The 144,179-nt window shown below is 39.8% G+C and overlaps 1 protein-coding gene across 1 annotated transcript; it reads right to left on the minus strand.

Annotated features, from left to right (window-relative positions):
- Positions 1–24,504: 24,504 nt before the first annotated feature.
- Positions 24,505–101,553, minus strand: LOC149253837 (maltose excess protein 1-like, chloroplastic). Its single transcript, XM_089460030.1, has 9 exons — positions 100,959–101,553; positions 100,627–100,848; positions 26,670–26,960; positions 26,319–26,408; positions 25,778–25,879; positions 25,557–25,675; positions 25,351–25,413; positions 25,132–25,193; positions 24,505–24,986 (listed from the first exon to the last, which is right to left on the minus strand). Exons 1-9 carry the CDS (start codon positions 101,181–101,183, stop codon positions 24,901–24,903), a joined length of 1,260 nt encoding a protein of 419 aa, XP_089316156.1. The 5' UTR covers positions 101,184–101,553; the 3' UTR covers positions 24,505–24,900.
- Positions 101,554–144,179: the final 42,626 nt, after the last annotated feature.

The raw sequence follows: 144,179 nt of genomic DNA on the forward strand, positions 1-144,179 counted from the left end.
ATGGGACTGTTGATTAGGATGAGATGAAGGAAACTTTCTTGCTAACATTCAGTTTCGAATATGGGTTCGAATTCATTGATGAAGTGCTTCAAGAGATTAAAGCAGCAATCTTCCAAACACTCGTAGAGCCTATCACTTGGGTACAGCCTGATTGGAGTATGCAGCTACAACATGCTTTAGAATGTTACAATTGTTACAACGGAAGAAGGTGATGAGGATCCGCAGAACATTAATATCCCTTGTTGGTCAAGGTTGTCATTGATGTGAATATGGCATTGTTGGAGATGGCAAATATTCTTGTGATACATGCCTTAAACCCTTTCATGATGGCGCCCTAACTACATGACAAAACCCTAAGTACATTTATGCCCTAGATTGGTGATGCATGATCTAAATGCCCATAATGCTCTAGAATATGCCTTAGCCCTAACACATTGATGCAAGTCCTAATACTTATGATGCCCTTAAGATACATGAATGGAAGCCTATGTGTATGAATCCCTAATCCTAATGAAGAAGTCATTGCCCTAATGTCCATGAAAAGCCTTAGATCATTGATGATGAAGCCTTAAATGAAGATGCACGAATACATATTGAAAAGGCACCCTAATCTTATTGATTGCCATGATACCTTTAAAGAATCCCTAATCCTAATCAGCTTGATGACCTACTTCTATAAAGAAGGATCCCTAAACATTAGATACCTAAAACAAAAATCCTAATGGCTGCCATAAATAAAATAATAATGACAGTCTCACAAAAATAATTTTATTGGTCGTAAAATGACCCTATTTAAGGATGGGATTGGCATAGGAGTGTAGAGGATTTTTTCCTCTTTCTAACGAGCTATTACACGAACCCAAATTCCTTATTGTTGAAGAGAAATCAATTTTTGAAATCAGCATATGTCAAAAATTGTCAAATTGTCCAAGCCGACTTGAGTAGGCTCATAACCCTTGGCAAAGAGACGTGTCCCTTCAGAATATGGAAAAACCACTATAAATATAAACCTAAATTCATCCATTCAAGCTCAGATTCTTCAGTGGAGACAAGACAAGAGGTAGAGAAGAAGCCACAACCTAGAAAAGTAAGGAAGACAAGTTTGTGGAATAATTCTTGGGTTAAATAGTCTCCCACAGGTTCAAGTTAGGAGCAAAGAATTTGTCGTAATTTCCGTGGCCGAAGTTGTCATAGTTTTCATGGTCTAAGTTATTGTACTTTCCGTGGTCAAATTTGTTGTACTTTCCATGGTTGAAGTTGTCGTACTTGTCGTGGTCGAAGTTGCCATAGTTGTCATGGTCGCAGCTATCGTAGTTGAAGCTACCATAGTTGTCGTGGTTGAAGCTATTGTGGTCAAATTTTCCATAGTTGTCATGGTTGAAGCTATTGTGGTCGAATTTTCCATAGTTGTCGTGGTCGAAGTTGTCACAACTGCCGTAGTTGAAGCTGTCGTAGTTGTCGTGTTCGAAATTGTCGCGGCTATCATAGTTGAAGTTGTCGTAGTTTTCGTGGTTGAAGCTACCGTGGTCAAAGTTTCCATAGTTGTCGTGGTTGAAGTTATCGTGGTCGAATTTGTCGTAGTTGTCATGGTCGATATGTTGATTTATTTGGATCGGACAAATTTATCTTTTTGAAGTCTTCTCTTGAGAAAAGAATAGGGCAAAGTTGAATAACTTTGTGAAGCAGCATATTGAAGATTTGTGGAGATAATTGAAGACCATGATGCATGAAGGCATCGTGAGGTAACCTTAAATATTTTGTTTAGGTGAAATGAAGAGCAATGGCGATACCTTCTAAGAAGACAAGGTTGTCATTGATGACGTGACGTGGAGACTAAGGGAAGGCATAGTTGAAGATTGACAAGGCTTGTTGAATAAGACATTGGGAGCCATGAAGTATAACCAAACACATATTGACGAAGTAAAGTAAGGGTTGGAGCCCAAGAGGTTGGAGCCTTGAAGAGACAAGTTTGGTGCCTTGGAGGATAGGGTTGGAGCCCTAGAATATTGAAGTCCTCAAGAAACCAGGTCAGAGCCTGAACCAGATATAGGGTTGGAGCCCTTGAGGTTGGTGCCTCAAAATTGACAAAGTTGGAGTCTTGGAAGTCCAAGTCGGTGTAGTTGGAGCCTGGGAGATTGAATATCGGTGTCTTCATCTTGGGTTTGAGCCCTACATATATTGTACTTGATTTATTGTAAAGAATAAATTAATAAAATCATTTATTCTTATTGTTCATTTTTTGTTCTAAATATAAGTGATCTAACTGGTAAAAATAACAATTGAAAGAAATATTGATTCACCCCCCCTCTCAGTATTTCCAACAATTGGAATCAGAGCCAATACCTTCTCTCAAAGCCTAATAGCTTGAAGGTTGATCCTTAGAACACAAATGGAAAAGCCAAGGAAGAAATCCTCCACTCTTTCTAAATATGTGTCTTCCTCAACTGTGAAAAATGAAGATAATCAAATTGGGAAAGTTCCATTGTTCAATGGAAATTTTGATGTATGAAAGATAAGAATGATAAATTTATTAATTGCTCAAGGCATTGAAATATGGGAATCAGTGATTACTGATAACATGGTGAACAAAGAATCCAAGAAGTACAATGCAAGAACGATGAAAGCAATTTTGAATGGGCTACCAGATTCTATAAAGGCCAATTTGGAGAAATGTTTTTCAACAAAAGATATATGGGACAAACTTCATGACCTTCACTTAAAAGCAATGTTCCACCAAGACTCCAGGACGAGGAGATGCAGGTGCAGGGAGATGCAGAAGGGGGACGTGTGGGAGTACCCTCAAATTTAGGGAAATTTAGGGGGTACGGGGGGACGTCGGGGTATATAATTTTTTTCCTTTTTAATATATATATATATATATATATATATATATATATATATATATATATATAGATAGATAGATATATATATATATATATAATTCATATTCAATAATGAAAGCATAAATACAATAATACATACATATTTGAATTAAATAACGAAATGCATTGATCCATACTCATCACCCTTACTAATACATACATGATTCATCCATAGACCACAATATTCAATAATGAAATACTCTGATCCATATTCATTATTCATCATTCATCATTCATCATTCTAAATTTATTTAAAATGAAAATTCATCATTCATCATTCTAGAATCTAATTAGTACTAAGAAAAATAGACTATAATAGACACTGAAATCTGAAGTTTGGAATAGTAAATTGATATAGCTAAAACTCAAAAACAGTGGAATGATGAGTCTAAAAGTCACTCTAAAGTACACAGAGGGCTTGGTGCTCTTGATTAAATACTAATTTCATACCCTTGTACATGACAAAATGCAATGGAAACATTGCAATCCATCGAATCCTGCATTCCTGAAAAACTGTTAAGTTTGTTGAATTTTGAGTGAGATCTAAAATTCTACTTTCTCCATATGAAATCCAATGAGTTCGGAACCACTCAAACATCCTGAGTCATTTCATGGTAATGTTAAAAATTTAAATAAAAGGATGAAAATGAAAGATAAAGGAGAATGTCACTTTTACTTTAAGAATTTAACATTACCATGAATTGCATAGCATTAGTAGGGAAATATGGTCAAATACTAGGTTTTCCATATCATAAATCATTGTTTACAAGCAAATTTAAGGGGGTACGCATAGGCCATTTTGAGGGGGGACGCCCAAGCGTCCCCATTTTGGGGAGTCGCATCCCCCACACTAGGGAAACGCCCCCCCCGCGTCTCCCCAAAAGGGGGACGTGGGGAAAAATTTCCCCAGACGTCCCCCCGTCCCGGGTGCGTGGGGTGTGAGGGGTGCGTGCACCCGACCCTAGAGGACGCGTCCCCGTGGAACACTGCTTAAAAGGAGTGTTGACCATGACCTCTAGTCAAGAAGATGATGGAAAGAAAGAAGGAAATCCATAACCCATCAAGGAAGCTGAAAATAAGAGTGATGACATCAAGGCCATAGAAAACCTAGAAGAAGAAGAAAGTAAAGAATACTTTGAAGATCTCATGACTAAAAATATAGCTACCATGGAAGAGATTAACAGTTTGAAAAAGGAAAATGAGGAACTTAAGAAGAAAGCGCAAGATGGTGACCAGGACAAGACAAGGAAGGAAGTTTACCTTTTTAAGCTTCAAGTACAAGAAAGAGATGAGGAGCTCACCAAGCTTAAGGAGGAATTTCATCAAAACAAAAGAAAGCATCATGAAGAAGTCATATCCATGACAAATCAATTAGATAAGGCAAAGAAAAGGGAAGAAACTTTGTCAAGCCACCTTGAACAAAGACTCAAGAGTTTAAAAAAACTTGAAGCAGAGATTGGTCAATACAAGGAAGAGGTCTCCTCCCTTAGATCTCAACTAGAAGAAGCAAGGAAACAAGCACAAGGAGTTGAGAAGGTGATGGAAGCTTTAGAATTCATAGAAGGATAAGTTGATGAAGCAGAAAAGGAGAGAAACACCATGATATGCCAACTAGAAGAAAATAATGATGACATCACCAAGTTAAGATCAGAAATCATTTCTCTTAAGGCCCAATCATGTGAAGCAACCAATATGAAGGAAGAAATGGAGATCATACTATCAATGAAGGATGAAAATTGCAAGAAAATGAAAGAAGAAATTGTCTTTCTTTTGACTTGCTGAATAAGAACTTGAAGAGTTCTCAAACCCTAGATGACATCCTAAGTCATCAAAGGTCTCCCCTTGATAAATCAGGTCTCGTCTATGCAGGTGAATCCTCAAGCAAGAATGATGCAAACCCTAATGCTTCAAACAACAAGGATGTGAGGAAGCCTGGAAGAAATGTTGATGTTCCCAGTTCCAGCAAAGGCAAGGATAAGAGTCAAGAACACATTGAAAGAAATCCTAATCCAATAAGACTTGCAAATGGTGTCAAGAATACAAATGCAATGAATATCATCAAAGAATCCCAAGGAAAAAAGACTTCAGAAGTAAATCAAGAAAGTTATTGTTATTTTTGTACAAAGTTTGGGCACATGGAAAAATATTGTAGGGCATATCACAAAGACAAATATAATGGTCCCCGTCAATCTCCTAGAATCAATTTTGCAAGAAGAAGTCATGATTACTCATTCATAAACAAGATGGAGTGCTTCAATTTCCATAACATTGGACATATGGCACATGATTGTAACTTGACTTGGGTCCCTACACAAGCTAGAACCATGATAACCAAGCCAAGAAAGAAAGTTACACAAATATGGAGAAAGAAGAAAATTGGATATGAAAGTCTTTTGGACACTCTAGCCAACAACACGTGTTGTCGATTTGATGAAGACATCCTTGATAGATGTGATATTCGAAGTGTTTGATGATGAGACTGCCAAAAAAGAGACCATACAGTTAGGGGGAGTTTGGGATCATTCTTGTAGAAGCTATCTGTGAAAGGGCCCTATGAAATCCTTGATGAGTCACTCATGGACAATCATCCTTTGATAGATCATCTCTCGGGAGCAACTCCATTGAAGAACATGATCCCTTACTCATCTGATGGACTATTGTTGAAGATTTCTTCCATTTGATCACAAAGAAAGAAATATTTCTTGAGATAAACGAGTTTATAAAGGCAGGGAGAGTTGGTTCATCACGTGAAGAAATGTAAACACATCTATCATGGACCACATTTCCAGAGAGAAGAGCATCATAACAAGGACAGCAACATACCTATGAATAACTATTATTGATGAAGAAAATATGATAAAGAGAAGCAGCTTAATAGGGGGATTACTTGGGCACCCCGTTTTCCATTGATGTCAAAGGGGGTGAAAATGTTGGAAGGGCAAGAATATTGCCATCAATGACAAAGGGGGAGACTGTTGGTCAAGGTTTTCATTGATGTCAATATGGCATTGTTGGAGATGGAAAATATTCTTGTGATACATGCCTTAAACCCTTTCATGATGTTTCCCTAACTACATGACAAAACCCTAAGTACATTTATGCCCTAGATTGGTGATGTATGATCTAAATTCCCATAATACTCTAGAAGATGCCTTAGCCCTAACAAATTGATGCAAGTACTAATACTTATGATGCCCTTAAGATACATGAATGGAAGCCTATGTGTATGAAGCCCTAATCCTAATGAATAAGCCCTTGCCCTAATGTCCATGAAAAGCCTTAGATGATTGATGATGAAGCCTTAAATGAAGATGCCCATGAATACATATTCAAAAGGCACCCTAATCTTGTTGATTCCCATGATACCTTTAAAGAATCCCTAATCCTAATCAGCTTTATGACCTAATTCTATAAAGAAGAATCCCTAAACATTGGATGCCTAAAACTAAAATCCTAATGGCTTCCATAACTAAAATAATAATGGCATTCTCACAAAAATAATTTTATTGGTGGTAAAATGACCCTATTTAAGGATGGGATTGGAATATGAATGTAGAGGATTTTTTCCTCTTTCTAACGAGCTATTACACACCCCCAAATTCCTTACCGTTGAAGAGAAATCAATTTTTGAAATCAGCATATGTCAAAAATTGTCAAACTGTCCAAGCCGACTTGAGTAGGCTCATAACCCTTGGCAAAGAGACGTGTCCCTTCAAAATATGGAAAAACCACTATAAATATAAATGTAAATTTGTCCATTCAAGCTCAGATTTTTCGGTGGAGACAATACAAGAGGTAGAGAAGCAGCCACAGCCTAGAAAAGCAAGGAAGACAAGTTTGTGGAATTATTCTTGGGTTAAATAGTCTCCCACGGGTTCGAGCTAGGAGCAGAGAAGTTGTCGTAATTTCCATGGTCAAAGTTGTTGCAATTGCCATGGTTGAAATTGTCGTACTTGTCGTGGTCGAAGTTGTCGTACTTGTTGTGGTCGAAGTTGCCATAGTTGTCATGGTCACAGCTGTCGTAGTTGAAGTTGTTGTAGTTGTCGTGATTGAAGCTACCATGGTCAAAGTTTTCATAGTTTCCATGGTCGAAGATGTCGCAATTGTCGTAGTTGAATTTGTCGTAGTTTTTGTGGTCGAAGTTGTCGCAGTTGTCATAGTTGAAGTTGTCGTAGTTGTCGTGGTTGAAGCTACCATGGTTGAAGTTGTCGTAGTTGTCATGGTTGAATTTTTCATGGTCAAAGTTGTCGTAGTTGTCGTGGTTGATGTGTTGATTTATTTGGATTGGACAAATAGAGCTTGTTGAAGTCTTCTCTTGAGAACAGAATAGGGAAGAGTTGGAGAACTTTGTGAAGCAGCGTATTGAAGATTTGTGGAGATAATTGAAGACCATGATGCATGAAGCCATCATAAGGTAACCTTGGAGATTTTGTTTGGGTGACATGAAGAGCAGTGGTGATACCTTCTAAGAAGACAAGGTTTTCATTGATGGCGGGACATTGAGACTAAGGGAAGGCATAGCTGAAGATTAACAAGGTTTGTTGAATAAGACATTGGGAGCCATGAAGTATAACCAAATACATCTTGACGAAGTAAAGTAAGGGTTGGAGCCTTGAAAGACAAGGTTGTGCCTTGGAGGAAAGGATTGGAGCCCTTGAGGTTGGTGCCTCAAAATTGACAAGGTTGGAGCCTTGGAATTCCAAGTCGGTGCTTGGAAAATACAGGTTGGATCCTAGGAGATTGAAGATCAGTGTCTTCATCTAGGGTTGGATCCCTACATATATTATACTTGATTTATTATAAAGAATAAATTAATAAAAGCATTTATTCTTATTGTTCATTTTGCATTCTAAATATAAGTGATCTAATTGGTAAAAGTAACAATTGAAAAGAAATACTAATTCATCCCCCTCTCAGTATTTCCAACATCCCTGAGTCAGAGGGACAACGCGAAGTTGGTGGACCTAATGCGGAGATCCCTGATATTTCGCAACCAGTGCGCACAAAACAGGTAAACATTGGCTCAGAAGCAGAACCGAAATTCGTGAACATTGGCGACTATTGGGATGAAGACACAGTGGATAAGGTCGCTGAATTATTACATGAATACCAAGATTTATTTCCAACTAAGTTCTCTGACTTGAAAGGGATAGTAGGAGATTTGGGTATGATGAAGATCAATTTGAAACCTAATGTGAAGCCAGTTAAGCAGTGCCCATATCAGTTGAATCCCAAATACAAGGAAAAGGTAAGAGAGGAACTTGATAAGATGCTCGCAGCAGGAATAATTGAGCCTATAGAAGAATCTGAATGGGTCAGTCCTATGGTGGTCCAGGAGAAGAAAACGAAGGGTGATATCAAGATCTGTGTAGATCTGCAGAAGTTAAATGATGCATGTGTACATGAACCATTCCCTACACCGTTTACAAATGAAGTTCTCGAGAATAACTATTCAACCACAGAGCGCGAATGATTGACCATGGTTTATGCACTACAGAAATGCAGGCATTATCTGCTAGGTGCGCACTTTAAAATGTACACAAACCATTCTGTTTTGAAGTACCTGGTCAATAAGTCTGTGTTGGGGGGGGGGGGGGGGGGGAATCTGTAGATGGTTGCTCATTTTCTAGGAATATGATTTTGAAGTGATAGTGAAGCTCAGGAGATTAAATGCTGGACTGAACCACCTCTCTCAGATCAAGAATGGCGAAGAGCCTACAAATATTGATGAAGGATTGCCTGACACGCAGCTCTTTCCTGTTAGGTTGGCGGATGAGAATTTTGTAGACATTATTCAATTTTTATCTACTAGAGTACCTCCTGAAGGTTATATGACACAACAAAAGAAGGAAGTAGTTGTCCGGGCTGCAGATTTTTCTGTGATTGCAAGGCAATTATATAAGATGGGGTTGGATGAAGTTCTACGACGATATATGCCTGAATATGAAAGACATAGTATTCTAGCTTAAGCACATGGTGGTGTCGTTGGAGGACACTATGCAAGCAAGAAAACTACGCAGAAGATCCTATGAGCAGGATTATGGTGGCCTATAGTACACAAATTCTAAGGAATACTGCAGTGCGTGCGACGTGTGTCAAAGGACCAGAAGGCCATCGCGAAGGGATGAACTGCCATTAAATCCACAAGTCACGCTACAAGCATTTGATAAATGGGAAATTGACTTCGTTGGACCTATTCAACCACCAGGGAAGAAGATGGAAGCACGTTATATTATCACTGCGATGGAGTACTTAACCAGGTGGGCCGAGGCACATCCTCTGAAGGATTGCAGCGCAGACACTACTGTGAAGTTCATATTCGATTTTATTTTGTCAAGGTTTGGATGCCCGAAGATTCTGATGAGTGACTAAGGTTCAAACTTTTTGAATGAGACAATTGCAGCTTTAACAAAAATATTTCATATGTACCATCAAAAGAGTACGTTGTATCATCCCCAGGTGAATGGAACTGTCGAGGCTTTCAACAAGATCTTGGAGAATGCCCTAACAAAGATCTGCAATGCTAATAGGAATGATTGGGATGTGCACATACTAGCAGTTTTATGGGCATATAGGACAACCTATAAGAAATTAACTGGGAAAACACCATTTCGACTCGTTTATAGCCAAGAAGCAGTGATGCCAATGGAATACATAGTGCCCATCCTAAGGATCGCTGCAGTAACTAAGATGGAAGATCGCGACATAATGGAGGAATGCCTAGCGCAGCTACTTGCATTAGAGAAAGATTGTTTCTTTAGTAGCTTTCATCAGCAGGGGCAGAAAGCTAGATAAAAGGCGTGGCATGATCATCACATTAAGCAACCCACTTTCAAGAATGACTATTTGGTCCTGATGTATGACAACAAGTTTACCAAATTTCCAGGGAAGTTCCATATGCATTGGCTAGGACCATATGTAATTAGGGATATTTCGAATGGTGCCGCAGTTTAGCTCGCGACACTGAATGGGAAAGTATTTCCTGGCAGGAAAAATGGGAGCAGATTGAAGGTTTACAGGGACGATCCCACCCCTGTGCAATGACTACATGACAGCAAGAAAGTCTTAGTGCTTTTGGCAGTTGAAAGAAAGCACGTGACTATAAACTACTCTCCCGGGGAAAAAATATTCGAAGAAGGAAGGTTGCGTGATGTTTTGGAAGATGGCGCAGGTGGAAGCTGCGACAAGGTAGTTATGCCATAAGGAAGGGTCCCGCGCACCCTGCCCAGAAAGTGACCGTTGGAACAGCTACAGTTGATTTGACAAGGAATTTTATGTTAAAAGGAGTGGGGGAAATACATTTAAGGCACAAATCTGGGAAAATTTGCCGCCAAATTCTCATTTATGAGGAATATCTAAGGGGGAACAGACAATTTGAATTTGAATTGGGTTATAAATATCACACCCCGCTCCACATTTGGACACTTTGCTTCTTGAGAATTTTCTATGTGTTTTTGTGCTTAAAGAGTCGAGTGTGTTGCTTCATATCTGGTTACCTAAGTTGGGAGGAAGTTGAGCAAGGATTTTTGAGGAGAGGATTAGGGAACATCATGACTGCAATACCATCAGTCCATGCTATAGCACTCAAGTCGTCGAGGCCAAAGCCTACTGCCTCCGCGGTAGGTGAGAAAAAATAGAAGAAACTGCAGCAGACCCTGGTTCGACAATCGCTGCAAAAAGTTCCAACTGAGCAAAGACAGAAGGAAAAAATGGACAAAAAGAAGCCGCCAATGCAGCCACAGGACTTGGACAAAGAACAACTGAATGAGGGGTTTGAGGATATCAAAGCAGAAGGTGCAGAGCCAATTTCTCGTTTGTTGCCATATATGCCATCGCGAAAGCCTGCCTCCAAAGTGACTAAGGATCTAGACTCTGTCAAATTCAAGGTATTCACACCATTCCTATCGGAGGAAGTACCTATTGAGGGCGAATTGTTGGCTCGGGTACCATATCTGAAGATGGAAGATTGGGATTTGGGCGACCATGAAAAATTTCCACAGCTGGAACCCGGAAAGTATCTAAAGGTGGTATACTATGAGGAGGTGGGCCTCACCAGACTTGAACCAATGAAATGGGCGGTCGGTATAGAGCGCACAGGGTTGTTAAACACATTGCATGTCCCACATTTTAGCCGAAGCGTCATTAACACTATTTGTGTATGCTAGTTGTTGGTGATGGTCCATGCTGGGTGTATCTGGCTGTGAAAGCCCATCCCAATTGACGACATGTTGATATAAAGAATCACAGCACTGCCCTATCAAGGCGCGAACCCTGCAGATGCTTTCGTGGGGAAGTCACAGGAGAAAAATCTTACAGATCAAATGAAAATTGATTTTGGGTTGGTCAAGAAGTCTAGGGGATATGCCATCAGTTCCATCTCAGACGAATTTGTGTGGTTTGTTGCACATATTTTGGCAAGCAAGATCATGCGGAAGTGTCGTGCAAATGAAGTGTCGGCACCAGTGGTATCCTTGGCTGTGTAGTGTAGCAAGGGGGTTCAATTCAATTGGGAAAAATACCTGTGTCAAGAATTCCTAGATGATTTCCGCGAAGTGCAGGAGGACGGAAAATCATTCCACTACGCGTGGCTCTTATTATTGATCGTGTTGATAGCTTGGAGGACACCAGATGATTCACAGTTCCCTACGACAGATCCAAAGTTGTGTGAGGCTGCCAGATTTGCCTCACTGTGGGCAACAAAGGACCTTGCCCGCATAATAGAAAATAAGATGTTCTGGGTATTATTTGAAATGGATCTGTGAATGGTGATTAACCAGAAGCCCACGTTGTCACCGAGTCTATTCATGTAATATCAGTGCATCACTGACTTCAAGACCGATTTCCACCATGTATATATCCACGTGAGGCACGATTTGACGAAGAAATGGACGACACTACCATTTTTTGTCACTGAGGAAGATATCGCCCAATTAGTCCTTCAATGGCCGACTGACTGGCTCCTTCCGACAGACATTGTAGAGGGCGCAGTAGGGACTAGTAAAGAGGCGCAAAAGGAAAAGAAGAAGGTGACCATCGACCTAGAAAATACTACCGTACAGGAACCAGAACGCGAGCAAGAAGAAGAGCAACATACAGAAGAAATTGATCAGGGTAGTGAAGACCCCTATGTAGACTCGAAGGACATTGATTCTCCCTTTATTCTCAAACGGCGACAGAAGACAAGTGCAGGAGGCACGCGTAAGAAGCACAAATTTGAAAAGTCCATCGACCCACAGGCCATGGTCCTCACTAAGGGGGACCTTGACGTAATTGGGGATATCATCAAGTCCGCAGCAGAAGATATCTGGGGCCACATCAAAGAGCAGTACCAGTCCATATTGACGAAGGTCCAAGAGGGCCTCAAAGAATTGCAAGATCAAGTGAGCGTGGTTCAGGCGAGCCAGGTTCAAGCGAGCGTGGTTCAAGCGAGCCAGGTTCAAGCGAGCGTGGTTCAAGCGAGCCAATCTCAAGCAAGTGTGGAATCGACGACATCGAGCAGTGTGTAGTCGGTACTCACTTCAGAGCTTCGTGTTGTACCCCTCACTGATGGATCTTTACACCTAAATGATGTCGCAGATAGGGAGAGCGTGCAGCCACCTAAGAACGTAAGTATTAACCTCGTGGCACTCCCCCTACACACAATGCATGAGTTACACAAGGGTGTAGCAGATAAGCTTAAGGTGCACGAGCAATGCGCTCTCATGGTGATCAAAGATGTGATGATCACTATTCAATAGATGTGCGATGAAAAGCACAAAGCTCCTCAAGATCACGATGAGGCAGCTGCGAGAAGGACGCAGTTGGAGCAGGCCATTTCTAGAGTATGCAGTGAGCTTACAGAACTCCAAATTCAGTCTAAGGCCGCTTCAGAAGACAAAGTACAACAGTTGGCATAGGCGCAGGTGGATAAAGTTAGTTTTGATCTGCAGATGCAAATTACTAAGCTTCAATTGAATCTGCAACCCACCACGCCACCGAAGATCTGAGAGTAGCACGAGGCTACCATCAGAATAGAGAAAGGAAAGCTCGACGTTGTAGTCAAAGATTGTAGCCAATTATTCAAAGAAATGTTGGAATTGTGGGCCTCACTACAAGAGGACCCACGTGTGAAAAGAATTGAAGTAGCCATCCGGGATAAGCAACTGTGGTATGACGAGATAAATGCAACAGCGCGCACCTTAGCACCTGTGCAACGGTTTGCCTGGTTGAAAGAGGGGACATCCCTGCAAGCACAGATCAAGGAGTTGCGGAAGAAGATGTAGATTACCATTGCAGGGATGCGGCCTTGGGAAGAAGAGGTAGGGCAGCGCTCATAGACTGTGGAAGGAATTACCAAGAGTATGCAGCAAACGCAGTGGACAATCGGCTTAGCAAGAGAAGGACCGACTATGGAAAAGTTGGTCGAAGAAGTTGGCAGGCAGTAGTACAATGCACGGAGGTGCTTCACCCGGTGAAGTCTTCCTTCAGCAGCCTGAAAGCAAACATACATAGTGTACCAGCAGAGTGACTCAGCGATGAGTCACATCTTTGTGTTGAGGGCATGTTGGGACGGGGTCCCCTGGGTCAAGTTTTGATAAGATATTGTAAAGTATCCACATTTTGAGGAGCGGAGCGCAAGTAGCGAAGGTCATTAGGAGTCAAGGGGCTTTCGAAGGTCAAAGCCCCTTAGTTTTTATATTGTTTTGAGCTCCGCCCATGCTTTGCGGATCATGGTATTGTAATAGGAAAAGGTATATAAAAAGGCGTCTTAGCAAGCCTAAGAGAAATCAGTAGAATGGGATTTGATATGTTTTGAGGGTGTAAAGGTACGATCTTTCTGTATTTTTGGCAAAGGGGAAGGCTCCTACAGCTGAATGTGTAGAGACCTTGGTAAGTTCGCAGTTGAGTGTGCGGGCCCCTGCAGCTTTGTGTGCAGGGTCTTGAAAGTTTGTATATTGAAGATCTGAATTAATAAAGAGTATTTAAAGCCATTCTGTGTCCAATTTATATACTTATGTATTTTTTGTAATTATGCACAATTGAATGCCATTTATCTGCAGTATTGTCTTGATTGCTCCACGAAGATTTGGATCTACTATTATACGTTATTTTATGCATGATTAAACCCTTGTGCGAAGTTCATTACTCTGTTTAACTAAAAATTGCTTTAAGTTTGGGGATTTCAAGGATAAGGATTCGCGAAGGTCAGATCAAGCTTGAAACTGAAGAAATGCCCTAACCCCACATCACATAGCCTTCAGGATGCAAAAACCTGGTTCTAGCATCCTCCAATACTACCTCGGGTGAGATTGTAGCTTGCGCTAAGCGGGTTGCTGCTGAAAGGGATGGTAGTGTAGGGTTTTGTTGGTTAGCACAACTAACTCTGAACCTAGGTCCAAGCCCCCTCAATCCAACAGTTACTGTTTGTCTTGGGTGATTCGTTGACTGTAATTTTGAGCAAGAATAACTCAGTGAAGTCAACGCATGAATTGTTGAGGGTTAAGGACTATTCATTGGGTGATTCATTGGTCTCTTAATATACAGGATTGTAATTTTATCCTAGCCAAGTCAATGCGGGACTTTGTTTGAGCAATATTACCCTAACTAACACGGGAATTCAAGTTGTTTAGGGTTCATTTGATAGGGGAATACAACTCACAAAATTCATTCATAATAGTGACAAGGACTCTATACCAGCAGCAAGGGATTTGATTATAAATTTTCCTTCACAATATTCTACCTACAGGTAATCCTAAAGCTACCATTGTCTTGAAGTCTAGTTCGTTAAGGTCTAAATCATTTTGTAGTTGTCTTGAGATCAAAACAATGGCTAAGGGCCGCATTAATTCGAGTAGTGTTGTGTTGCATTTGGGCTAGTATTTAGGACTATGTCAAGTCTAGGTCTGCGTCTAAGGCTAGATTGGGTCTAAGTTTAGTTTTGAGTCCAAGTTTTGACCCGCGTTGAGTATAGGGTTGTATCAAGTTTAAGTTCATGTACAGTTGGAAAGTTTGTGTCAAGCATGGAGTCAAGGTATGTGTTAAGTATGTCTAGATTTGAGGTCTATTATTGTATTGTTCTAAGTCTGTTAGGAGCATATATATGTCATTAGTGTCAAGCAATAGTGTACAGCAAGCAAGGGGACACTTCATCACATCAAGGAAACCCAGGTTTGTTTTGTAATCATTGCAGAATTATTACAATCATTATTATTATTATTATTAAACTGACTTGTGGTTGCATACAAAGGTAAGTAATCAAGGTTGGGATTTATTTAGAATTTTTTTCTTTTGGATTGGGATGTATGGGCATCTTCTCTTGCAGGATTGACCATTATTTTGAAAGAAGAACAGTGACAGCTAGACAAGATCAAAACAATGCAGTGGCATCAAAAAGTATGTGAGACTCTCATTAAAGACAAAACAAAAAGCAGTGAAGGCAGTGAAAGTAGATTATCGATGCCTAGAATCACTTGCAAAAACTAAGTGACCAACATCAAGAATAAGCAAGCAGAGCAGTTTATCATTCCTAACCATTTTCCATAGCAAGTTACACCATTAGCATCAAGGGTCATTTTGTATAGCGGTCGTTGAGTTTTGCAAATTAAAGAATTTGTGTCATTGCTCGGAGTTGAAGAAGGCAAATTTGTTTTGGGATAAGGGTTTGTATTATAGTTGGGACAAGGTTTCTAGGTTTGTTGAGTCAAGGGTAGTTTAGGTCCTAGTGTTATTGGTCAGTCAAAGAAAATCAGTGTACTATCGTTTTAACATGGATCATTGTCCCTAGTACGGGAGTCTACACTTTTGTATTTAATTTTTGTCTTTATAGGGTGGTGCTAGGCAGGTGAATGAAGTCACCTACAAGTTGGGGTCTGTAAACACTTCAGGGTGGTAGGGTGGTTCTAGGGTGAGTTGTGGCTCACTTGGGTGTTGGGGCATCCATTCAGCCGACTGCTAATAAAACTAGGGCGTTGGGACGTCCTTTCAGTGGGAACTGGAGAAGAATGTCTTTCTAGAGTTCTAGGAAGTTGTAGCTTTCTTTTTAGTTGGGACTGGAGATTAAAGAACTTATTAGAAAAGTGTTAGGTGGTTTTTGACCCAGAAGGGGGTTTTCCACCTAAAAATCTTGTGCCTACTGTCTCTATTTTTGCATTGTTGGTTACTGCTCTTACTGGACAATAATAATAATAGTTGAAGATTAACTAATGCTCTGAAAAGGTTAATAAAGTGTTGATTGATAAGAAATGTTGATTCACCCCGCCCCCTTCCTCCCCTTTTCAAAAGGCATGTGTAGTCATGAGGGGAAGTTTTGTGTATGTCGATGAAGTCACAATGTGGAACAATCATAATTCCTGCAAACATATTAGTTATTGTATGTTGTAGGTTTATGAGGCGATGGTAATTGTGGGTTGTGTGTTTGATGAGGTACTCTTTTCTAAAACATTTGTAAAAATTTATTGGGATTTGGTTAGTATTGATCTATGTACTTTGGGTAACCTACAGTTTACAATGGAGCCTCCCTTATTAGGGTCTAAGTGATCAAATTGGATTATTAAATAATTTGTCATTCTTCTTGATGCTTTCAGAGTGAAATTTTTGAAGAAATCAACTTACAAGAACAATTTTATCTAAGGGATCCAGTTTGGAGAATGGGATCTAAAATCTTTTGGGGCTAGTTTGAGACTTTAAATAACATTTTTTCGAGCGAAAATTTCCTTCTTAAGTGTCATACCTTGTGATTATTCTACACTTAAAGACCTTTCCAAAAATGTAAGAAAGACGTCAATCAAAGTTTGGTTGCAAGATGTATGCCTCCTAGAAGTTGACTTATTGTTTTTTATTACCATAATTCGAGAGAATGCCACGTCAATACCCATTACTCATGTAAAAGGGGTTATCCACATGAAGACTATGAAGAAGACTCTGGAAGGGTCAAATTTGTAACTCTAGTTAAGAGTTGAAGGAGTCAAACTTAACCCTTGGTTGGCTATCAAGTTGTGTTATAACCAAGCCACTACGAGGAAAAACGGTTCTTTTCATTTTTTATTGTATCTTGTTCCATAGTAGAGCAAAACAACTTGGGAATGGGAGTGAGAGAGGATAACATAGAAGGCTTGTGTTTTGTAGTAGCCCACAGACCACACGTCGTAGGTAACACAATAGACAGTTCCTTATTTGTATTTGCATTATTTCCATTCCAAACAAAAGAGAGCAGAGTAACCTCGTCTTCCAACTAAGTTTTCTCCCAAAAAGATTTCCCAAAGCATATCTCAGTGTTCATTGTGATTGGTGTGTGTGTTTGTATTCTATCGTTCTCTATTTTTCCACATGTTATCTATTGCATGCATAAACAATAAAATCAGTAATAACAAATTTGGAATCTAAACGAATTAACCCTTCATAGAGCATATTTTGGTTTACTTAAATAGATATGTTGTGAAGAACTATCAAGTGGAATATCCACAGAGATTTACAAATCAATAAGCCAACGATATCATTTCTCTTTCCTCTATTTGGGGTTTTAATGAAATTGATCAACTCAATCAAGAGGCATATGGTCATTTTTGCTACAATCTTGGGTGAATTTCTCTTGCAATCGTTTCCTAATAAGAGGTGGCTTCTTGTTCACTTGAATGAGCTTGAAAGGTCAACAACATAACATATTCAATAATGTTATACTTCGTGGGGCCCCAATAAAGATGGAATGGTTTAGGAATTTTGATCTCTTGATTTTCTCATTTCTCACAAGGCAAGGTAGCAAGCAAAAAAATTTCACCTAAAGCTTGATAGTCTCCATCTCTACAAGCTAAAGTTGAACCCTTTAGCATAGCATGGTGCGAGAGTAAAATTGTTTTCTTGTGAGCTAAAAGACTTAAAGAAGGGGGTAAAGTAATGTCTGAAAGAGGAAAGGCATGCTCATTGTGGTAATCAATGCTCATATCCGTTTGAGACCATTTGCAAAGTGAATTGGAGAAGTTGCACGATGGGACTCCTATATAATTGACATGGCCAAGCATGTGTTTGCGCTGAGAACTTGGCAAAATGAGGTTTATGTGTTCATGGGATTTTAGTTAAGAAAGAATTTGGAGATGTCATCATAGATTGATTCTATCAAACAACTTGTTCATAGCATGTCTACTCATCGTAGCATTTTAAAGTCTATTTTAGTTCCTTCTATTTAGTATAGTTATTCTTCTAAGTCCACATCATGTGGGACATCCTTGGCTTCAATGCATGCTTATAATAGAAAGTGGAGTGCATATCTACCAAGAGTATGAGGATCACCAGATGAAAAAGCACAAAATTAACAAAGTTTTGAAGAAAAGAAGCCATGAATTCAATAATTGTATTAATCTCTTCACCTTATGTTTACAAAACTATATGTATACTTTTGTAGTTTGTTCGGCAATAAGTCAGTGCATTGTCATTCCAATGGACATGGATAGATATGTTAGTTTGAATAATTTTTGTTTGAATCTCAAAGATTAAACTATTGTTTTATAATAGTTGCTTGGCTTGTATATAGCCTTTCCTATTTTTAATACATCTTTATCCATCCTAGTAAGATATACAAAATTAAAATGAACAAAAAATTGCAAATCATCAACGAGGTGTTATATGAATGTTAAATGTTGATAATTGTAGCTCAGGTAAGTACTTCTGCATAGACCTAAGTGTCTAGGTGCATAGAAGTCGTCCCAAGATCTCCTTACAACACTTGTTCAAGTGTGAACAAGTTGTTAATGTAACCTAGCCTAATTCTAACTTAGGAACTACATAATTATTGGGTTGGTTTATTGAGCTAAAGTAAACTTAGGTAAAGTAAATTTATTACTTTTGTATATAAATTTTTATAAATTTTAATGTCGTCCCTTGATCTCAACTGAGGTGAGACCAAATCTCGACCATCAATCACTTTGGATATTAGGGCTATAGATTTAGCTCAATGTAAATTTATAAAATCAAGGCTAAGGAAAGGGAGAAGACACGTCATACAACAACACAAGATTGAGAGAGGCATATCCGTGAGGAGTGTGATATACTAGTGTGCTGGGTCTAAGGAAGGGGGCAGCAAGGAGATCCGGATCAACCAAGGAGGGTTTGATCAGTTCAGATCTAGTTGTTGTACATGTAACTTTCCTTAGTGGGCCATTATCCCATGGCCTAAAATGAGAGCCCAAGTTGGTTCTGAATCAAGTTAATGATGAACTAATTTGATTGGGTTGAATCTATTGTGTCATTTTATGAGATTGGTTGTGTTTGCTTTCGTTAATTAATGTTAGGAACCTGGTTGTGCAATTAATCAATAGATCTATAATATGCTAAGAAGTAGGTGACAAGTGCTAATTTTGCAGGAAAAACTAACATTAAAATCCAAAAAATCAAGTAATAAATCATTTTCAATAACAAACCTTTTGAAGGGAACTAATTCGAAATTTGTGACAAAATATTCAAAAGACTCATGAAGACAATAACAAATGGCGAGTTGATAAGCTTGAGATTGTTCAATGTTTTAAGACTTACTATTTCACAAGATCGGATTGCTAACTCTTACATGTAACTCTCAAAATTTGCTCCAAAAGATCATGACAAGGAATTCAGTTATACCATTTGGAATGTATGAAATCGATAATCTCAAAATTCTTCAATGTTTTGAAACTTCCAATTTCAAGGGTTCTCATCGTGGATTATTTCATAAATTGCATTTCTAATTTGTATTTTCCATTCACATTGAATAAGCATTCCTTGGAATCTTTGACATGCACTTGTTCTATCCAACATATACTCCCTATCCCCTCAAGTATTTCTTTATGGTTTTTCTATTTATGGGTCCCATAAATTCTACTTGAGTCCTTTTTTGCTTGTACCATTTAACTTTACTATCAAATTAAAGTCATTTTATGGCAGAACCCTAAACCAAAAAAAAAAAATTGTTTCTTGGTTTTTAGTTCTCAACTCTAGAGTCAAGACTATTGCAAAACACAAGGCAATCATGTTGGCTTCTCGTTTCCCTCTTCAAAGAACCAAAGAACCAAATTCAAGACCATAAGGGGATGGCTTCTATTTTCCCTCTTCAAACAACCAAATTCAATACCACAAGGGGATGGCCTCTTGAGATTCAAAGAGTAAACTAATTATGATAGTCTTGTAGGTTATCCTTAAAGACATTTCTCTATCATAGTCTGCATGCACATAAAGGTTGTCTTTGATACGAGTCTTCAGCTGCGCTTGGTAAGAATAGCTTAAGATCGCAGAATCATCTTCAAATGCCCATAGAATGAAGAAAATAATAGCCCAAAGGATTGTATTATATTAGCAAGGAAAAAAGTCTTATTTTTAAGGAGAAAAGTCTTACCTTAGAGAATAATAATTTACAAAAATAACATCCACTTCGTTGCATCATCCATTTACAGTGCTAGCATCTCTACAATGTCTAATTTGTGTGCTCCAAATTCCACAATGTTGGGGTTGTTAAAGCTTGTTACTTCCACGGTTTTGGGTTGAGATTCTACCATTTTTTGCACAACGCTCCCATTTTACACTACTTTGGGTTACAAATCTGTTGAATTTTTCAAGATTGAGTTGTGGGTATGCCAAACCCCACAATGTTGATTGCATGTATCTTGCTTCTGCAACTACTCTGTGTGCAAATTCCTTGAAATGCAGCAACTGGAAATTATTATTCTAACTAGTTAATTATTAAGCAGTTTATTTGTTACAACTGTTGATTTGGGGTAGCATCGGATGTGCTCTAGCCATGGAAATTGGTGGAGAGACTAAAGCACATGAGATCTCCAAGACCCAGAAATGGTTTGAGCAGATTCTACCCGGTTAAGGAGATATTAAAATAATTAATATATTAAAAAAAATTGTTTCTTGGTTTCTAGTTCTCAACTCTAGAGTCGAGACTATTGCAAAACACAAGGTAATCATGTTGGCTTCTCATTTCCCTCTTCAAAGAACCAAAGAACCAAATTCAAGACCATAAGGGGATGGCTTCTATTTTCCCTCTTCAAACAACCAAATTCAATACCACAAGGGGATGGCCTCTTGAGATTCAAAGAGCAAACTAATTATGATAGTCTTGTAGGTTATCCTTAAAGACATTTCTCTATCTTAGTCTGCATGCACATAAAGGTTGTCTTTGATACGAGTCTTCAGCTGTGCTTGGTAAGAATAGCTTAAGATCGCAGAATCATCTTCAAATGCCCATAGAATGAAGAAAATAATAGCCCAAAGGATTGTATTATATTAGCAAGGAAAAAAGTCTTATTTTTAAGGAGAAAAGTCTTACCTTAGAGAATAATAATTTACAAAAATAACATCCACTTCGTTGCATCATCCATTTACAATGCTAGCATCTCTACAATGTCTACTTTGTTGTGCTCCAAATTCCACAATGTTGGGGTTGTTAAAGCTTGTTACTTCCACGGTTTTGGGTTGAGATTCTACCATTTTTTTCACAACGCTCCCATTTTACACTACTTTGGGTTACAAATCTATTGAATTTTTCAAGATTGAGTTGTGGGTATGCCAAACCCCACAACGTCGATTGCATGTATCTTGCTTCTGCAACTACTCTGTGTGCAAATTCCTTGAAATGCAGCAACTGGAAATTATTATTCTAACTAGTTAATTATTAAGCAGTTTATTTGTTACAACTGTTGATTTGGGGTAGCATCGGATATGCTCTAGCCATGGAAATTGGTGGAGAGGCTAAAGCACATGAGATCTCCAAGACCCAGAAATGGTTTGAGCAGATTCTACCCAGTTAAGGAGATATTAAAATAATTAATATTTTAAATGGAGTTCCTAAGTATAAACTTAGGAAAAATAAAATATTAAAAGGTATTAATATAAAACTGGGTTAGAAGGTTCCAAATGACATGGATCAAACCAAATCTAATCTTAGCCGTTGATTAGAGATGTAATCTCGACCGTTGAAGGACCAACAAGAAAAGTATAAGAGGAAGCTTAAGCATCAATTGGAGAACACACCAGAGTGATCAGTGATTCAATTTTCAAGAGCGGGGTTTGCTAAGAAAAGTCGAATCAATGATCAGTTTGCAGCAAGGAGAAGTGAGTATTGGACAGAGAGGCAGAGATAGTGCCGAGAGACCAGCGCAGAGGCAGAGAGGCAAATGCAGAAGCCATAGCAAGCCACGCAGAGGCTAGCTGAGACAGCGCAAAGGCCAGAGGGTCTACACCATCCACGCAGAGGGCAGCAGGAGTGACACAGAAGGTCATAGAGGTTGCATAGTGCCTCAGAGGGATGACGCAGAAGGTCATAGAGGCTGCATAGTGCCTCAGAGGGATGACGCAGAGGCCAGGAGGGCTAACGCAGAGGGTTTTGAGGTTGACGCAGAGGCCAGGAGGGCTAACACAGAGGGTTTTGAGGTTGACGCAGAGGCCAGGAGGGCTGACGCAGTGCTTCAGTTGTGCTGGAGAGGGCCTCGTGGGGCAGATGTTCTGAATATCTACTTCCAAATAGAGAGGTATTACTGCCAGTTATTTTTCTTTGTCGGGTGAGCCAGATTGGCACCCAATCATACTCAAGGATATACTGCATAATAATATAACCCTCAGAATTGTTGCACCGATTTTCCCGCATTGGGTTTTTCCGGGGACGAGTTGTCCAAAAATAACGGTATCACTTGTGTGTTTGTTATTTCTTTCAGTTGGTGATTTGTAGATGGTTGAGACTGTATTGTGTTTATTTCGATGTTTATATGTTTAAATAACTTGTTTGTTATTAACAAGTAGGAGAAATAAACCAGAAGAATACAAATAAAATTTCTAACGGATAGGCTTAGAAATTTCAACAACAACAAACAACGAATAATTCACAATGCAATTCTTCACAAATAAAAATTATGTTGCGGAAAAAATAAAATATACGGAACTGAGAAATTTAGAGCAATCACACACAATTTGAGGGTTTTATTATTATGCAGCAACATAAATTTTGAGTATAATGAAACGGATGCCAAATTGGCGATCTTTCCTGAGAGATATACTGGCAAAAATATTTGAGGGAATTTACCCTCCATAAGCAATCCTGGCTCAATCTGGCCACTCAAACTGGCAAACTCGAACCCTCTGCGCAAATTTTGCGTCACCCACAAGTCATTACATCAAAACCACCAGAAATGTTAGTAGCAGAGTGAGGGATCACAATTCAAAGAGGGCCCACAAGACATTACATCAAAACCATCAGAAACATTAGTAGCAGAGTGAGGGACGTTAGTATCACATGAACCTAGGGGCTTGCACCCTGAAGCCAATGTTTCAATTCATAGATATTTTGTTGCAGATAATGCCTCAAAAATCACCTCTATCTTATATTTGTTATGCATGTGGGATAATTCACAACATACACCAAACATATATACACAATTAAGAGAGTATTAAGAAGAAAGACACTGCTCCTATTGAAGCAATTGCTATGGTGCGAATCATAAGGTATTTAAAAAAAATTGAGCAAATGGAAGAGGGTAGATGGCCTAAGGTTGTCTTTAATGATAGATTGTGCAAGAGCAAAAAAACTTGGATGCAGCAAAATAACAAATGGTTTAGTAAATGGGGTGTTTGCTTGAACGCGTGTCCCATAAACAGCAAAGAGATAAAAGCTTTTGTTATGGAAAAGTTCCACAAACGTACTCGGGATAAGGAGCTAGGAAGAAAAAAAAATTACTATATTGAAGTGTTTAATCCCACTCATAATCATCAACCAAAAGCATACATAGAGGCCAATATTTCTTGGAGAGCCAAAATTCTTATTGCTCAGTTAAGGACTAATTCTCATCAACTTCATTGTGAAACAGGGCACTGGAAAAGACCAAAGGAAGTGTGGGAGGAAAGGGTATACATTTTTTGTTCTTCCATAAAAGTGGAAACAGAAAAACATTTCATTTTAGAATGTGAGGCCTTCAAAGACAACAAGGAAAGTTATGCAGATATGCTAGCAACTAGCTCTTGGGATAATCTATTTAGCAAGGGGTTTGTTGAGAAGCTGGGAGCATTTATTGTGAAACTTAACAGAAAAAGGGCCGAATACATCAAGCAGATGAAGAAGTAATCTGTCCCATAGACTATCTTTAGCCTCGTGGACATTAAAATAATTTCTTTCTTCTTTCTTTGCAAATTCTGCAATGGAAGTAATGAGGAAAACAAAAGGGGCACCAAATTTTACAATTCCATCATTGTGGAAAAACTTGCCGAGTTTGACTCTTACTTGTGAATCAAACTTAGATTGGCCTTAAAAAAAGGGATTACAATAAAGCTGCGAGGTTGATTCGATGTTGCCGAGTTTAACTCACTGACAGCGAGTTAAACTCGCAAGTGCTCGAAGATCAGAGTCTGACCCATGAATACTTACCGAGTGTTTCACTGATCGGTGGGCTTGACCTACGAGCCTAAGGAAAAACGTGGCCAGTATCAGTATATAAACCAAAAAGTAATTTCTAGTTGGTTTTCGGAAAAACACCCACGTTTCTTTTCCGAGTATTTGGGAAGTCTGAGTCAAACTCTCAGTCTCCAAACTTGCCAGGTTATTCGCCAAGTTAATTTTTTCAACAATGGATTCCATATCTTCAATGCAAAAAATATAAAATAACTGAGATAAAAATATAACTTCCACTACTACTAAACCTAAAAACAGGATAGAAACATTTTATAAACTTATCAAATAAATATAATACAAGAATCAATGAATAACCAAGTTCTGCTTACAAGCACCTGTGCATTGCTCCCTCTAGAGCAAGCCTCCAAAGAAGTCCTGTTTATCATATGACTTTTATTATTTAACAGATTCTGCTTTTTGTCATTCCCCATCCTTGTATTAGGCATAATCATTTGAAAGAGAATGTAGGATCCACAAAGTTTTTTTACGGCCCTTCTAAGCCAATGTGGGAACCATTCATCCAGAAGATATCTACTACTTTCAATTCTTCCAAATGTTTGTATGACATCTTAATCAGAATCCTCAAATAAATGTTCATGCTTTATTAGTCTAGAGGCCGGAAATACACTATTTCGTTTTCTACACGGAACCAGGCATCAGTTGTTTCAGGGAGCTAAATGGCGAGTTCAATCCATAGGCCTTGGCATCCCTCCAAAATATTGTTCCTGTTTCAATAGCAAAAACAAAGTTTAGTAATCAACAAACAAAATGTTCGCCCCTAACAGATTTCCTCAACTTCCTCTTTGTGCTTGCAGTATTCACTTGGTTTAGAATTTAAATGAAACAATATAAATGAGAAAGAAAAAAAACCTAGCCACAATATCAGAGCACTGGTAACTGCCAAGAAGTATGTCTTGCCAATGCCTCTGAAGCTGCATTATTGCCAATAAATCAGAATAGTTAAATAGTCTTTTCCAACTTCATAAGGTTATATACATAAAGTGTGGCTTTCTTGAGTGATTAAATTTTATCAAGTGCAAAAGGATGTGTCTGAATGAACACACGTTGACTGCAATACGAAAAACTTACATGTAAATACTGAGAATATTTCCCCAGCCATACAATAAGGCCGCCCAAGATGAACCAGTGAACCTGGAAACAAAAGAATCAGCGCGTAATTGTTGGGTTTTCATCCACTTCAAAGGAATTATTTTAACAGCATCAAGATAGAATATTTGGCTCTATAGCAGATATACTCGTATACACGATCAAAGAACGAAAGCTGAGATAATTACCACATGATATCACGGGTAAACAGGGCTCGTGGAATCAGAAGACCATTGCCAATCATGGCCAGAAGAAGTGAATCAACCGATAAACCTCGAATGTTGTTAGGATTAAGGTAGTTTGTCCACTGTTACACAAAAATCTATTTTAACCATGCTTTTTAATATTAAATTCGAAGGACACTAGATGCTTGTGAGTGGATAAATGTGAAATGGGAATCAGCACTAACCATTTGTGCTATGGGCATCCACATAAACAGTAAAGTAGCAGTCCAGCCTGAGGTCGATCCCACAAGTTTCACAGCCTTCTCTGAAAGTTTTCCAGATCGAGCCTGTAAAAATCATATTCAGGATCTCAGATGTGGTCAGAGATTCAGCTTAACCCCAGATCTTTTAAGAGGCTTTAGGTTTCTACCTGGATTTTCTTTATTCTTATCTATCCTAATTCTAGTTTCTTGTTATCTACGAACCTGGATTTTCATTATTCTTATCTATCCTAGTTCTAGTTTCTTGTTATCTATGAACCTGGATTTTCTTTATTCTTATCTATGCTAGTTCTAGTTTATTGTTATCTATGCTAGTTGCTAGAACAGCACATTATCATTTTGACCACAAATAAAGAAGCTGCTGAACCAACAAATTCTCAGAAAAGTCTATGATCATACAAAAGAAATAAATAACACTTTGGAAAAGGAAGTCACATTGTCAATGAGCCTTCTTACTACAGTTGCTGCACTTAAACATAAACATGAAAAAGAATACAAGCTCTACCAGAATAATAGTTGTTAAGGACAATGCAAATGATAAAATCCCTGGTAGAATGCTTTGAGGTAGATAAGGGACGAAAGTCGACCACATAACCTGCAATTTAACAAAAATTAAAAAGTTAAACTATAGATTAACAGAATTTCTTCATCACTACTCTTTTGAATGTGGGGCTTGCAAGCCCCACTTGGATCAGAAATTTAATTTTATTAAATAAGCTTTTTTAAACAATGTCTTTCGTCAAGCCAAAGTTAAACTGGAAAAAAAAAATAGCAGGGGTAAAGATTGCTGCTTATAGACATGGTATATACCAAATATAATATTAAAATTTCCCTAATGAATGTATAGATATTGTACCTGTGGAAGAACAGAGAGTCCACCAATTGTAATACAATCTTCCCAAAGCCTCCATATGCTAGCATTAAGCAGATTGTAATAGTTGAGAAAATTCAAAATTAGGCCTAAACCTACAGCGACAGAAGTGGCAATGAAAAGGGTAGAAGGCATGGCTCCAGCCATAGCAAGCTGGAAAAGAACACAATAAATCGATATTACTCCCACTGTCTGTACAACTATAGTTCCAGACTCCCTTTTCTTTACAAAATATGAGAGCAGCGAGAGATTTCCCAACAATCCAGTTAATTGCCCCTGCATTAAAATTTACAACCCATTCCAATTAACAAGGATGATTTAAGGAAAAGAACATTATGTGCAAGACTGCTCACTTAAAATTTTATAATAAAATGCAGCCCTTTTCATTTTCATTATAATATATGATACCAATAAGAGGTCTTGACATCCCAGTTCTCTAAGAAATGAAATAAAATGAGAGATTTCTCAACTGCCAACTTCACTGCCCACATTTACCCATTTTCTCCTTGAAAAAAGATTTTATGATTGCATAATGAGTTATAAAAAACAGGTATGCTTATATTTTATAAAAACATATCACTTGCAGAGTATGTATATCTCAAAATATGAAAACAGCAACCCAGCAAATGCCCTAAATTTAAACAAACTTTTCGAAACTTCAATTTTCATATATTTAAAAAAACTGCAAAACCTAAGCTATGGAAGTTCTATTACTCGCTATTTTAGATCTAAAATCATCATTATGTCCACCTGCTTTAGAAGAATTTGCCAACACCCCAATTAACCCGCTTCCCCCTCCCCGCATTACATACCAGTTTCTCTTTAGCCTAAATGCTGACAGCTGGGGCCTTGTTTGTGACCTGTAAGGAAATAGCATCTCTTATATTATGAATGAGGATTAGAAATAGCCTCCAATAACCATGCTGATCCTTGTGTGCTCCTAAAAGGAATGTCAGCAGCCAAGCAAATGGCTGTCAAGCAGCTCCAATGCATCTGTCATTATAAGCATAATGAAAGATGAATTCAGAGACAACTAATTATGCTTAATCAGATAATATCAATCCTTAGTAGCTTTAAGGAAGGGTTATAGTTCACTGACTTCATCTGTGTCACCAAAATTGAAATGAAAGGGCAGATCACCTCAAAGAGTGTGGCAGAATGGCGTGTCAAACATTTGGTGATCCACCATTTTAAATAACCGTGCTTCCTCCCATTTGCATATCTTCTCCGGCATTCTCAGTCTGTTCTCTCCTAGAGTTTGCAACTGACACTAAAAGGCTACATCTATTCGCTTAAAGGAACTGAACCAAGAAGAATGCCCTTCAGGAGTCTTCAGGGCTTGCGCTTAGCTGAGGATATTGAGACCTCTGAGCAGAGCTGGAAGCCTGCAAGATCTCAAATCCAGGTCAGCAATATGGAGCTTGATAGGAGAGACAAGGTGTCTCTCAAAGAAAAGATGGAAACACTAATTATTATGAAAAAGTGCAAAGAAAGGAACAAGGTACTGGAATGGGAAACCAGACAGATCAACAAAAGCATAAGGCTACAATTCCTCGGATAGAGGCTTCCAAGACTATGGCTTCAAGTTGAAATCCTGTGATAGTTCAAGGCTGATCACAATAGAAAAAGAGATTACCCAATCAAACGAATACTTGGAGGAGCCCAGCATAGTTAAGAAACACGACAGCCTTGCCCTGTTTCTGAGAGAAACAGCCTGGAACTGGAAATGGAAAAGTATTTTCAGACAGTAACATCCCATTTCTCATGTGTCCAAGCTGTATGTCCCATCTTGGGGGCTGTTTCGGGCCTGTTGACGGCTGTTTCTCATGTAGACCAATTTCTGCTATCATATGTTTGTCAATGTGCCAGTGTAATAGTGCACTTGATGATAGATGAACGGTCATCTTATGTATTTATGCATTTTACAAGTATAAACTGATATTTTACATCGTTGCAAACTTTTTATTTCAAATTTTACATTGTGAATGTGATATATCTATCTAGAAATTCCAATGCTTTGTAATTTTTGCATATGTATCATACCTTGGAACCTTATGTAACCCAAAACCCTATACCCTAGGGCCAAGACCCTACAACATTTCTCCTCCCCAGAACCTTAGACCTCTTGTTTCCCAGTTCAAACCATTTCCAGTTTCCTGTTTCTGCTAAAATGCTAGCCCAGTAGCAGTAGATAGCCCATGCAGTAAGCCAGCTAGCAAGTTCATGCAGCCAGCCAATCAGCTAGTCAAGAGATTGCTCCCCATCCTAGCTGCCAGCCATTCCCTATGGTAGGCTGACAGTCCCAATTTTGATTATGCATTTTCATATAAGCTGTATCAGAGACTAGTAGGAAAACACAGGCCTTTTGGTTTAGAAATTCAGACAAGTTGAGAGATAAATAAGATATGAGAAGATAGTTTAATTAAGATCCAATAAATGACCACAGACCTTTTGGTTTAGAAATTCAGACAAGTTGAGAGATAAATAAGATATGAGAAGATAGTTTAATTAAGATCCAATAAATGACCACAGAAGTAGGTCAATGAGACTAAAAAATTAAAATGCATATCAGTGTAAATAGAAGTGGGAGGGCCAAAGCGGCTTCTATAGCTAGAAGCTATTAAACAGAAAACTAATTAAGTAAATAGCTAGAAGAAAGAGACAAAACATGAATGCCAACACATAGACAGAACAAGATCATGTCAAGGCATGCTGGAGCTAGAAGCTGAAGCTGACACAGGGGGCAGAGAGGAAGGCTCCTCAACCAAATCATCAATAACTGTGATGGGGCCAATGCATTGTCTGGCAATGTCATCTAGAGAGGGCCGAAGGCTAAGGAGGATTGGCTGTACAATCCTGGGAGGAACCCTTGTTAGAATTGTAGAACAAGAAGGCCCAACACTCCTAATATCAAATCTCTGAATGAATGACTAGTTGCTCTATGAAGCCTAGATAGTAATCCTATATTTGGAGGGAGTCTGGCTTTAGGCCCTCTTAGAATCAATCTAACTATTAGTTTCATGAACTCTATCCTGAGGTCTGGGACAAGGGCTTTATAGAAGTTCTATGGAATTCGACCAACTTGGTAGGGGGGGCGCAAGAGGAAGTCTAAGGTCTCATTGATTTGATGTCTACAATGCTTGGATATCCACTTGCCACTTGTTGCTCAAGCAAACAAAACAAAAGGGAAGAAGGAGGTGGTCCTCCCGAAAGGCTCAAGACAGGGAGATCCATGTAAGCATTGCAATCTATGCCTGAGAACCTGGCTCAGAAAAAGGGATAGACATCTCTAATTTGGATAACGAAATATGTAGAGAGTGAGCATCTAGAATCCCAATAAATGCAATAAACCATATATGGGTAAATGAAGATGTGGTATTTCTATAACGCTATCCCCTATAGGTGGCAAAGCCAATAGATCCTATCAGAGTGAGGGAAGTGGTGATCCATCTCAACCTAAAGCAGATGAGAATCAACCCAAAACTAACCAATGGCGTTCCTAAGGGTGTGCATCCAATGCTTGTGCACATACGTGGCTCTGATAATAACATCATCTCTCAACTACATAAAGTGCTTGAAAGAGAGAACCATTTCAAATCCAAAGACTTTCCAATCCAAAGGTGCAATCCCAGTGACCTAAATATAATGCGAATAGGTGTCCTCATCTCCATTTTCTGGTTTATTTAGATGCTAGGAGTGTTATATTTTTACCTTGTTGCTCAGTCAGTTTTCGTCAACAATGATGGTGCTCCAACTTCATTGTCCTGGTTCTTGCAGACAATAGTAGAGAGAGGGCTGTGTATGAGCACATAACACTAGTTGAATAAAGGAAGTGCATAGCAATTATGTAAAACAGAGATGGAGAAGGCACATGCATGCCTCCAGCATACATGCAGCAAGCTGCAACATTAGAATACTTCCAAAATTAAATTGCTGTTAAAATTTAGCACTTCAATTAGCTTTTCTATTTTAGGGTTTGCTTTTGCCTAGATAATCTAGTGTTAGAATAGAGTGCATATCCCTAGGACTTCTAGGGCATTCATATGAGTAGCTGGGGAGGGCCTAGATCCCAAGGAGATGTGTGCATGCATGCATGCCACAGTTATCTTCCAATTGGGGTGCATTATTTCTAGCACTTCTATCCATGCGGGAGGGCACACTGGCTGAGTAGATTAGGGTTAATGTTTGATTGAGTCGCCTTGGGCACTCCATGCATGTGCCTAGATACATTATATCTTCCCTCTTTCTCTTGTCATATAAAAGAGACATGGGGCACACAATTGTTAGTTGGCAAGTTTGAATTTTGAGTGTAATTTTTCTTCTTTCAATATCCATTCCACCATGCCAATGGAAGGGAGGGAAAGATACATGGGGAGGAGCCCTGGAGTGTAAATTTTCCAAACCCCAGGCAAATATTGTCTGAGAGTTCTTTATTAACTAAATCTGATTTTGAATTTTTTCAATAACAAAAATAAATAAATAAATAAAATAGGAGCATGCATCAATCGCACAGATGGCTGGAAAATACAGCAAAAGCGTAAAACACAAAACACAAAATCTGTCCTTCAAATCAACTTATCATTGATGACTCAAAACTTACAAGAACACCTCAAAAATGAGTTTCTCTGCTTGTTGAATGAGAAAACTGTGAAACAGGTCTAAGAATCCTGCAATATGACTATCCATTAAACTATATGGACTATACAAACTATCCATACAATTGTATGGATCTATACAGTCTGTCGTTACAACTGTACAAAATTTACTGTGCAGATAGATCTGCAACCTGCAATCACTATTGGGCTGCTCTTCTCACTGCTACATTGTTTTCTCCTTTCCTCGGCCTCTTTCTTCACCTTCAGATGAAACTCTCTTTGTGAAAAATCAATGTGTCTTTTTCCTCTACCTTGCTTTGCTGTCATATCTCCATTTTTATTTTCCTCCATAGTACAGCCAGAGTGGATTTCCAGGGCACGGGATGGCCAGATCATGGGAAAAGGTTTATGTCATCAAGGGTTCCAAGGGAGTTTTGAGGAGTTTTTATGGGACCCGATGGCATTCACTTGGCATATTCCATCACCCACATAGTTTGCCTTTTGTTCCATTGCATTCCGACAACTATCAGAAAATTTGGGGCCTAACTTAATTAATTATGCTCGAGGTGGCATTCCGGGAGGCTTAATTGATGGAACACCTCAGTGTAAAGATCTACGGGATGGAATCATGGGATGCTGAGAAGTGGCTTTCAGTGGTCGGGGAGAGTATGGTGGCCAATCTACCATTTCCCACATTAAAAAGAATATTTTAATTGGAATAAAATAGGAGATTCTAGCGAGGTCCACCAGATTTATAAAAAGAGGAGGCGGCCATTACAGACATCTTGGATTTGTGATTTCTTCTTGTGGAGAGCTTTGAGAACTCAGTTGTCTACTTCAGTAGTACCCCCAGGACGGAAACCCTTGGGTGATCTTGGTGAGAGTGGACGAAAACCCACCTCATCTCCCTGGTGGATCCAGCGAGAATTCACAGGTGCAGTGATTGATTTCAGTTCAGTTTTGGGAGGGCCAGTTTCAGCATCAGAGCAGATCAATTTTAGAGACCAGATTGTCTATCTCAACTATTTCAGCTATATCATCATGTACACTCTGTCAGCCATTTATTATAATGCAAGCTGAGATTATTTCTGCATGCACTCTGCAATCTTCTGTTAATCGAATAGTAATTTTATGGTGAAATTTTTGGTTGAGTTAAATTTCTGCATAATTAGCAAATTATCCCGTTTGGGACATTACAGTGGTATCAGAGCTGGTGTTCCTGCTAACTTGAGGGTCTCAATTGCAGATTGTTCCAGCCTCCAGGGTATCAAGCTCCAGGTTGATGGCAAATTTGTCGCACCTTTAGAAAATGTCCTACAAAATGCCTGACAAACTGTTGCAAGCATAATAAGAGTTCAACAAATTTGCTCAATATTACAAGTGAGTGAGCGGGTGATTTTCGTTTTAAAATTGGGCCAATGTTTTCAAAAGCGGCTGATGATCAAGCCAAGCAACTATAAAGTAATTATAAAGGGGGTCGACTCATTCTTCAAAATCCGGCCAGTTGTGAAGACGTGGAACATTATTTTCTTAATGGCCGTAAAATACATTATTTGTAAAGGACCAAGTATTATTTTATTCAAAACTATTTGCAAAAGGCCAAGTATCATTTTTTTGTTCACAGTCAACAATCACCAGGAGGAACGACATGAATTGACGGCAAAATCGATGGAACCAAAAAGATGAGTATATTGATGATGTGGCTATCGCAGGCCAAATTAATAGCTACTTGATTATTTGGGAGCCGCAGTCCGCATAAAGGCTTAACGTTGTGGCCTGATCAAATCAAAATTATAGCTGGTAAGTTTATATATTCTGCACAGGGTTAAGGATCGATGTCAAGATTTTGAAGGCGCATTTTACAGTGGCCAAGGGTTGCAGATCAATTAATCTTCTAAAGACCGAAATCGTCAAAGCCAACACGATTTTATTAATCCAGTTGAAGGATGAGTGAGGCCGCATCTAATTTTCCCCCTGCCAAAATTTGTTTCCTTGCATACTGGAGCAGTAACCGAATCTAATGAATACCAAACTGAAACTAATATATTTTCTGACAGCGTGGCTGTGTTAGCAAATGGTGTGGGTATTCCCTGCAACAAAGGTTTGAAGCTCAAGGTATTCGCTGTGGTCTGTTGAACGCTTGATCGGGTCATTTGGTCAACCAATTCAACAGAGAGAGCAGCATAAAAATCTGCCTTGGTAACAGATTACCATACATCTCTTGTGGGCCAAACCTAAGTTTGTTGCTGGGTGTATTCGTTATAAAAAATCAAGTCCTGAAGTTGGTTTGAGCTGGGCATTTGCGTTGTGTTCAAGTTGAAGAGCTGGCACACCTTTGGATTCAGCGTATTATTGTGAAGGTTGTTTACTCAATCAGACTGCAGTTTACTCATTAGAACTTGGATACTATGGTTGTAGTTGTTTGAAAGGGCCAATGTCATCACTGGGGGTGTATTACTGAAGATTAGTATGCAATAGCTGCTCAGAAATCCCCCTATTATCTCGCTAAAAAATTTAGCAGCACTGCATCATTGTATTGAGTGTTACCTTGGCAATTAATTTGGGACTGTGTAATTCTGAACTTGATATACCTTATTATATTGTTGTTTGGAGTTTAGTTTGGGGTGTAATTGCTGCTGTGATTTCCTGTGTGGAGCTTAAAATTATTAAAAGTTCACCTACAGCCATTGGCACAACAACAGTATGACAAAATACCCAAAGAAAAAACTCAGTAAAAATCAGAGAATTTAGCAGGTCTTTTGAGGTACTTCTAAGGGAGTATCTTACAGCTCGGAAGTGTGAACATTTCTGAATCTAATACATCAGAAACCCCTACTGCAATATCTAGTTTATTATCTCCTACTTGTTCTTTACATTAACAAGTTATTTATATGCATAAATATCAAAATAAACACAAATGCAACCTTCACAAACATACAGATCAGCAACTGAAATAAACTAAGACAACACAAGGGACATCGTTATTTTTGGACAATCGTCCTCGGAAAAACCTAATGTGGAAAAACTGGTGCAGCATATAGAGGGTTTTATTATTAAGCAGATTCTAAATACAACTAGGGTGCCAGAAATGGCTCACCCTTCAGAGAATTTCCTTGGCAGCAATACCTCTATCCGGAGACAGATATTCTGGTTGATCAACAATCGGATGAACGATCCCACAGCAACTTCGGTTGTTCCTTGTGCTAGACAGCGAAAGCTGCTCCATGCACTCTTTGGAACTGCGTCACCCTCTTAGGGACTGCATCACCCTCTCTGGCTTAGCATCAGCCAATCAGCTCTCAGTCTGTCCCACTAGATCACCTCAGCGCAGCCTCTGAAGTCCTCTGCGTCAGCCTCTTGGCCCTCCTACGTCCTCTGCGCTAGCCTTCTCAGCTTCTGCGTCAACCCTTGTTGCCTCTGCGTCAGCCTTCCTAGGCTTTGCACTGCCTCTTCTAACACTTTGTTGCCTCTTTGATATGTATTCCTCGGCCTCCTGCCGAGCTGCCCCTCACTGCAACTGATCACTTGTTCGATTTCCTCAACAAACCACGCCCTAGAAAATCGAACTGACTGATCTCTCTTGGTATCTTGGTGTGTCTCCAACTGACCCTCAAGCCTCCTCTTATACTTTTCCTGTTGACGATTCAACGGCCGAGATTAAGTCCCTAATCAACGGCTAAGATTAGATCTGGCTTGATCCTCGTTATTTAGAACTTTCTCACCCATATTATATTAATACACATTAATATTTTAATTTTCCTAAGTTTAGACTTAGGGTCTCATTAAAAATATTAATTATTTTAATATCTCTCCATCCAGGTGGAATTTCCCCAAACGATTTATGGGTCTTGGAGATCTCATGTGCCTTAGCCTCTCCACCAATTTTCATGGCTAGAGCACATCCGATGCTACCAAAAATCAACACTCCCTCTTAGCGAGGAATGTGCTCTAGTAATGCTTCACCACAGAAACATCACACTGATCCTCCACATCGGTACCTATGCGGATGCTTGGCCTGCAACCTCACATCCTCTGCACTGCTGCTTCTTGTACCGTTGCCTATGACACTGCCACTGCCACTACTACATCTGTACTGCAGCTCCCTCTCAACATGTTGCCCATGCTGCCCATAGCACTGCCACTGCTAATTGTTGCACTGCAACTCAGTTACCGAGAACTAAGTAACTGACTTCACCCAAATACTAACATCCTGGTCAGCCTGGAAGCCTTGTGATGCTGAAGCTACTTCTGCTGCTATCCTGTGCTCCCTCTGCTGCCACTACGCGGCTGCAAACACCTTTGTGCCTCTTGCACTGTTGTAACCTCTACTACGCTGCTACAAACTTCTGCACTCTAGCACTGCTTTGTTGCTCCATCACACCTTACCTCACCCGACACCTGTCATCATGCTACTGTCGTTAAGGGCTCCCGTAGCCGTATGTGATCCAAGAGTTTGGGTACCTCAAGGATCCTGCCCCTAGCATGTAGTCCTCCTGACTACAACTCGATGTCACCCCACCTCTTCTCTAGAGGTGCATGAGCACTCACGGCACAATCGTCATCAGTCTCAACATCCTTCTCCGCCTTAGCTGGAGCTGCCTTTGAATCAGAAGCTTCTCCCTTGCCTTTCTTCTTGGGGCACTGAGATGCATAATGTCCCAGCTCCCCACAGCTGAAGCACTTGACCTTGGAGATGTCCTTCTTCTTCCTCTTCCCTTGTTGTCCCGCAGATGCTAGAGCTGCATCCTCCTCCTCTTTCTTGACTCAAACTCCCTTACCACTACTCCCTGCCTTGGTCATCCTCCTGATCTCTTCCTGTCGAAGAGTTGCCCACATCTCCTCCCAACTGGGGAGAGTCACTCTGCCCAAAATGCTTTGGACAAACGTCTCCCAGTCCTCGGAGACTGCATTCAAAGCAGTCCTGACCATAAACTCTGGATCTGGTGTAGACCCCACGAAAGTAAGTTGGTCGCAAATTCCTTGCAACCTGAGGAGGAAGTGATCTATCTCCTCTCCTTTCTGCATCTGATATGACCTCAGTTGATTCTCCAATAGCATCTTCCGCTACACGGAAGAGCCCTGGTATAAGGTGGTCAGGGCCTCCCACATCTCCCTTGTTGTGTTCTTCTCAGCAATATGTGGTATGACATGATCTTTGACCCCGTCTAGGATCATGCATTTTACCTTCGCCTCAGCCTCCTCATACTTCTCATTAGCATTCGGGTCAACTAGGACAGCTACGGTTTTCAAGGCAGAGTCCTTGATGCGATGTTTATCCAGGATCCTGGCCTTCCAGATAACAAAATTGGAAGCCCCGTCCAATCTGTCCTGATCCCTCAATCTGTTCACTGCCATCTCTGCTCCTCTTCTAGACTCCCTCTGAGTCTTGACTTCCCTCCTGGAAATCGGCTAACTGTTGAATCACTCCTCTCCAATCCCCTTTGTTGTTGCAACTCGGATTTGGATTTCTTGGCTAGAAATCCGTCAAGGTAGTGCTTCCCTCTACCTTGGTTCCGTCTCCTTAGACATTGTTCTTCTCAGATAGAAACAGCGTCCCACCAGCTCCTCAAATCACAATCTGCACAGCTCCCTTAGCCCCGGCAACTAAAGAATCTGAGCCCTTCTGGCTCTGTGCAATCACAGTGAGAGCTGGATCAGCTCCTCCTGGCCTCAGCGTCAATCCTTCCTGACTGAGAAAGATGATCGGGCACTGTGTAGGCCTGATCTGCCCCTCCTCTGCCTCTGCATTGGCTCTCTTCCTGGCTCAGAACGCTGACGCAGGCTCTGCGTGAGCCTCTGCATCAACCTCTAAGCACTGCGTCACCTCTTCTCTTACCGCTTCAACTCTGGATCAGCACTGTCTCTCGGGACAGCTGCCCTTCCTGCAAATTTTTCAAATTTCTTCTGCTGGCGTCTTCAGTCCTCCTGTGATCTACAATGGCCCTGATACCATGCGAACATTTCTGAATCTAATACATCAAAAACCCCTACTGCAATATCTGGTTTATTATCTCCTACTTGTTCTTTACATTAACAAGTTATTTATATGCATAAATATCGAAATAAACACAATTGCAGCCTTCACAAACATACAAATCAGCAACTGAAATAAACTGAGACAACACAAGGGACACCGTTATTTTTGGACAATCATCCCCAGAAAAACCCAATGCGGGAAAACCAGTGCAGCATATAGAGGGTTTTATTATTAAGTAGATTCTGAATACAACTAGGGTACCAGAAATGGCTCACCCTTCAGAGAATTTCCTTGGCAGCAATACCTCTATCCAGAGACAGATATTCTGGCTGATCAGCAACCAGATGAACGATCCCACAGCAACTCTAATTGTTCCTTGTGCTGGACAGCGAAAGTTGCTCCACGCACTCTCTGGAACTGCGTCGCCCTCTTAGGGACTGCATCACCCTCTTTGGCGCAGCGTCAGCCAATCAGCTCTCAATCTGTCGCACTGAATCACCTCAGCGCAGCCTATGAAGTCCTGTTCGTCAACTACGTCAGCCTCTACGGCTTCTGCGTCAGCCTCTTAGCCCTCCTACGTCCTCTGCGCTGGCCTCCTCAGCTTCTGCGTCAACCCTTGTTGCCTCTGCGTCAGCCTTCTTAGGCTCTGTTGCCTCTTCTGGCACTCTGCTGCCTCTCTAATATGTATTCTTCGGCCTCTTGCTGAGCTGGCCCTCACTGCAACTCATCACTTGTTCGATTTCCTCAACAAACCACGCCCCAGAAAATCGAACTGACTGATCTCTCTTGGTGCCTTGGTGTGTCTCCAACTGACCCTCAAGCCTCCTCTTATACTTTTCATGTTGACGATTCAACGGCCGAGATTAAGTCCCTAATCAACGGCTAAGATTAGATCTGGCTTGATCCTCGTTATTTAGAACTTTCTCACCCATATTATATTAATACACATTAATATTTTAATTTTCCTAAGTTTAGACTTAGGGTTTCATTAAAAATATTAATTATTTTAATATCTCTCCATCCAGGTGGAATTTCCCCAAACGATTTATGGGTCTTGGAGATCTCATGTGCCTTAGCCTCTCCACCAATTTTCATGGCTAGAGCACATCCGATGCTACCAAAAATCAACAGGAAGATTGGCTTATCATTCATTGGAGGCAAGATTTTGTCTGTGATCAGGTCAAAGGCTGCTATGTGGTCAATATCCAGAGGGCTACATACATTTCTTATGACTGATATAAACAAACCAGAACGCTGATCTCTTGAGGAATACCATTGCTGAAGCGAAATACTCAGGTTCCTCTCACCTTTATGCATTATAATCTCTGTTCTAAGTTAATAGGTTGGTTGACTATAATCAGATCTTTCTTTCAGAGTGAGAGTTCGCATTATAAACATCTCCATTATATTGCATCAGTCATCACTTAATTGTCCATTCATGCCCATTAAGTAGATGTCTCACCTATGTTTATCAAATGTTTGAGGAAATTATTGTGCACCAATTATTTGTAGAGAATTGTTTGTTGCCATATCAGTGCATGTAGGTGGGGAGCGGGAGGGGAGGCGGGGTTGCAGTCTGAAAGAGGTATGTCAGGCTAAGCCTTGTAACTCTTCCATGTACTCGGTATAAAGCATTATAGCTGACATAATTATCAACTTTATACATTGATCATTATTACATTGAAAATGGATGATTGGGAAGCCATACTAAATACCTTCAATAGTTTAAAAGAGAGTTTGAACCAACAACAATCCAAGGCATCATGTGATTCAATGAATCAATGGACTGCAATTTGGACCAAAGAGCAAAACAAAACAGCAGACCCATCTCAAAAGGGGTCTATACCATTCTTCAGAAAGAACAACCAAGAGATGTGCAGAAGGGACAAGAAATAGGGCACAAAATCTTTACACTTGGGACAGATTTGAAACACATGAGGGTCACAGTGAAAGCCCTTTTCAAACTAGATGAACTGGATGCACTCCTTTCCGAAGTAAACCAACTGGATGCACTCCTTTCTGAAGGAAACCAGTTAGAGGGGAAGAAGTTGATGTGGGCTTTGAAACCTGCCATGCTAGCTTTAATACAGCCCAAGTTTTTGGAGTACCCTTGTGAAGGGGTCACACTTCCAGTTGCCTCTTGTCTTAGTAGCATCATGATGTTGACCACCCCTATAGCTCCTTACAATGATGATGTTATGAGGAGAGTCTTCAAGCTGATGGTAGAAACCTTGCAAGACTTGGATAACTCCGTGGGTCTTACATTTGGGAAGAAGCTTCAGGTTTTGGAAATTATGGCCATGACTAGGACTTATGAAATCATGTTTGATCTAGAGTGTGATGACTTGATCTTGCAAATGTTCCAATGCTTTTTCAGCATTAGGAGACATCATCCTGACTCAGTCAAAACACACATGCAGTCCATCTTGTCATCATGTATGAGAGGTCGTGATGCCATTTGTCGAGAATTGCAGTCTTGATTGTTGTCTGTTTGGAGGAGAGAACAACTAGTCTCACCTGCTGCTTATGAACTAGCTGAAAGGTTGGTTGAGCATAACATTGGGTTGTTCAGAAGACAGTTGACTAGGGAGGAGTTGCTTAGGTTTGGTGGATCATGCAGCAAGAATGAACTGAGGAGGAAGAGACATTGCTTCATCTGCAAAGGACCTTGGGGACCTGACCACTCATGCTTGAGTGACACTAAGGAGATGACAGAGGTAGAGTTGGAGGAGATCTCTTCTGACTTTCAGGGTGAGGATTCTTCTTTGGACGAGTCCATGGGTTCATACGAGGATGCCTCTAAGGAGCATGAGTCATGTGGAGTTGTTGACAGCAAACCAAATTTATATTCTGGTGTGTATGGTGAGCGATCAGTAGTCCCTATGGTAGACATTCAGGATGATGAGTCACTAGTGATGATTCAGCATGAGCAGCATATGGTGGAGCATGAGTCAGCTGAGGAGGATGATGTGCACAATATGCATGATGAGCCTTTTGGGGAGAGCCAGTTGGAGGTTCATATTGAGCCCGTGATGGAGGAGGATGAGCAGCCACCCTTGGGGTCAACCATTGATGAGGAGCAGACAGATGTACAGACAGCTAGCAAGGTGGCAGTATTTGCAGACACTTGTCCTCAGGAGGTGTTGGAGGCTGACAGGGTAGTTTTGCAGGAGGCTAGTAGACGACAGAAGCATGGAGTTTTCGATCAGAGGAGGGAGGAGCTGTTGGAGATGGTGGTGCATCCATCTTTGGGCCGACCCACTGATGAGGTGCGGGTAGATGCACAGGCAGCTAGCAGAGCTACAGTACTTTCAGGGAGAATCCCTCTCCAGGAGTACATAGATAGAGCTTACAGCACAGTTTAGCCACTTGTACCCATGGCAGGGTTTTCACGATGGATATTGTTCACTAACCAGGCCGGGTTGTGTGAGTGGGGCACGGTGCAGCATAGGGGACTTATCACATATACAGGTGCCTATGCATTTGATCCTTCCCACATGATGGATTGGCAAGAGATCATGAGTTGGTATCCTTTTGATGGAGTATCATCCTTAGTCCAGGGCACAGTACAACAGGAGCCCTTAGATGAGAGGGTTACTACATGTTTCAGTGGGTAGTGGGATGTGGACCAACAGTTCATCAGTATTTCAGTAGCACTAGCCCAGCATCAGCCAATGTTTTAAAACTCCGACTCCGACTCCGACTCGGCCGAGGATCGACTCCGACTCCGACTCCGAAACGGTAATGACTCGGCCGGCTCGATTTCAATGACTCGGTCGTTGTAAAAAATACATTAAATATTTATTTATTTTATTAAAAAAATAATTTTAAATATTTTAAACATAATTTTAAAGATTTTCATTCATGTTTCCAAACACACAGCATTATAATATAGATGGAAGACAACATATGATCAAACTTCAAAGTAGGCTCACGAACCAATCCACTATATCAAAATGGTACCCAATGGCAATACATAGTCAACTGTCATACATGATCAAAGACTCAAAACAAAATACAAATAACCAAGGAGGCTAGAAATGGCCTCTACAACAAAAGTAAACTGTGATGGTGACCAGACTGCAATACTAGTACTACTGGCTAGTAGCTACTGCCAGAGGAGCCAAGATCATCTCGACCAATCTCTGGATCATCATCATCAGAGTCAGACAGGGGGCCCCATGGCTCCTCCTCATCATCATCGTCTCCAACTGCAACTGTAGAAGTGGTACCAGTACCATTAGCAGGCTGTGTAGCAGATGCAAGCTGAGATAGAGTAGATATGCGGCTGCGCTTCTGTCGTGGCTGAGCAGAGGAAGCACCTACAACTAGAGTCCTTGCTGGCTGTGAGACTGAGGCTGGTGGATTGGGATCTGCATTCAACTGAACAGGCTGAAGTTGAACAACAGGTTCAAGTTCAACTGATGTCTCCATATCTATATCTACATCAAGATCCTCATCAGGATCAAACTCTGGTGGACGACTCTCCACTACCCAATCTGATGTTGGATCAATGTCTTCCAACACAATGGGATCTGAATCAGGTCTTTTGTTCAGCAATTGGTTTCGTCTGAGCCGAAGGTTGTATTGGACATAAACTAGATCATTCAACCGTTTTTTATCCAAACAGTTTCTCTTCTTTGTGTGAATCCTCTCAAAGACAGACCAATTGCGCTCACACCCAGATGCACTGCAAGTTTGACTCAAAATACGAATTGCAAACCTTTGCAATTCAGGGCACTGGCCACCAAAGGCCTCCCACCATTGTGCTGCAAAAAACATAGGAGTGTAATGAATTATGAGTTAGATGAAGGCTGAAGCTCAACAAAATTACAAATTATATCTAACTTTCAAATTATAAATATTTAACAAACTTTAATAAAAAAAGTAAAACCATTAAGAAATTGAAAATTGAAATTTTTGTTTACCTGGCTCATCTGCTTCTCTTGCAATCTTTGCTAGGTTCTTCCCAAAGGTACCTGATGCATTGCTGAAGGATGTGACCTGTCGATGTATCTCCAGCTGATCAGACTCCGATGGGATCATGCGTTCAATGCAATCAACCAGTCCATCTCTGACCTCCCCCCTCAAAGCTCCTGACTCCTTAGCTTTATAATGATACCGTGGGTTCAAAAAATACCCAGCTGCATGTATAGGGCGATGGAGTTGATTGTTCCATCTTTCATCAATGATTGCCCAAATGGGCCCATACTTTGCCACTCTATCCTTGTATGCTGTCTTTATTTGCTCCTTTGCTTGATCCATAGCCTCATAAATGAAGCCCATAGCCAACCTTTCCCCATCCACCAACCGCAACACCTTAACTAGTGGCTCAGCAAGCTTCACAATCTCTGCTGCCTTTCTCCAAAAAGTTTCTTCATGGACTTTCCTTTTCAATTCTTTGCCTTCTGGTTTGTTAGACCAATTGCTTTGATTCCATTCATCACTGGAAAACATCTTTTGCAAGTTTCTATGTTGGGAAAGCATAGATTGCAATGTCAAAAAATGTGAAGCAAATCTAGTGATGGCAGGCCTAATAATATCCTTGCCTCCAGTGTGTTTCCTCATGAGACTCAAAACCAGTGTATGATTGTAGATAAATTTTGTTATGCTTTTGGCATGATCTACAGTGTTTTTGACCCAATCTAATTTTCCAGTATCCTCAAGCATGAGGTCTATGCAATGTGCAGCGCATGGGGTCCAAAAGATGGTCTTGTGTTTCTCCTCTAACAGTTTACCAACAAGAACATAGTTAGAGGCATTATCTGTGATGATTTGAACAACATTAGCCACCCCCACCTCCTGAACAACCTGATCCAATAGCTGAAACAACAAGTGGCCATCTTTTACCTTATCAGATGCATCAACTGATTTTAAAAACATGGTTCCCTGTGGGCAGAAGACAAGAAAGTTTATGATGGTACGGTTTCTTTGATCAGTCCATCCATCTGACATGATGGTACACCCTGTTCTTGCCCATGAGTCCCTGAACTCTTGCAAATACTCATTAATGGATTGAATTTCTTTCTGCAAACGAAACCCCCTTAGCTCATGCATAGTAGGGCCTTTGAAGCCTTTTCCAGCAGCATGTATGGCATCAAACATAGGCTCATAATATGGTGAACGAGCAGCATTAAAGGGGATATCAGCATCATACCACCATCTAGCTATGTACTCACAAGCAGTCTCCCTCAGTTCTTTCTTCCAATGGTCATCTAAAGTGGGCTGAATTTGACCTTTACTAACTTCAGGACCATGTGCATCTGATGGAGAGGAGGGAGTGAAATAACTTTTGATAGTCACATCACCCTTTTTCAAATTCATTCTACCCTTTCCCTTATCTTGAACAGAACCAAAAGAGGGAGGAACATAACGGAAAGGGTTGGATGCCTCAGTTTGAGGGATAGAGGAAGAACCCTCAAAATCATAGTGGGGGTTGGTAGCCATCATTTTTTGTATCTCCCTCTTCCTCCCAATTTCAACCTGTATCTCTTTTTGCCTAGCCTTATCTTCTTTAAATTTCTCAAAGCTGGCCAACAAATTCTTTCTAATCTCCCCAATTTCTGGTGAGATACATGGGGTAATTTGGCCTCTAATCCCTGCCAAGTGTTGTTTCAGCCTATTAATGCCCCCAGTACCTTCCTTAATTTTCCTATGGCAAAATTTGCAATGCATTTGACTATCAACCATTTCAACATATGCCCAAGCAGGATCTTTTGCTCTAGGTGCCATTTTTTTACTAGGAAAACAATCTGAAAATGAAAAAAAAAAACATTGATTCAATGTTCATTTATTTGACAAAAAACACTCTCTAAGCTTTCTTGATATGCACCTAAAATTTACTAAGCAAAAACGGATTTATAGAGGTGGAAAAAAATACCTCCAAGCACAAACTGCCTCCTCAAGCTTTCTCCAAGAATCAGCTCCTCAATGCTGCTCCAAATGGCTGCCCAAGAAGCTCCTCACTCCAGCTACAATGCTCCTCCAAGACTCCTCACTGCTGCTCCAAAACAAGCTCAAGAACTGCTCACTAATTCTCAAAGAAGACTCACTCAAATGCATAAGACTGTTGTGAGTGAATGAGAGCATTTGGGTGTCTTAAATAGGGTTTGGGAGGGGGAAATGGACCCCAAAAACATTTAGCATATTATTATAACAGTTTGGGATCCATAAACTTCATTAAACAATTCAAAAATACCAAAAAAATGAATATTTTATTGTGGTTTACGCGTGCCTGGCCGTTCCCTTGTGACTCGGCCGAGTCATATCGGAACCGGCCGGGTTGACCGAGTCACACATGACTCGGCCGAGTCATGTGTGACTCGGTCAACCAGACCGTTTCAAAGGCCGGGTCAATTCCCTCAGCAATAACTCGGTTCAACTCGGCCGTTTCGGTTTCGAAACGGCCGGTTTTTAAAACACTGGCATCAGCAGAGTGAGGTTGACCTCGGCCTATGCCAGAGGTTGGATTGGAGAGAGGTGATGAGTTGGTATTCGCTTGATGGAGCAGCAGTTATAGCCGGAGACAGAGCACAGTCCGAGCCATGGGACTTGGGCAATGATTGGCCATGGTGGCATTGGGATCCAGGGGGGTCTACTGGTAGCAGGTTGAGGCAAAGATGGGCATGGGATCTAGGTATTGAGGGATCCAGTCATGTTTGGATTGCTTGGAGGCATGACGTGGACCAATGGTTCATATGGGATCCTGGTATCAATTTGCAAATGCCTCTATAGTGGACAGGTGCGGATTGCTTGAGGGCAAGCAATCTTGGGGCGGGAGGATTTGTCATATCCCCATTTTTATTTTCCTCCATAGTACAGCCAGGGTGGATTTCTGGCACGGGATGGCCAGATCATGGGAGCAGGTTTATGTCATCAAGGGTTCTTAGGGAGTTTTGAGGAGTTTTTATGGGATTCGATGGCATTCACTTAGCATGTTCCATCACCCACATAGATTGTCTTTCGTTTCGTTTCATTCCGACAACTTTCAGAAAATTGCATTATTATGGGGCCTAACTTAATTAATTATGCTCGAGGTGGCATTTCGGGAGGCTTAATTGATGGAACACCTCAGTCTTATAGCTTGTTGGAACCGAAACGAGAATATCTACAGGATGGGATGCTGAGAAGTGGATTTCAGTGGTCGGAAAGAGTATGGTGGCCAATTTACCATTTTCCTACATTAAAAAGAATATTTTAATTGGAATAAAGAGGGAAAAGTGCTCCATGATTAAAATAATAATAAAATAGGAGGTTCTAGAGAGGTCCATTAGATTTATAAAAAGAGGAGGAGGCCATTAGGGGACATCTTGGATTTGTGATTTCTTCTTGTGGAGAGGTTTGAGAACTCGGTTCTCTACTTCAGTAGTAGCCCCAAGACAGAAACCCTCGGGTGATCTTGGTGAGAGTGGATGAAAACCCACCTCATCTCCTTGGTGGATTCAGCGAGAATTCACAAGTGCAATGATTGATTTCAATTCAGTTTTGGGAGGGTCAGTTTCAGCATCATAGCAGATCAGTTTTGGAGACCAAATTGTCTATCTCAACTATTTTAGCTATATCATCGTGTACACTCTTTCAGTCATTTATTATAATGCAAGCTGAGATTATTTCTGTTCATTGTGTTATTGAATTGCATGCACTCTACTTGTTATATTTTACATGGCAATCTTATGTTAATCGAATAGTAATTTTATGGTAAAATTTTTGGTTGAGTTAAATTTGTACATAATTAGCAAATTATCCTGTTTGGGACATTACACTTGCCTTTATAGTTTTAGTGGCAAATCTATTTTTAAGATTACTCCTAGTCTAAGTACAATTTTAGACTCAACTGCTACAAATAAGACACTCACATTTTTTTTTACTAAAGTGAATTACAATATAGAACTATTTTTCCAAAATTGGAATTAATTTTTGAAAATGACTTCTTCAATAATATCTCGAACTACTTCTTGCATGTTCACACTGAACACATGGGAAGTTCCTATCCGAGCTATAATTCTCAACACTCCCTCTTAACAAAGAAGGAATTCTACACCAATCCAAGTTTGGCTCTCAATGCCTCAAACTTCCATTTTGCCAAGGACTTGGTCAAAATATCAGCAACTAGCTGATATGTGGGTATATACTGGAGCTTCACTACTCCCTTCTAAATCAAGTCTCGAATGAAGTGATACCTAATCTCTATGTGCTTGGACTTGTCATGGAACAATAGATTCTCAAAAAGTTTGATACAACTTTGATTATCACAATAAATCACCGTAGGATCCAACTTCTAATTCAAATAAACCTGCAAGTAACATGCAAAGAAAAATGACCTCAAAACTCGTTGTACTAGCTACCATTTTCCTCTACTAAGCTAAGTGTCACAAAAGTTTGCTTCCTGCTAAATCAAGATATCACCATTGATTCCAAACTAAAACAACACCTTGAGGTGCTATTCCTGTCTGTTGCACTGTCTGCCCAATCTAAGTCTATATACCCCTACAACTTCATGTCACCATCTAAAAGATATCTCAAACCATACTCCATTGTGCCCCTCAAATACTTGAGCATATGTTTCATTGCTACCCAATGCTCTTGCCTCAGCGCCACCATGAACTGACTCAAAGTGTTCACTACAAAACATATATTGTCTGGTGTTAACCAAATACAGCAAAGAGCCTATCAGTTTCCTATACAAAGTGGGATCCACCAACTCTAGATCTAAAGTTGTCACCTTCTTCAAATTGGTGATCAGAGTGTGGCCATGGGGTTGCAGTCCTCCATCTGAAATCTCTTTTTACCTTGCCCAAGGAATATCTCCCCTGGTTTCTACCAAACCTCCAAATCCAAGATGTAATGCATCATGCCAATGTCCTTCATCTCAAACTCAGTGGCCAAAACTGCTTTCCACTCTGCAATGATCTTTTTTGCACCTGCAAGAAATAAGTCATCTACATACAATGCCAAAATAAGCATATTAGTCCCAACAAATATAAAGTACAAGTTCGGATCTGCTTCACTTTTGTTGAAGCCCATACTAAGCAAGTATCCATCGATCTTGGAATACCATGCTCTCGATATTTGCTTGAGCTCATATAAGGCCTTCTTAAACCTGTAAACATGGGACTCTTTTCCATGTACCTCAAAGCCCTGAAGTTGCTCTTTGTACACATTCCTCAATGATCTCATTTAGGAAAGTCATTTTCACATCCATTTGATGTATCCTCCATCCCATGACTGAGACAGTAGAAATAACAACACTAATGGAATTGTCCCTGAAAACTAACGTAAAAGTCTCCTCATAGTCCACTACCTCTTTCTAGGAGAACCCCCTCGCAACAAAGCTCGCCTTGAATTTCTCAATGCTACCATTTGCAGAATACTTGATCTTGTAGAGCCACCTTGAACTCACAATTGATTTACCCTTTGGTCTTGGAACTATGTCCCAAACATCATTCTTCATGATGGAGGTGTACTCTTCCACTATGACATCCCACCATACCTGTTGGTTTGTCATCTCCTGAAAATTAGAGGGCTCTAAATCAATGATCGTTGATGCCATATAGTTGGGAAACTTCTTTGACGGCCTACTCTCCTTGAATGTGCTCTTAGTAGTTTCAACATACTCTTGAGCATCCCTCAATATCTATAAGAACCATCAAGGTCTCCTGAAAGAACTAGTGGCTAATGTCTTCTCCTCCTCACCTAAGGTTGACTTCCTGGACTAGAAACTTCTTGTGTCTTGAGTGACCTTAGCTCAACCTTCAAAGCTTCCTACTACTCGTCTTTTGTCACAAGAATGATCTCATCGACTTCCTGAATAAAAATTCCTCAAACTTTACATACCTACATATTATTGTTTCCTCTATGCTGGAATAAAAATCTTGAAGGCCTTTGAAGTCTCACTATAACCCACAAATACACACTTCCCGCTAGAGAGCTCCAAGTACAAGTACATGAATATAAATTGGGCAACCAAAGATGTGAAAATTACTCATCTCTGCCTTCACACTAGTGAATGCCTCCTCTAGTATCTTGTCCTCGAAGATCTTGTGCAGACACCTATTTAAGATGTAGATCATTGTGTTACATGCCTCTCCCCAAAGAAACATGGGGAAGTCCTCATCATGGATCATGGCCCTATCAATCTCTATGATGGATCGATTCTTTTGCTCTGCGACCCCATTCTTTTGTAGGTTGTATGTAACTGTCAGCTCCCTCTTGATTTCTTCCTACTTGCAAAAATCCTTAAAAATCATTGGAGATATACTCACCCCCATTATCTATTCTCAAAACCTTGATGTTCTTTATTGTTTGGTTTTCAACAAGAGCTTTGAACTCTTGAAACCTGCTAAAGACTTCACGCTTCATCTTCAAGAAATAAATCTACATTTTACGAGAGCAATCATCAATAAAGGAAACATAGTACATACCTCCCAAAATTGATGTTATTGACATTGGTCCACAAACATCCGAATGAATCAAGTCTAGAATCTCCTTAGATCAATGCTCACTTCTTTGGAAAGTAGCCTTGCCATGCTTGGGTGCTAAAGCCTTCGGGTTCCTTTCAGGGGCCTATCTCCCTTTGTATTTGCTCTTCCACCCTTGGCTCCTTTAAGTCTCCCGCAACCATGAGCCTCAATGCATCGGAGCTCCTTTCATCGGAAATTCTTTGAATTTGAAATTAAACAAAGTTACGATGTCTCCCTCTCCCAATGAGATTTATAGCAATTGGGTGCTCGGCCTTGGTCCGCGCCCTTGGTTCTTTGAGTCCTCATGACCAAATGCCACTTAACATCGGAGCCCCTTCATCGAATCAGAACTTTTTATAAAACAATTTGACAAGAGTTACAAAAACTCCAACCTCCGAAAAACCGACCTCCGAAATGACATCACGCTAGCGTCATCATCTCCATGTGACACCTCACTAGTGGTGCCACGTGTCACCCAGATTTGTCCCATTAGGCCCTCAAAAGTGCCAAAACTGGCTGCCACGTGTCCACCACACGGCCACATCATGCTGACGTCATCTGCCTTGTCAGCTTCTCGAAGTCAATTATCTGTTGCCATGTGTCTTCGCAGTTGAGAGAGAAAGGGTCCTTGGGGTCCTCGATTTTACGATGATTTCCTTTGTATTTCTATTCTCTTCGCACTTTGGCGCTTATAACAGAATTCAATTTTTTAAAGAGTTACGAGATTTTGATCCCTGAAGTTACGAAATGATCGACCCTCCAAAATTTGGGTTCCGATGTGCCTTCCTTCCAACTGCCTACTCTGATATTCCATTTCAGGTCCACTTTTAAATAGACTGTCGAGGTCTCTAATGCTCCGACCTTCGATATCCCAAAGTCCCGATATCGGGTTCCGATAATCGGCTCTGAATTCCAGCTCTTGCCTTTTCAGCTCCCTTCTGAATTTTGACTCCCAAAATTTCTGTTCTTCCTTTGATTTCGGCCTCTGATTTTTGGCTTTCCCTTGTGGGCAACCAAGATTGCACCTATCCTCCTCTGTACCAAGGATGAAAGATGGGACCATTTGACCCAAATGAAAGATGGTATGACAGATAACAACAAAAAGAAAAAGGAAAATTTCTTGTAAAAGAAATTGACTTATTAAAGCATGGGTTTCATGCTTGGGTCAATGATTTTTAGGTCAAAGCCTCCATTGAAGGCTTCTAGGTTTTGTCATGAGTCAATAGAGTCATTGTCATTTTTATTAGACCTTTCTTGGGCTTTTGTAACATGTAAAAATAATTATTGTTGAGCCAAAAAGGTCATTTGTCACCTCCATACCAAGTCGGCCCTATCCTCATGAAGTCGGCCTGAATTAGGGCTATTCAATCCAGCAGAAAGGCTATATATAAAGGAAGCTCAACTCATTTGAATCACACATACAACAAGTTCGATCTACAAGAGAAAGAGGTAGAAAAGAAGAGCGAAGTTGAGGAGAGAGAAGAAGCTATAGAAGTCACGGATCGAATTTTTGGCATCTTTATCTCACACGTGCGTAGTTACTACACTGTTGTTGGGGCTGAGATTTCTGAATTTACTGTAGGTTCGAAATTTTGTAGCTGGGGGCCGAAATTCGGGATTGAAGTTACATCTAAGAAGCTAACGCTCGGAGACTTTGGCAAGGATCATTTACTGGAAGGAATGGCTGACTTAGTGAGTAAAGGAGGTCTTTGTCTAGGTCTAAAGGGTCTTGGTTTGTCTCATCTTGATTTGAATATACTAATGGAAGAGTTGGCCTGAGTTTCCCCTAGGTCGGGGTTTTTCCCTGGCTAAGTGCCTACATCTTGTGTCCCTTGTTGTGATCTTCATTGTTTGGCATATGTCTTGATGAATGGAACATAATAAATTGAAAGAAGAAATAATAAGAAGAAAAGAGAAATCATAAGAAAATGTCAAAGTCTAAGAGAAATATACCTAAAGATTTTAATCCATATGATGCCCTAGATTTCTCAACATGGTATCAAAGGTTGGTTTACTTGCATAAGGATAGGAAGAAGGTCACAAAGGGCTCCTAGACAAGCAAAGGAAACCAATCATCTAAGGTCGAGCTCCTAGAAGAAGAAGTTTTCTGGGCATAATTACAAGCCCTAGTTACAGTGATTAGGTCGCAGGTATATATAGGAAGAATGAGGTTTGTTGAAGAGCATATAAGCCCTATTTTGGAGCACCGAAGGGCTAGTCTAGCAGCCCATTCAAGGCCGAGCAATTTGTCAAGAGGAGCAAAGTACTATGCATAAGGAACAAGGTCTGAAATTATTGCCAAGAGATCTGAAAACTCTGTGATTCGAACATCAGAACACTGTGTATAGTGGTAGGTAACCGAATCTCATTTTTTAGAATTAAAAGAACCCTTGTAAAGCCAACGAGGGGATCTATTGATTATAAGAAAAGATCGAAATGCTTGGAGGGCTAATAGCATTGCTACAAGAGGAGCCAAGTCTCCTACTAAAGTCTTGGGCATAGGTATATTTCATAAAGAAGAAAGCTTGATTGAAGGGATCCGAAAAGTTTTGAACTCAAATACATTGTTTAGAGGAATTAAAACTTAGCCATTGTCATCTTGTAAGAAGGGTCGAGACCCATACTATAGACCTATGCACATAAAAATCATAGACTGAATTGCTTGGAGTTGGAGGTGCTCTAAGAATATCTTGGAGGATTATCATCAAGCTACAGTCACCTTGTTTAATTCGCATACATGTGGAGTGACAAAGAAGACAAAAACTTGTGGAGTTGTAGGTCTATTTCAAGGAACCGTAAAGAAAAGCAATCTTAGTCTCAAGGAAGGAAGAAGTCTACAACAATAAAAAACTTGTTTATCTTGCACTTATGGAAGAAGCTTTGAGGATCTTATCAAAAGAAAGGTAAGTATTGTTTCTCTCCTATATCTTCAGTTTGCAAGAAGGACAACAAATTCAATGGAAGGCAGAGGTAAGTAATTCTTGAGGTACGTATATCATGGTTCATTTGTTAAAAGGTTAATGTCTTAGGATTTAGTTGTTTATATGATCCTAGGATTTGCAATATTATATATAGGGAATGAGAATAATACACTTGAAAAACCTCATTCAGAAACCCTATCTTATAGTGTCTAGGATTTATAAGTAGTTCAAGTTATATGTCAATTCATGGCAACAATGAAATGGAATAATGTCTAGGTTTTGTACTTGAAATTCTAGGAACCAAGATCATAGTCTTGTACTTGCATACTTTTGATAGTGTTTGTCAAGAAAATTATTGCAAGAAAACTTGCAGAAAGTAACGATTGGATTCACAAGGAGTATCCAAAAGAAGACTTATAAGAAGTTTCAGACGGAGTCCTTCAATAAATAACCATGCAAGGTTTGTAAGAGCAACTCTAGGTATGTATAAAGTTTTGCATCAAACCAATATGATGATTCTTCATTTAAAATTTTCTTTACATTACTAACATCTTTATGTCTAGGATTTTGAATCATAAAGATTTATGTTAGGGTGATTAATCTTTAGATTGAATCTACCCTTGTTATACTATCTCTTGTAATTTCATCATTCTTGTGAAACCGTGACCTTTAGGGATTACTATAAAACCCTAACCTCTTGATGCTAAGGGTATGTCAATGTTTATTATGAAACCCTAGTCTATTTAGGGTTGTTGATAAAGTCTAAAACATATAATGAAATCCTATTCTCTTGATGCTTAGGGTTTTGGTAATATCGTGGTAAAAGCCCTAGTCCTTTAGGGTTTGTCTAGGTTGTATAAAGAAACTCTAGATTTTTAGGGTTTGGTGAATTAGGGTTTATCAACAAAACCCTTGTAATGGCTGAAGTAAGGATCTAGTAATGGAACCCTAAGTGTATATTCTTTCGTATGGTCGAAACCCTAGGTTGATCAAAATTGTTATCTAATTTTGGAATTTGATGTTTGCATTTAGGGTTTACAACATAGAAAGAAATTGATATAAGGAATGAAACCCTAGAGATGAAATGTTGGTATGCTAACCTGATTGTTGATATTCATGTTTTAAAAATCTAGGGTTTGTAACAAAGCCCTAGTAGAGATTGATATTCTAGGGCATGAGAAGTATATTGTTTTTTATTATTGATATGATTTAGTTTTGATGATGAAATCTAGGGTTTGCAACAAACACCAATAGAGTGTGATATATAATTCTAAAAAGCACATTGTTGAAACTTTGATTGAGTTGTTGATATCTAAGGCTTTATGTCTCGAAGATGGAGTCTAGGGGTTATGACAAAACCCTAGCAAGATGTTGAACTCTAATATATAAAAGATGTGACCCTTGTTGATCATGAACCTAACTAGGTTTAGGTTTTTGATGTCAAAAGCTTGAATGTTTTGATGCTTCCATTCTAATGACATGATTTTGATATAGTTGACTTCATGCTTTTGTATATTTGTATTTGGTTGTACTTGCTACTAAAGTTTTGCAAGTACATAATCTTCCAGATGTTTAAGATTTTCATAATTGAAGATGATAATAATGATAAGTATGATGAAGGAAGCTACAAGAATGATGATGATCAAGATCACCTTGATGCCATGAGAAAGAAATAAAGCCTTGAAAGGTTGAAGTTTCTCCAAAAGAAGGAAGATGTTGATCTCCCTAACTTGAGAGGGAGCTCCGTTAGAAGAAAGGGTATATCTCCCCAGTTAAGAGGGAGGACATAATATAACAGTCATAGTAAATACCTTGAAAGGATGAAACCAAAGAATGAATGGAAGTACTACAGATAGATTTGCAAACAAAAGACTTGAGAAGTACTGAGGCTGTATTTGGTGCTATTAGAGAAGTGAAAAAAGAAAGCTTCGGACAAGTTGTATTTGGATAACTTGATTGTTGATTTGGGGTAGCATCGGATGTGCTCTAGGCCTCAAATTTTGCAAGGAGGCTTGGGCACATGCATTCCAAAGAACCCAAAAAGTGTTTTCGGAAATTCCACCCAAAGACGATTTTATTAAAATAATTAATATTTTTAGAGTTCCTAAGTCTAAACTTAGGAAAATTAAAATATTAATGGGTATTAATCTAATTGTGGGTATAACTTCTAGAAGAAGACGAAGATCAAGCCAAAACGATCTGAGCCTTTGATTAGGAGTTAATCTAGGTCATTGGTTGTCCAACAGAAAGATATAAGAAGGGCCTTGAGGGTCATTTGGAAAATACACCGAGAGAGATCAAGAGATCCAATTTCTGAAGTGAGAAGTTCTTAGGAGGAAATTCTGATCGAGGAGATTTCTTGCAGTTGAGGGGCAGGGATAGTTGGGTTGGAGTATCTTCTTTGGAACCTCGAATACTCAGCAAAGAGGCAGAGAAGCACCAGTGGAGGCAGCGCAGACCCAGGAAGGACTGACGCTGGGCCAAGAGGGCCCACGCAGAGCCAGAAGGGCCAGCGCATAGGCAGAGTTGTCTTCCAGCAGAAGTCTAAAACTTTCCAGGGAGTTGCCGGATCAACCGGGAGGGTTGACGTCAGAGCTCCAGGAAGCAAGGAGACCCAGCGTAGAGCTGACGTAGAGCCTCAGAGAGCTCCACGTAGGCCCACGCAGTTACTGCGAAGGGGCAGCGTAGTTGTAGCCAGGGATAGTCAGTTTAGCTGTCGGATCAGCCGGGATTTGTCGGGTGTCTATTGTGTTGTATTTTCTTTCTTGCTCAGTATCTTGTTTCCGCTTATAATTTATTTAAGTGAAGTCTGCAGTAGTATTTACTTCGATATTTACTGTAGAACACAGTAACTTGTATGGATTAACAAGTAGGAGAAGTAACATCAGTTTGTTGCAGTAGGGATTCCTATTGAGGAATTTTCACATTGATTAGAATGATTAAGGACCCCGAAGGTTTGTTTACCTGTATATATATTTGAAGGTTTATGACTGATTGGGGTTGTGATTGTGCGCAATCTCTCCATAAAAATATTGAACGTTTGAAGCATGCTTGGAGTGGTGGATGGAGTGGTGGATATATATCCGATTTAGTTGATAAGGAGAGATGAAGAAACTTGTGGCAACAAGATGCTTGGGAGGACATATGGCCGACCTATGTGTTGATGTCTAGATCCCGAAGTAGGGAGGGTGGTGTTGGTCTTGGAGCTCCGGCCTTGGATACGCACCTAGATCCTTGGGTTGGTGTTAGAGCATAAAACCCTGGTGGTAGCTAGAGTGGCTAAAGCTTGAGTACACCTTAGTCCCACCCGATTAGATTACCTAGGTCAAATATCTAATCTATAGCATTGTGTGTGTTGTGACTCTTCATAGAGTATATCATTTGAGAACTTCCACGTACCTTTGTATATATGTAAGTATGAAAACCTCCCTAGTTAAGAGGGAGTGTTGAAGAATGTAACTATTGTCAGTCTTCATGAAAAGAAAATGAAATTTTATTGTAAAAGAAATTGACTTATTAAAGCATGGGTTTCATGCTTGGGTCAATGATTTTTAGGTCAAAGTCTCCATTGAAGGCTTCTAGGTTTTGTCATGAGTCAATAGAGTCATTGTCATTTTTATTAGACCCTTCTTGGGCTTTTGTATCATGTAAAAAGAATTATTTTTTAGTCAAAAAGGTCATTTGTCACCTCCACACCAAGTCGGCCCTGTCCTCATGAAGTCGGTCTGGATTAAGGCTATTGACCCAGTAGAAAGGCTATATATAAAGGTAGCTCGACTCATTTGAAGCACACATACAACAAGTTCGATCTACAAGAAAGAGAGGCAAAAAAGAAGAGAAAAGTTGAGGAGAGAGAAGGAAGAAGTTGTAGAAGTCAAGGATCGAGTTTTTGGGCATCTCTATCTCACACATGCGAAGTTACTGGACTGTTGTTGGGGCCAAAATTTCTGAATTTACTGCAGGACTGAAATTCTAGATTGAAGTTGCATCTAAGAAGTTGACACTCGGAGACTTTGGCAAGGGTCTACCACTGGGAGTAAGGGTTGACCTGGTGATTGTAGGAGGTCTTTGTCTAGGTCTAAAGGGTCTTTGGTTTGTCTCATCTTGATTTGAATATAGTAATGGAAGAGTTGGACTAGGTTTTCTCTTAGGTAGGAGTTTTTCCCTGGTTGAGTGCCTACATTTTGTGCCCCTTGTTGTGATCTTCATTGTTTGGCATTTGTAATGATGAATGGAACATAATAAATTGAAAGAAGAACTAATAGGAAGAAAAGAGCAATCAAAAGAAAATGTCAAAGTCTAAGAGAAATCTACATAAAGATTTTAATCCATATGATGCCTTAGATTTCTCAACACGAATATCTCCTTAGCATTGTTCTTTTCAAATATGTGAGGGATAAAGTGATCTTTAATAGCATCCATGATCATCCACTTGGCTTTGACCTCCTCCTTGTTGTGGGTTGCCAACTGCTGCAAATCTCTCAGTGGTGTCACCACATCTTTCATTATGTCCCAAAGATCATTCTCTTCTAATGAGAGAGCAACCCTAACCTTCCAAGATATAAAATTATAGGCACCATCCAATCTATCCTCAAACTTGAGACTAGGTGATGCCATCTATAATCTACACACAAACCGCTACTCTTCAATCTTTTAATCAAAGTAGCTCTAATACCATGTAAATTTTTCAAACCCTATATGATCGTTGTCCTATGCTTCTTTATTAAATAAATCAGATCTTGAATTTACTCAAAAATAGAAATGAAATTGAAAAAAAAATTGAGCATGTATCAATCACACAGGTAGCTAGAAAAAATATAGCACAAACATAAAACATGAAACACGAAATCTATCCTTCAAATCGGCTTTATCATTAATAACTCAAAACTTACAAGGACACCTAGAAAATGAGTTTTTTCTGCTTACTAAATGAAAAAAATGCAAAACAAGTTGCAAAACTTGCAATACGACTGTACGGAATTCACAATGTAGATAGATATGCACCCTGTAATGACCATTGGGATGCTCTTCTCAATGTTGCACTTTTTTCTCTTTTCTTGGATCTCCTTCTTCATATGCGGACGTGTTGCACTCATTTTTGTCAAAGTTCTGAGGAAGCAAATGTGACAATTTTTTCAAAGGGTCGAGATCGTCAAGACGTCGGTTTATTGAGTCATTGTAAACCCATTCTACAAATTCGTAATGTAAATGATGCTAGTAAGACCATGTATATATGTAACAACCTAGGTAAGCCTATTATTTTGGCAAAAATTTCATCCTAGGAGGTTTTTCGTCTCACTGATTCATCTGTGTTTCTAAACACGGATGGTCGGCAGAGTTTTTCCCTCCAACCTCACCCCAAAGTTAGGGTGGAATTTGTCGTCAAAGTCTTAGATGAGTCATAGTGTTTTAGTCGAGCCTTATGTAAAAGTGATTTGGAAATAATTTAAGCTAATTGGCTAAATTATTTTATTATAAGTCACTTGGTCTACTAGATCATATTATGTCGCAGAATTGGGTAATTAATTGAGGGTCTATAACGAACAGGTGTCCCTCTTTTGAGGGTTGAAAATGTAATCATCTTATGTAAAAAATATTTTAGTGCATGGTCCCTCATACTTAGACACCATGGCTAAAATATTAGAGGGTGGAAAAAATATTTAATCCCCTCAAGTGTCAATTAATTAATTTTTTTGGCAAAAATTAAATTAATCCTAAGCCAGAAAATTAATTAATTAGAGTCAAATTTAGAGTCTTAGAGAAATTAAATTCTCCAAGTGGAAAAATTCGTGGGTATCAAAGAAATTAATTTTTGGAGGTCCCCCACCAAGGGAATATTGGAAATTTCAAGAAAAATTGGACCCTTGGGCCTTGGTGGTTAAGTCAAAGTTAATTTTTTGAGGAAATTAGCTCAAAATAATTATTTTTGAGCTAATAAAAAATGGGTTAAATGAGAAATTCGAAAATTCTTCCAAAAAAAAAAAAATTCAACGGTGGAGATTAAAAGATGATCAAATATTTTTCGACGACCGAGATTATTTTGACGGGGATGAAGCCAACTAGTTGTTGGGCATTGGATAAACCAATGTTCCCCGTGTGTTTTGTGACATGGACTAACCGCCTCTCGTGGATCCTTATCTCTGGCAATGCGATCATTGACTAAAACCTGCGGGTTTTGGTTTAACAACAATCGTGATTCCCAACAAGTGGTATCAGAGCAAGGTTTCGATCCTGGGACCTGTATATCAAACTAGCTCGAGTCCTTTTTTTATTAATACGATTTTGAAGAATGGAACCGTCACAAATGAAAGAGAAGTCGACATGTAGATTGAGGCCGACTTATGTAGGTGGAGCCGATTTGTGAGTGGGAAGGCCGACTATATAAATATTTTTAAATCTTTGTGAATTAAAATATTTTGATGTCACATTTTTGTTTTGGCAGCCAACGAGAGGAATGAACCTTGTAAATATATATTTTAATTCCTTAATGTTTTTAAGATTTTTGTATAGGAGCTAGGAATTGGGATTTTAATAGTTTTGTATAGGAGCTAGGAATTGGGATTAGGGTTTTTAGAAATTAGGAAGCATAGGATTTTTAATAAGGTATATATCTAAGACATGATATATTGATGGATTAGGGTTAGGGTTTCATCAAGGAATTAGGGCAAAGGTTTTCTTTAGGACTAGGGTTAGGGTTTGCAAGAAATGCTCGTAGGGCTTTTTCATCAAGAGTAAGGATATCATATTAGGGCTTCAAGTGACCTTGATTCATAATATACATGAGGTTATGGCATCTAGGGTAACATTACGTATCACAAGAATTTGCCATCACAAACAATGCCATATTGACATCAATGACAACCTTGACTAACGTTTTCAACGGTGGAGATTAAAAGATAATCAAATATTTTTCGACGACCGAGATTTATTTTGACAGGGATGAAGCCAACTAGCCGTTATTTTTCCACTTGGAGGATTTATCTATAAATTAAGAGTCATTTGGTTTCAATCCATCTGGTTTTCGTTTATGTAACTCTAAAAAGCTTGTGTAAATTATTGTCCCGCTGGGAACGTTGGAATAATCATAATAAAGACTTTGGGGTGCAGTTCATGGTGTTTTTGATTTGATGATTTGTGGTATGTGTTGGGTACAAGCATTCCTATATTGTGCTTTATAATTGTTTATTGTTATTTCATTGTAGGTGATAGAAACATTCTATTGGTAAGTTGTGGGCTTATCTTAGGTGATCTGATTCACTAGGTGTTCTAACGATTTTTTTTTCAGAAATATATATAGTGTTTACAGGTTCCCCAGCCCTTGGAATGCAAGTTCACAAACTTTGGACAGAGGCTGACTGTGTTTGGACTCTAATTATTTTTATAGTGTTCTAACTTCGCTAAGGTTTTGGTTTCTAATTTATCCTTCGAAATACATATAGCAATTATCAAAGATTTATAAAAATTTAATTTCTCAAAATTCCTTCAAGCATTTTTCACATGTATATTTTGTAAAATAGATTTTTGTAAATAATTTATTTTCTAACATTTTTTTTACATTTGGGGTTTGGGGTTTTGAATTATTTCGAATTTTTGTATATATTGGGGTTTTGGGTTATTGTAATTTCATGTGCGTAGGTGAGATCAAGTGAAAAGAGTTGGATTAGAGCTAAATCTAGGCCCTTGGGGGTAAAATCTAGTCTCCAAATTTTTGCAGGGCCAGCCATTGAAGAAAATTTGCAGTAAATCTGAAGATTTGAAGCAAATTAATTTTGGAGCAAGGGTTTCGAAATTTTTTAGGGCCAAAAGGCCCAGCACCCTCCTCCAAGGCTAGCATCAACCTCTTCCCTTCCTTAGAAAATCAGAAAAGCAGAAAGATTTTCTTTCTGTTGATAGTTACTTGTGATATTCTTATGTTCTTATTAACTTTTTTGTGTTCTTCTTTTAACTTAGTTTATCAAGCAATTAACGATAACCATAACACAAAGATCAAAGACACTAGATGTAGGCAGACAGCCGGGGCAAAACCCCTATCTAGGGGGAAAACCATTCAACAACTCTTCCTTAATAGTTTCACGAGATAATCCAAGACTCTTGACCTAGACACAGACTTCCTCCACACCAAGTCAGTGCTTTCTTCCTTCTGTAGATGATAACCCTTTCAGCAACAACTTCAACCTAGCAACAACAACTGACAGCAGCAACTTCGACCTAGCAGCAGCAACTGGCAGTAGCAGCTTTGATGCAATTGTAGAGACTTCAAGAAATAGATGGCCCAAAACTTCGATCTTGACCTTCCCTACAATTCTCCTCCTCCTTTTCCAACTTCGCACTTTTTAGCTACCTCTTCTTGTAAATTGAACTTGTGTGAGTGTCCTTCAAATGAATCGAACTGCTCCAATATATAGGCTTCAAGTGAGGTTAAATTACCCTGTTTGAGGCCGACTTGATCTCCTTGACGTCGACTTGGTGTGGAGGTGACAAATAACATATTTGACTCAATAATAAATCTTTTTACATGATTCAAAAGCCCAAGAAGTGTCTCTTTTAATGGACAATGACTCTAATAACTCAGCATAAATCTTAGAAGTCCTCAATGGGGACTTTGACCTAAAACATGATGACCCAAGCATGAAACCCATGCTTTAATAAGTCATATTAATAATAATAATAATAAATTCTTTCTTTTGATATGCACATTTCATTATGACTCAAATATAATTTATGAAGACTGAACCTAGTTACATTCTTCAACAGTTTTGCAACTAGGGTTTGGGCTTTTGAATTATTTCGAATTTTTGTATATATTGGGGTTTTGGGTTATTGTAATTTCATTTGTGCAGGTGAGATCAAGTGAAAATAGTTGAATTAGAGCTAGATCTAGGCCCTTGAGGGTAAGGTCTAGTCTCCATGTTTTTGCAGGGCCAGCCATTGAAGAAAATTTGAGGTAAATCTAAAGATCTAAAGCAAATTAATTTTGGAGCAAGGGTTTCGCAATTTTTTAGGGCCAAAAGGCCCAGCGTCCTCCTCCAAGGACAGCATCAGCCTCTTCCCTCCCTGCAACAACTATTTGAGGGCCTGCGTCAGCCATTTGAGGCCTTGCGCCAACCCTGAAAGCCCTCCAAAGCCTAGCCGTTAGCCCTAGAGGGCCTCAGCCCTCCTCCCTCCTCCCAGCATCAAGGTTTTTAGCCATGTTTAGGCCTCGACCCTCACTCCTAGGGCAGTCGCAGCCCTTAAGGGCCTTTCCAGCCCTAGGTCCGTAGCCTCCTAGAGCCTTTCAGCACCCTCTCTAGGCTGGACAGCAACCCTTAGGGTTGACCGTGGGCTTTTTGAGCCCCTCCTCTTCCGTGGCCTTCCTTGGCCTCTTGGCCCTAGCCTCTCCCTCTTTCAAGCTTTTTCCTCTCCTCTTGGCCCTTTTCCTAGCCCTAGTTCGCCCTCTTTTCCATCTCTGGATTTTCTAGACTGAATATTGGTGAGTTTTACAAGTGAAATTGGCTCAAAATTGGTGTTTTGGAGAATCTTTTACCAACTTGGGCAAGTGATCTACAAGGCCTTAGCCTAGGGTTTGATCTCTAAACCCTTATCCTCTCACTGTTTTGCTTCAACTGTCATAATCATTTCATAATAATGAATTAAATGCCCTAAAATCATATCTAAATGGTCTAAACACACTAAAGGTTTCATAGTAAAAATTTCCTAATTGTCTGGTGACCTGGGCATTCATTGTTGAGCATAGATCTGCTTGTTTAAGTGACTGAAATATCCCTGCATAACTACTCGATCAGATCTGAAGATCACATCTTAAAGAAGTTAAAAATCTAATTTTTCAAATCGATAATCTTGTTCTAGCACTTGGCAATTGTTGGGCACAATTTAGCACACACTCTCACATTGATTGCTCACTGTTTGCACAATTTTTTTATTGTTGTACAAGTATTTTCAGATCTGATATACTTCTGAATACGACATCTTTAGAAGGCCTAACAACTCATAATTTCACATTGGTAAACTTGTTTCAGAATCTAGAAAGTTTTGGGCATATTGTGGCACAAGTTATTACCCTAATAGCTAATTGTTTGTATACTTTTCTTACTGCTGTAATAAGAGTTTCCAGATCTGATATACACTGAATACTTCATCATAAGTGGGTTAGTTAGTTTGTGTTTTCAATTGGCAAAGTCATCTAATATTTCATTGATCATCTTGGGTTCTTACATGCTTTCTATTTCTTGGATCTAGAGTGATTTGTTCACTGCTGTCCTAAAAGGGCAATAAGTGCTAATAATTCTGAAGTGTTATTGCAATTATTGGTTATTTGGAACCTAACATTTGTTTGTCTTGTGTTAGCTATAAAAATTACCAAACTTTGCACTAAAATCACTCAAACATCTAAGCTCTAAATTTTCTAATCTTGTTGATGGTCTAAGTTACTTTGGGCATTAAGATCTAATTGGCATTTTGGTTGAAGCATTGTTGAAAAATTATTTGATGATTGCTCTAACTTAAGCTCATAATCTTGTTCTCCTTCACAATCTTAAGAAGCTTTGGCAATTTTGTTAAGTATTGGCATCTTAAGTTTTATTGGTTATCTTTCTAAGTGAGCATATCTTAACATTGGTCATTGGCATATCATCATCATTAAGAATTCTTAATTCCATTGGATAATTGTTCTAATTTGATATCATTGGTTACGCATCTTGTGGATTTATCTAGTGTTTGACATTGGCACTTAATAATTGGCACGTTCTTGGTTGAAAGATTGCATATAATTTATTGATTAATCATAACTTAAGTACTTAAACGTTAAGCCAATCTTAAACCAAGAACTCACTCATATCCTTTGCATAAGCATTCTAGGTGTAGTTGGATTAATAATTTACCTCCAAGCTTAAGCATGGTTGATAGACTTCTAGGGCCACCCTTTCTCACCTAGCTTGAGGGATTTAGCACATTTTCAGTGGTTAACATAGTGACCTTACAGTCGTCAGAGCCACAGTATCTGCAGTGTCGAAGGCACTAGGTGGTTGAAACACACGAAAAGGTATTGTTAATCAATTCTCTGCTTGCTTCCTGTAGGCTTCCATCCCACAACCTACTCTAAAGATTGGTCTCAAAACAGTTAAGAGGAAAGTTCCATTTAGACTAGGCATATAATTTAAAAGTGACCAAGATCTTTGCATTTCATCTAGATCTTAGGACTTGCATCTCATATCGGTTAATGAAGCGACAAAGCAGCGGTTGTCCATCCGGTAACTTGGTCTTAAATTATAATAAGCAAGAATTTTGACTCCACAAGGCACTGGTCTCATATCTGAATCTAATCTAATATAATCTTTGAGTCATGCTAAATTTAACCAAGTAGTTAGGCCACTCAATCGTGTCTCCTAGACTTGTTAGTTGCCAACTTGCCTTCCACCTTCACATTTCCATAGGGACTACCCCCCATAGTCTGTTGTTGGGAGACAGCTAGAATGGAGTGGGCGGGGATCAGAGTGACAACCCCCGCTCTGAGTCGTTGTCGCAATGACTATACAATCTGAGCGACAACATTTTTTGACGCTGTTGTCGACGATAGATTTTTTATGTCCTTGGTCCTCACGACAAATTTTTCAATCTTTCATCTTCATCCTTCATCTTTGAGCTTTTCGTTTTGCCGGCAATGCCACAACATTTTTTGGCGCCTTTGTCGGGGAGGAGTTTATCCCATTCTCAGTGCTTCAACGACATTCTTTTTGATCTTCTAATCTTTCATCATTCCTTATTCCATCAACGCCACATTTTCTGGCACCGTTATATCTCTTCATCTTTTCATCACCTTATCCTTTTTCCTCTCACTAATCCTTTCATCTTGTTTATCCACACCTTTAGCACCTAAACATTTAGGTTGGTTTCCTATTTGGGTGGCGACTCCACTTATTCATCCATTCACAAGAGCTTACTCTAGAAGGAATCCTAGTAGCTTGGTTAACCCCGCTCCCAATCCTGAGAAGATTCTAAGAGCTCGGTTAAACAAATTACATTCTAGAGAGCATTTATTATTTCTCGGACGAGAAGCCCTCCTTGGTCTCCATTTGTTGTTTTATCCTCCCAATCAAGACTTCATGGCTGATTATTACAGGCCTTGCAACTTCACCAACATCCAAGGATATCCACATGATCTGCCAGATGACTCTACTATGAATAAACTTCTGATCTTTCAAGGGAACAATGCCATCAATGTTGAAACCCACATAAAGAAGTTCGACATTTTCGTTCAATATGCTCATGCCACTGCCTATAATCATGAAGATGTTAGAATGAAGCTATTTGTTTTGTCATTGGAAGATAATGCACTTGAATTGTTTCATGACAAAGCAGACAATGCCTTTGATTCTCTAAGAGCCCTCACTGATGCATTTAAAGATAAATTTGGGGATAAAAGAGAGGGAAAATATTTGGTTAAAGAGCTTAATACTATTAAGAAAAGGGAGAATGAAACAGTTGAAGATTTAACCACTAATGATGTACCTCATCACACCACTTGGCACAACAAGAAAACAAAGAGCTAGGCTCTTGCTCAAAAATATTCACTTACAAGTACTTCTTAGAAGCTCCTAGCATGGTACAAGACAAATTTAGCACACAAGTTCGATATGAAGGACATCAGCCTTATGCACTATATCTTGGGTCTAGAAGTTTGGCAAAGCTCGGGTGAGGTTTTCCTCATACAAGGTATGTATGCATTGTGCAATTGAGACTATGAAGAGATTTCAAATGATGGATTGTAAACCTATGACTACTCTATTTTTCAAAAAGAAAAAACCAACAAGCTTCTATTAATATAAAAGTTGTTTACATATACATAATTGCCAGAATATATCCCATATCTCATGTAGTCTAAATCATGGAATACCAAAAATAAGTTAGTAGGGCATGCAGGCCTGCCCAATAATCTCGTAGGGAGCACCAGATATGGCCCAACAATCAGGCAGCCATTCATTACAATGTGGGTCAGCAGACCCCAACATAAAACTAAAGAAAAAAGGGCCCTGTTACCCACTACCTATGGATAGTATGCATAGGAGAAAAAAATTTCTCCTAGATGGTCCTGATTCGGCAACCAGCAGCACATTTGTAGCCACCAGATAGCTCGATGTGCCATTATCTCCACCCCCTGAGCCAGCCATGTGGTCCCTCGCCCATCTGTTATGATTGTATGTTTGAAGGTGGGCCTCCCGACCCCAAAGGTATGGCTTTTCATTGGTATAGTTGAGTAATTTTCCTTACTTATCATGGACACTTTTGGGCATGGATTGGTGGGGGGATTCGGCAAAAAGAGTGGGCTAGGTTTGTACTCTTGTTTCCTCCGCCTGATTTGGTGGTTACCCTTGTATCCTAGCCCTGTGGGATCTCTTTTACTAGTCATTAGCTTTAGGGTTGGCACTACATGGGAAATCCAGATTTTGGTTGCGTGGTCCCGCTTCCTGACACCATATACATCACTCCCTTCCGCTCATTTTAACCCCATTCATCATTTTTCCCATTCGGGTCCACATGTGTCTACTGGGTCCACATAGGGTTAGCCTCCCTCTCCCCTTCTCCACACCTTAGGTCTGGGCTAGAACGATGCCCCAGAGGTTGATGCAACTAAAAAGAAAAGCAAAAGCATAATTTGGCCACTCTCAATAGGAAATATACCACAAAATGCAAAATATGGTTGAGACATACAAATTTAGCACGTGGACAAAAGCCAAACATGAGCTCTACCCCTTATTTATGGCCATCACACTGGTTCCTATGGGCCCTAAATGAGCCCCCTCCACATTAAGGAACCCATGATTGTCCCAACCCTTGGTGCGCAATGAAATGCCCCACCTTGAAAGAGGGGTACCTACTGCTATATCCTACATATCATGCTCTCATCCCCTGGAGCCCTAAGCAATTATGAAGAAAAATCAACCAAAGGCAAAAGGCATATGAAGAAGGGTGGAAAAACAAAGGTTGGAGTAACTCATGTACCACGATTTGCTCCCTCCTACACTCATATACCCAAGTGTGGGCTTCCCTCATTATAGCTACCCTTGTACCATGACATGTGGCTTGGATCCTTCCCCTGATCCCCACTCTGTTCCATCACTATATCACTCGCCACCTACCACTTGATGGATGTACCATGGACATGTCACCCCCTTTAAAGGTTGAAACCACCTAATAGGGTCCTTGTTTACCCCCTTATTAAGCTTGGAGACACTTGTACATGCCAAAGCCCACTATGGAAGGGCATGCCACCATGAAATGCCCCATTGATTCCATGATTTGTAAGCTCTTTTACTTGATTATTCTAACGATTTGTTGTATTAGAGGGCAAGGGGATGCATTGGATCTTATGTAGGATTGCAGGTGGGTCCCCATTTGAGGTTTGGTCTCCCTATACGGGGTCCAATCCCTCCAGAGGGCCACATTGGCACTTGTAGGGTGAGCGTTGAGCGCCATGGGCCTCCACCATAGCAAAGAGTACTTCATGCATCCCCAGCTCCACTCAGTGACTGCTCGTGTTCCACCTTTTGGATGAGGATGATACACCTAGTTCAACATGCCCAGTCGGCTCCACACTTGTACCATACATTCAGCAGATGTTCCAGGGTCCATATGAGGATGTGTCTCACTGCAGGAGACAAATGGAGGGCTTATGCCATCATCCTAGTCCTTACAGATGGTTTACAGGCATTATCGATCCACTTGGAGACCCATGAGGAAGTCCTTGTGCCCCCGCACCCACTTGGGAGCATCACATGTGACTTGAATGGGAAACTAGGGGACAACCCTTTGTCCACTATGTTTAGAGTCCATTCTCTCACCATGGCACACTTTGGACTTCATTAGGCCTTCTAAATGGCCCAATGACTCATTATATTGATTATTCTGCCCTCTTGAGAGGCTTATTTTATGTTATTGAGCTATCTTGGTGGGCTTGTCACCAAGGGATGTTATTATTGCACATTATTTTATTACTTGGGGCTTAATTAGGCCTAATTAGGAAAATCAAACTCATTAGAGATCATATAAATTGATGAGAGGTGATTCATTTCTCTCATCATCACTTGGATTGGATTAGTATCTCTTGAGAGATTTTCGCACTTTTTGCTGGGATAATTTTTGGAGCTTTCTTGATGCATTATGATGTTTGGATTTTTGCTATTGTCTTTGGAGCTTCTTTCTAATGCGAAATTGATGAATGGATATACTCTCTCTCTCTCATGTAAGTCAAAATTTTGATGTTATTCTTGTTATCTTACTTGTCAAATGCATGTATCTTGTTATCATTGTTCTTGTATGGGTTAATGTAATGCGAAATTCTTTTAGGACCTTGAACAAGTGATTAAATGCATGCATTGAGCTTTGAGGGATTGGGTGAATGTTCCTAGAGGCACCTCTTAGGTTGAAGACCTCGAAACTTTGTTTCCTTCGCAAATTTGAAGTATAAATCCCTATTGACCTAGTTGTTGCCAAGGTTAGATCTGCGCCGAAGTAGATCTAAGACACTAAAAGACATCACACTAGTCTCTGGATGCAAAAACTTGGTTCTTACATCCCCCAATACTGCTTCGGATGAGACTGCAGCCTGCGCTACACAGGTTGCTGCTGAAAGGGCCAGCAGTGTAGGGTTTTGTTGGTTGGTGAAACTAACTTCGAACCTGGGTCAGGACCCATTAAGCCAACACTCAAGGACCAAGGTTCTAGAAGGATATCAAGGGCATCAAAGAATCAAGAAGATCCTCTCATCTCCAAGGCATATTGAAGACAAAGGCTATATCATCATCTTGAAGGAAGTGTCAAAGCCCTATATCGATCAAAGAAGAAGTCCAAAGTTAAAGCATTCTTAGGATCATCTCTCAAATCATCATCGCTAGGAAGGAGACCTCAAAAGACCCTAACTCTACTTAAATTGAAGAAATTGTCAAATCAAAGCATCTTGAAGTATACTCATCCAAAGAAAGCAAGAAGAAAGGAGTTGTTGGCATCATCAAAGGATTCAAGGTGATCTCCCTCTCTTTGGAGTCAAGGATCACTTTTGAAGAAAACCATCTTCATCAAGAAGAAGTTTTCTATTATCTATATCATCATCAAATTCAAGAAGGCAATAGGTTGAAGGAGCATCTTCATAAGTAAGTATATTTATGTCTACATCTGAATCTGTCAAAATGTCTTTTTGCAAGGAAAGCAACAAACTAGTTGGGGCTTCAAACTTTCTTGCATGGAAGAAAAGAACAGATCTGAACCTCATAGAAAATGAGGTCATGGAACATGTTAAGGGCTCAATCACCAAACCTCCAAAGGAAGATGCTCAAGCACTTGCAAGGTATATGAAAGGGGAAGTAAGGGCTCAAAGGATTCTCATAGAATCCATCAAGGATCCCCTCATTCCCTATGTATCAAAATTAGAAACATCAAAAGAAATATATGACAAACTTGTAGAATTGTTCTCCATAAGCATTGCAGGAGAAGTAATCTCGTTAAGGCAAGAACTCTACAAGATGAAGATATCAAAAGAAGAAGGAATAGCCTCATACTTTATGAGGATATCTGAAATAAGAGATCAACTACAAGAATTGGGAGAGATAATGTCTGACAAAGAGATGACTACCATAGTGCTCAATGCACTACCGGAAGAATGGGGCAAATTCACATCAAGTATCTATGGGAAGAAGGAAGATACTCCATTCAATGATCTGTGGTCAGCACGCAAAATTGAAGAAAACAAGTTGAAGGCAAAATCTGATGTAGGATCAAATGAGCAAACCCAAGCATATATTGCTATGGCAAAGAGAAATGGGAAGTTTGGGAAATTTGGTCATCAAAAGATTTAAGTTCTTTCAATCAAGGAAGTTGTTGATGGAAGTCTAGATGACCTAAAGGAAGAAAAAGAGGTATGTATGCTTGTATTTGATAAAATTAAGTCATGTCATATAGTTGCAGATAGCATGGATAAATGCTCTACCTCAAGAGCATGATCAAAAGAAAGGGATCTCTCCCTTTGGAAGGATGCATGAAGGCATGGTTCACACATTGACTAGATGAAATCAACATAATATGTCCTCATATGGAATATGAGGTGATTGACAAAGTTGAAGGAACTATGATTGGAATTTCTTGGGGAGAAATGTGTGAATAAAGAAAGGAAGAGATCATGGAGAAGGCAATCAAAATCCAAGGACTAAAAGATCTTACTATGATATCTCCATGGGAAAGATATAAAGACCCTAATGAAGTCTAAAAAAGAAGGAGACCCTTGACATTGTATATCTTTTTGGAGATGTGTCAATATATATGCAAGATGTTGATGCAAACAAGGAGATGTCATGATGAAAGACCATCACAAAGGTAATTTTGGTTTAATATTCATTTTCTATTTTTGAACGATATCTAGATGGGCTAATGCAGGGCTACCAAAGAAAGAGTTGTAGATTTCATCTACAACTGATATTCATGTGATAGGATGAAAGCCTGAAGAAATCATGACATGAAGAAGGGAGAAAGGCATGAAGGATAGCCAGATATGGACTAATGGATCACTTTCCGCTGAAAAGAAGGATGACATGGTTGACATAATTCCTGAATAAAAGTGATGGATGGTTTGTGCCCTACAAGAAGTCCCAAAAAGATATAGGCTCAGTATCAAAGAAGAAACTCGTGACATCGAAGGAAGGAGTTCTACAAGCAGTTGTTTGTCCCATGATCTCCACCTAAAGAGCTGCTAGAAGCAAGTCCCTAGTCAAGAGGGAGTTTGGTCTCATCCCTAATTAAGAGGGAGCTTGGGTACATTCCTTTTATAGGAATGGGTACATTCCTTCATTGGAATGGCTATATCCTCCCTAGTTAAGAAGGAGAGATAGACACATCATTGTTGTCTTCACTTAGGAAGATAGAGTGGAGGATTGGGTAAGCATCTGGCATCCGATACTCTTTGAGGATGTGATAGGGCATCCAAGACAAGAGTAGTTGTAGAGGACCGATATTCTTTGAGGACTGGGAATCCAAGATAAGAATAGTCTTGGTGGAACATACTCTAAGAGAACCTGGGTGGGGTATGTTCTGAGAGAGACAATGTTGATGGTGTCTATAAATCATTGGCCTCGCCAGCATTATGCTCTGATCTTGTGGAGAGATAGAGCGATTAGTCAAGGTCGCCTTGCTATAGCCTATATGACAATGTTGGATGATATGATGCCATACAGATGGGTTACCAATCCGACTACTCTTATGAGAATTCTTCAGATTGAGAATGTCCAAGTACCTTGTATGGATTATGAATACCTCCCTAGTTAAGAGGGAGTGTTGAAATATGCAACTATGTTCAGTCTCCATAATGGCATGTGTAATCATGATTTTATGTAATTAATGTAATGAAGAAAACTAAAATTATTTTTGCTTGAGACATGGGTTTCATGCCCAAGGAATTTTATCATAGATCAAGCTCCCACTGTGAGCTCTTAGGATTGGTCATTGAGTCATAAAGTCAATTGAGTCATTGTCATGTATTGAAGACCCATTTGGGCATGTTACATATTGTAAGAAATTTATTTGAGTCAAAAGGATTGTCAAAGAAACCCCTCCAAGGCCATATGTTCAAGCTCCAAGTCAAGTCAGCCCATATGCATCATCAAGTCAACCTATTTTGAAGCCTAGCAATGCCTATATAAAGAAGGACTCGGCCTCTCTCAAAGGCACTCACAGAAGCAATATAGAAGTTTGATCTAGAGACAAAGAAGAGCCTAATATCCAGCGAAGAAGGAAGGAGGAAGAGCAAAGACCTTTTTGATTTGTTTTAGGGCAAAAATCCTTCACACGTGCAAAGTCAAGGGCATCTCTCTGCAACAAGAAGACCGAAAATTACAGTCACTCTAAGAGGACCGAATTTGGGTGACAAAGAGTTAATATTGCAGGCCGAATTGCTGAAGAAGAAGTATCCTTCCAAGCGAAGAAGAAAAGAGGACAAATTCTCCATGCTCTCTCACATGTGTGGCCTAAGGTTTCTGCAGTAAGGCCGAGTTACAGTCAAGAAGTTGCAGGTCCGAAAGGAAGGTTGAAGGAGCAGTTGTTGTCATTAGAAAGCAAGTTTGACCAAAGTTGACATTGTGGAAAGGAAGCACATCTTGGAGAAGGCTTTGACTTGGTCTTGGAGGGGTTGTTGGTCAAGGGTCTAGGTCTTGGAATTCGTCAATTGAAGATTCTATAAGAAGAAGAATTCGTTTGGGTTTTCCTCTCAAGTTTGGAGAGGTTTTGGCCCTGGCTGATAGCCTACATCTTGTGTCCTTTGTCTCATTATTCTTTATGATTTGGTAGCTGTTTGATGAAGAAGAACACACAATAATAATCAAGTCAAGGAGAACCTAATTAAGAAAAGTAAAAGTCTTCACAAGCAGTTATCATTGCTAGAGAAACCATCTCATCTCGCTGCCCTAGATTTCTCAACATCTTTGCTTACTTATCATGGACACTTCTGGGCATGGATTAGTGGGGGGATTCGACGGAAAGAATGGGCTAGGCTTGTACTCTTGTCCCCTTGTCCAATTTGGTGGTTAGCCTTGTATCCTAATCCTGTGGGATCTCCTTTATTGGCTACTAGGTTTAGGAATAGCACTACATGGGAAATCTTGATTTTGGTTGCGTAATCCCGCTTCCCGACACTACATATATCACTCCCCTCTACTCATTATAACCCCTTTCCACATATTTCCCATCCGGATCCACATTTGTCCACTGGGTCCACGAGGAGTAGCCTCCCCCTCCCCTTGTCCACACTTTGCGTCGAGCCTAGAACAATGCCCCAGAGGTTGATGCAGCTAAAAAGAAAGTAAAAAGCATAAATTGGCCACTCTCAACAGGAAATGTACCATAAAATGCAAAAGATGGTCAGGACATACAAATTTAGCACATGGGCCAAAGCCAACATGAACTCTACCCCTATCTTTATGGCCATCACCCTAGTTCCTAGGGTCCTTATATTAGCCCCCTGAATCATTAAGGAACCCATGATTGTTGCAACCCCTGGTGGGCGATGAACTGCCCAACCTTAAAGGGGGTATCACTACTATATCATTCAAATCATGCTCTCATCCCCTAGATCCCCGAGCAATTATAGAAGAAAAATCGATAAAAAGGAAAAACGCATAAGAAGGGTAGAAAAAAAAGGTCGGGGTAACTCATGAACCATGATTGCTCCCTCCTACATCTATACACCCAAGTTCCCTCATCATAACTACCATTGTACCATGGCATGTGGCTTGGAGCCTTCCCCTGATACCCCACTTCGTTCCATCATTATATCACATGACACCTGCCATATGACAGATGTACCATGGACCTGTTACTCCCTTAGAGGTTGAAACCACTTAATAGGGTCCTTGATTAACCTTTTTCTTGAACCTAGAGACACCTGTACACTCTAAAGCCCATTATGGAAGGGCATGCCACTATGAAGTGCCCACTTGGTTCCATGACTTGTAAGCTTATTTGCTCAATTACACTAATGATTTGTTGCGCTGAAGGGCGAAGAGACACATTGGATCTTATGCAGGATTGCAGGTGGGTCTTCATCTTAGGGTTTGGTCTCCCTATATGGGGTCCAAGCCCTCCAGAGGGTCATATTGGCATTTATAGGGTGTGCGTTGAAAGCCATGGGCCTCCACTATAGCAGCGAACAAATAGCCATGCCATGGGATCCTTCAGGAATCATCACCATTCATTGCTCACTCGTGTCCCACTTATTTGATGATGATTATGCACCTAGACCACCTTGCCCAGTCGGCTACACTCTTGCACCACACTTTGCAATTGCTCCAGGGCCCAGATGGGATTGTGTCTCACCATGGAAGACGAGGGAGGGCTTGCATCAATGCTCCACCCCTTTGCAGACAAGATACGTGCTTGTTTGATTCAGTTGGAGACCTATGAGGATGCTTTTGTGCACCCACAGCCACTTGGGAGTACCACAAGTCATTTGCTTGGAGATCAAGGGGTTGTTGGAAAATGTAACTAGGTTCGGTCTTCATTATTGTACTTGAAGTCAAAATGTAATTTATTTGTCAAAAGAAAGTGAAAAGAATTTTATTATTAAATTGAATTGACTTATTAAAGCATGGGTTTCATGCTTGGGTCAATTATAGGTCAAGCCTCCATTGTCGGCTTTAGGTTAATTGTCAAAGTCATTTATTGTTTGACTCCTCCATCAAGTCATCCTCTTCAGCAAAAGTCTTCAAGACAGCCTCTTCAAGTCGGTCTCAAAGGAATAATTATCAAGTGAAGACCATGTTGGCCTAAATACAACGACACACCTCTTCATATACTCATGTTGGCTCATTTCTAGATGAAAAACCACTATATATACCCAGCTGAGATTTTCTCATTTCATCAACTCAGAACTCACATTTCAGAGAAGTTTCGATGATGAAGTTTCGGTGATCAGAGACAAGTTCGGATGGTTATTTCAGAGATAGGTATTTCGGTGGAGAAGCTCAAAACATCTCAGAAAAGAAGTTCATTATTTTCAGTGCATTACAGTGATAGAGGTTCAGTATCTTCACAGGAAGAAGCTCTCTCAGTTTCGATATCACTACAGTGAGAAGGATTCGTTGTCTCTACAACAAGTAGGTTCAATATCATCACAGAAAGGAGGTCTCTTAGTTTCGTTGTCATCACAGTAAGAAAGAATCGGTGTCACCTCAAACATAAGATCTTGATGTCATGATGAGATCTCAGGCATATTACAGTAAGAAGATCTCGGTGCCATGACAGTGAAGAGGTCTCGGTGCAAACACAGTGATAATGTCTCAGTCCAACCACAGTGACATGGATCTTGGATGACTTGATGGAGGGAGTCTATAGTCTAGAATATAAGGTCTTGGTCTTCTCATCTTGAATCTACTGAAGGAAGAATTTTGTGACTGGGTTTTCCCCTCGAGGGGGGTTTTGCCCTGGCAACGTGCCTATATCTTGTGTTCTCTTTTATTTGTTGCTTGGCATTAATCTTGATGATAAGAAAAGATAACTAAGAGATCAAATACTAATAATGAAAATATCACAAGTTAATCTCACTAAAGGGAAAATCGTTTTTAACTGCCACCTATATGGATTTTCCAACATGGTATCAGAGCTATGGTCAAGGGCAGTTTGAAAATCACTTGGGCGCATCTGTACAAGTCTAAAGGAATTCAAAACATCCTGAAAGGTATCAGAGCTATGGTCAAGGGCAGTTTGAAAATCACTTGGGCGCATCTGTACAAGTCTAAAGGAATTCAAAACATCCTGAAAGGCACCATACAAGTTTGGTGCCATTGCAAGGATGAAGAATTCACATTACAATCATAGAATTTCGAATAAGGATTTCGGAAGGCAAGTTTTGGTGTAACAACAGAATGACAAGTTCGGATCTCTTTTAAATGAAGTGTGGATATCTCTGACGTGAAGCACAAATTACTACAGGTACAATATCTTTGTTTTGGTACCACAACAATGAAGAAACGTATAACTACAGTAATCATGGTTCGGTCTAAGTTTAAAGGTACAGTGGTAAGGGCTCGGTGCCACAACAATGAAGAGATCAAGTATGAAGGAGAAAGAAGTTCGGATCTTTTCCATAATGGAGTCTTAACTTTTCGGTAAAGGCACAGTATGGACATTTTCGGTAAAGGCACAGTATGGACATTTTGGTAAAGGCACAAATAAAGATATAACTTCGCTATATAAGCTCACATGACTTTTGGTGGAATTAAGTGAACTCAGTTCGATGTCATAGTAGATGCATTTCGGTGAAGTTTCAGTGTAATACAATCAATGGAAGATGAAATGTTTTAGGGTTGCCTCCACAAGTGACAAAGATCTCTGACTTAATCTCGTGAAGAAGAATGACAAAGATAACTAGTTCGAATAAAATGTTTAGTTGTCATTGTTAGTTTTTGGTAGCATCGGAAGTGCTCTAGCCTTGAAATTGGTGGAGAGGCTAAGGCACATGAGTTCTAAAGAACCCAGAAACTGTTTGGTGAAATTCCACCCAGATTGTATTTTATTAAAATAATTAATATTTTTAATGGGGTTCCTAAGTCTAAACTTAGGAAAATTAAAATATTAATGGGTATTAATCAAAATATGGGTGAGAATGATCTAGAAGGCAGATCAAGCCATGTTTTAATCTTAGCCATTGATTAGAGACTTAATCTCGGTCGTTGAAGACTCAACAGGAAAAGTATAAAATGGAGGCTTGGGGTTCATTTGGAAACACACACGAAGAGAACGAATTGATCAAGAATTCGATTCCTAGGGCAGGGTTTGCTAAGGATTTCGAATTAAGTGATCATTCTGCAGCAGAGGGGCAATGAGAATCCAAGAGGAGGACTTTCCGGAGAATACAGACAGAGAGGCGGAGAGAGCCAGCAAAGCAGAAAAGTTGCCTGTCACACAGAAGCCGGAACTGCCAGGAACATCTGGAACTGCGGGGAACTGTTGGAACAGTCGGGAAAACACAGAGGGCAGAAGCCGAAACTACCGGGAACTGCCGGAACTTCCAGGAACTGCTGAAACTGCCAGGCACTGCCCGGAACTGCCAGGAACTGCTGGAACTGCCAAGAACTGCCGAAACTGCCAGAACTGTCGAAACAGCCAGGAAAGTTGACGCAGAGGGCAGAAGCCGGAACTATCGAGAACAACTGGAACTGCCGGAACAGCCGGGAAAGCTGACGCAGAGGGCAGAAGAGGTCACGCAGAAATAGTCGGGGTTAGCCAGTCTTGTGCCAGATCAGCCAGAATTCTACCGGGTGAAGTAAGGTAAAACTCAATCAGATTTTCCGCCAGTATTTTTCTTTGTTAAAAATTGCTAAAGGAGCATCCTAGATTTGTATCCAGATATTTCTCCTGCATAATAAAAAATCCTCAGAGTTGTTGCACCGGTTTTCCTACATTGGGTTTTTCCAGGGACTATTGTGTCCAAAAATAAGTGTGTCCTATGTATCTCATTCTTTGCAAAGTTTCCTTGTTTCATGTAATCAAATTTAAGTAGTGTAGGCTGCAGAAGTAATTTGCTTTAGTATTCAGAAGAATAACTTGATGAATGTAATTAAAATCAAGTAGGTGAAGTAGATTCAAATTTGTTGCAGTAGGGGTTCCATGGAGTAGGAATTTTCACAGTGATTACAAGGAGCTCGAATAGGGTGGAAAGATGATCTCTATGCTTCCACAGTTCAGTGAGATACTCCTACAGTTCAATGTTATGCTCCCATTCGATGGTATTCTCCCTCAGTTCGGTGTTATTTCAATTCGGTATTATCACAATGAAGAAATCTCAGTCATCACAGGAACGAAGCACAAAATAAGGCACCTTAATAAACTGTGTCATCACATAAAGAATTCAAAGTCTGTCCTAAGGTAAAGGAACCAGCTTGAAGAAAGGACTCTTTGAGGTAAGTATTGTTACTACAACAAGTTACCAAATTAGAGGTATGTAATCACAAGGTACGTATGTTCTTCTAAATGATTCTTGCTTATAGTTAGTCTAGGATAAAGATTGTAATCCCTAGATAACTTACATCCTTATCTTCTAGGGTTTTTCTAGGATATCAAATAAAAGGTCCCACTGATGTTTGAAAGATTCCCTCCTCCATGATTATGTAGAATATCTTGTTGATTTTGAGTAGCATCGAATGTGCTCTAGCCATGAAATTTGGTGGAGAGGCTAAGGCACATGAAATCTCCAAGACCCAGAAATCGTTTAGAAAAATTCCACCCGAATGAAGAGATATTAAAATAATTAATATTTTTAATGGGTTCCTAAGTCTAAACTTAGGAAAATAAAAATATTAATGTGTATTAATATAAAATGGGTGAGAAAGTTCTAAGTGACGAGGATCAAGCCAGTTCTAATCTTAGCTATTGATTAGGGACTTAATCTCGGCCGTTGAATCGTCAACAAGAAAAGTATAAGAGGAGGCTTGAGGGTCAGTTGGAGATACACCAAGAGAGATCAAGAATTCGATTTTCTGGGGCGAGGTTTGCTGAGGAAATCAAGTTAGTGATCAGTTGCAGTGAGGGGCAGTTCAACAAGGGATTTCCATCCAAGGTTGAAGAATACATAGCAGAGAGGCAGTGAAGTGCTGGGAGAGACAGCGCAGGCCCTAGAAGGGCTGACACAGAGGCCGTAGGAGCTGACGCAGAGGCCGTAGGAGCTGACGCAGAGGACGTAGAGGGTCGTAGAGGTTGACGCAGAAGCCATAGAGGCTAACACAGAAGTCGTAGAGGGCTTCAAAGGCAACGCTGGGAGATTCTGTGGGGCAGACTGGGAGCAGATCAGCAAATTCTGAGCCGGGATAGGGTGACACAGCTCCTGGAGGAGTGACACAATTCCTGAGCAGTGCTTGGAGCAGCTTTCGTTGTCCAGCATAGGGAACAGTCGGAGTCGCTGTGGGGTTTGATCATCCGGTTGCTGATTTGTCGGAATATTTGTCTCCGAATAGAGGTACTACTGCCGAGGAAATTCTCTATTGGGTGAGCCATTTCTGGCACCCTAGTTGTATTCACGAAATCTGCTTAATAATACAAACCCTCTATATGCTGCACCAGTTTTCCCAAATTGGGTTTTTCCAGGGACGATTGTCCAAAAATAACGATGTCCCTTGTGTTATTGTTTATGTTTACTTCAGTGCATGATTTGTATATCTATGAAAGTTGCAGTAGTGTTTACTTTGATGTTTATGTAATTAAGTAACTTGTTAATGTAAAGAACAAGCAGGAGATTGTAAACCAGTAATTGTAGTAGGGGTTTTTGATGTGTTAGATTTAGGAATTTTCACATGGTATCAGAGGGATTGCAGATCAGAGGCGACTGAAGACACCAGCCGAGAAAATCTGAGAAATTGCAGCAGAGAAGTAGCTGTCCCGAGAGACAATGTTGTTCCAGAGCTGAAGAGGCGAGAGGAGTGACGCAGTGCAGAGTGTGACACAGAGGCTCACGCAATGCCTACGTCAATAAACTGAGCCAGGAGAGGAAGACGCAGTAGCTGGGTGGAGCCCACACAGTAGCTGCATCAGCCATCAGGGCCAGCGTGGAGGAAGAGAAGGGCAAATCAGCCTCACGCAGTGCCACGTCATCTTTCTGAGCCAGGAAGGATTGACGCAGTTGGCCGGGAGGAGCAGATTGAGCCCATGCAGAGATTGTGCAGAGCCTGAAGGGCTCAGATTCTTCGAGTTGTCGGGGCTAAGGGAGCTGTGCAGATTTTGATTTGTGGAGCTGGTGGGACATTGTGTCTGTCAGTGCATAACAGTGTCTAAGGAGACTGAACCAAGGTAGAGGGAAGCACTACCTCGACAGATTTCTAGCCAAGAAATCTAGATCCGGGTTGCAGCGGCAAAGGAGGATTGGAGAGGAGTGATTCGACAGTTGGCCGGAGGATTTCCGAGAGGGAAATCAGGACTCAGAGGGAGTCTAGAGAAGAGGAGCAGAGATTGTTGGCATTATGATGCATGTGTTGTACTTGATGGCAACCCACTCATAGAAGAACATCTCACTTATTTACATTCAGATGAATCTACAGAAGAAATATCAGATGTGACATAATACATGGATGCAGGACAGTTCAAAGGAATCAAATGGCAAGTTCTTAGTATGACAAGTAAGCTTTGCCATCAAGACCAAAGGGGGAGATTGTTGGCATTATGGCTAAAGTGTTGTCCTTGATGGCAACTCATACAGGTGATGGATCACAATACAACCAGTCAGTAGCAGAGATTGATGATTAGCTCACAATAATGAAGAAAATAAGAAGTATGCAGGTACACAGTACAAAAGGCGCGGACCCGCAGGAATATCATAGATAAAGTGCGTACATACACGCAGGTACACCATGTAAAAGGTGCGGACCCTAGTTCACACACTTTCATGCAGTGAAAAAGTATTCTCACGTGGGAATCCAATGGTGGACCATAGTATTTAGCCCGACGTATTTGATCCTATGGTTTGGTCAGTGGTATTGTTTTATATCATTATTATTATTATTGAGCCCCATGTTTTTGGGCCCCTTGTATTGGTTATCTATGGCATTGATTCATGGTTTTAGCAAGAGCTTGCCTATATAAAGCAAAGGAGATCATTTGGCTAGACACTTGTGAAATTAGAAGATCTTAACAGAAGCTAGATCTGAAATTCTTGTAATCGGTTTGTGAGAGAGAGTTGAATCAATATCAAGGAGAAACATGAGAATTACAAGTCGGATCTACTAATGGGTTGATATCTCCTCGGCGCATGTTCAGATCTGTAGATCTGACAGTCTGGGTTATTCTTGAAGTCTTGAAATTATCTATACCCGCAGGACCGCAAGTACAGTGAAGGAAAAGTGCGTAGGTACACAGGCCCAGAAGCACTGTGGTTGCGGAGGTTCGCAGGCCTAGAATTGCAGAAGATGCGGAGGGTCGCAGGCATTCCATTGGACACAGAGCGGAGGTGCGCAGGAAGTCCGTGAGACACAGTTCGGGGGTACGCAGGAAAGCAGTTGGAAACAGTGCGGATGTACGCAGGTGGTCTATGGGTGAAGCTGCGGACTTTTCATGAAATCTATTTAGCTGCCCCTGTTTATTATTGTTGTGTTCTGGGTTTTGAAGTGACGTCTGGTTTCTGGTATTATGTTCTGATAACAGCAGTCTGAGAAGTGATTGATTAAATGTTTATACATTGATGGATGAGTGGATCAGGTTCTTAATGACTCATTTTTATGTGATCTGATGGACTAGATCTAGTTGATGACTCACTTGTATATGCATTGATCTAGTGCTTGGGTAATTCAGAAGATTGTTTATATGCTTCAATGTTGTTGTTGGGTCCAGTATGAAAATTGGATGAAACGTGGCCTCTCAGATTATGTGTTGTGCTTCAGTATCCAGTATGAAAATTGATGAAACGTGGTACCTGGAGGAGAGAAGATTGTAGGCCAGCATCTACGTACTAGTATCTAAGCTAGTACAAGAGCTAAGGGAAATCTATGGAGCATTGTAGCAGGTAGCAGCCTGCGTACTAGTAAATGAATCAACGAGTACAAGAGCAAAGGGGGTTGTAGCTCCCGTACTGGTATAAGACTGCACCAGTACAAAATATTGTAAAAGAATTTTCTTATTAAGAAGAAGATTGAAATGACTTGCAGCAGGTGGTTTTCTCCCACATTGGGTTTCCACCTTATATCATGGTGTTCATGTGTGTGACTTATGTGTGATGATCTGTTCTATTTTACTGCACCAGTTTACTGTTAATATGATTGATAATGTTCTAATGCACTCAACTAACTGAATCATAAGAAGCTGTGGAAGTAGCATATATGAATCTGAATATGGAAATGAAAAAGTTTTATTAATGTTATAATACTGATTCACCCCCCCTCTCAGTATTATTTCCAACAATTGGTATCAGAGCAGGTCCTTTGGTAGAAGCTTGATCACTTGAAGGAGATCCGTGGAACAATGGGAAAGAAGCTTAAGAAGAAAGCACCTAAGAAGAAGAAGACATCTCAGAAGAACTATGACAGTGGGAGAATCGATTAGGGATTAGGTATAAGAAGCTCTTCAGATTCAGAATCAGATTCAGAATCATTTCAGAATGAAGATGAACTATCAGGTATGAATTTGCTATCCTCTGATGTTCCAGCTATCTATCCATTTGGAAAAGATGGAAGTGATAACGAAACAACTGAATGTGCTCTTATGGGTGAGGAAGAAGGATATCAAATAGAGGCAGAATTTAACAGGCTAACAAACAAAATTAGTGAACAAGAAAGACTTCTGAACATAAAGAGTGGTGCCCTCAAAGAAGCTATTACTAGACAAAAAGCTCATCGAGAGTTATTCAAGGAAAAGTATCAAAAGTTGCAGGTTGAAGCAACATCTCTAAGAAATGAAGTCATTGAAAAGAACACAACAATCAAGGAGCTCAGAGATCGATCCAGTTATTATGAAAGTCTTGAAGCCACGATCCTCTCACTAAAGGAAGATCTTGAAGAATCAAAGAAGTAGAATGAAGATCTACACCAAGCAATTGAAAAACAAGACAACGAAGTCATCAGCTTAAAATCCCAGCTGGAATGTGCCTTCAGAGTTCGTCAAATGCAGCAGGATCTGAATGAAGAACAAGAAAAGGAGATACTCAAACTAAGGCAACAAATGGAAGAAGGAAGAAATTTTGAAGAAGCAATGTCTGGAAAAGGAAGAACAGCTTCAGGTTGAGGTAAATATCTTGAAAGGTAAATTAAAAGAAAAGGATAAGCTTTTACGATTTCAAGATAGTTCTAAAGTCTTGGATGATATTCTTAATAGTCAAAGGTCTCCTGCTATCAAAACTGGTCTTGGCTTTCATGAAAATGTTGAAGGTGAATCTAGTTCACAAGGTGAGGCAAGGAACTCTAAAGAGAAATCTAAAATGATCAACGAAGAGATGAAAGGTCAATGTCATCATCTACCAAGGAAAGAGATGCTTCAAAGAAAATCTTTTACTCCTCCTATGAATAATATTGAATGTTATGTATGTCATAATCTTGGACATGTTGCAGCCAGATGTAGAAGAAGAAGGGTTCAAGACCATCATGCAGAAAGATCATCTCATTCAAGGTACTTTAATGGATATTGCTTTGCTTGCAATATGTATGGTCACAAAGCCGCTGATTGCTACAAAAGGAATATGAAACATGTAAGATGTTATGCATGTAACAAGCTTGGACATATAGCAAAGGAATGCAGGAACAAAGCACGGACATCACACCAAAAGGAGAAAACATCATCACGCTTGAAGATATGGAAGAAAAAGGAAGTTCAGCCAGAAAGTGACGGCATTGCACATCATACAGGCATAACAAAGGGAGCCAGAAGTGTAAAACTTCAATCTCCTACGCAAGCTTGATAAAGGGAAGTTGCATATATACGCGAGTTAGTGACTGCACAATCCCATATATGATTGTTTGAGGAAAGGCAGTAGGGACAGGTTCAGGAAAAGGATCAGTTATGATTTGCTCTAGTTGATATTGCTTGTATTTTGCTGATGATGTGTGGAAATGAGTTGATGTGTTGATATTGATGATATTTCTTACTATTAGGCATGATCAGATCTGACAGTAAACATTATGGCACCAGTTTAGGGGGAGCATATGTTTTTGCATTGTTGGCATTATGGGTAATAGTCCTTGGTGATGATGCTTATATGGATAAATGATTCTGTTCACACCTAATCCGAAGGCGGTTGGGTAAACTGGAACGTGAACAGTCATCAAGAAGATGAACTGTTCCGTCTCCTTTTTGTATATAAACAATAGTTCTCTAATGAAATAATAGATCAGTTTTCTTCTGCTCATTCTGGAGTTACCCTGGCCTGACATGGTATCAGAGCACAGGTCCCAGATTCCTTGTAACTCCTCTGGCCATAACGCCTCTGCCTGAACGTTTGTCTGTCCTGACATAACGCTCTCTGGCGCACCAGCGCTGCCTCTGTCCTGACATAATCTGCTCTCTGGAATTTCACCAAGAATACGGAAGCACTGAATACGGAAGCCCCGAGTAGATGCTGGAGCTTTACGAGCTGCTTTTCGATGTAACGCAAGAAGTGTACCTTTTGAGCTTCGGCTGCTATGGAAGACGCAGCAGGAGGTATTGAAACACTATACTAGATATCTCATCTCCAATTCATTGTCCCTGCAATCGTTTCGACTGCTCTCTGGCTTAAGTATTTTACACAAATATTGTCTTTGAGGCTGACTTTGGTTTCGTTTCTGATTAAAGGGAGCATCAAAACCTCATTTAAGTTTGAATCCTTGTAGTTACGTTCTGAATTCGGGATTATGATCAGGAATTGTGGTACTTACAATTTACAGCATTGATTTTGCTCTGGCATTATTACATAAATGATGTCTTCATGAGATCGATTAAACAATCTGAAGGTTCCATGTTGCGTGGCGGTAGTTGTTTTACGGTGTAGAGCAAGAAGACAAGTGCGCAGCACAGACATTGGGAAACCCTTGTATATTCAGATCTTTGAGAATAAACTCGCAACAATTTTTGATGTAGCACTTGTTACAAGCAAAGACCCTTTTTTCCAATCTAATATTACATCTGAAGCGTATGTTTGCAATCAGTATAGCCCTTCTATCAAAAGGATTGTTATGAGATTTGCGACTTGGTTATGAAATGATCTCATACCAATGCATCTTGCATGAGACGCAATGTGCTGAAACAGTGAAAGTTTAAAACGTGCTCCTCTTTGCTAAGATAATGTGATTTTGATGCGCTTTTTTTTTGCTGATAAACCGTGCTCCTCTTTGCTGATGAACCGTGCTCCTCTTTGCCAAGTCTCTTATGCTTTCTCAAATGGTGCTCTGTGTTGGTTTATTTGACTAGCGTCTCTGTGGCTTTGCCGTATTCATTGAGCTATCAGCATATCGAGGGGGGATTTTTTCCTTTCCGACATACGAGAGCCATTGTTTTCTGTTAATATTAACGTCATGCTGAGGCAGTTCACTTCTCTTGGCTAATCATTGAGGTATCGAGTTTAGCAGTAAAAAAAAAAAAATATTTCACTGTTGAATCCTGTATATATATATATATATATATATGTGTGTGTGTGTGTGTGTGTGTGCGTTGTGGTTATATTAACCAGTATATATATATATATTATGGTCTTCAAACTGAGTTTGTAGATATGAAATATAGTGGATACAGTATCCTCGGAGGGATTTGAAGAAACAGGATATAAAAGTATTTGAAATCTATTGCCTTTTTGAATACCACTTCACTGTATATCAGCAGAAGTTTTTTTTTATCAACAGAAGTTTTTTTTATCAGCAGAGACATTTTTTTACAAAATGCATTCAATCATTTCTATGGTCGGAATAGTTCTCACTGGCAAGGAGAACTATTCTGAATGGTCTAGGATGGTAAAACACACCCTCATCTACAATGAGTTGTGAAAAGGAGTGTGTGTCGGAGAAGAAGACAAAGACCCTGTGCAGCCTACATCAGATAAAGAACTTGTCATTTGGGAAAACAAGAACAGCAAAGCCTATGCATTGATCGCAGCATCTGTAAATGAAGAAGTAAGTCGTCATATTTCATCCTATTCCACTGCCTTTGAAGCTTTACAAAAGCTGAAAGAACTCTATGATTCACATTCTGCACTTGAAGTTGTTCAGCTCATGATTAAACTCTTCACTCTTGAACTGAAAAATAATGATCCTCTTGCTCTTGCATCTGAAATAAAGTCTATAATGCATGATATTAAATCCACTAAGGTTGAGCTGGATATCTCTCTTATTGCCTTTCTCAAAGCACTCTATCCTACCTACTCCAATTATCTTGAGTCATTACAAGCAAATGGAAATCTTAAAGATATAACCTTTGACTCTCTTGTGAAAAAGTTTGCTGAAAGAGAGAAAGCCTTTGGAAAGAAGACAGTCCCTGAATCTTCTGAAGACACTGTTTGCCTTGCTCATAAAGAAAAGCATCCTGCTCAAGATTCTACAAGAGGAAGAGGTGGACGAAGAGGAAGAGGAAGATACTTCAGAGGCAGGGGGGGCAGACATTCTCAAGCAGAAAAGGCAGATCTGCATTGCATTCGCTGCAAACGAAATGGATCACATGATGCTTCTACATGCAAGCTACCATGGGACAAAATTGAGCAGAGAAGAAATCAGCAGAAAGGTAAAACTGATGACACAGACAAAGGTAAAGCACCTGAATCCGCTCACTATATTGAGGCACAATGTAACATTGGAGTAAATAAAGATTTGTTTAATGCTTCACTTGCTTCTTCGAAAAATGATTGGTTGCTTGATTCAGGAGCAACCTGTCATATGACTCATAGGAAAGATTTTTTTGAAGATTTCACTGACAATGTTGATGGAGCAGTATACTTTGCAGATCAGTCAAAAATCAAGCCATCAGGGCTTGGCACAATCAGGCTTAAACTGCCTGGTCTTCCAGACTTTCCTCTGGATCATGTTCTATATCTCCCACAGCTCAAGAGAAACTTGCTGTCCCTGGTCCACATCCGCCAGCAAGGTCACTCCATTCATATGTTTGATGGAAAGCTTGAGGTAAGAAAGGCATCTGACCACTCACTTGTCATGAGGGGTATAGAAGAAGAAAGACTTCTTAAACTGCAAGGAACCTCTGCTCATGCACAACATTTCTCATATATTTCTCATCATGAAGAAGGTACACTTCCGTCAAGTTTATTATGGCATGCTAGATTTGGACATTTAAACTATGATAGTCTCCGCTTGTTGAAGAAAAATGGTGTTGTTGGTTTGCCTACCATTCCTAGAAAACATAAGCAATGTGATGCTTGCATTCTAGGAAAGCATAGCAAACAGTCTTTTCATGATTCACATTCAAGAGCACATAGGAAGCTTGAACTCATTCATTCAGATTTATGTGGTCCAATGCATGTTCCTTCTGCAAATGGAAATAAATATATCATGACATTTATTGATGATTACACCAGAATGTGTTGGGTTTATTTATTGAAGAACAAATCTGATGCTTTTCAAACATTCAAGAATTTTCATAAGTGGATTGAAAATGATGCACAATCTCATATTGGGTCTATTCGCACTGATAATGGAAAAGAATATACATCAAATGAATTTGAAAACTATCTTCGCCAACATGGGATCAAACATCAAACAACTGTACCTTATAATCCCCAACAGAATGGTGTAGCAGAAAGAATGAATAGAACAATCTTGAATATGGTACGATCCATGCTTTTCTTCAAAAATGTAGAGATAATGTTTTGGGCTGATGCTGTTCTATGTGCTGCATATATAAAGAATAGATGTCCATCTAGTGCTATAAGAAACAAGACTCCTTATGAATTGTGATATGGACATGTTCCTTCGGTGAAACATCTCAGGATTTTTGGTTCCACCTGTTATGCTTTAATACCAAAGGTACATAGAAACAAACTTGGTGCTAGAAGTCGTAAGTGTATCTTCCTCGGGTATTCAAACACCTCTAAAGCATACCGTCTCTATGATGAAGTAAATAAAAAGTTTGTTGTATCTAGCGATGTCATTTTTCTTGAATCATCCAAATCTGACAGTGTTGTTGAGCGGCAACTTGATCGCTTGGATAGATTCACAAAAACAAAATCATTTCAAGAGTTTGATAATCAGATTCCACATCTTGAAGGGGGGATTCCTATACTAGATCAACATGTGGAATCTTCTTCTGAAGAACAATCTCCCTTGCATGAAACTCCAACACCGGATGATCCTTTAAGTGATGTAATTGATAGAATTGGGAGACTCAATCTTGATTCAGTCCCAACTCAATCAACAGAGCAGCCTGGACCATCTCAGAAAGGTCCCCCAAAGTGGCTGACAAAGACACTTGAAAGTGTTCATCCTGATGAAATTGGAAAAACAGGAACCAGAAATACAAACCGACAAGATGGAGGTGATGTAGATGACTCTAATTCACCTGTTGATATGGATGTTACTTATGATTGTGAATTGAACTTGTCTACAGATTTTGAACCAACTTCCTTCAAAGAAGCTGCTTCTCATGATGAATGGAAAGAAGCGATGCAGAAGGAGTATGATGCCCTCATTAAGAATGGCACTTGGAAGCCGGTTGATCCTCCATTTGGAACCAAACCAATTGGCTGCAAGTGGGTCTACAAGAACAAGTACAAAGTTGATGGCTCACTTGACAAGCACAAAGCTAGGCTTGTGGCAAAAGGTTTTGCACAGAAGGAAGGGGTCGATTATGAGGAAACTTTTTCCCCCACAGCAAAATGGGCCACCATCCGGACACTCTTTGCACTAGCTGCCCAGAACGATTGGAAAGTCCATCAAATGGATGTAAAAACTGCATTCTTGAATGGAGATTTAAAAGAGAATGTTTTTATGTCCCAGCCTGAAGGATTTGCTGTGAAAGGACATGAACATAAAGTATGCAAACTTGTGAAGTCCTTGTATGGCCTCAAACAAGCACCACGAGCCTGGTATGAAAAACTAACTGAGCATCTTCTGAAACTCAACTTCAAACATTTTGATCTTGATGATGCAACTTTATTTGTCAAGAAAGTTGGCAAAACAGTTGTATATCTTGTGGTATATGTAGATGATCTTTTAATGACAGGGAACAATGAAAGCTATATTGCATCCATAAAGAAAGAATTAGGAAAAAGTTTTGAAATGACTGATTTGGGCTATGTTCATTACTATCTTGGCATTGAAGTAACCCAACATCCAAAATCCATATTTCTTTCTCAAAAGAAATACATTGGAGACTTGTTAAACAGATTTGGCATGACAGAGTGCAATCCTCTTTCTACTCCAATGGAACAAAACTTGAAGATCACATCTATTGAAGGAAAGGAATTTGAGGATGCAACAAAGTATAGACAGCTTGTAGGAAGTCTCATCTACCTCACTACTACCAGACCAGACATTTCATTTGCTGTTGGAATCCTCTCCAGGTTTATGCAAAAGCCTTGTGAGGGACATTGGTCTGCTGCAAAAAGAGTTCTAAGGTACTTGAAGGGAACTCAAAACCTTGGAATCAAGTATACACAGGTGGACGACTTCAACTTGATTGAATACTCTGATTCAGACTTCGATGGAGACAAAGAAACTGGGGTATCTACTTCAGGATATGCTATGAGTCTTGGATCAGGAGCTGTCTCCTGGAGATCATGCAAACAATCAGTTCCAGCAGATTCCACAACAGAAGCAGAATACGTGGCAGCAGCTGAAGCAACGAAAGAAATTGTGTGGCTCAGGAAAATTCTTGAAGATTTGCAGGTAAAACAAGTACAATCAACTCCACTCATGATTGATAACACCTCTGCAATAAAGTTGGCCAAGAACCCAAAGTTCCATGATCGTACTAAGCACATCAATACTAAATATCATCTGATCCGACATCATGTTGAGGCCAAAACAATCCATCTCCGTCATTGTTCCACAAATGAGCAAATTGCAGACATCTTCATCAAAGCGCTTGGAAGAGAAAAGCTTGAAAGATTCAGAACGATGCTTGGACTCACCAACATCCCTTCAGATTAAGGGGGGGAATGTTCACACCTAATCCGAAGGCGGTTGGGTAAACTGGAACGTGAACAGTCATCAAGAAGATGAATTGTTCCGTCTCCTTTTTGTATATAAACAATAGTTCTCTAATGAAATAATAGATCAGTTTTCTTCTGCTCATTCTGGAGTTACCCTGACCTGACAGATTCATCTTGCTATGATATGGTCATGAGTTGTTCAGATGATTCTTGGGGTTTACATAGTTGATTTTCAGATCAGATGCTACATATGTGGTGCTTGCATGGTGATCTTCATAAGGATAAGGAGCAGTACTTAACTTGAATTCACATCTTCTTGATGATGAGTCACTCATATGCTGCTGTCGTCATATGCATAAAGATCATATATTACAGTTATGATGCATGATTCCTTTTATTCTTGGCTCATATGGATGAGGATTGTTGGCTGGATACAGGGATGATTTGGAGACATGATGATAATGAGCTCTTATGATGATAGGATTGTTTCATACATATGATGATTAATGCAGATTGTTGATACTTAGTTCATGATGGCTATGGTGTTTCTCACATAGAATGTGAAATTCTGTTGATGCGGACATACCTTGATGATTCATGCACTAATTGTTGTTGACAGATACTATGAAGCAGATCATACAATGTTGTTGTTGATGTTTATCATGATCTTATTTAGGTGTTTGATCTCTGTAAAGGTCATATCAAGACTCATGATGTAATAGTGTGTCTCTATCTATTGTAGTCATTTGATGAGATCTCTTCAGGTCATGTAACGGCCTATGTTGGTTTCCCCACTATGCCTGGGATGAAGATGTAATATTTCTGATGTATCCCCACTTGGTTGGGTGGATGATCCTCACTTGGTTGGGTGATGGATATATGTATTGAGTCTTTTGGTGATAGGAAGGTCATTTATGATGTATAGAGTCATGTTCTTCTTGTAGAACATCTTTTTGCAGACCTTGCTTACTGTCAGGGGGAGCTTGAGCATGAACAGCACTATATAACAGAGCAGACATTCCAGCATGATCAGATTGGTGCACCATGGCATATACAAAGGGGGAGCTCATCTGATTTATAGTCAGGGGGAGCATGTTCTTAGGGGGAGCATAACCCTTTGCCCTTGATGTCAAAGGGGGAGAGTAATGTGGTGTTGTTGCCATCAAGTCCAAAGGGGGAGATTGTTGGCATTATGATGCATGTGTTGTACTTGATGGCAACCCACTCATAGAAGAACATCTCACTTATTTACATTCAGATGAATCTACAGAAGAAATATCAGATGTGACATAATACATGGATGCAGGACAGTTCAAAGGAATCAAATGGCAAGTTCTTAGTATGACAAGTAAGCTTTGCCATCAAGACCAAAGGGGGAGATTGTTGGCATTATGGCTAAAGTGTTGTCCTTGATGGCAACTCATACAGGTGATGGATCACAGTACAACCAGTCAGTAGCAGAGATTGATGATTAGCTCACAATAATGAAGAAAATAAGAAGTACGCAGGTACACAGTACAAAAGGCGCGGACCCGCAGGAATATCATAGATAAAGTGCGTACATACACGCAGGTACACCATGTAAAAGGTGCGGACCCTAGTTCACGCACTTTCATGCAGTGAAAAAGTATTCTCACGTGGGAATCCAATGGTGGACCATAGTATTTAGCCCGACGTATTTGATCCTATGGTTTGGTCAGTGGTATTGTTTTATATTATTATTATTATTATTGAGCCCCATGTTTTTGGGCCCCTTGTATTGGTTATCTATGGTATTGATTCATGGTTTTAGCAAGAGCTTGCCTATATAAAGCAAAGGAGATCATTTGGCTAGACACTTGTGAAATTAGAAGATCTTAAGAGAAGCTAGATCTGAAATTCTTGTAATCGGTTTGTGAGAGAGAGTTGAATCAATATCAAGGAGAAACATGAGAATTACAAGTCGGATCTACTAATGGGTTGATATCTCCTCGGCGCATGTTCAGATCTGTAGATCTGACAGTCTGGGTTATTCTTGAAGTCTTGAAATTATCTATACCCGCAGGACCGCAAGTACAGTGAAGGAAAAGTGCGTAGGTATGCAGGCCCAGAAGCACTGTGGGTGCGGAGGTTCGCAGGCCCAGAATTGCAGAAGATGCGGAGGGTCGCAGGCATTCCATTGGACACAGAGCGGAGGTGCGCAGGAAGTCCGTGAGACACAGTGCGGGGGTACGCAGGAAAGCAGTTGGAAACAGTGCGGATGTACGCAGGTGGTCTATGGGTGAAGCTGCGGACTTTTCATGAAATCTATTTAGCTGCCCCTGTTTATTATTGTTGTGTTCTGGGTTTTGAAGTGACGTCTGGTTTCTGGTATTATGTTCTGATAACAGCAGTCTGAGAAGTGATTGATTAAATGTTTATACATTGATGGATGAGTGGATCAGGTTCTTAATGACTCATTTTTATGTGATCTGATGGACTAGATCTAGTTGATGACTCACTTGTATATGTATTGATCTAGTGCTTGGGTAATTCAGAAGATTGTTTATATGCTTCAATGTTGTTGTTGGGTCCAGTATGAAAATTGGATGAAACGTGGCCTCTCAGATTATGTGTTGTGCTTCAGTATCCAGTATGAAAATTGATGAAACGTGGTACCTGGAGGAGAGAAGATTGTAGGCCAGCATCTACGTACTAGTATCTAAGCTAGTACAAGAGCTAAGGGAAATCTATGGAGCATTGTAGCAGGTAGCAGCCTGCGTACTAGTAAATGAATCAGCTAGTACAAGAGCAAAGGGGGTTGTAGCTCCCGTACTGGTATAAGACTGCACCAGTACAAAATATTGTAAAAGAATTTTCTTATTAAGAAGAAGATTGAGATGACTTGCAGCAGGTGGTTTTCTCCCACATTGGGTTTCCACCTTATATCATGGTGTTCATGTGTGTGACTTATGTGTGATGTTCTGTTCTATTTTACTGCACCAGTTTACTGTTAATATGATTGATAATGTTCTAATGCACTCAACTAACTAAATCATAAGAAGTTGTGGAAGTAGCATATATGAATCTGAATATGGAAATGAAAAAGTTTTATTAATGTTATAATACTGATTCACCCCCCCTCTCAGTATTATTTCCAACAGAGATGGCCATGAACCAATTGAGGGATCCGGACAAATTGGACGAGGTTTCCAATTTTGTCATCTGGAAGGCCAGGATCCTGGCAATCCTGGATAAACATCGCATCAAGGACTATGCCTTGAAAACAGTAGTTGTCCCAGTTGACCCTAATGCAAATGAGAAGTATGAGGAGGCTAAGGCGAAGGCGAAATGCATGATCCTAGATGGGGTCAAGGATCATGTCATACCACATATTGCTGAGAAGAACACAACAAGGGAGATGTGGCAGATGCTGACCACCTTATACCAGGGCTCTTCCATGCAGCGGAAGATGTTATTAGAGAATCAGCTGAGGTCATATCAGATGCAGAAAGGAGAGGAGATAGATCCATTCCTTCTCAGGTTGCAAGGAATTCGCGACCAGCTTACTTCCGTGGGGTCTACACCGGATCCAGAGTTCATGGTCAGGACTGCCTTGAATGCAGTCTCCGAGGAGTGGGAGACATTTTTCCAAAGCATTTTGGGCAGAGCGACTCTCCCCAGTTGGGAGGAGATGTGGGCAGCTCTTCGACAGGAAGAGCTCAGGAGATTGACCAAGGCAGGGAGTAGCGGTAAGGGAGTTCGAATCAAGAAAGAGGAGGAGGAGGATGCAGCTCTCGCATCAGCGGGACAACAGGGGGTACAGAAGAGGAAGAAGAAAGACATCTCCAAGGTCAAGTGCTTCAACTATGGGGAGCTGGGACATTATGCCTCTCAGTGCCCCAGGAAGAAAGGCAAGGGAGAAGCTTCCAACTCAAAGGCTGCTCCAGCAAAGGCGGAGAAGGATGTCGAGACTGATGACGATTGTGCCATGAGTGCTCATGCGCCTCTAGAGAAGAGGTGGGGAGACATAGAGTTGTAGTCAAGGGGACTACAGAACTAGGGGCAGGATCCTTGAGGTGCCCAAACTCTTGGATCACATCCAGCTACGAGAGCCCTTAAAGACAGTAGCATGATGACAGGTGTCGGGTGGAGCAAGGTGTGATGGAGCGGCAAGGCAGTGCTAGAGTGCAGAAGTCTGTAGCAGCGTAGTGGAGGTTGCAGCAGTGCGAGAGGCACAGAAGAGGTTGTAGCAGCGCAGTGGCAACAGAGGGAGCACAGGATAGTAGCAGAGGTGGCTTTAGCATCACGAGGCTTCCAAACTGACCAGGATGTTAGTGTTTGGGTGAAGTCAGTTACTTACTTCTCGGTAACTGAGTTGCAGTGCAGCAATTAGCAGTGGCAGTGCTATGGGCAACATGATGCAGCATTTTGAGAGGGAGCTGCAATACAGATGTAGCAGTGGCAGTGGAAGTGTCATGGGCAGCAGTACAGGAAGCAGCAGTGCAGTGGATGTGGGGCAGCAGACCAAGCATCAGCACAGAGGACCGATGCGGAAGATCAGTGTGATGCTTCTATGGTGAAGCATTGTTAGAGCACATTCCTCACTAAGAGGGAGTGTTGATTTTAGGTAGCATCAGATGTGCTATAGCCATGAAATTTGGTGGACAAGCAAAGGCACATGAGATCTCCAAGACCCAGAAATCGTTTGGAGAAATTCCACCTGGATGAAGAGATATTAAAATAAATAATATTTTTAATGGGTTCCTAAGTCTAAACTTAGGAAAATAAAAATATTAATGTGTATTAATATAAAATGGGTGAAAAAGTTCTAAGTGACGAGGATCAAACCAGTTCTAATTTTAGTCGTTGATTAGGGACGTAATTTCGGCCGTTGAATTGTCAACAGGAAAAGTATAAGAGGATGCTTGAGGGTCAGTTGGAGATACACCAAGAGAGATCAAGAATTCGATTTTCTGGGGTGAGGTTTGCTAAGGAAATCGAGTTAGTGATCAGTTGCAATGAGGGGCAGTTCAACAAGGGATTTCCATCCAAGGCTGAAGAATACATAACAAAGAGGCAGTGAAGTGCCGAGAGAGACAGCGCAGGCCCTAGAAGGGCCGACGCAGAGGCTATAGGAGCTAACGCAGAGGGTCGTAGAGGCTGACGCAGAAGCCGTAGAGGCTAACGTAGAAGCTGTAGAGGCTAACGCAGAAGTCGTAGAGGGCTTCAGAGGTAGCGCTGGGAGATTCTGTGGGGCAGACTGGGAACAGATCAGCAGATTTTGAGCCGGGATAGGGTGACGCAGTTCCTGAGCAGTGCTTGGAGCAGCTTTCGTTGTCCAGCATAAGGAATAGCTGGAGTCGCTGTGGGTTTTGATCATCTAGTTGTTGATTTGCCGGAATATCTGTCTCCGAATAGAGGTACTACTGTCGAGGAAATTCTCAGTTGGGTGAGCCATTTCTGGCACCCTTGTTGTATTCACGAAATCTGCTTAATAATACAAACCCTCTATACGCTGCATCGGTTTTCCCGAATTGGGTTTTTCCAGGGACAATTGTCCAAAAATAAAGGTGTCCCTTGGTTTATTGTTTTTGTTTACTTCAGTGCATGATCTGTATATCTGTGAAGGTTGCAATAGTGTTTACTTCGATGTTTATGTAATTAAATAACTTGTTAATATAAAGAACAAGTAGGAAATTGTAAACCAATAATTGCAGTAGGGGTTTCTAATGTGTTAGATTCGGGAATTTTCACAAATCTAACTTAAGAAATTAAATTATGTCTTTGGTATCACATGTTGTGCTTGTAAGTATGTTCTACAAGTATAAAAGATGATGGCTTAACACTTCAAGAAATCCTTTTCAGGTTTGCCAAGAAATATCTCCAGGTTTGTCTCAAACCATACACCTTAAAAGATTCCCTTAAAGTATGATCATCTTATTTTTATGTCAGCCAATACTAACATTGTTATGTCGAGCTATCTTGAATCATAGAGATTCTTGTTTAGGGTGATTCATCTCTTGATAAATCTACCCACCCTCATATTCTTAATTAATTTTATAGAGCCCTATACAGGTTCTCTAGAAAACCCTAACCTAAGGGTATGCCAATATCAATGTTTGAAACCATAAAACTACTTAGGGTTATTGGGAAATGATATTTGAAGTCTTGTTAATGATGTCATGTTTGGGGTTTGTGGTATGATCATGGAAACCCTAACTTATTAGGGTTGAAATGTTGTTGTCTGAAATCCCGAACCTTTGAAGTTTTGATATTGTAGGGTTTGTTTTACTTTGTTATGAAACCCTAGATCCTTGGGGTTTGATTGTATCTATAAGCAAAACCCTTGTTATGTATATAGAGTCCTAGGAATGAAACCCTAGGTATGTGTCCATTGGTTGAAACCCTAGCTTGGTCTAGGACAGTAGATGTCTAACATTGCCTGGCATATGATGTGCTTATGATATGCTGATGAATTCCTAGATATATGTAGACTTAAGCATTAATAGTCATAAGTCCTAGGGTTTGGAAACAAGCCCTAGTCAAGGTTTGATGTTCTAGGATGATGATGTTCGGTAAATCTAGAGTTTTGCAGCTAAACCCTAGTAGTAGCTAAATTCTCTAGTATGTGTGATATGACAATCTTGAATCTATGAATCGATATAGTGATTGTTGAAAATTTGAAGATGGAAATCTAGGGTTTACATCAAACCTTAGTAGATGATAGTCATGATGTTGATTAAGTTGTGATCGGTTTTGATTATTGAAGCTCATGTATGAAATCTAGTATATGGAATCTTAGTGAGGAGTCTAACATATGAATTTTGAAAGTTGTTAGATTCATTGATTTGATTTGTTTTTGGGTTTTCTATGAGGGAACTGGTCATTGAAAGAATATTGAAACCTTAGATATAATGAGCTTGATATCTTGATAAGCTAAGAATGTGATTTAGGGTTTGTAACAAAACCTGGGCAAGAAGTTGAAGTATTGAAGTATAGCCTCTTGCTGATTATGTTTGTAAATGCTTTCGTTGTCATAAGATTTTGATATGGCTAAATTCATGCTTCTATAATTTTGGTTGTACTTGCTATCTAAGTTGTGCAGGTACATCATCTTGAAGTTGGTGAAGATGATCGTAAGAAAGGTTCATGTGATAAGCATGATATGAATAGTGATGGTGACTCTGATAAAAGGGATGGAAGCCACGAAAGATTCTCTGATGACGAAAAGAAGAAGTTGATCTCCCTAGGTTAAGAGGGAGCCCGGATAGAAGAGATCTCCCTGAGATTAAGAGGGAGTCTGGACAGAGATAATCTCCCTAGTTGAAAGGGAGAGCATAGTTTTGATTGGAGAATGAAATTTGAAGGATATGTTGTTGTATGTGAAGTTGAAAAGGAAAGGTTCAGTTGATAAGCCTACCGTGTTGAGAAGAAACATCAAGAAAACCCCGAAGGTTTATGTTTATTTATGAATATGTGAAACTATTGGGGTTGTGTTTAAATCTCTCGAAGGTTTTGATAGCATGTTGGTTACCAATCAGTTTGATCAGGAGAGATTTGTTGTCCTTGATCTACTGGATTAAGGAGAGGCTTTGTGAGTGAAGCATTACTTGGGAGGACATATGGCCGGCACTTTGTGTTGATGTCTAGGTCCCAAAGTAGGGAGGGTGGCATAGGTCATAAGGCTCTGACCATGGATACGCACCTAGGTCCCTAGGTTGATGGTTAACAAGTAAGCCTGATGGTACCTAGAGAGGTTGAAAGCTTGAGTCCATCTTAGTTTCACCCAGATAGATTGCCCTCGACAGGGATCTAGTCAGTGGCATTGTGGTGCCTAAATTGTTGAGAGACCAATGGATAGATTGCCCTGGTCAGGAATCTAGTCTGTGGCATTGTGGTGCCTAAATTGTTGAGAGACCAATGGATAGATTGCCCTGGTCAAGAATCTAGTCCATGGCATTGTGGTGCCTAAACTTCTTCATAGATGATGTGGTTTGAGATCTTCCATGTACCTCTTTGGTTATATGTAAATATGAATACCTCCCTAGTTAAGAGGGAGTGTTGGAAAATGTAACTAGGTTCGGTCTTCATTATTGTACTTGAAGTCAAAATGTAATTTATTTGTCAAAAGAAAGTGAAAATAATTTTATTATTAAATTGAATTGACTTATTAAAGCATGGGTTTCATGCTTGGGTCAATTATAGGTCAAGCCTCCATTGTAGGCTTTAGGTTATTGTCAAAGTCATTTATTGTTTGACTCCTCCATCTTGTCATCCTCTTCAGCAAAAGTCTTCAAGACAACCTCTTCAAGTCAACCTCAAAGGAATAATTATCAAGTGAAGATCGTGTTGGCCTAAATACAGTGACGCACCTCTTCGTATACTCATGTCGGCTCATTTCTAGATGGCAAACCACTATATATACCCAGCTGAGATTTTCGCATTTCATCAACTCAGAACTCGCATTTTAGAGAAGTTTCGGTGATCAGAGACAAGTTCGGATGGCTATCTCAGAGATAGGTATTTCAGTGAAGAAGCTCAGAACATCTCAGAAAAGAAGTTCATTACAATGGAGACATTTTTAGTGCATTACAGTGATAGAGGTTCGGTATCTTCACAGGAAGAAGCTCTCTCGGCTTCGGTATCACTACAGTGAGAAGGATTCGTTCTCTACAGCAAGTAGGTTCAATATCATCACAGAAAGGAGGTCTCTCAGTTTCGCTATCATCACAGTAAGAAAGAATCGGTGCCACCTCAGAAATAAGATCTCGGTGTCATGATGAGATCTTAGGGATTATAGTAAGAAGATCTCGGTGCCATGACAGTGTAGAGGTCTCGATGCAAACACAATGATAATGTCTCAGTCCAACCACAGTGACATGGATCTCGGATGACTCGATGGAGGAAGTTTATAGTCTAGAGTATAAGGGTCTTGGTCGTCTCATCCTGAATCTACTGAAAGAAGAATTTTGTGACTGGGTTTTCCCCTCGAGGGGGGTTTTGCCTACCTTGTGTTCTCTTTTATTTGTTGCTTGGCATTAATCTTGATGATGAGAAAAGATAACTAAGAGATCAAATACTAATAATGAAAATATCACAAGTTAATGTCATTAAAAGGAAAATCGTTTTTAACTCCCTTTATCACTATTATTGGAGCCCTCCTATTCATTATGGCACATGAGGGACTTCATTAGGCCTTCCAATGGCCCTCCTAGCTATTGTATTACCATTTCGACCCTCTTGAGAGACTTTTTTTCATATTATGGAGCTATTTGGTGGGCTTGTCACCAATTAGGGTGTTATTATGAACATTAGAGTCATTTTTAGGGGTTTGTTTGGCAAATTTGACCCATTCGAATTGTTAGAGGCTCATATAAATACAAGTGAGACCTCATTTGTTCTCATCATCACTTGGATTTAGGATATATCTTTCTAAAGATTTTGGACTTGCAATTTGTGGAATGATTTGGATGATTAAATGAATTTTGATGTGTGGAATATTTTGTTATCTCTCTTGGAGCTTCTATTTTGCAAATGTGATGGATGGATATACTCTCTTGTCATGTAAGTGCTCTTTTCATGCGAATTTCTTGATAATTTATGTCTAATGTATGGAACGCTATGCTTTGATTTTGCTTGTGCCCTAAAAATTAATGCGAATTTATGAAACACTTGTAATCTTGGCTCATTGCATATGTTATTCATCTTGGCAAGAAGAACAAATTTTCCTAGGGGTAGGTTGTGCACCTTTTACCTTGAAACTCCATCAAATATTGCATATTGAAGTATAAAAGTCTAAAGTTGTTGTGAAGTTGCATCCACAAAGAGCATAGCTACTTCTTTAGGCCTCCTTGAAGAGCGAAGTTCCTAAATCTTAATCATTTTGACTCCAATCTTCCCAATAGCCAGGCACTGGTCCTAGATCCTTGGTGATCACATTAACTTAACAAAATATCATTCTTTCACCTCTTTTCTTCCTCTTTTCTTCTTGTAGGCATCCTCCAGTTTTGAACAAATTCTGACGATGGAATTTCAAATAAATTGATACCCTAGCTATCACACAAAGAGGGAACCCTTGAAGTTGTTTTGACTTGGGGACTTCTTGAAGGTTTGCATTTTGTAGTTGACCATTCAAAACCTTTTCTCTTAACTATAGGTGATCATTGGATGAGCTTTTACCACGGTATATCTCTCAACCCTTGGTCTCTTATAATATTTCTCTTAAGGGGTTTTTCGTGGAAAGTCACCCCATCCTTGCCTCACTTTGAACCCTAGTATAAACACATCAATCACAAGTGAGGGATTTTGGAAGTTTTGATCTTAGGCATTCATCATTTTTTAATATTCCTAAACCCAAGGTCATCCTTCCCTCAAGCCTTTCTTAGAGAGCCCTTCTTTTGCTTCTAAAACAAGCAACCTATTATCTAAGCCTCTCCTTTGAATGGGCTTTGGAAATCAGATTGTGCATCATTATTGACCTCGTCATTCTGGTGATTTCCACCATACCGGAACTCCTCCCATCGGTAAAAGTTTGTAAAGAGCAAGGGACATCGACTGAGGTGACAGTGGGTCCTTGTCCCGTTGTTTCCACTTGGTCTAGTAGTAGTTCCTTTGGAACCTCTCCCAGAACCCCTACTAAATTGAGTCGTAACAAGGCCAACACATGAAAAAGTGGGAATCTAAGAAACATGGGAGCATGTTCATGATTAACAACTCCTAAGATTCCTCTAATTGCAAAAGGTGTCGACTATAAGCTATAAAAGGCCTCAACACATTGTTAGACATCCAGTGAAGCCCCATTAACCTTGGATCTATCTCCTACCTGCAAAACATGTCCTCTAACCAATCGTGTAGAGGAGTCTGGAGAGCTCTGGTGCATAAGTTCAAGACCTAGGAGGATAAACTCCCACACCACTAGGAACTAGGTGATGCCAACATACAAATCTACAAAAGGGTCCCTAATCAGGGCCATTATGGATAACATATGACGAAGAAGTTGAAGGGACATAACAAATTGCAATGTAAATGTCCTCAGAAGAGGGGAAACACCTCTAATCCAAATCCACATAAACCTAGCAAACTTCTTTGTGGCCACCAAAGATATCCTACTCTAGAGGCAGTCCCTTACAAAACAAGCAACTCCACCTGAACCTCTGACACCACCCAAGCTCCTCATTTATTATCTATAAGATGAAAACTAATGGTATCTTTCGATGCTTGGGAGAGGCCGAACAAGGCTCTCATGTGTCTCAATCATGCATAGAATGCATCATACATTAGACCCAACGGTGACTAAAAAGACCCATTCCCATCCCAACAGCTGATGGAAACGCATAATCCATGTTGCTTCTCCCAATGAGCATGTCATTTGGAAGCCCCATAACGAAGCTCCCACCCAAGTGGGAAAGAGCCTAGATGACTACTCTAAGGTTCCTAATGACTTCCCATTTCTTCCCTGGCATGCCACTATAACCACCTCCTTGGAGCGTTTGAGCTCCACAACTTGTGTTTTAGTGAGATCTTCATCAAGGAAAAACTTACTAGGAAGAGAAATAGCTTTTGCTCAGCTCTAAAAGCTCGAAGCCGATCAGCCCCAAACCTAAATCAGGAGAAAGAGAGTGGAGTCGGGACCAAGCCAAGATCTATGAAGGGTCACATCAGTGTTTGTGTAGTACATTCCTACACGAGTTTAGCTTGTACCACCTCCAAAAGTGCTGCTAGAAAGGGAAGGGCGAGGAGGGAAGAGGCTTTATCCCTTCTAACTACCTATGCCCATGAGTTGATATGCATTTCCGTTTCAATATTTGAAGGCTGCCTGCAGAATATCTTTACATTGTAGCCAGTTCTACTAGTTGTGAAGCTCTCTAGCTTTGCAAGTTAATTACATAGTTGGCTAATCAGATGTTGAAGCCTATTGTGGTATACTGTGATAATCAAATTCGTATCAAAATTTCTGAGAATCTAGTGTTTCATGAACACTCCAGACATCCTGTACCATTTCCTCAAGAACAGAGTTCAAAAGGGTGCAGTGATCCGAGAGTATGTTAGCAGGTTGCAGATAATTTGACAAAGCAGGCTAAGGGAAAGTTTGAGATGCTCTGGAGGCCTCCAAAAACCAGCAATAGATAAGTCCAAGGGGGCCTGCAGAGGCAATAATCTCACAGGAGTAGGTAGCTAGGTAGGGATACCGCTACCTACCTGGCCTATAGTCACCAAGAGTCCGAATTATATGAAAGAAAAGGGTCTGTATCTCTCTGTTGCGACTTGGTACCAAATTGGCCTACAGGTATAGTTGGTGTAACTAGTTTTGTTTATATGATATTACAGGTATAGCCAAGGTGTAATTTTGCTTGTATAATATAACCCTGTTCTGTTATAAAGGAAAGTGGGAGAGGTGGACTCTGAATTGCTATCCGGCTGGACTCACAAAAACAATATATCCAGACGCTCCGGTTAGACCTTTTAGGACCAACTCTTTTAGCTCCTATAAGACCCTTTTGGAACTAATTATTCCGTCTCAAAAAGGCCTTTCAGAACCAAGCCAGCTTGGATAAGACCTTCAATGAACATAAGCCTTCCAGCTTGGATAAGACCTTTAATGAACACACCAAATGTAAGAACTTTCATGAACAATATATAAAACCTCTCAGGACCAACCCTGTGCCAAAAGCATTACATATGCACATTCGGATAAGACCTTTCAGGACAAGTCCTTGTAGCTTATGTAAGACCTTTTAGCACTAACTCTATTATACAACTACATTGCACCCCACTTGCTCTAGCCAAAGAAATCCAAAACAAAATACCAACTAAAATGCAAACTGTAATAACAGAAAAAATGCCCAATGCAAGCATACAAGATCCTGAATCAAAATTGCCCCATTTAAACGCAGTCTAAACTTCTGCAACAAAATTTACCCTTTCTGAACGTGTTTTGTGTGGGGAAAAAGAATATAGGGTTTGCTTACCAGCCATCCCAATGCAAACAGTGCAGTTTTGTTTCCAGCCAATAGATTCTGAGCATTCAGCATAATCTGTGGCAGTTGCAGGAGGAGAAACGGTATGTTAGAAGAGGCTGCAATGGTGGATGTCAGGGCATCCCATTGTGTATAAGATGGATTTTTCGCATGCAAACTATCATCACCCAATTGCTTATTTTCATCACCCAGATCTGGGAAACCATCTTTAGCCTGCACACGTTAATAGAAACAACAAAAATCAATAACTATACTCAAGTCTCACAACAGATAACTGTGCAGCAGTTCTTATTCTTTAAACTTGCAAAATAAAAATCACTTACCTCTGAGTCCGATGTGGCTGTCCTCACAATTGGGTTTCTGCATTTCCTGCAAGCATTGGAGAAGTAAGAATTCAGATGGATGATTCTCAGATTACCACAATCGGTACTAGTACTAATCCTTTTGCCAAAACTAGGCGTTGTAGAACTGAGATTGGAACCCAAAACGTCTTTGCGGTATTTAGAGCAGGAGGAAATTGATAGCCTCAAGACCATTGCAGAGGCCATTATTCCTTTCGCCAAACTTCACTGAATCTTGTCTGTATGTATTACATGTGTAGTGCTGTCAGTTGCAATATTTCGTTTTTATAGGAAGGAGGCGAGCTGGGAAAGAATCGAGCAATGGTGAATCAGTAGCGTGCCGTGGCAATTGGGATGTATGAGCAGCTTACACATAAAGTGAATCACAACCGTTTACTGAAAAAAAAAAAAAGTGAATCACAACCGAAGATGACGGGATCGTGGGGGAACTGCAGACGGTCCATATCTTCACGGAAATCTCCCTAGAGGCCGGCCATTGTGGCACAGTATCTATACAGGGAACGTGACAAAACAATATAGGCCACTGAAATCGAGGCGTTTCCTTTTTCGCGTCTTTAAACTATAATGGTATTCAGCTACTTAAAAAGCTAGGGAAGTGTTGCTCTTACAAATTCCTTAGATGGCGAATGAAAATTAACATTCACACTTGATATATCTTTTATGTTATTTGGCTTTGTTGTTACAAGTGATATAAGTTTGATTTTAAACATACAAAATTATTTTAACAAATTATGGATTCCTCCATAAAATTTACACATTCTTATAAAATTATCATTTTTAATCATTTTATATAAATTTAAATATAATTAAGGGTTAATAATTATATTTAAAATCCAATTATCTTAATTATCTCGTTATCATTTATCACCTCAGTGACACACTAACAGCTATCAAAATCATCTATGCATTTTCTATAATCGATTGGATAAGATTTTCAACCTTTAATCTATTAATATATAATAAAATATATATAATTTATTATTTAATATTTTTATATCAATTATAATAATTAATCACTTTTAATAATATATAATAAGAAATATATAGATTTTATTATTTAATAACATATATTAATTATTTAATATTTGTTTGAGATATTTGTAAAAAAACATTTTTAAATTGAATAATTAAAGGGATGACCTCATTACTCTATTTCACTTTTTACTTTAATAATACTAAATTTTATTAAATTTGGTTTATTATACATAAATTAAGATATCACCTTAATTTCAAAGGGGTTGGATATATTATTTTTGATCGGGGTGAATGAAAGTTGAGGAGGATCGGTGGGATTTGCACAGCCGCTATGTAATTAATAGATGTACACCTTGGGTGGTGTCATGGCCACATTTACGCGAGCTCGAGCATGTGAGGTTTGGTAGAGAATTTAATTTACAAGGTGGGATTTGGTAGATTGGAAATTTAATTTGTCGGTAGTCATAACTGTAGGAAACTCAAGTGATCTTTCAAGAGGTCGAAGACACCCCTCTAGGGTCGCTTTGGACAAAGGTAAGATCGATCCAGCACTATTAGCATAGGAGGAACTTCTGCCTACCCAGCTCAAGTTATTGCAGGTGCCTCAAGTAATCTAAGGGGTGCTCAAGGTCTCGGCAGGCGACCTCCAGACCATTTTTTTGCATGTGTCTACATGAGAATAGAATCCCAGATTTTTGCATCTCAAAGTTATTACACCTTCCTATGTGAGATGACTTGTGTGGCCTCTCGTCGTGTAGTATCCCTCCTGCTAGAAGGGGACGGGGTCGAGGTGAGGTCGTGGGGGTGTGTTGTAGCGGCTACAACCACCCTCCAAAATTTTGCCTTAGCCCGTTTTGGAGCCTCCCTACCAACCTTACACAGCACCTTGTCTTGCTTCGTCAAGTACACAAGCTTCAGTGTTTTTCATGCATAAGGCAGCCTGTCGATCACAGCTTAATGCATTCCCCTCATGGGTTGTTCATCTAGACTTGGTCCAGCTGCAGGCTGAGCAGCTTCCCCTGGAAAATTGCGCATTTCTAGAGGGCAACCAACCTTCCCTCTAGAAATTGCGCAATCCTCTCTGGCATCCTGCTGGGCTCCAAGATTGCACAATCCTGCCAGTCAACACTCCCAATAGGATTTATGCAAATTTCCCCAGCATGGCTAATCAGCCCAAAATTTGCGCAAATATGGGCAGTAGTCAGCTGCTCTGCCCAAAAATTGTGCAATCCTCCTGGCCAGTCAACCCAACTCCCAGCTAGAAATGCGCATTTTTCTCAAGTAGTTGAGCAGCTGCATGCATGAGTAGTCCGGTTGACCAGTTCCACCCGGGACCGAGGAAAATTAACTTGCATGCATGCATGACTGGTTCTTCCCGGAATAGCAAAAGGAAACATGCAAAAGGCATCCCATGATTCAGGGAGCTATTTTTAGCAACCAGGGCTTACATGCAAAGTTGTTTTAGAAGTTTCCCTCCGAGTGTTGCTTTTTTCTATATTTGTGGCATGCACGTCATGAGCCCAAACTTATTTATTCGACGCATTAGAGCTCATTCTTTCACATCGATCTTGGAGCTCTGACATCCCATAGCATATCCAGGACTCTTCGACACATCTGGCTCAGCTATTCACGGGTAAGTGGTCTCAACTTGTCTTTTCCAGCATTTCTATCGCTTTTTGTGTATTCGCTTGTATGAGTGTTGTTTGTTTGATTTCTTTGAATGCTTGTTGTCGTTTACATGTATACTAGCTTGTCCTAGCCTATTTCAATTTTCATTATTATTTCACTATTGTCGCATGCATGAAACTGTTTTGCACGAATGTTCGCCCAACCGGCAAACTGCTTCACCCACATGCATGTTGATCTGTTTGTTGAATCTTTCATTCATGTTTTGCATGCACTATCAATCACTTCTGCTTTCACTTAGTGTTGCCATGCATTCACTGTCTTATTTGCTTTCAGTTGCCCAGTACTGGCCTCCAGGACTATTTTGCACATTTCTGGAGGATAGTGACTGTTGGCCCAGGAAATTGCGCAAATCAGTCCCTGGGCCTGCAATCCTTCCTAGCTGGAATTGCGCATTGGCAATCCCAACAGCCAGCAGCCAATCTGGATTGCGTAATACATAGATCCAGTAGCTAGTCCTGCCTCCCAGACAGCCCAAACTGCCTTTTGCGCAGTTCTGGCAGCCAATCACCCAGCCTCCCAAAAGAAATTGCGCAATCTTGCTCATCAGTTTCTCAGGTATGTGTTGTGTCATTCCCCGGAATTTGCTTTGTTTTTGCTGATAGATTTCTTGCCATGCATGTTGCTTGTCTCCAGATCTTTTAGGTGTTCATCTGTCTCAATGGCTTCCAAGAGAATAAGATCTCAAGACACTGATGGAAATGTAGTTGGAGCAGCAGTTGAGCAAATGTCCTCTAGTCTGTCGATCTATGAAGATACAAAGTTGTATCTAGACAAGGACATCAAACTGAAGTGGCAAGAAGTCAATGAAACATTTGCAGGCACTTTTGGGGAACACCTCGAAGACCATTAGGTGTATGTGAACATTCACAAGTCCGGCTTGTACTGGATTGCATGCAGATATCCCGTGTTCCCATGCGCGGACATGATACACTGGATCGTCTCTCACACTAATCTCGAGACAATGACCTTGAGCAGTGTCAGTGGGACGAAGCTTGTGACCTTCTAGGAATAGGATTATGATGAGATGTATTAGATGTCAAAGCCTATGACTGTCATGGAGACTCCATTCAGCTTACCCAACAGCAGTGCTAACTCCAGAGACATTCTGAAGGATTAGGTAAAGGAGCCAACTCGTTTCAGGATGACACCCAACCAGGTCTATAAGACAAAGATATTGAGGAAGGTGTACCAATACTTGATCATATTTTCTTGTCAATTGTATGGCCAAGCAAGCACAGAAACCTTCCCACAGAGTTGGGTGGTTACACTGGACCAAGTGGCTAGAGAAGGAAAACCATGTAATTGGTCCAGCATACTGGCTCATCAGCTGAAGGAGTAAGTCACGAAGGCTCGACAATCACCTGGAGGTATGCATGCAGAGATTTACATGTTCACCTACATCCTAGATGCAGTCTGTGCCCGACACAAGCATGGTAACCGACGGAGACTGTTGTGAACACATATTTCAAGTTGTTGCCTGAATGCAACTTCAAAGGAGTAATCACACGATTGTCCAATCATTTTGTCGTCCCTTTGTACAAGATGATATTCGAATAAGATCCACCATGCATGTCAAAGGAAGTAATGGAGGCATTGATAGGTATTTTCATATTGGTATGCCTCACCGTCCGACACTTTCATCCTAATATTCAGTGTGAAGCAGCCTCTGCGTGTTCTGTTGAAGTTTGCCTTGGACGTACTTATCATGCAGGAAGTAGCATATCACATTTCGGTAGGATTGATAGCTAGACTGCAACAGAAGAAGAAGGCACCTTGGCCCACTCTTCCGTTGTGGATTGGGTTATATGAGATCCGGAGTATCAAGCAAGCGGATGTCGAAGCAAAACTGATGAAGAAATACTCGTTCGACCTCCGAAGCTACAATCCGTATGACCCACATTTCATTGTGAAGGATCACTGCATGAGAGTTCAGTTCAACTGGATCTATAGGGCATTTCATTGGGCCAAGGAGGACCCATGGAGATATTGTTATAGTTTCTCCAGACCCAATGAACCGGTTGGATTCGTTGTGGAGTGGTTAGCAAGGCAGCATGAAGCAACATCATGGAGAGCACTAGCAGTAGCAACAGTAGTAGTAGTGGCAGCAAAGCCAAGCATACTAGTGCACGACAAAGGGAAGAGGAAGATTGTCGATCACATGGAGGAGGAGCAAAGCTGATCAGGGATCAGTATTTTAGCTTAAAAAATGAAAGTGCTCAGAATTGCTTCAAACCTAAATAAATGTATAGAATTCATCTCCAGCTTTCCAACGCTGCAAACGGTTTGAAAAAACGACATCGTATGTAAAAGTTAGAGCTTCTGCAAGTTTGGTAAAAAAATAAGCCCCAAGGGCCAGCCCCCACCCCATGTGACCAAACGCCCAAACTAGGATTAGTGTTAAGTGGGATTAGTGTGCCACTAATCAGTTTATCATTTAATTAATCCATAATTAAGTTGGCGGAATTTATGGCAGATCCACTAAATCTGGAACCGCCACCAAACTTGGTGGACTTAACTGGCAATTCTCCAGATTTAGAGGAGGTTTTATAGGAAAAACTGTTTGAGCCATAACTTACTCAATTCTCAACCAAATTTCGAAAATGAATAGTCATTTTTAGCTAATTGGAATGCTAGGAATTTATTGGAGTAGGTTTCAAAGTCAGAAGAGGTCCTCTACAGGTGTTTTTTTTCACTTGAATATTTTTTAAGCTTGGGGCCACCAGGTATTGGAGGCCATTCCCAGAGCAGTTGGTAACCAAGTTGAGCAAAAAAATAGTCATTTCTGATAGATTTGAATGTTTTGAACTCATTGGATCATGTTTCAGAGGCAGAATAGGTAATCTATAGGAGTTTTTGGTCACTTGAATATTTTTGAAGCCCGGGGCCACCAGGTGTTGGAGGCCATTCCCAAAGTAGCTGGTAACCAAATTGAGTAAACAAATAGTCAATTCTGATAGATTTGGATGTTTTAAACTCATTGGAATAGGTACCAAGAGCATTGGATGCATGTAACAGAAATTTGATCACTATTGAAGCTAATACAAAGACCCACACTATGAAGTTGGACCAAGGAAATGTAGCCTAAGAGGGGTGAACTCCTTCAACAAAAATTTATGTATTGAGCTCTGTTATTTGTGTAGGTTTTAACCCCGTACAGAAATTACCTACATATGAATTCTAAAACACGGAAAATAAACAATGTGAGAGCATAACACATAAAACACATATACATAGAGATTTTCCCCTGGATCCCAAAACTGGGACTACCAGCTTGATTTTTCATTATGTTCCTTTCAATGTTACAATACATATTTATACATGCCGAAGCATCCAATACCATGGACCGAAAACCATCGCGTCCAAAAACATGTGTGAAAATCATGCACAAAACCATAGGTGGGTCCGCCTAACCTAACATAGGGTCCAAAACCAAAATTTTCTAGGGTGCTGCCTTGGACCCCATAGAGTGGGGTTACTTGCACCCCTCAAACCCCCTGTGACTCCCCCCGCTACGCAATCGGCGCAACAAGGGGGGGCTCCGCCCCCTTCCTAACCCCCTAGTTAACTACGTGGGCTAGTCGTGGAAAGAATATAACACAATCCAACATTCTCCCACTTGTTGTTTTCTTTCGACAAGGGGCAACATAAGAGCTTAGTCATTTATCTAGCCCTACAATGCGCATTATTTCTCTACACCAAGAGAACTTCTTAGAGCTCACAGATTTTGTCAATGCATTTGCAGTATTCTTCAAAGTGTCCACCTTTACAAGCAACACCTTTTTGTCTTCTATCATATCCCTCACAAAGTGATATTGAACATTGATGTGCTTTGTCTTTGAATGATATGTAGGGTTCTTTGCCAAGAAAATTGCACTTTGGGTATCACAGTCTATCCTTATAGCTTCCTGTACTAACCCCATACTTGAACACAATCTCTGCAACCAAACTGCTTCCTTGCTTGCATGAGTGGCTACCATGTATTCTGCCTTTGTAGTTGATAGTGCCACTACAGATTGTTTCTTACTCATCCAACTGACTGCACCTCCAAATAGGTTAAACACATACCCACTTGTAGATCTTCTCTGATTGAGATCTCCAGCCCAGTCTGCGTCAACAAAGCCACGAATATCCAACACTCTGTCCAATCCTGGTCTTCCTTGGTAGCACAAACCATATTCACTAGTGCCATGCAAATACCTGAAAACCCACTTCACTGTTGTCCAATGCTCCTTTCCTGGTTTTGACATAAACTTGCTCAATACTCCCACTGCATGTGCAATGTCTAGTCTAGTACAGACCATTTCATACATCAAGCTACTGACTACACTTGCATATGAAACACGGGACATGTCCTTTTCCTCTTCTTGTGTCTTGGGACACTGTTTAGCAGATAACTTTACACCTACAGGAATAGGAACCTTCACCAGTTTACTATCATGCAGATTAAATCTCTGTAATATTCTATCAACATACTTCCTCTAGTTTAACTAGAGCTTCCTATTTTCCCGATCTCTTTTAATTTCCATGCCCAAAATATAGTTTGCAGCACCAAGATATTTCATGTCAAATTTGGAGGACAATTGGGTCTTCAAATCCTAGATAATTTCTTTGTCATTTCCAACCAGCAACATATCATCCACATATAAGACCAAATAAATAATACGGTCACCAATTAATTTAAAATATGTACACAATGATTTGCTTTGCTTCTGGTGAAGCCAAGTCCTCGTATAAATGTATCAAAATTCTGATACCACATCCTTGGTGACTGGTTTAACCCATACAAAGACTTCTTTAACTTGCATACCAGTTCTTTCTTACACCGCAAAGCCTTCAGGTTGCTTCATGTAGATTTCTTCTTCCAGATCCTCGTGAAGAAATGTTGTCTTCACATCCATCTGTTCTACCTCAAAATCAAAAGCAGCAGCAACAGATAAAAGTAATCTAATAGAAGTTACCTTGGCAACAAGAGAAAAAATATCACCAAAATCAATTCCCGACACCTAGGAATAACCTTTTGCTACCAACCGAGCTTTGTATTTCTCCACCTTTCCTTCTGCATTTGTCTTCTTCTTGAACACCCTTTTGCTGCCAATGGGTTTCCTTCCAGCCAGAAACTCTACCAGATCCCAAGCCTCATTTTTGTGCAAAGATGCCATTTCATCAACCATGGCCTTTTTCCAGAGTTTTCCATCCTCTGAATCTACTGCTTCCTTCACAGTTCTGGGATCATCATCAGTAATAGATAAAGCAAAATTTGAACAGAAAGCAGATGGACTATACCTTTCTGGCTGCCTTCTTTCTCGAACTAATCTTCTCACACCCGAAGTTTGGGCTCTTCATCTTCTGATTCCTCCTCTGCTATAGAGTCTAATTCTTCCTCCTTTAACTCAAACTCTATCTTCTCAGGTTCCTTTGGTTGGACTTCATGTTTAATAACATCTTTCACCTCTCTGAACACCACATCTTGGCTATACACAACCTTCCTTGTTATTGGGTTCCAAAGCTTATAACCCTTTAAACCATCCTTAGACCCAATAAAGATGCACTTTTCAGATTTATAGTTTACTATCCAACTTGGTTCGTTTCTCCTTTGGAACATGTACATATGCATCACATCCAAATACCCTCAAATGTGAAAGAGAGGGTTTCTTACCAGTCCATACCTCTTGTGGATTTTTATCCTCCAACGTTGATGAAGGTGATCTGTTGACCAGGTAACATGCTGTCTCCACCGCCTCTGCCTAGAATTCTTGTCCTAACCCGACACCACTGAGCATGCTTCTTGCCCTTTCCATCAACGTCTTGTTCATTCTTTCTGCAACTCCATTTTGCTGAGGCGTATATGGAGTAGTCTTATGTCGTGCTATACCACACTTCTTACAGAATTCTTCAAATTCCTTACTACAAAACTCTCCACCGTTATTTGCCCTCAACACCTTTATCTTCTTCTCTGTCTGGTTTTCCACCAGAGCCTTGAATTCTTTAAACCCGTCAAAGACTTCAAATTTCTTCTTAAGTAAATATATCCATGTATTCCTTGAGAAGTCATCTATAAATGATATATAGTACATAGACTTACCCAGTGATGGAACCTTCATAGGTCCAAACACATCACTATGCACAAGCTCTAATATATGTTTTGCCCTCTTACCACCAGAGGGGAAACTCACCCGATTCTGCTTCCCATATACACAATTTTCACAGAAATCAAAATCCAGAGAGCTATTACTCATACCTTCTACCATACCTTTACCATGAAGTATTTGAAGGCCCTTCTCTCCAATATGTCCAAGCCTTTAATGCCACAGCATGGTCTTCTTTTCAGAGACCACTAGATTTTCTGCTCCACTTTCAGGAACCACAGAACTGTTGCACCCATCAACAATCGTGCTACCTTGCAGCTTGTACAGAGTTCCAATCCAAACTCCCCGCATCAATACCAGTGCTCCCCGAACCATCTTGCAGGTATCCTTCTCGAACACTATTTTTACACCTGCATCATCCAACTTGCTTATAGAAATCAGATTTCTGGCCAATGCAGGAATATGCAGAACACTCGGAAGTGTTCTAACTCTTCCACCTTGTAACTTCAACTTTACTTTTCCACGACCAATGATTCTAGCCTTCCTATCATCCCCTAAGAAGACATCACCACCATCGTATTTCTCATACTCACAGAACCACTCTCTATGGGGAGTGAAGTGAAAGGATGCACCTGAGTCAATCAACCATCCCTCATGATCTACATGTGTACTCGAAGAAGCCAAGTACACATCCCCACCTTCATCTGAGGTGGTTTTTGCCTATGCAGAAGGAGTATCATCAAATCCCTTTCCTTTATCAAGAACTTTAGATTTACAGTCCCTTTTGTAGTGCCCTTCCTTTCCGCATTTCCAGCACACCACTTTTACAGGTTTTCTTGGAGATTTAGATCTCCCACTCGATGACTTATTTTTGTTTCTGTTCTCCGATTGTCCTCGTACAGACAAGGCATCACCATTCTGGCTCTCCATATTTTTTCGTCTCATCTCCTTTGTCAGCAAGGATGAGACTATTTCATCAAACTACAAGGCAGTTACATTGCTACCTATTGCAATAACCAGACTATCCCACGAATCCGGTAGAGAACACAACAAACTGATGCACTTATCTTCATTTGAAATTTTAATATCAACAGATGCTAACTGACTTACCTCAGCATTAAATGCGTTCAAATGCTCTGTCACCAATTCTCCATCTTTCATCCTCAGGTTATACAGTTTTTTCCGCGGGAACAATTTATTCACTAGAGACTTAGATTGGTACAAAGTCCCTAACATGTCCCACAAAGCCTTCGGCGTAGCTTCCCCTGATACATTCAGTAATATTGAATCTAAGACACACAATCGTATTGTGCTCTTTGCCTTCCGATCCAACTTCTTCCATTCTTCATCGAACACTCCCGTTGGTTTAGTACCTGGATCTACCGCTATCCACTGATCTTTATCCACCAACAGATCTTCCATCTTGAGTTTCCACAACTCAAAACTCTGACCATTAAATTTATTGATCTCTATCTTTCCACTGCTCGCCATCTTCTTTCACCACCAGAATCAATCTCGTAGATCTCCCACTGAACAGGGTCTACCACAGGCCCAAGCGAAACCGCTCAGCAACAAAGGCATCCCCTTGAAGCCAAAATAACTCTAATACCAAATGTAGGTTTTAACCCCATATAGAAATTACCTGCATACGAATTCTAAAACACAGAAAATAAACAATGCGAGAGCATAACACATAAAACACATATGCACAGAGATTTCCCCTGGAACCCAAAACCGGGACTACCAGCTTGATTTTTCATTATGTTCCTTTCAATGTTACAATACATATTTATACATGCCGAAGCATCCAATACCATGGACCGAAAACCATCGCGTCCAAAACCATGGACCAAAAACAATCGCATCCAAAAAAATGTGTGAAAATCATGCAAAAAACCATAGGTGGATCCGCCCAACCTAACATAGGGTCCAAAACCAAAATTTTCTGGGGCACTGCCCCAGACCCCATAGAGTGGGGTTACTTGCACCCCTCAAACCCCTTGTGACTCCCCTCGCTACGCAATCAACGCAATAAGGGGGGGCTTCGCCCCCCTCCTAACCCCCTAGTTAACTACGTGGGCTAGTCGTGGAAAGAATATAACACAATCCAACAATTTGTGCTTGCTGTGTTTTTATATGTTGTTGTTCAGCCATTTAAATTCATGCTTTTAAGTTCATGCAAAACACTAAATTTCACCAAGTTAGATGAATTGACAATCACATGCTCATGGATAAACTCTCTATGGATAAGCAAACCAAAGCAAAGAAAATTTTATATATGGAAATGATACTAGCATAGCATTAACTAGCAATCAATTTCAGATCAAGTTGGTATCAGAGCACAAGGTTGCTTGCTTGATTTGCTTGAAGGGTTTGATAGTTGCAATTGTTGTTATGATTACAAGGTTGAAGTTGCAGAGAGGAGAAGGGAAGCTACTGATAGCTAGTCTTGAGATTAGGACAAGAAGGAAGAAGGCTGAGAAAGCATCATCCTCACCCAAAGGACCACTCAAGGCAGCACTTAAATCACCTCAAGTTCCATCTCCATCAATTGAGATAGAAGAGGCACAGATTGCACAAGAGGCTGGAGTGATTGAAGAGGTACAATTAGTACAAATTTATGAGCCTAAATCCATAATAATTATGTCTAGAGAAAGAGAGCATGAAGGTCCCTCTTCAGAAGAGGAAGAATTCAAGAAAGCTTTCTACACTTTGACTGAAATGGTTAAAGTCCTCTATGAAGAGAGGAACACTAGAATGGTTGGAGAGAGTTCTAAACCTCCACATGGAGAAGGAAGCTCAGAGGAAAAAAAATTTGAGAAGAAGGATTCGAAAGGGAATGGTGGAAATCCACCTCCATCTCCACCATCCTCATCATCTTCACCATCTCACACAGCATCATCTTCCACTACCACCCCTACCCATACTCATTCCAAAACCCCAAAAGGAAAAACCCCATTACTGAAATTGGACATAAAATCCGAACTTCCCATGTACAATGAAGAAGTGAATGCATAAGCGTTGGACAGTTGGATTCGACAGTTGGAGGTATACTATAGAATTCAGAACCTTCAAGAAGATGACATAAAGATCCAGTTGGCTTCACTGAGGCTAGAAGGAGTTGCACTAGTTTGGTGGGAAGCAAAGACTCAAGAGGAAATGTGAATCCATGGTAAGATATCCATTTCTTGGGTTGAATTTGTTTCTACAATTAAAAGACAATTTTATCCTTTAGCTTATATGAAAAAGGCCATTATGAGTTGGCAGAATTTTAGGCAGCTTAAAGGCCAAACAGTCCAAGATTATACACAAGAGTTTAGGAAAAAGGCTTTATTGTTGGGAGTAAACTTGAATTCACAAGACACACTCTTGAAATATATTGGAGGTTTACATTCCTATTTACAACATATTATCCTTATGTTTGACCCAATCAACTTAGATGAAGTATTTGTGCAAGCCACACATCTTGAGGCAAGGGGAAGACAAAACATAGAGGAGAAAGGTGAAAGCGAGGGTAAGGGAAAAGAGAAGGGAGGAAAATGGAAGGGAAATAAGAATGCAAGTATAAAAAAAGAGAAGGAAAAACTCACATGCAAAAAATGTTCAAAGGCTGGCCATGATGAAGACCATTATTGGCAACTTCATCCAGAATTAAAACCAGATAGATTGAAAGCCAAAGAGAAGGACAAAATTGTTGCTATAGCTGAAAAAGACTTAGGGTTAGATTCAGGAGATGAGACAAAAATTAAAGCTATGGGTTTGAAAGGTCAACATGTTGAAAGTACTAGTTCCTCAAATAGTCACAATAACACTCCAAATGAAGACAAAAGGGAAGAGTTGTTCACTGTCAGAGTAATCTCAAATCATACCAAGATTGATGCACTCTTTGATAGTGGATCACAAGAAAACCTAATTTCAGAAGACTTAGTTAAAGAGCTTAAACTTGAAACCGTACCACATCATAAACCATACCCTTTGGGTTGGATAGCTAAGGATGCCAATTTATAGGTTTCAAGGAAATGCATTTTTAGATTTGCTATTACTGCAAACTTTGTTGATGAAGTCGAGTTAGACGTGGTTCCACTTGACATTTCTGGAATTATCTTGGGAAGTCCATATTTGTATGACAGGAAAGCGGTGTTTCATTGCTATGAGCATAAATATCATTTGCTTAAAGATGGGGTGAAGTATATTGTGAGAGCTCATCGCAAGAAACTGAACATTTCTTTAGTTAATGCAGGGCAAACGAAGAGGCTAGTGAATGCAAGTCAGAACTTGACATTGTTGATAATCAAACAAAGAGATGTTTTGAATCATACTTTTCATAAAGATGCTTATATTTGTAATGAGTTGTTTCATAATGATAACAGGTTTCCTTTGAAAGAAGGTGAAAAACATTTGCAACAGCCAACATTGGTGTTGAGCGGTGTTGAAAACAAGGTGCCAGTGCAAGAAGTTGCAAAGGTCAAAGAGAAGAGGACAAAGCAGCTTGGAAAAGAAGACATGGGTTTCACAAATGTTCATTGCTAGTTTCGAAAAGGCACATTACAATGACGAAGAAGCTTGGGCAAGAGTCGACTCAAGTACAAGGCAAAAACAGCTAAAAATCACCATAGAGACAAAGTGCAAGGTGAGAAAGATTCCAAGTTTCCTTTGATTGTTGACCAAGGTAGGAACAAGATGTTTTCTACAAAATTAGATTGTTGTTATGCAAATTCAGAAATATTGCAACATGATGGTGTCAAAGACAGCATTAGATGGTTGTGGGAATCAAGGAAAAATTTGACTTTTTATGAAAAGCTACAAATGATGAAATTATGAAAATTTCAATGGATAAAGACTAGAAGGATGAGGGAACAATCCCCTCATCAACATAATCAGTGATCAAGAGAGCTTTTGGGGTCCAAAAGGCTTCTAGTGGGGAGGAACGATCATGGATTAGTGTTTTAGCTAAAAAATGAAAGTGCTAAGAATTGCTTCAGACCTGAATAAATGTATAAAGTTTGTTTCCAGCTTTCCAACGCTACAAACGGTTCGAAAAACTGACATCATATGCAAAAGTTAGAGCTTCTGCAAGTTTGGTAAAAAAATAAGCCCCCAGGGGCCAACCCCCACCCCATGTGACCAAACACCCGAATCAAGAGATAGGGGCCAACTGTTAAGTGGGATTAGTGTGCCACTAACCAGTTTATCATTTAATTAATCTGTAATTAATTTGGCGGAATTTATGGCAGAGCCACTAAATCCGGAACGGCCACCAAACTTGGTGGACTTAATTGGTAGTTCTCCAAATTTAGAGGAGGTTTTCTAGGAAAAACTGTTTGAGCCATTACTTACTCAATTCTCAACCAAAGTTAGAAAATTAATAGTCATTTTTGGCTAATTGGCATGCTGGGAATTCATTGGAGTAGGTCTCAGAGGCAGAAGAGGTCATATACAAGTGTTTTTGTTCACTTGAAGATTTTTGAAGCTCGAGGCCATCAGGTGTTGGAGGCCATTCCTAGAGCAGTTGGTAACCAAATTGAGCAAACAAATAGTCATTTCTGATATATTTGAATGTTTTGAACTCATTGGATCAGGTTTTAGAGGCAGAAGAGGTAATCTACAGGTGTTTTTAGTCACTCGAAGATTTTTGAAGCCCGGGGCCACCAGGTGTTGGAGGCCATTCCCAGAGCAGCTGGTAATCAAATTGAGTAAAAAAATAGTCAATTTCAATATATTTTAATGTTTTAAACTCATTGGAATAGGTACCAAGAGCATTTTATGCATGTAACAACAATTTGAGTGCTAATGAAGCTAATGCAAAGGCCCACACTATGAAGTTGGACCAAGGAGATGTAGCCCAGGAGGGGTGAACTCCTTCAACAAAAATTTGTGTATTGAGCTCTGTTATTTGTGCTTGTTTTGTTTTTATATGCTATTGCTCAGTCATTTAAATTCATGCTTTTGAGTTCATGCAAAACACTAAATTTCACCAATTTAGATGAATTGACAATCACTTGCTCATGGATAAAATCTATATGGATAAGCAAACCAAAGCAAAGAAAAATTTATATATAGAAATGATATTAGCATAACATTAACTAGGAATCAATTTCAGATCAAAAGTTGCAAGTTTCGAGAAGATCCACTTGTAGAGAAAGAAATTATGGCTATAGAGTCAAAGAGCCAACATCGTGACAAGCGAATCGCGCGAAGGCAGAAGGATAAGAAGAGAATTGAAGAAGTAGAGAAGGAGTTGCATGAGCTGAGAGAGAAACTCTGAAAGGAACAAGAGCTGCGCAAACAGGAGAGGGAAGCGCAATAACGATAGATACAACAGGGGGTGCATCATGTGAAAATAGACGAAGCAACGCTCGTACAAGTAGTTGATTCATCTGAACAACTGGCATCAGGCGAACAAGGTGAACCATCGTAAGGGCAAGAGTGTATGCCGAAGCCACTAACTCAAGTGTTCGTATTCTTATAATTGAGAATGAGCGAATGGCGAAGGAACTACAGGTGGCCAAGCAAGGAGGAGACTTGGTGACAATGTCCACCCGCGCTGAATTGAAGAAGGCAATACTAAATGAAGTATTGTCCCTTGACAGAGTTATGTGAGCATTGTACTCCAAGTTTGGTACCGTGCATAAGGCGATTGTCCATCTCAACGGATGGCAACAACGATGTGCTAGGAGAGCACGCAACTTGAAAAACATACATGCTGTTGTTGATTACATGAAAACATGGACAGTGAAGTACAAGGGAGCCCCACTTCACATGAGAACCAACCAAAACCAAACAATGAAAATATACCCACAATCACCATGGCTATCTAGGAAATGGAAAGGCTAGGCAATCCACTATCAATCCCAACCATCCTTCGTGCCAATGATAGATCACAACTAAAAATCCACATGCATGCCAAAACTAGTGGAGGAAACATACATGCAACTCGGTACTTGCAAGCAAATGTGATGTAGCTATTGATCCTAATGCTTTCTTGCGCTTTCCTACTCTTCCTTTTCCTTCTTGCTCCAAGAATCCAAGTATGCCACACCCTCCAAGAGTGCTCCAAGAAAACTCTAAGTATCCAAGAGTATGAGAGAGCTCAAAAACTGAACTGACAAAGGGTTACCAACTAATCCTCAGAATCATTTTTATGAATGAGGCCTCTATTTTCTTCATTTTTCTCCTCACATGCAACCTGTGACCTTTCACCTCCTTTTTCTCCTAATTTCCATTATTTTCATAAATAAATGTGCCAAAAATGCCATTTTGTCTTTCCAAAGCCTTAGCCATTGCCTTTACCAATTTCTTTAGCCATAACCAATCACAAGTGATCCCCGTCACTAGGATTTTGCCCAACATTTAGCTTGGAATAAGTGTCTCATCATCCGTGGTTATTATTTTGCCTTTATTTATTTTTATTACATGGAATTTTCACGAGGGTTGTTACACTAAGCTTCCAGGTTCCAAGGGTAAGGACCCAGCTCCTATAGAATCTTCTGATGATTAATTTGGCTTATGATATTTATGATGTTTTCGTTGCCCAGGTTCAATAGTATCTAGATGTATAGAAATGATTTTTGGCATATATGGTATAGTTCACTAGTCAATAGGAGGGGAAAAGATTGTCAGGTTATACTTGCATGGATAGACAATTTCAAACTATTTAGATTTTGGTTGGCATATAATGAAACCAGATGGTCAACAGACTTGGTTTCCCTATGGGTAGGTTGAGACCATCTGGCGATGGATGTTGATTTTGTTTTCTCCTGCTTATTTTTTTAAAAGTAATAGAGAGGTTATGCTAAGCTTACAAAAAAAGGGGGGGGGGTTGGATATATTAGTGAGGAGTAAGGAGTTTTTGGTTGATGGATAAGGTTTAATTTATGGAAAGGTTATTAGTAAGTTTTTGGGTTTATATAAAGGTTATTAGTAAGTTATTGGGTCACCTTGAGGTAGTGGTTAAACATGTGGTTACACATAGAGATATTATATTAAATGATAGTGTGACCCATGCACACATAAATAGATCAAAACCCATCCCATGTCTTTCATATTTAAGCCAAATAGATTGGATCCATTAGTGAGGAGTGAGAAATTTTTCATCAATGATTATGATAAGCCCATTGTAAATTTGATATTCCATGTAACACATTACCTTTATCGAATAATTTCTACAAGGTCAACTCTATCTATGCAATTTTTTTTCATAGTAAAAAAATGTCCTATAGCAAAGCTTCTCTATAGAGATTAATTACTCTAAAGCATGGTTTGGTTTTGGAGGAGATACCCTTGATGTAATGGCTTCAATGTTTTTCAATCCATTCCATTTTAAAGTTAAGATTACTATTTTCCTATTCATATAAACCACCATGTTTAGGGATGATTTCATTTGGTTTTCAAGTTTAAATTTTTCAAAATGTTAGATCTTTATACCTTATTAGGTACTTCCATTGGAATAGGTTTCCCTTGTTAATGTTGTTTTCACCACAAATTGTATACTACACCATCAAGTTCCCTTCTTCTCTTAAAGTTAAGAGATTTAATATGCAACGTAACTTTGATCATTCCTTTATTTCGATAATACTTTTTGAGAAATTTGATTATACCTGGATAGGGATTTTATATAGTGGAGAGTGGGGGCAATTATGACAATATTTGCACTATACAAATATTTATGTAGCAAAACAATGTCATATTCTATATGGGGATTTTATATATAGAGGCGTTTATGACAATATTTGCATCATACAAATGTTTATGTGGCAAAGCCATGTTATATTATTATGAGTTCACGCTAATCATGGATATATATGTTTAAATTTATGATTTTATGTTTCTTTTACAATGTACATAGTCACAATACTTATGATGACAATTCCAATCTTAACATATGTATAGTCTAAATCCTGACAAACTGAAACCATGGTAATGTATTATATGAAATGTTAAATCCACATCCATTGTTATGTGTATGACTCCTACTTATGAATAACGAGTGAATAATGATATAGTAAATTTATTATTATTTATTTTTAGCATAATTATATTGGATTTATAACAAAACAATGTTTTATAAATATAAGACATATAATACATATCATATCATTGATTTGTTTGAGATATTCTTATGAGATGTATTATGAATGGCCAATGATCATGTCCCTACAAGAAAGATAGTGAATTGTGATGGATATTAGCATCATCCATACTACTCAATCGTTTTGCAAAGCATATAGCTTTCCCATGGTTTGGGTCGGGAATTTTTTGATGTATTAGTTGAGCTTAGGGGTTTCATCTACTACATGTCTACCTACTGATGTCAACACAAATACTAGGTAGAAGGTTTTACTATTACCAAGAATTTGTGTGCGGGATGTTTTATTTTGGGCTCATGTATTTTATCTTGACTATCTTATATTGTTTTGCAATGGAGGTTGTTGATTTTAGAGGTTGGAAATTAGAAGTTGATGTTGGATATGGCTCTACAAAAAGTACATGCATGCTGATTTTTCATCATGTGCATCTATTGTGAACCATTTTTTTAGATGTTATGTGATTTCTGATCCATTATATTAATACTAAAGTGAGACTGGTAGTTCACTTCACAAGAACATGATGAATACATAAATTAATCCATATTAAACAACAATAGTTTATTATGTATCTATGTATCCAAATCATGACTCACTAAGTATAACACACATGTATAAATACACATGGTAGGTGACAAGTCACGTATTTGGAAAAGGGAATTAATTATCATTATCTCACATTAATGATTACATAATATGATTATTATTACATAATAATAACTACATTATAACCTTTGTTTTTATATACCCTAGATACATTATAAATCTCCTCCCCCCCCAAAATATGTTTTATCCTCAAACCATGGGAAGGGAAAACAACTTTTGAAAAAATGAGTCATCTTCTTGTAGCTTTCACCCACTTGCTAAGGTTGATTACATGAGGTAATGAGACCTTTGAAGACTTGAACTGATCTGAATTTGAAACTACTTGAAATTTGTTTGCAAGGTATTCAATTCAGAATTAAACATGTTTAAAAGATTTTCATGTCTTGCAGAAAGAAAACACATGAAATTTTCAGCTGTTCATGACCCATTTAAGCATAGCAGAGTTATTTCCTTTTACTGTTTAACACATTAAAACGAATTTGATCTGCAAAATAAATCAACCACAAATGCAAAAGAAGTTGATAAAGCAGTTCACCCCCTCCAGGGCTACGTCTGCTGGGTCCAAAGCTCCCAACCGGGCTTGTCCTTGTTTTTATTAAATGCTCAAATTGAAAATACAGCTGAATAGAAGCATCTACAGGAGAAATATATGGTAAAAATGGATTCAGAACACTTGAATCCTTCAGGATTGACTATTGGATCACCTCCAATGGATACCTGCAACCCTATACAGTCTTCACAAAACTGGGCCCTGGTGGCTCCTAGAACTTTCACGGCTCCAAAACCTCTGAAAATGACCTCAGATGGCTGTAAGACCTGCACCAATCGCTTCAGAAGGTCGAAAATAAAATTCTTCTTTTTGCCATAACTTCCTCATACGGCGACCGTTTTTCGAACCATTTGCGTTTGGTTTGCCTACTTCCATTATTAGTGATAGGGATTCTAGATTTGTGGGGAATTTTTGGTCCAACCTATGGGAGATGATGGACACAAAGTTGAAGAAAAGTACTGCTTTCCATCTGCAAACAGATGGACAAACCGAAGTTGTGAACAGAACCATTGTGCACCTCTTGAGAGGTTATTGCAGCAAGCATCCCAAGCTTTGGGATGAACATTTGCACTACATACAACATGCTTACAATCGTGCCAAGCACTCTTCCACAAACACCTCACCGTTTGAAGCTTGTTTTGGTTACTTGCCAAAATCACCTCTTGATTTCATTCTTGAGAAAGATGTTGCCATTGAGGGACATAGTGACATTGACAAAGCTCGTTCATTCATTGAAAGAATTCAGCAAATACATCAGCAAATTCAAGAACAGCTTGAGAAGAGTCAAGGCAAGTACAAGGAAAGACACGACAAGCATAGAGTCGATCACAAGTTTCAAGAAGGAGATGAGGTATGGCTGTACATCAGTAAGGAAAGGATGCAAGGAGAAGGTAAAAAGCTGAAGCCTATTCGTTATGGTCCATTCAAAATCCTCAAGAAGGTTGGAAATAATGCTTTTCAATTAGATTTGCCTTCCTACATGCAAATGTATTCTGTTGTCAATGTGGAGAACTTACGTTTGTATGAACCTCCTTTGATGGCTGATCATGAAAATGTTGTTCAGCTGCCATCTATAGAAGATTTCTCGCCAGAATTCTTAGATGAGCTGAAAGAAGATACAATCCTTGACAGAAGGACACGCACTTCAAGGAGGGGCAATGTAGATTATGTTCGGGTTGGTAACAAAGGCAGCAAACCGAACAAGGCAAAGTGGATGGGGTGGACAGAGTGAGTGAGCTGTACCCTCACCTCTTTAACAGGTAGTTGAAGGCTTTTGGGGTCCAAAAGCTTCCCAATGGGGAGGCGTGATCAGGTGCTCATGTCCTAAGTGTCGTAAAATGCTCAATATTTAAAGTGCTTAGAACTGGTTCAAAGTTGAATGACTGGAAAGTGCTCGTCTTCTCGATTCTGGCGCCGCAAACGGTTCGAAAAACGGTCGCCGTATGAGGAAGTTATGGCAAAAAGAAGAATTTGTCCATAACATTAGAAATTTTAATTTTTCAAAAAAAATAAAAAAAGGAATATTCCGCTGGGCACGAAATCCGAGGCAACCACCAAACATTAAATGTAACTGCAGTTAAGTTGGCGGAATTTTGGCATGAGCACCAAATTTGGCGGACCCGCCATAATTGGCGGAGCTAACTGGAGTTAACTAAAGTTAGTTGGAGTTTTTTTAGGGGCAAACTGGAGAAACTTTAAATGGCCATAACTTTGGCTAGGAAAGTCGGTTTTGGACGATTTTTTTTTTTATTTTGGGTATTTTAGACCTTATGAAGCGATTGGTGCAGGTCTTATAGCCATCTAAGGTCATTTTCAGAGGTTTTGGAGCCGTGAAAGTTCTAGGAGCCACCAGGGCCCAGTTTTGTGAAGATTGTATAGGGTTGCAGGTATCCATTGGAGGTGATCCAATAGTCAATCCTGAAGGATTCAAGTGTTATAAATCCATTTTTACCATCTATTTCTCCTGTAGATGCTTCTATTCAGCTGTATTTTCAATTTGAGCATTTAATAAAAACAAGGACAAGCCCGGTTGGGAGCTTTGGACCCAGCAGACGTAGCCCTGGAGGGGGTGAACTGCTTTATCAACTTCTTTTGCATTTGTGGTTGATTTATTTTGCAGATCAAATTCGTTTTAATGTGTTAAACAGTAAAAGGAAATAACTCTGCTATGCTTAAATGGGTCATGAACAACTGAAAATTTCACGTGTTTTCTTTCTGCAAGACATGGAAATCTTTTAAACATGTTTAATTCTGAATTGAATACCTTGCAAACAAATTTCAAGTAGTTTCAAATTCAGATCATGAACAATATTGTCACGTTGAAAAAGGATCAATTGGAATCCAAAGTGGATTCTTTTGGTTACTCTCTAATGATAAGATTCTGAGTTTGATCTTCCTAGTTATTGAATTCAAGGTGTATAGATTTTAGATGCTTCAAAATGTAAGAACACCAGTGACTCTGGTTAGGTACATTGGGATATTGGTATGTTGATTCTTGTGTACTACGAATTTTGTGACTTGGATGCCAATATAATACCCTTATAAGCTAATCCTTCAAAATTTGTGTTTTAATATTGTCATTATTTACTTGAGTTTCCATGATGATATCTAATATTTTTGTATTTACTAGTGTGATAACATCCTTCTTTTGGCATATGAATTCATCAATTGGAAATCAACGGTATGTCACATATCATTAAATCTATGGATGTTGCTTTGTCACTAAATTGTTTCTTGAACTTATCTTTTGGAAGCTCTTTCATTGATAAGACCTCATTAGAGATGACACTCTAATTTTCAGTTGTGATCCCTTCTAACGTGGTTGCTTTATCTTTAAATTCAATTTTTGGGAGCTCTCCCACTAATACAAATTTATTAACAACAACATCAAGTTTTTCCACGTTGATTGTATTAGCGTTAGTACTCTTATCCATGGTTTGGGATTTTGTCGCATCTTCCTCTCATTCTTCAACTTCTTCATTTCTACAATTAGATTTTTAATAATATTTCTCTAACAAGAAATTTCATCATTATTGGACAGTGGTTTCATATTGATATTTTCAATCTATATTTTGTGAGTGTTTTATTTGTTATTGAAATTTACAAATTCTTATATCTTGCTTCTCCAATTCCCTTCATATGTGTTTAATTTCTTCATCTTTGTTGATGATGGTTGTAATGTTCCTTTTTCTAGTATTCCTCATGGCATGGTTAGGATGGACTTTCAGGGTTGGGACAGACGGCTCACAGGTGCAGGTTTACTCCATCAGGGGGCCCAAGGTCTTCTGGAGGTGCTTCATGGGGTTTTGAGGAGTTTTTATGAGGTCTGATGGCATTCTCTTAGTACATTCCATCATCTGCACTGTGTGCCTTTCGTTTCATTGCATTCTGATAACTTTCAAAAAACCAAGTTATTAATGGGCCTACCTCAATTAATTAAGCTTAAGGTGGAATTTTGGGAGGAATACTTAGCAAAACACCTTAGTGTAATAGCTCATTGGAACCAGAACAAGAAGATCTACAGGATGGGATGGCTAGAAGTGATTTTTGGTGGCTTGAGGAGGTACTGGCCAATTTACCACTTTCCCTCATTAAAAAGAATATTTTAATTAAGGGAGATGTGCTCAATGATTAAAATAATAATAAAATATGAGCTTCTAGAGGGGTCCATCAGATCTATAAAAAGAGGAGGAGGAGATCATTAGAGGATATCTTGGATTTGAGCATCGTCTTGTATGAGAGGTTTGAGAACTCGTTTCTCTACTTCATTGTAGTCCCATGACGAAAACCCTCGGGTGACTTAGTGAGATTGGGCAAGTACCTGCCTCCCCTTGGTGAATTCATCCTAAATTCATAGGAGAGCTTAGCAGTGCAGTTCATGCTAATTTGTTGGAGGGCCCGTGCAGTAGTGGAGCAAATTATCTTGGAGGCCAACTTCTCATCTCAACTATTTTGGTTGTATATGCATGTCACCCCAGTTTATCTATTATAAATAAGAGCTGACATCATTTTCTGCTTGTCATATTGTTTTGTTGCTAAACTATATTGGTTATATTTTACATTCAATCTTTTATTAATTGAATGAAATTTTGTCTCAAGCCTTTGCCAAGAAAACTCTTGAAAACCACAAAAAACTATAATTTAGGGTTTTTTTTGTTATTTTTAATTTCATTGTATAAGTTATCTGCAATGTTAGCATGTTTATTTTGAATATTTTCTATGGTAAGAACTTTATTTTAAAATTATTTTAGGTTTTTTATTTTTAGGAACTTAGTGAATAATTTTTCAAAAAAAAATGATTTGTTGTTATTAAAAATGCATTTTAAATTTCGAACAAATTTGACCAGAAATATGCCCAAAACAATTCCAAAATAGAAAACAACTAAACTATAACCAATAAATAAATAAATTAGGAGCTTCATATTGACATAATGAATATTGTTGTTCATGGTGAACCTCTATTAAATCAAATAAAAAATTTTATTTCATTTTATTTATTTTAAATTTAAATTAATTTATATTTTAAATATTTTTTTAATAATAAATATGGTAATTTGTTTTAAAAAATTAATTATACTTAAATAAAATATTAACTAAATTAAAATTCCAAAACTATTTTTTTGTTTTTTGATTAAATTTTATTAACCATATATATATAACAAAACATAAAGTTATATATAACCAACCTAACATTTAACACACACACACACACACATATATATATATATATATATATATATATATATATATATATATATATTATATAATGGCATGGCATGGCATGTAACAAAACTATATATAACATATAGCTATAATATCGCAGACACACACATATATAAAATATTCAACATAGTTTTATAACTATTCAACATAATGTGTTCTTCATAATAACATAAGATGGATGATGGATGATGCTCAACAACTTTTTAAGTCTTGAGTTTATTTATAAACTACAATTTTCCTTAAAATTACCACAACTCATATTTATAGAATTATTTAATACAATGATATGACAACTATATATTTCTTACTTCCCATCCTTATTAAATTTATTAGTTGAGTAATTATTTGTAACTTACACTTTCTATATTTTTATTTAACTATATAACATAACATAGCATATATATATATATTCAAGTTTTAACAATGCATCATTTGTACATACATTAAATCCATGATGAAAAGTGCATTTAAAGAGCATATAAACATTTTTTACTCTTTTCTAATTTGTACCATATTATTTCATTATGTTGTGTGTTGTACCAAAAACAAAACGTTGTCTTCATGTGTTTACACCTAGTACATGTGATGTGTCAAAGTCAAACATTATAAGAACTTGTCTTATGGAATATTTGGTTGGCATGAAGTTTTATTAGTTTTGCAAATAAATTTATTTCAAGTTTTTACATATATTTACATATTTTTGTTCTATGAATAAAATGTGTTATTTAGAAATGGGCAAAAATATAAGTTAGATTTGCTCACTTCTTTAGATTATGTTTACATGGAACTCAATACTTTGGTTGATAATTTATAATAATAAAAAAAACTCTATTTAGTTTAGGACTTTAGCCTAAATTATTCTACTTGAGTTTATAAATGGTTTTCTTGTCAACATTCTTTCTATGTCAACATTTTTTTCTTGGATTAGTTTATATGTATTATATGTAATTTGTAGAGCCATCTCCCATACGCCCCCCAACCGCAACCCGTCGAAGTGTTGGGGATCTGTTATACATGGTCAGGCTCGTAGATTATGTAGCCCAACTAGAGTGTGTGTTCCACTCATAGATCCTCCCTCTAACACCAGTCAGAGTGTGAAAGGCAGTGTTTCTGTCTCTGTTGATGATATTGTTGCCGATAGTGGACCTTCTTCACCTGTTACAGGTACACATGTTACATTTTAAATCCTCTTTAAAATTTATGTGTTTATGTCTTGAAATTGTCTTTAATTTTTAAATCGTCTTCAATTAATGTGTTTGAATTTAATGTATATGTTATTATTCTTCTAGTTTGTTATATATATTAAATTATGTTTATGATTTGTAAACCCTCAATAAGGCGAAGATGAGGATCACAGTGCAGCATCGATCCCTCCATGGAGCAATGTTATAGCCAGTATCACAGTTGAGGATGTTAGGGCCCAACAAACATGGATCACATGAGAGCTGGATAAATATCTGCTAGTTCACCTACTAGACGTAGTTTGTCTTTGATGTTAGATAGCATCAACATGTTGATCGAGACATACTAGAGGGAGGGCTCACATAGCCACCTCCTATATTCCATATATAGGATTAGGAGGTTGGAGGTTAGAGGCCCACATTCTTGGAAGGTGATGAAAGATGTCGACAAGAACATTGATGTTCGTGGGGAGTTGTTTAACTTCCCTCCGGACTGTCGTGCTAGACATGTTGGTCTGATTCCAATAAAATATTTTAAGAATGTTGATGTGCCCCTTTTCTCTGTGATTGATTCATTGGAGCTTGGGGCCAGTTATCCCACCATGACCAGGTCCCCATTTACTTTGCAAAGCATATATATGTGAAGTTTGTGCTACATATGAGGTTAGATTACACCAACACCGGATTTAATTTTTATGAACCCAACTTGGGACGTAGTTATGAATGTGGCGGGCTTGTAGGGACCCTGTGCATGTAGCACCACCTCTGAGATTGTTGCCATGACCATCTCAGAGTGTGGTATTGCTGATGAAGCTAAAGCAGTTGTCGCAACTCGCGCTGAGACTAGGCATACCATTACATATAGCATGCAAAGGACATTGGTCATTCCACATGTTGCGCTGCATGTAGAGATGAGCATACCACCTTCGTTGCCTCGTGGCACACCAGTTGCATTACATGATGATTCATATCTCGATAGTCTAGGGTGTGACCAAATTTTTTCATATGCACGTACGTGTCGTGATACCATCCATGACACTTGGAGAGTGCACAACCCACGTGACACATACCAGGTACATATATACGAAACTTTTGACTCTTATCGTCAAAATATACATTATTTATGTTAATAAGTTCGTATCATATTGTATGTATATTAATAAGTTCATGATCAAATGCACGCACAACCCAACTACATATATGAGCTTCTGAGGTCATATGAGGGGGCAGTTGACGAGCCAGAGAAACCTTCTCTAGTGCATGTTTCCATGGCTCAGTCTCCTCCACCTCCACCTCATAACACTCATGTGGAGGAGAGTCATTATGTACAACCACATGGACCAACAATTGAGGTAAAAAAATGATTCCTAATATTTCAACATTTTCTTTTTTTAAAGTTACATGTATGCGTGCTAATTAATTCGTAGACTAATTATAATTTGTATTTTCCATTGCATACACAGGCCCAGATGCAGAGTGGTGTCAATGTTGCAGTTATGTGGATGAATGAATGGGATGCTAGGTATGGAGGCATTGAGCCACATGCAAGGGAGCACCAAACCCAGATTGATTAGACCCCCATCCCACCTGACTTCCATTTGCACTCGATTGAGTCACAAGTAGGGGACTAATTAAATACACATTTCAAAATCATTTATTTCCATATTGTTTATTTTGTACAAATAATGTTCTAATTAATTTGAATTTGAATATGTTATATTACAATACCAGATTATGGATGCTCGCTCTACGCAGTGGAACACACATAAGAGTTCTATAAGTGATACTTTCTAGAGTGGATCATAGATAATTTATATATTTTCAGACCCATTTCATAGGGCACATTCACATATGATATATAAACTTTATATATTTTCATACATGGACAGTTTATGGATGCATGAACATTATTTCAATTTTTGAATGCTTATTATTTCAATTTATGGATGTTCATGTACAATGTAATTTGTATATATTTTCATATGGGCAATTTATTATCATACATGTTTTGGGAAAATTTAGTGTTTCTTCAAACGTCTAACCCTCTAGACCTAGTAGCTAGTCTGGAAACAACAGACAAAGTAATTTGTCACTTTTCCTATAGTTAACAGATAAGAGAAAGAAGAACAAAGGTACCAACCTGTAACTTTCGCTCGATCCCTCTCTCCTTTGACTGATTTCGCCACTCCTTTCTGTACTTAACTCGCTTGGAAAGTACCTGCACACAAGCCGAGACAGAAACCCATCAAAGCATACAATAATGACGATCTATTAACTAAACATATCATTGAATCAAGAATACAATATACATCATATAAACACATGAATGGAAAAAGCTTAGAATTATTTATTGATAGAAGGAAAGATTACAACCCATGTAGATGCATGCTCGATTCAGTGTCATCCTTCCAGCTTCAAACCCTTCTCTCCTCATGAAGCAACAATTCGACATCATTACAATACTCTTACTAATCTCATTCAAACAACATTTCCTTAGCTCAAGAAATTCCAACCTAGACCAGCCTTTGAATGCTTGGTCAATTTATAGCTGAATGGAGGAGGTTAAGCCATTAATGGCCCTCATGAATGCTTTGCCAAAATTGGGAAGTGGTTCCATGGAGGAAGGGATAATGGATTAAGGTTCATTCATCCTCTTCCTCATCCAAATCTAGAAACTTCCAAAAGCATCCATTGGATGAGGAATCCAATGGCTTCATTTCAAAAATTCGATGAATCTCGCTCAACGCAGGTGAAACAAAGGCTAGGTGCGATGCATAACACCCATATAGTGTAGTTCCTGCAATGCATTGCAGCCTGATAAAGGGCCACCTGCGCTGATCTCTCTAGGGGCACTTTTTGGATGAATGGTGACATGAAACTCTTGGGAGGCAAGCATGATGTAGGTTGACTTCATTAGGGAATGAAAACAACTGAATTAGGGATTGATGGACCCTAATAATACGGATATGGAAGCTAGGGTTGATGTGCCCAAATTGACTTGTAACAATACCTAACTAACAAGATAACAATTTTGACTTATGAGGAAATAAACTAAGAAAATAAGTATAATCTTAGACTATGATGCAAGTCACTTTGATACTTAAAATGAACTAAAATATATCATGGTTTAATTAAAAAACACAAATAGAATTGAAATAAGTTTTAAATTCAATTTTAAAATATGTCTTCAACCAATATTGTTCAACAAATAAGTTATATTAAATTTTATTTATTTTGAGGTCATCTACAAGAGCTTAGTCATAACATGATATAAGTCATATGTATTGGAATTTAATATACCAAAAAACAATTAATGATACATTTTTAGATATTTTTATATAATTTTATGAACTTTCTTAAATAAACTTGGATATCTGTTATAGCTCCAATCTCACTCTTATGGTTTGTGATGCTGCACTCATGGCCTAGGGCAACCCCTCCTTCCAGACTTGGTCCAAAAATTTTAAAAACAATGTTTTATCCCTTATACGCGACATTGCCCTGAGTTAAACGCGTGTATACGCGGGTAGGTGTATACCCAACCCGCGTATATGTATTAAAACACTTAAAAAAATATAAAACTCCTTAATTTCGGGCGGAGATCGCGGGTTTTACCTGCTGATCACCTGTTAGTGCCCGTGGCCCAACTGTTCCCAACCAATTCCCAACTAAAAAACTACTTTGGGAGAAGTATAAAAAGGCTTCAATGGGAAGGCCTAAGGGAAGAGAGAAGAGAGAGAAAGGTTATTATGCTGAGATTTCCCTGACCAGGTCTGAAGATCCTTGTGCCTCCTGCACTTCCCCCATTTTTACAGGAAACCCTTGTTTCCTTGTGTGATGATGTCCATTTGCTACTTGTGATATCATGGAGTAAGTCATGGAAGGAGTTTGTTAAAGGCTTGAGACTGGACGAATCCGGAGGACGGTTCCACTTGGAGCCTGCGAAAGGACGACTCAGGTGAAATTGTTCTTTTCTGTACTTTATTTGTCTATAATAAAAGAAACACATGTCTTTGTTCCTAATATAAATCTTCTTCATGTTTATGATATTCATGTTAGAATTCATATGTGAATGGTTGTTTAATTTCATAACTAACTACCTTTCTTTATAATATGAAGATGGTTTCTTTATAATGTTTAGTCCATATACTGTTGTACTTTCTTGAATTGGTTGTTTTGCAGGTCAAAGGAGCAAAAGGAACTCCAAGAAGGGTTTGGACCCTAGAAGGACCTTCTCAAACGTAGGACCTCAGGTACACCCCTTATCATAGAATTTGCTTATATTAGCATAATGGCTGTGTGGAATGTGTGTTTCTCTGTATAGACAACTTTCAGTCTGCTAGGGTATCAGCCCAAGACCCTAGGGGAACTTTTCCCTTAACAGAATTGGCGACTCCGCTGGGGACAACATCATTGTTGTTCCTAGTTTGGGTGTGTTCAAGCCAATCAGGGCTCAGCTGCCTGTTTGCTTGCTGTTGCTGTGTAGTCTGTTCTTGAATTGTAAGTTTGGTCAGTTTCTTCAGACTGTTTTTTATTTTTTCTTGAAATCTTTATATACGCTATTTTTCTTGCTTACAGAGGTGTATATACACATGTTTCCTTAAGTGAACCCACGTATACGCAGGTTTCCTTAGGCACAGTCGTGTATACACGCAATCTGTACATAAGTACAGTCGCGTATATCTTGCAATTTTCAAGATTTTTTAAATCTTTTGTTTCTGAAGGTCTGTCTGCTGGTTTGAGTCAGTTCTGAACAGTTACTTTCTAGTGTCAGTTGTTAGTTTTACAACAAGTATCTGATTTCAAATTCTCTCTGATTGTGAAGTGTTGGTCTTGTTTTTGTTTTGCAAGCGTCATCGTTTTGCTTAAGCATGCAAGATTTCTTGTTCGGAATCTTGGCTGCTCTGATCCATCAGGGCAGGAAGATTGATCTCAATCATTGTGTTAAATCTTGTTTTTGGTGACTTTTTGTTTTCTTGACAAAATCGCTTTTTGTGACCATCCACTTTTTTGTTCATGAAAGTTGTTGATTGACACTTTCTTGAAAATTGTCTTTTTGATCTTTTGGTTTTTGTTGCCAACGCTTTCATTGCTGCTTTTGATTGTTAAGAGCATCTTTAAACACATTTCTTTTTGTTGAGTTTTCATCCGTTGTGTGTTGTCAACTTGCAAAAGTGTTTGTTGCCTATTCTTCAATCATAAAGTTTCAGTCTTGTTGAGAGCATTTTTGAAAAGACATTTTTGTTTTTGCTTTTGAAGAAAACTTTTTGAAAACTTGGTTTTGCCTTCTTGAACTTTGCTTTGATTTGGTTTCCTTTTAGTGAATGAAAGTGCATTTTTGTTTGTCTTGGAACTTGTTTTTAGTGTTTAGACGAAATGAATGGTAGCAACTCATATTCCATCTCAACATTTTAAGTGGCAAAATAAAAATTGATAAGCAAAGCAACTTTCATTTCTTGATTTAAGAGTAGTTTTGAGTCTTGCATCAACATGTACTTGTTGCATTAGGATAGATTTGCACATATTTTTAGGCATCCATAGCTTAGTTAACTTTTGTGAGTGTGAAGCGTGAATTAAAGAAAAGAAAAGAAAATTTGTTGTTTTCCTTGAAGTTCCTCTAAACCCTGTAGAAATTTCTTTTCATAGAAAAACGAAAACAAGTGCATTTGCATGTAGTTTGGTTTTTATTAATTTCTTTTGCGTCAAAACACCACTAGTTTCACTTCCGTTTATCCCGTGACTTAAAGAACAGCCTATTTTAAAATCAAGCGCTAATTAAAATTCACTAAAACTTTTTTATTATCAAGTTAGATACACCAACAAGTTTTATGATTTTAGGGCCTTGGATTAGGCGAGTGGAGAGATAACTCTCCAAGGCTATTTAAACTATCAAACATAGGAGTCTGAATAATGAGTGAAAATCCAATAGCGTTAGGAAGACTAGGAAAGCTCCGGATCTGGGAGTTAAGCACGAGGGTCTGTGAAGACAGGGAAGAGAGATACCCCCTCTCCTACTTGTCTGAACTTACCTCACGACTGTTCCGCCTGGCTTCTGCGACGAGTTGGTATCCATAGTTGCTACTCCTAGGGATCTACACAAGTGGCTGCGGAGGGGAATCCCGTGGCACCTGAGGTCGACGTTGCATCACTCTCAACAGTACTACTAGAGGGCACCCTTGCGAAGCTTGGGGGCTTGCACCGGCGCAGGCTGTTGTTAGGAGGTCAGCATAACTTCCTCTGTTACCTTCGCTGATAGGACTGGGCCGTCATTATCCCAGACTATCTTCGGAAGGCCCCTTAATTCACTTTCTTGTATTTTGGTGTCCGGTCCTAATCACCCGGAGCGGAAATACTTGGAAGTTGTTTGACTGGCTGATATCTTTAGGGACTTTATAGTGTGTGCTCTGTGCTCTTAGTTGGCCTAGATTTCAATTTTTTGAGTCTTTAGTTAGATCTTAACAAAAAGTTCAAAGTGGCTGACTGATCATCTAGATGGTCTCGAAGACTTTGTGGTCTTTCACCACCAAGTTTAGAGCCTTCTCCTAGAAGGCGCAGAGGTAATACTGCCGGTGGGTTTCGTTCCACGGCATCTGACGCATTGGGGATTGATCCTCCTCTCGGGGGCATTAGTGTTCAAGCAAGGCCTGGCACTTCCGCAGAACAAGAGAGGAACACTCTTGTTCTTTCTCGAGTTCTCTTTCAAACAAAGAATAACATAGAGGTAGAAGAACTCTCAGAGTCGTTAGCGGCTCCGAATTCTCCCCTACCATCTAGCCATCCAGAAGTATTACAATACGTTGGGTCTCCGACGCATAACCATCAAGTCTAGGTCATATTACGCGCTTACCATCGATGACCACTACTGGAAGCATGGCTTCTACTACAAGTGGTACAACGATGCAGACTCCAACATCAGTACAAGGGGGAGGAACGATTTCCATTTCCTCTGCTTCTTTGTTTGGGTCTTTTGCTAGCACATCTTTAGTTGGGTCTACCTCCATTCCGTCCATGAGTGGAAATTCCCAAACCAATGCTTTTAGTTCTGGATTCTTCCCATTTGGCACCCATTCACAATGTATTCCGTCAGTTCCGTTTAGTGCCTCCACATCCATGATGGGTGGATCGGCTTCATTCCAGGGTTTTCCTTTTGGAAGTGGTCATATACCACATTCCAACCCGACAATAGGATCTATGCCTTTTTCTTCTATAGGACAAAGCAGCAATCCTTTCCAAGGTTGGACTAACCCTGTGGTTAGTGGCATGGGAACTGGGAATCTGTTTTTCGGCCAACAAGGGAATAGGCCGTACTCCACAGTTAGTTCGTTTCAAAGTATTCCTCCCTTAGCTTCTGCTTGGAATCCGTATCAGGGGTTATCAACTCCTTATAATCCTTTAGGAGGAAGCTTTGCTGGTTATGGAGGCTTTATGGCCGGAGTTGGTCAAACTCCGAATTTTGCTAGATCACAAGGCTTGCCTTTTGGTTCAGCCGGTTCTACTGGTTACTTCGGGCAGCCTGGTGCCTTCCAAAATCCAGGCCAATCTTTTCAGAACTTTGGGAGCTCTGCCCAGTCTGGGTGGAATCCCCAAGGTCCTCCTAGGCTTCCGTTTCTGGAAACTTTGAACTTGCCAGATCTCACTAAGTTAACAAATGATCCAATCAAATACAATCTAGCTTGGCCTCCGGTCCCAACCAAACTCCCTTCAAACATTCCAAAATTCGAAGGGAAGAGCGGTGAAGACCCAGGCGACCATGTAACCACATTCCATTTATGGTGCTCATTGAACTCCCTTATTGATGACTCGATTAGGTTGAGACTTTTTCAACGCACCTTGACTGGTAATGCGGCCAAATGGTATATAGAGTTGCCAGGGGGCAGCTTTACATCTTTCGATGACTTAGGTAATATTTTCTTAAATCATTTCCAGTTGCCTGTTCGTTATAATGCCAGAACTGAACTTCTGGCCACTTTTCGTCAGGATAAGGCAACTCACATTTCTGACCATATTCAGGAATGGAGACAGAGAAAGAGGCTCATTAAAGCCGAAATCCCTTCGGAGTACCGTCTCGAATTGTTTTTGAAATCTTTACAACCTGAGATATCTAAGGATGTCTCCATGTCTGGAGTCTATTATGAAGAGCAAGCCATTTTTAGGGCCCAACAATTAGAATTGATCTACTCTCAGTCTGGGATCCTACAAAAATACTTGCCAGATGCTCCTGGGTCTAAGGTTGACATAGCTAAGTCGAAGCTAGGTCCCCATGCGGATGGTATCGTTGGATCGGTAGACACAAATGCAATGAACTTGTTGAGTCAATTGCAGCAGTTGTCTTTGCAAACTGCTTCTAACAACCAAGTCACATCGTCTAACCCTCCGCCTTCCCAAACCTCTTCGATTAATGCCGTCCAATCTGATAACCCTAAAGGAAATCAAAATTCCAATGGGAAAAAGAAAGGACGAGGTAAGAAAAAGAACTAGGATGGGAAGGCTGATGCAAATAAATCCGGCAATAATGCTGGTGGTGGTAGAAATGAGTCTAGAAAGAAAGTCAAGTTTCCATGCAAGCTATGCAGTGGAGACCATTTAACTCATCTCTGCCCAAAGATTGAAGACACTCAGTGCTTGTTAGGGCAGCAAGGGACTTCTAGTTCTCAGGCTGTGTTAACCAACCCTTTTCCCCAAGGGCAACAACTTCTTGCTGGCGCGAGTTCAAACCCTGGAACCTCCGCAGGGGGCAGCCAGGAAGGGGAAAAATCATCAAATGTTTTCATGATGGGTTCTCACGCTAATGTGGTCACATGGTCACGTGATTATGGTGAAGGTGAAACTTCCAAGGACAAGACTGCTCCTGGAAATACCGACCTCCATATTGAGCGACCCCCTGTTGAGACTATACCACGGATACCGAAAGGTTCCGCTAAACGCGCGACTATTAATCCTAATGCTAGGGCTGCCCAGAACTACTCCATTGTTGAGGATCTGGCTCAGAGTATGTGCGCCATGTCCGCTTTAAAGGTTCTCCAGTTGTGTCCAGCTCAACGAAGTGTTTTACTTTCCGCGATTGGGGTAGTTGATCCAACTAACTCTTTAGTGCTCACTTTCGACATTTTAAATGTCAAAAAGTGACTCCCTCATCATATGGCTTTCCAAATAAAGTCTACATACCGGAAAATTAAAATTTTTCGTACCGTTATTGATGAAGGAGCTTCCACGTGCGTCATGTCGATGTCATGCTGGAAAGCTATTGGATCGCCTTTGGCCGTTCCTTCACCTACCGTCCTGACTGCATTTGATGGTCATTCTCATAAGCCGCATGGGATTATCCTGGCCTTTCCCATATGTGTTGGGGGGAAGGTCGTTAACATTGAAGTAGAAGTCATTGATGCTAACCTAGACTACAATCTCCTCTTAGGAAGGAACTGGGTATACGAAATGGACACCGTTGTTTCGACTCTGTTTTGTGTCATTTGCTTTCCTCATGAAGGGGAAATCGTTAAGGTTGATCAATTGGACTATTGTCCAGTTGATCCTCAAGCAATCTCTGACTCTACTGTACCCTTAGTGGATAACCCTCGTCCGCCGACTGAGAATTTAGGAGTTGGGATGTATTCCTCACTGATGGGTACCTTTGATCTTCCCTCTCCTATCACTAGAATCAATGTTGTTTCATCATCTAAGGAGTCTCCTCGAGAAGAGTTCTTCCGAACTCATTATTTTTCAGACCCTTGGACCTTGCCTTCACTTACGACCACATTGGCTGAAGGGCAAGTAAATGGAATGGCATCCCCTATGTCTGCAGTTGAGCTTAGATATCAGTCTATCGTTAACTCTGCAGACAACCACTCTACTCCTTTTTTCCAAAGAGGAGCTAGATGGTGATGTGGCCCCGGCCTGGAGCCTTGATTCTACCTCTGCCTTGGACTACTTAGATACGGTTTTATCGTCTGAGGAAGCAATCCTCGAAGTAATGATGGGTGTAGATCGACCTTGGGAAGACTTACACCATCGTTCATATTTTCTTCCTCCATTGAAGGAAGTAGAATCTAGGTTCTCTGAGTTCTTTACTAGTGATGTTTGTACGATATCAAATCCTTTGGCTCCAGCACACTTTCGTGCCGAAGGTAATATGTCGGTGATTTAAAAAATGATACCTATAAACATCTTTAGGGACCCTAACATGATCGAGAATCTCTTCATTGGAATCGAATGTTCCCCTGAAGAAATTCAAATTTACACCGACCTTTTCAACGAGTTTCGAGATGTATTTGCTTGGTCTTATGAAGAAATGCCTAGCATTGACCCATCTATAGTGCAACATGAGATCAAGACATATGAAAACGCCAAACCGGTTCGTCAAAGGCTTCGTCCGGTTAATCCTAGGAAAACAACAGCTATCAAAGCTGAAGTTGAGAAGCTGCTAAAGGCGGGTTTCATATACCCTGTTCGTCTTACTGATTGGGTTTCTAATCCAGTCCATGTGGATAAAAAGCAAGGAATAATCTGAATATGCATCGATTTTAGGGACCTAAACAAGGCTTGTCCAAAAGATAATTACCCCACGCCATTCATTGATCAGATTATCGACGAGTGTGCGGGTAATGAGATTTTTTCCTTCATGGATGGTTTTTCCGGTTATAATTAGATTTCTATCTGTCTTGAAGATCAACATAAGACAACCTTTATATGTCCCTGGGGTACCTTTGCATACATAAAGATTCCTTTTGGTCTTAAAAATGTTGGAGCCACTTTTCAGCGGGCCATGTCATATGATTTCCACGACATTAAACATATCATCGAAGCATACTTGGATGATCTCGCTGCTCATTCTTGAAAGAGAACTGATCACCCTAGTCATCTTCGATTGGTTTTTGAGCGATGTCATTTTTATAAAATCTGGTTGAATCCCAATAAGTGCATTTTCGCGGTTATGTCCGGTCGGTTGTTAGGGTTCATTGTGTCAAATGAAGGGATTCGGATTGATCCCTTCAAGGTTGAGGCAATAGTTCAGTTGCCTCCCCCGTCCTCAATTCGACAACTTCAAAGTCTTCAAGGGAAGGCTAATTTCTTAAGATGGTTTATAGAAAACTGTGCCGAGATCACTAAAGGGTTCATGCGTTTGCTATGGAAAGGAGTTCCAATTGTGTGGGACGACTTTGCGCAGCGGTCGTTTGATGCTCTGAAAATGACATTAGTCTCTACCCCGCTTTTGAGTCCACCGGATTATGGTAGGGACTTCCTTTTATATCTCGCTGCAGCAGAATCAGCCATCGGTATGGTTCTCGTTCAGGAAGACGATGCTCTCACAGAGCATGTGATTTATTATTTTAGCCGAGGCTTAATAGGTCCTGAACTTCACTATTCTTCGGTTGAGAAGTTGGCTTTGGCAGCTATCCATGCTGTCCAGTGGCTTCGCCATTATATCTTGCTACACAAATTTTTTGTCTTAGCGGCAGTCAATCCATTTCAATTTGTCCTCAGTAGGCGAGTGATTGGGGGCAAATATAATAGATGGATAGTCATTTTACAAGAATTTGATCTCGAGTTCTTGTCTGCCAAGTCTAAGATATCCATGGTTTTCGCCGAGCTAATTTCAGAGCTGCCTTGTGGAGAGGATACTATTTATGAGGAAAGTTTTCCTGACGAACATTTATTCCTCATCTCTTCACTCGACCCTTGGTATGGAGATATCATTGTCTATCTCCAGACTTCGAAGTTTCCCTCTACTTTCTCCAAGGATGAATGTCGAAAATTACGTCACCTGGCTAAAAATTATGTTATCATTGGTGATACATTATACCGTCGAGGGGTTGATTCAATCCTTCGGCGCTGTTTAACCTTAGAGGAAGCAGAGTCAGTGCTAAATGACTGCCACAGTGGAGCTTGTGGTGGTCATCTATCAGGGCTTGCTACAGCGCAGCGCATCTTGCGTGCCGGCTATTTTTGGCCTTCACTCTTTAAAGACTGTGTTGAAGCGGTCAAACGCTGTCACCCCTGTCAAATCTATACTTGGAAGATGCGCGCACATCTAGCTCCTCTTTTTCCCGTTGTCACTTTCAGTCCCTTTACTAAGTGGGGTATCGATTTTACAACTTGTAATCCGCTTTCAGCGGCAAATCACAGGTAAATTATCGTGGCTGTAGACTACTTTACGAAGTGGGCCAAGGCCATGCCCACTTATAAAAATGACAGTGACACGACAGCATTGTTCCTTTTTAATCAGATTATCTCAAGATTCGGTATCCTGAGAGAGATTGTCACTGATCATGGCAGTCATTTCCAGAATCAACTGATGTCTGAATTGGCTCTCAAATTGGGTTTCCGGCAGGAGCATTTGTCTCCTTATTATCCTCAAGCTAATGGACAGGTCGAGGCAGTCAACAAAACTCTTAAGACGATCCTGCAACGGATAATCGACAAAAATCAGTCCAATTGGTATCTTATGTTGTATCCGGTTCTTTGGGCATACCGGACCTCCATAAAGACTGCTACTGGTTTTACACCTTTTCAGTTAGTTTTTGGGATGGAATCTATCTTCCTCGTTGAATGTGAAATTCCATCTCTTAAGTTAGTTGTTGAGCTCCTTCCAGAGACTTCGAGTCTTGAAGAGCGCCTCCTTCACTTGGAACATCTCGATGAGCAGCGTCGAGATGCCGCCACGATGAATGAGGCTCATAAGAAAAGGGTTAAAACGCAGTATGATAAAATTGTCCGTCCTCGAGTCTTTGCTGAAGGTGACCTTGTCTTGGTCTATGACCAAGATAAGGACACCTTGGGGGCAGGCAAGTTTAAGCCTATGTGGTATGGTCCCTTCATTATTAAACGAGTTTTAGAAAAAGGGTCATATGAGTTAATCGATTTTGAGGGAAACAAGTTGGCGGAGCCCCGAAACGAGCTCTACCTAAAGAAGTACTTTGCTTAAGTAGGAATTAGGCAATGGCTTCTTTGTACATTATGTATATTTGTACATATCTCATCGAGAGATTTTTTGATATCAACACTTTTTGGTCTATTGTGGAAGGTGTTGATGGATGACTTGGTCTATTTTGGGTTCGCCGATGGTGCTAGTCAGCAACACTCGGAATCTTGCTTCCACAGCTTGGGTACTCTACTATCCAACTGGTCAATTGATGGTATCAAGGGGCGTATGCATTGGTCCCGCCTCAAATAACATGGCTGAGTATACTGCCATCATTAATTTACTATCTGAGGCAATTTCTTATGGAATCGACTCGTTGGTAGTTTATCTTGACTCATAATTGATAGTGTCACAATTGAACAACATTTATCGGGTAAGGGATCCATGTTTATTTCGCCAGTATTTAAGGGTGAGGTTGTTGCAAAGATCATTTTCTTATATTAGTTATTTGCAAATTCCAAGATCTCATAATTGGTTAGCTGATTCTATCGCTAATCAAGCATTAGACTGGCATATCAATCATTCATCACAATAAAATCAAGCATCAAAAAGTCGAACTGCATATATATATATCATAAAACATCTCGAGTGTACATAAGTCTATCCAAAAAATATACAAAATTGGGACTCAAATGCCCATAATCATGTCCGGCATATCTAATGCCCCGGCTCAGGATGAGCGGCTAAGTAGGCAACTACTGCATTGGCCACACGCCGAAAAGTGTGAACCCAGTCACGTGGCATGCCAACCACATGACGCTGCATATCCTCAGGAAGGTCCTCTACGGCAGCCATCGGTACTCGGTGAGTTAGTCTCACCAAGTGTCGTTGAACGGTATGTAGAAGTCGTTCTGTATCAGCAGCCGCCTCTTCGGCTCCTCGGCCGCGCCGTCCATGCCGCGGGAACCCATCTGGTCATACCGGCCCAATATCTGGAACATGATCATCATATTAGTCATTTGAATCCCATCAAATTTTTTTTTCAAAATTCATTATTATATTTGAAAAAAAAATAAAAAAATCATAAAATAAAAAAATACTTACCAATGTCGCCCCATGCTGCGGTCGGTGGTAATGCTAGATCAGGATCTCCTCGGAAATCCAACCCAGCATAAGGGTAGTCATCTATGGCGATGATCTGCTGATCCCACCAGGTAAAGAAGTCATCATCAAATGCAGTCCGTGGGACGTCCCCACCCCCTAGACGTTTCATCAGGTCAGCCCACCTGCCCATGCGTGGATCTCGTGGGGTGCTGATGGAAACTGCTACCCTAGGGCGGAGTGCTGGGACCCTCTCAAAAAAGAAAGAACACATAATAGTCCCATATCCAAAGTTTTTGGTCTGCCCCCTCTTGATAGAAGTGAGTTGGCTCTTCATGCTGGCCAGAAGAGGAGTACACCAGTCAAATACAGTGGTGAGATAGTCAACTGCCACACTCATGGTTAGCTGTGATGCCTGGTGTAGTGAAGTTGATCCATTCACTCGAGCTATGGTGAACAGAATTATCCTCAGTGGTAAACTCGCCACATGTGTGATGGAAATCTGACTTCCAACCTTCTTGGGATGTCTCGGGCAATATATTTGTACGTAGTCCTTGATCAAGAGACTGCTCCGTGTCCTGCCCTGGGAATGTACTACCTCTCCCCTTCGAGAAAGGCCCGTGATGAAATAGATATCTTCCACTTCTATCCTAAGTGGCATCTGGTCAATAATAAAGGAATCCTCCTCGATATTCCAGCAATCAATAAGCATCTCAAGCAGACATGTGTTTGCTTTCATATTCGGCAGTTTGAAGAATTTAAGCAAACCACATCCCCGTAGGGCATCCAAAGCATCAGGATCATTCATGACTTCATCATCCACCGCGGTATGCTCTCTTTCTCACCAAGTGACCGACATCCTGAAGAAAAAATGATTTTCAACCATTAGTTTTTTGTTTAAAAATGTTCGCGGCGTATACGCGGGTCCCTGTGCACATAGTCGCGTATAGGGCCCGCGTGTACGCGGGTTTCATATTACCAACCCGCGTATACACCGCGGTGAAATTTTTGGCAAAAAATTCAACGGTAAAACATTAATTAAAAATCTTAAAACTAGTCACAATCAATTGCAAGACAAGTATAAGAGTTACCTGGAGGTTTTTGAAGAATCTGAACAGTTGAATTTGGCATATGGGAAGTTTGCTCCTTTTGCTCCACTTCTTTGCTCTCAAACTCAAATGGTGAAAATGGTGAGTCCAAAAACTCTTTTATAGGTTTTGAAAATGCAAAATTTTTTCAAAATTTTATTTTGTTTGGCCTCATGTGACTTTTAACTTGGGAGCTTGGAATGTCGAGAATGGTTTGATTTTCAAGACATTTTGGATGTTTTTTCAACAATTTCGAGATGGTTCCGTAACTGCTGACCCATCATGGCAGGTATCGTTTTCTCACTGGCATAGGTTAGGGACACCTTTTTTTCGTTGCATTATGCATACTAGCCTCCATCTGTCGATACACTTGCCATAGGGTCGATCCCATCGTGTTATGATTCATAAGCCATCTTCACTCGCCGATTCTTTAAATCATGACACGATGGTAGAAGCCATCCTTTACATGGGCATCGTAGTTAGCACCTCACTGACATTTGTTGCCCATGCTGCTCCGATTTGAGTAGGCTCGGGAGTCCTCTGTAGTCCCGCCATGACTTATGCGATGAAGACTCATTCCTCTTTGCTCCTTCGCTTCGTTCTGGCCTTATACCTTAGAGGCTCCTTTGTGTTGAGTTGTACTACTGCATTGCATGTTGACTACTTGCACCTTTTGGCCTAGAGCCGGCTTCACTTGGACTCGTGTTTAAGCCAACTTTTGACCATGACGACTGCAAAATCAACCTTGCATACCTTTGACTTCTGCAACCTGAGACACCTTGACCCATGCAAGGAACACACCTTTGAGTGTCATTGACCAGTTTTCGCCTCCCTGCATTGAGCATAGGAACGTTCCATTCCCAGGAACTAGATCATCTGTTTCACCGACACTCGTTCTTTCCACTGTACCATAGCATTCTTTTATTCTTTTTCCAGCTTAACAGAAAAAGACAAAAAAAATTATATATTCCAAAAAGAGCGGGAACGGGACAATATTTCCATTTATTGTTGGCAGCTAGAGTCAGTCGTGTCGCCCTGAACAAAGCACTCAAAACAAAGTCTCTTGGGCGGGATTCAGTTTGACTTAGGTACGCCTTAACCTTATTATTGAGTCAGTTCTCCCCCGATTAGTTATCTCTTCCAATCATATGGAGGGTTCGTTCGTGCCTCCTGCATGGCAAACTTATACAGATTCATCATATGCTGCCACATAGTCATATTGAGTCATGCTTGTTGTTCAAGGGAAGTTAGCCTGAGTCAGCCTCTCTGCGGTGTCTCTTGACTCATTTTTCAGTCGACCATCCCTGGTTGTCAGTATCATGTTTATCACCACATCAGTCATATTGGTCCTTTATTTGTGCCGGTTTGAGAAGGTCTCCATTGACTTCTTGCTGGCGGGTCTTGTCCTTATCGACAACGACATCTTGCTCTGAGGACAGGCCTAGAGCTGCACCCTGGCCCTATTTTCATTATTGATAGGTTACCTTGTGCTCAACATCGATCAATATCATGGGTCTTTGACTGAGTGGTTTCCCTTGTGTTCGACATCAGCTTACATTATCACACATTGGGATTCATGCAGTACCTTGGTTTCCATTTGACCCTATTGGTGGATACCTCACCTCTGTGTCGGCTTCCATTATTGGTTGGTTCAGAGGGTTTCTGTCGTGTGCTAGCCACATCTTGTGTACGTCAGAAACGTACTTTGGTTGGGTTACTACATCTCTTTCGTTCGATTCCTTCCACATTATTGGCCTACGGGTTACACTTGTGCTAGATTGATGAATGATGCCTTAATTCCTTCCTTCTAGCGGATCTTTCCCTATCGACTCCGACTCATTGCTCTGGGGCAAAGATCTAGAGTCCATTTGGCAGTACCTTGGGGTTTGCAGTCATCAGTGGTAGATCCTTCGCTATCGACAGTGGGAAACCATCATTGTCTCCTGATCAATAGATTCTTACAGGTGTTTGACTCCAGCTCATCTATTCACACTTGTTAGATTGTACTGGGCACCTTGACGCTCATTATCATTATCGATGAGTAGTCTCGCGTTTGTTAACAGTATACATCAATGACTGGTAATCAAACTATTTCTCACATGGTCGACTTCAAATCATTTATTCCCATGGTGTAGAAATGTACCACGACGGTCGGTGAAGACCTCAGGTTGTATCAGCATCCATTGGTTCACTTGATAGTTGCTCCTATTGCTGCTAGTTGATACCATTCCACCTTATATGTTGCAGTCAGTCATGGCGACATTTTATATGCTGGCACCTGAGTTTGCAGTGTAGTACCATCCTATTCCATCATGTTCAGTTGGTACCTTTTGTGATCAGTCTTTGATATCAGTGATCCGGTTCATCCTTCAGCATCATTGACATTCTTATATGTGATATTCAGACATGTACTTGTTCGATCATGATCAGATGATCCATTATGTATTTTCCAGTCATTTATACTTGTATACTTAGTGGATCCGCTTATACTTGATATGCGGACATGCTTTACTTTTTCTGAGCATGGGTATGCCCGCCTCAGACAATGTTTCTTTCTGATCTCCTTTTGTGGCTTGGCAGGCTGAACTCTGGTGAAGTCCTTCTCGGTTTTTGACAGATTTCCTTTCCATGTACTTGCTTAATACATTTCGGCCATCATGTACCCCTTCTGACCTCATATATTAGGGGGCATCTGTTATAGCTCCAAATCTCACTCTTATGGTTTGTGATGCTGCACTCATGGCCTAGGGCAACCCCTCCTTCCAGACCTGGTCCAAAAATTTAAAAAACAGTGTTTTATCCCTTATACGTGACATTGCCCTAAGTTAAACACGTGTATATGCGGGTAGGTGTATACCCAACCCCCGTTCAACTCCACCGAAACTCAACCACATGAGTTCTAACTGAAGTCCTGCATGCAATAACTCAACTGACCCACAAAGAAAGCGTCTTTCCTTATGACAGCTGCATGTGCCACATCTGTAGCTCAAACTGAAGTGCTCCAAGAGGATAAGATAATGTTTATAGTCCAAATATTATTATGAGACAACATGCAATAGCACAACTGACCCACAAAGAAAGCGTCTTTCCTTATGACAGCTGCATGTGCCACAACTATAGTCACAACTGATAGCAATCTCATCCTCTAACACCTGTCTCCACTGAATTGTACATGCACTGAGTTAACTGATGTATTCTTCAGTTGCTTTATGAGTTAATAATTAGTGAATTAGTTTAACAATTAA

The sequence above is a fragment of the Pinus tabuliformis genome, chromosome 7 (genome assembly GCF_031772625.1).
Source record: "Pinus tabuliformis cultivar Carrire ecotype Pingquan chromosome 7, CPIR1, whole genome shotgun sequence".
NCBI lineage: Eukaryota > Viridiplantae > Streptophyta > Pinopsida > Pinales > Pinaceae > Pinus > Pinus tabuliformis.

What these genes read in the sequence shown, in the direction of transcription:
- LOC149253837 (XM_089460030.1), bottom strand. Translation starts at nt 101,183, where the DNA reads ATGGCCTCTGCAATGGTCTTGAGGCTATCAATTTCCTCCTGCTCTAAA. An exon ending in GACTCTCTGTTCTTCCACAG is followed by an intron (nt 26,409 to 26,669) that starts GTACAATATCTA and finishes GTTAAATTGCAG; the next exon opens with GTTATGTGGTCGACTTTCGT. An exon ending in GGATGCCCATAGCACAAATG is followed by an intron (nt 25,676 to 25,777) that starts GTTAGTGCTGAT and finishes TTTGTGTAACAG; the next exon opens with TGGACAAACTACCTTAATCC.